Source organism: Monodon monoceros, unplaced genomic scaffold, assembly GCF_005190385.1.
Source record: "Monodon monoceros isolate NGI ecotype Baffin Bay Population unplaced genomic scaffold, NGI_Narwhal_1 Super_Scaffold_13, whole genome shotgun sequence".
In the NCBI taxonomy this organism is placed as follows: domain Eukaryota; kingdom Metazoa; phylum Chordata; class Mammalia; order Artiodactyla; family Monodontidae; genus Monodon; species Monodon monoceros.
Window position 1 is genome coordinate 64,477,361 of NW_021703769.1, and position 144,179 is coordinate 64,621,539.

General features: G+C 41.8%; 4 protein-coding genes across 13 annotated transcripts in view; 2 read left to right on the plus strand and 2 right to left on the minus strand.

Annotated features, from left to right (window-relative positions):
• Positions 1-11,264, plus strand: part of REXO5 (RNA exonuclease 5) — a 41,594-nt gene extending 30,330 nt beyond the window's left edge. For both annotated transcript variants that reach the window (XM_029219680.1, XM_029219681.1), the window contains exons 14-20: positions 1,740-1,844; positions 2,336-2,473; positions 5,648-5,740; positions 6,373-6,589; positions 6,823-7,007; positions 7,938-8,056; positions 10,950-11,264. In XM_029219680.1, the coding sequence (XP_029075513.1) occupies positions 1,740-1,844; positions 2,336-2,473; positions 5,648-5,740; positions 6,373-6,589; positions 6,823-7,007; positions 7,938-8,056; positions 10,950-11,022 (930 nt within the window). In that variant the 3' untranslated portion in view covers positions 11,023-11,264. The remainder of the gene's footprint in view (positions 1-1,739; positions 1,845-2,335; positions 2,474-5,647; positions 5,741-6,372; positions 6,590-6,822; positions 7,008-7,937; positions 8,057-10,949) is intronic.
• A 6,658-nt stretch (positions 11,265-17,922) lies between these two features.
• Positions 17,923-53,488, minus strand: DCUN1D3 (defective in cullin neddylation 1 domain containing 3). Its single transcript, XM_029221665.1, has 3 exons — positions 53,361-53,488; positions 22,257-22,792; positions 17,923-20,962 (listed from the first exon to the last, which is right to left on the minus strand). The coding sequence occupies exons 2-3, from the start codon at positions 22,685-22,687 to the stop codon at positions 20,479-20,481; spliced, it is 915 nt and encodes a 304-aa protein (XP_029077498.1). The 5' UTR covers positions 22,688-22,792; positions 53,361-53,488; the 3' UTR covers positions 17,923-20,478.
• A 228-nt stretch (positions 53,489-53,716) lies between these two features.
• Positions 53,717-80,115, plus strand: LYRM1 (LYR motif containing 1). Of its 8 annotated transcripts, XM_029221989.1 has the most exons (6): positions 59,713-63,093; positions 63,842-63,877; positions 72,272-72,292; positions 73,330-73,488; positions 77,853-77,945; positions 79,074-80,115. In XM_029221989.1, the coding sequence occupies exons 1-6, from the start codon at positions 63,034-63,036 to the stop codon at positions 79,188-79,190; spliced, it is 486 nt and encodes a 161-aa protein (XP_029077822.1). In that variant the 5' UTR covers positions 59,713-63,033; the 3' UTR covers positions 79,191-80,115. The 8 variants fall into 8 exon arrangements, with proteins under 8 accessions (XP_029077826.1, XP_029077829.1, XP_029077827.1 ...); XM_029221990.1 differs by lacking the exon at positions 63,842-63,877; XM_029221993.1 differs by lacking the exons at positions 59,713-63,093; positions 63,842-63,877; positions 72,272-72,292 and adding an exon at positions 53,717-54,087 and having other exon boundaries at positions 79,074-79,299.
• Positions 80,116-83,481: 3,366 nt separating this feature from the next.
• Positions 83,482-144,179, minus strand: part of DNAH3 (dynein axonemal heavy chain 3) — a 196,863-nt gene continuing 136,165 nt past the window's right edge. For both annotated transcript variants that reach the window (XM_029220957.1, XM_029220958.1), the window contains 20 exons: positions 141,669-141,963; positions 139,901-140,080; positions 132,494-132,617; positions 132,256-132,412; positions 131,868-132,011; positions 130,239-130,905; positions 128,854-129,019; positions 126,691-126,907; positions 124,300-124,482; positions 120,212-120,410; positions 105,772-107,913; positions 100,316-100,541; positions 97,078-97,322; positions 95,389-95,505; positions 91,852-92,006; positions 90,821-90,988; positions 88,751-88,893; positions 86,166-86,370; positions 85,315-85,452; positions 83,482-83,876 (listed from right to left, as the gene is read on the minus strand). In XM_029220957.1, the coding sequence (XP_029076790.1) occupies positions 83,523-83,876; positions 85,315-85,452; positions 86,166-86,370; positions 88,751-88,893; positions 90,821-90,988; positions 91,852-92,006; positions 95,389-95,505; positions 97,078-97,322; positions 100,316-100,541; positions 105,772-107,913; positions 120,212-120,410; positions 124,300-124,482; positions 126,691-126,907; positions 128,854-129,019; positions 130,239-130,905; positions 131,868-132,011; positions 132,256-132,412; positions 132,494-132,617; positions 139,901-140,080; positions 141,669-141,963 (6,225 nt within the window). In that variant the 3' untranslated portion in view covers positions 83,482-83,522. The remainder of the gene's footprint in view (positions 83,877-85,314; positions 85,453-86,165; positions 86,371-88,750; positions 88,894-90,820; positions 90,989-91,851; positions 92,007-95,388; positions 95,506-97,077; positions 97,323-100,315; positions 100,542-105,771; positions 107,914-120,211; positions 120,411-124,299; positions 124,483-126,690; positions 126,908-128,853; positions 129,020-130,238; positions 130,906-131,867; positions 132,012-132,255; positions 132,413-132,493; positions 132,618-139,900; positions 140,081-141,668; positions 141,964-144,179) is intronic.

Below are 144,179 nucleotides of genomic sequence, written 5' to 3' on the forward strand. Positions count from 1 at the left end.
TGCAAGAGGGATGAGCGCATGTCCTTCTACTCCACCATCTTCTCAGGAAATTTTTAGAAGACATCCATTTTACAACATATAATAGTAGCTGTTTCTCGCCTCCCCACCGCCACTCCACGAGGAGGGGGCAGGCAGGCAAATTGGTGGCACCGCACACTGGCAGCCCGTGGCCCTGCTGGCCCGGGCTCGGCCGGCCGCTCCACCCCACCGCCATTGCCTCTGCCACTGCAGTGTGTGTCTGGTTCTGTTTTATAGTTGCTGTCTCTTTAGTGAAATACTCATTTTGTTCATGCATAATTTTCCTGATTTCATTAGTTGTCTGTCTATCTTTGTTCTCTTTTAGTTCTTTTTTTTTTTTTGTCAACTACCTCTCCAATTGTTAGTGCCTGGCATGGTGGAAGGGAAGACTTTCACTAATCAGCTCAGCCTGAGGTTTCAGGACCTCTCAAACATACTTTGAGGATGTGTCTTCTCTGAGCTTGTGCAGGTGCTTTTAGTTGTCTCATATTCCCTGAGCGCCTGTCCCTGTTTCTCCTCAGAGCTTGCAATCTGTTGCTCCTCCTGACATCTGCTTTTGTAACTGCAGCTCTAATGTGCTGTGGTGATTGCATATGTTTTCAGTGGCTTCCAAACAAGGCTGCCAGTCCTATCAGTGCTCTGAGTCAGGTGAGACAGAAACTAGTCCCTCAGGCAGTGCCCAGCCTAGCCATGACATTGGCTGCATGGTCCACTCTTGTTTTTGTCCAGAGGGAAGATCTCCAGTGTGGGAAACTTCCTCTGTGTTGAGCCCTGCTGGGTCAGATAGGGGAAGGGATGGATGAGTACACAAAACTACATATTTTCCTTTCCCTTTTGCTGGAATCCCTTCTGGTTGTTGTTGTTGTTTCTGGGTGCTGTTACTTCTCAACTGGTCTCTAGAGTTGTTGCAAAGGTATTCTGGTCTATATAGTGTTAACTAGGTGTCTATGGAAAGCTGAGGGCTTAAAGCTGCCTTGTACTCTATCTTGCTGATGTCATGCTCTCTTTTTCTTTTTTTAAAGTGTTGGGGTTTTTTTGAGAAAGATGTGCTGGGAAAAATAAGTTTATAATGCTCTTGGGAGGGACTGGTATTTGTTTTATTTTTTTTCCCCCCGCAGGATCCTTAATTTCCCTCCTGATTTCTTTATTTCCTTCTTTTCCGTCACTGCAGTGTCTCCAGCAGGGTATTGCCTCTTCTCTATATATCTGATTCTTCTCCAGAAGCACTGCTTCTCTGAGGCTTTCAAGTCTCTTCCTTGTAGTTAAGTGCTTGAACTATCAAAGTTGTACCTGTGTTCATTATTTTGGCATTTTGTTGTACTTTCTTTCTGGGGCTGATTTTGTTTGTTTCATCCAAGTCTTCCATGCCCCTTGATTTTTTTTTTTTTCCCGCAGAGTCTCTTGCTTCTCTTCGCCCTCTCTTTATTCACAGGCTTGCAGAATTTAACTTGTTTCTTTACTTAGAGGTAATTTGAAGATTGTAGTAGCCTGCTTCTTAGTAATGCTGAAGATCTGGGTCATATGTGATTCTATTTATTCTCTTTCCTGATTATATGGTTTTTCTACAAGGCTGTGTGGTGTCACCATTTTCTTCTGGACCTTGAAGTCAGCCTCATATTGCTTTTTAGTATGGGTAAAAAGACAACCATTGTTTATATTAATGTGGCTCACCTCCATGAGGTGGTGATCCTGCTTCATCCAGGCTGTGCTGTTTTCTGCAGGTTCTTGAGCAGGCTAGAGTGGAAGTCCCCCTGTTTACCTTCAGCATCGTGCAGTTCTCTCTTGAACCCTTTCCACCCAACCTCAGTGAGGAGATGAGCAAAAGAGTAAGTGAATGGGTTCTGCTAGATGATTTATTTGACCTATTATAATCTCTCCCCATTAAGGAAAGTAATACATACTTCATTAAGTTTACTGTATACTTCTCTAAATTTTTTCTATATGTATCAATATATTTTCATTTTTATAAAAATGGGAATCAGACTATATATACTGTTTTGCAACTTTATTTATTCCTTTAACAGTATATCTTACACATCTGTTCATAATACTATATAATCTTATTTCCCTTGTGCTGCATAGTTTTCCATTGTATGATATACCTATTTTCAGCATTTGCATTTTATAAATTTTTGCTATTCCAAATAATGATGCAATGAAATCCCTGTATACAAATCCTTGTACATTTGGCAAGTGTTTGTGTTAAGAAATTCCTTGAAAGGAATTATCCCATGTTTTGACTCATGATTTCTTTAGATTTGACTTAATTCTCTTTCCACATCCACCTCCTTACTATATTCTGTTGTTTTTCTTATAGATGAAGATCAAGTGGATGGAGATGTCAACTGTCTATGCTGGGCCATTTAGCAAAAATTGTAACCTTAGAGCTCTGAATAGGCTGTTTGAGAGTTTTGGTCCAGTCCTGTCAGTGACTCTTACTCTTGAATCCCATCAGGTAATGAGACAAGAAAACTTAGATTTTGACCTTCTAATCTAGTGTGGGAAATTCAGATGCCTTCTAGGGTCCTTCAAGTATTAGTGATTTGAGCTTGATTGTCACCGACTGGAATGTGAGACATGCTCTGTCTCATGGGAACAGTGTTGACCCATAAGAATGTGTGCCCCATATTGCCAGATCTTCTGATTTTTTTGTTTTGAGAATCAAGAAATCTGCCAATTTTCATATTGTTGGCTCCAATTTTCTTAAATATTATGTAAGCCAGACAAAAAATATGTCTAGTGGTTTAATGTAGTTTATGGGCTTCATGCTTGTGACTTCAGCTTTAAATGATAAAATGCCCTTTCAGAAACAGCAGTAGCTTCCATGTGCTGGGAAGTCTGTAGGGCTTAAATCCAAAGTAGGCTCATAGCTGGGTTAAGATACTAGAGGAGTAGGGCTTTTTTTTGTTGTTGCTGTTAGCTCTCCAATCTCTTGGAGTAAGTTTTGTTTATTAGTTTGTTATTTACATAAAAACCCTATAAAGAGTTTAATTATTTTTAAGAAATAATACTTGTATATGGTTTTAAAAATTCATACTTTTTAAAAGGATGTATAGATACATCCTTTTGTATAGATAGAGTAAGCCTCTATCTTCATGGTCATAGCAGGAAGTCAGATAAAGACTAAAGTTACTATATGAAGCAATAACAACATTATAAGCACTATGAGATGGGAAGCCATGAAAAGAATTGAAAACAAAAACTTAGAATATATGTAGAATGATATACAATAACTGGTAACAATGAAGGGAGAGAGGAACTAGGTGACTGGGAACAGGGGTTAGGGGAAGACTTTTCACTGTAAATTTTTTTGTACCTTTAGAATTTTGATATAGGCAACTATTAATCTGGTGCATTAAACTATTATGTGTAATAGCTAATAATACAACTAATAACTATTAGGTTTAGTAACTATTAAAGTGAAGCAAAAATTAAAGCCTCTAAAGCGATCTAACTGCAGAATCCTAGATGTTTAAAATGTGCTTTCCCCAAATCTTTTATTGTCTTTCCTACACCTAAAAACAGAAATAAAAAGATCATCCCTGGGAACATAGACTGAGGGATGGGAAAGGGTATTCAAGGGACTGTCACTCCTTCCTGTAAGTCGTCTTGTCTTTTTTTTTTTCTTTCTTTTTGTAAAGTATACATAAAATTTGCCTTTTAAACCATTTTTATGTATAGTTCAGTGTTATTAAGTACATTCTCTCTAGAACTTTTTCATCATCCCATACTGAAACTCTGTACCCTTTAAACAGTAACTCCCCAGTCCCCTTTCTCCCAGGCCTATTAACTACTATTGTGTTTCCTGTCTTATAAATTTGACTACTCTATGTATATCATATAAGTGGAATCCTACAATATTTGTCCTTTTGTGTCTGGCTTATTTCACTTAGCATAATGTCTTCAGGGTTCACCCATGATGTAGTATGTATCAGAATTTCATTTCTTTTCAAGGCTGAATTATATTCCATTGTATGATTATACCACATTTTGTTTATCCATTCGTCCATCGATGAACATTTGTATTGTTTCCACGTTTTAGCCATTCTGAATAATGCTACTATGAAATGAACATGGATGTACAAGTATTTGTTTGAGTCCCTGTTTTCAGTTCTTTGGGGTGATATACACAGATGTGGAATTTCTGGGTTAAATGATAATTCATTTCATTTTTTGAGGAACTGCCATACTGTTTTCTATAGCAGCTGCACGATTTTACATTCCCACCCGCAATGCCAAGGGTTCCAACTTCTCCATATTCCAGCTGACACTTGGGGTTTTTTTTTTTGGTCTTTTTTGTTGTTTGTTTGTTTTTGGCTGCGCCCCATGTGGGATCTTAGTTCCCCGACCAGGGAATGAACCCGTGCCCCGTGCATTGGAAGCTAGGGGGTCCTAACCACTGGACTGCCAGGAATTCCCCTGACACTTGGTTTTTTTTTGTTTGTTTTTGGTTTGGGGGGGAGGGTTGTTTAGATAGTAGCCATCCTAATGGATGTGAAGTATCAATAGTATCTCATGGTTTTGACTTGCAGCTCCCTAATGATTAGTGATGTTGAGCATTTCTTTGTATGCTTATTGGCCATTGGTATATCTTCTTTGGAGAAATGTCTATGCAAGTCCTTTACCTATTTTTTAATTGGGTTGATTTTTTTGTGTTGAGTTTTAGGAGTTCTCTATATATTTTAGATATGAATCCTTCAGTAGATATGTGATTTGCAAATATTTTCTCCCATTTGTTCTGCTGCCTTTTGACATTGTTGATGGTTGTTCTTTGATATACTTTTTAATTTTGATAAAGTTTAACTTCTCATGTTTTTTTTGTTGCCTGTGCCTTTGGTGTCATATTCAGGAAATCATTGCCAAATCCAATAAAATGAAACTTTTCTATGGGAGCACTTTAATCTCCATGATGATGCTGTGGCTCAGACCATCACATAGATTTAGATACTCTGGTGTTAATCAAGTGCAAAATAAGTCAATTTGAAGATGCAAATCCAGTGGAAGAACTTAACCTCCCCAAGCTTGTAGGAAAGCTGCTTGTCTAAAATTAAGCTAATAAGGCAAATGGGAATCTCTACCTGTGACTTGCAGCGGTAACTTTAGTGATTTATAATAAATGGTATGGGGGCTTCTCTGGTGGTGCAGTGGTTGAGAGTCTGCCTACCGATGCAGGGGACACGGGTTCATGCCCTGGTCCGGGAAGATCCCACATGCCGTGGAGTGGCTGGGCCCGTGAGCCATGGCCGCTGAGCCTGCGTGTCCAGAGCCTGTGCTCCGCAACGGGAGAGGCCACAACAGTGAGAGGCCCGCGTACTGCAAAATAATAATAATAATAAATGGTATGAACAGCAAGTTGGGTAGTAAAGAATTTGTTAGTGCTTTCCCCATACCACCTAGGGAGAGAAGGCTTCAATTTTAAGTGACAAGATTATTTTCTGAAAACCAAGCCCTGAACCATGATGATTCCACTTAAAATTGATGGTCTGTGATCACTGTCTAGCCCAGCACAGCAAGAACATCCATTCTGGTGGCTCTGGCCACTGTAGTTTAGGTGGGCCCCGTTCCTAGCCCCGTCTCTGGCAGTTTGAGCCTGGAAAGCAAAAGTAAGGAAATCTTGATTTTTCTGCAGCCATATCTCTGTATACAATACGAAGTCCTGGAAGGTGCCCAGCTGGCCATAGAGTCTTTGGATGGCAGCCTGGTCGAAGGTACCTGCATCAAGGTAGTGTTTCCAGAGAAAGCATAAAGTAGTACACTTCACTCAATCCTGTATTTTCAGTACTTGTATTTACTCAAGCCTGTATTTACAGCACCCTAAGACATAACAGCTTAGACAAGCACCCTCGAGAGGCTTAAGACACAAGACTTTCTGTAATGGAAAGCCTTCAGCCAAGGCCGGCATTCTTATAGTGGTGACCTAAAACATGATAGCTTTTCATTTTTGTCAAAATCAGCCTGGGCTACATCTTCCATGTACTCTTTATCACTACTTAGACCCCAAATGGTTTTTCAGGGTGGTTTTTTTGTGGTTGCCCTTTAGCTTTCAGGGGAATCAAATGGTATTTTGATGTTTCTTATGAAATTAAACAGAATTTCATTGGTATAGAAGGCAGAGAACTGATTGCAGTTGGTGGGGGAGAGAAGGAAAGGGAAGAGAGTATTATTTACACAAAAATATTTACATTTTGTATTTATTTATCTATTAAGTTTCTACCATAGTCCTTTGGGGCAGTTATCATTAGGTTCCTTGTATAGATAAGGAAGCTGCAGAATTAAGCTACTTGCTAGTATGTAACAGGCCTGGGGTTTGAAGTGGTGACTTTTCTACCATTAATGCCATCTTTCCTTGGTTAGGTGCAGAGGCCTGTGACAGAGCTCACCCTTGATTGTGACATCCTTGTGAATGAGCTGGAACAAGATTCTGAGAACCGAGGTACTATATACCTGTCTGGAGTGAGTGAAACCTTCAAGGAACACCTGTTGCAACAGTCCAGCCTCTTCCTGGGCCTGGAAGCTCTGATCTTGCCTAAAGATCTTAAAAATGGAAAGCAGAAAAACTACTGTTTCTTGAGTAAGTCTATGCCATTGAATATAGCCTTGGGAAAGGAGATTAGACATGGTGGTAACATGAGGTCAGAGAAAGGAAATGTTCAACAAGTAATCCCTTCTGGGCTGGACCAGGTCAACATCTCCTGATTTTGTCCTTCTCCCTTGGCTCTGGATGGGCTCCAGCTTGGATGGTGATCAGGTTTTTTGGTTTTGGTTTTGGTCCTTAATAACAGAAGGGGGTATTCTTGTTTTCAGGATTCAGAACTTTTGGCAGTGCCCATAGGGCCCTTGGCATTCTCACAGGCAAGAACTGGAAGCTGAAAGGCAGGCATGCCCTAACCCCCAGGCACCTCCATTCATGGCTCAGGGGCTTACCTCCTGAATCAAGGCCCCCAGGGCTTCGTGTCATACCTCCTCCCTCGGAGCAGGAGGCCGTGCAGGTGAGTGATTAAATGTATCCTGGGGTTAGGGGGGAGAGGTAGCTAGCTACCTTGGTTTGCTGGTTCTGGTGGTTGGCCTTCTGATGTTTATGGAAATTAGACAGGATAGTCCTGCTCAAGTGACACTTAAGCCTTCAATCTTTTTTTTCCTGCCCTGCCACTAGTCTTACTTCACTCTCCAGTGTCTTCCAGCCCTGGACACACCTTTCTTTCTCCAAGATCTCTCATACTTTTGCCCCCTCCAAACTTGCTAAAATCAGGTTTTCCAGGTGTCTCTCCAAGGGACTTTGAGAGGTTAATACAGGAAGTTGGAGAGCTGGACAAGTCTTTAGTGATCTACGATTTCCTGAAGTGTAGTACATACATACACAATATGATTTTTGGTGGTCATAGATGGACCTCTTTTTTTCACTTTTATTGTTATGAACTTGTTTTTCTAACATTCATTAAAGTATGCAACCACCACATTGAACGTGTGATTTCATGGATAGTATTACTTAGACGAAGCTAAGGAAGAAATTGACTCACTTTAAAGAAAACCATTAGGGAATATGCAACAGAAGGGTGAAGATAGAAGGTGAATGGTTTAAGTTTGGGAAGCCCTGCTGTGGTCTAATGTCCCACACTTAGCAGATGAGGAAGAGACACCAGAGCTGGTGAGTGACTTTGCCCAGGTCACAGAGATACTTAATGTCAGAGGCCAGGCTAGAGCTCTCCTTAGTGATTTGGTTTCCCTAACTCAGGACCCTGAACTGACTTGGAGGTCTGGGGATGCTGGAGTGGACAAGGAACCCTGCAGTATAGACTCTGGCTTCAGACTGAGGATTTGTACAGAGCCTTTCCTGGGAGCCTGAGGAGGGATGTTGCAGTCCCTCCAAAGGTCAGCGGTGGGTACTCTGACTGAGTGTCAACACCTGGCTTTGATTCTAGATGCTGAACTTGGACCACCCAAAGATAGCAGCCTGGCGCTGGGGCAGGAAGATAGGAAAGCTCTACCACAGCCTGTGCTCAGGCACCCTCTGCCTCATCCTGCTGCCAGGAACGGAGAGGTAAGGACTGAAGGGTTGCCCCTTCATGATTCTGACCTCTGGACTCTCTGGACTTAAGCTTTTCTTGGAGAAAAGCCTTTTGTTGACGTCCAGGCACATAAACGAAAACTGAAATGAATCATCTCTTAACTCTCACAGTTCTAAGAGAGAGGTATTGTATCCCCATGTTACTCGTATTTGCTTTTATAACTACACTTAGTGGTCCCTCAAGGAGACAGCTCATCCCAGTTTAAAGGCAGAGGTCTTAGGTTCTGCAGCCTCTCTGGAACAAGAGGCACTTGAGTAAAAATGGTCAAGAAGTTCTAGGGCAAGGCCCAGGCTTAGATGTGACTATAACCTACCTTTCCCACATATCAGGAGTGTGTTCCTGCCTTCCCTGCCCTTGCCCCCTTTACCATTTATGTTAACTTTTAAGAGATAGGGCCTGTTTTGCTGTTTCTAAGACTGAGGAATACTGGAGCAGGACTCTGGGTCCAGTCCCAGCTGTATCACCTATCTCTGCTGACAAGTAGTGGCCAAGCCACTTTCCCACTGTGGATCTCAATTTCCCTTTGGTAAAATGAGGGATTTGGAGTAAATCAGTCATTTTCAAATGCTTGAAACTATAAAACCCTTTTTTTAAAAGAAAAATTGATGTTAAATCTTTACTAAGGCATAAAGATGAGCAATTCTGAAATGGATGGGTAGGTATATGAATGAATGTGTATGCTGGGGGAGGAGAGAAAGAGGGAAAGAGGGCTTTTTTTGAAAAAAGCACAGTTTGAAAATCACTGGATTGTATTATTTCTAAAGTCCCTTAAAATTCTGACATTCTAGGATTCTTTCACAGGCCCAAGGTCCCAGGTGGCAAAACATGAATGCCTCAGGCCTTGAAGCCTGGATCAGAAGTTAACTTCCTGTCATAAAATTCTTGTAACATGTATTAGGGCCACTAGTGAAACAGGCTACCTGCTGGGCAGCTTGAGAGAATTACTGTCTCTGAGAAACAGAAATAAGTACTAGGTTTTACAGCAAAAAAGAAATCTTAGACTGATATACTTCAAACAGGCTTATGGGTAGACTTAACAGCAAGAGGTTTAAAAGCGACCAAAAATTGCCAAAGAAAGAAAAAAGAAAGCTTTTGTTTAAGAGCTTGGACCCTGAGGGGCAAACTTGCTTGGATAAAACTTCTCAGAGCCAGTGTATGGAGGTAGGGGTAAAATAGGGGTTTCCGTGTACCAAGTGGAATACTTAGCTTGTAGTTCCCCATCGTGTGGGTAGACTAAGCCAAGAGAGGGCCAAAGCTTTCTTCTCCCAGAAGTAGCTGGGGTGTTCTCAGGGGATGAGGGCTTAGAGGAGGGTGCATTGGGTCAGGGAGCAAAAAAGGCTTAGGTTCTGACCGAGGCAGAGGTCCTAAGGCATGTTTGACAAGTCAGGAGAAAACTCTGGAAATAGCAAATCCTGTAGTAACAAAACCTGCTGTTACTCCTTCGTTTTAAAAGTTGCACTCTGATTTCCATAGCCATAATGATCAAACCCAGCAGCACGAGCATGTATTTCCCCAGACTATAAGCTTGCTGTGTGACTGACTTCTCTGGGCCTCATCTGTGCAGCTGTCTCCATGACGCCAGCAGATAACACTTGGGAAAGGGTAAAAGTGGCTCAGGAAGAAGGAGTAGCAAGGAGAGTAGAAGGTTTCCTCGTGCTGGGAGCCTGACTCAGCTCTCAATCCTTATACTTCTGGTGACTGCTAAAATTAATACTGAAAATATTAATAATTGCTATAATTCATCAAACCCTTAATGTGTCAAGTACTGCTAAGTGCTTTTATATGCAGTTTTGGTTAAGGTTGTTGAATCTCCATTTAACAAGATGAGAAAAAGGCTCAGATTAAGCAACTTGCCTACGGTCACCCAGCTAGTAAGTGCACAATTAATATTTGAATTCTGATGGCCTCTAGGTCCAGAGCCACTCTCCAGCACTTAGAGCTCCAGTCCTCCATAGCCAAAAGGCCTGTGGCTTGTTAGCTTAAGTTCAGACATCAGGTGGAGACAGAGTCTGTGTTTGTCTTTGCTCATTTCTGCCTCCTTTGCCTTGGAGAGCACCTCAGCGCTCTAATCCAATTCCAAGAATATTCACTACATGGTGGCAGGGAACTAATATGTACCAGATGACTCCTAAATTCTAAGCACTGTGCTAGGTGTTTTACAACATACATTATTAAAAGTTAACGTCTTGTAAAGTTTTTCAAACAGTGCCTGGCACATGATAGGTGCTACAAAAGTGTTTTAAATAAAGCAAACAAAATTCTAATAGCAGCTTAAAAGGATTCTGATGACAGACTGCCATTATTACCTAGTTTTGTCATTTAATGGTTGTATGACTTGAGCAAGTTATATCATGCCTATAAGCCTGTTTTTTTATTTGAAAAGTGGACATAACAATTGTATCTATATCAGTATCTATATAAGGTACACTAGCTGTTTGGAGGATTAAATGAGAACACATACAGAGTCCCAACTGCTTGACATGCAGTAAGTGCTCCATATATGTTAACATGTTAGCCATTATTGTCTGTAGTCCTCACAAAAGCCCTGTGAGATAGTAATTTTAATATTTCTTTATAGTTGAAGAAACTGAGTCTTAGTTCGAGATCATTCACCCTTAGTTGAGATGTGCCTCACATCTGTTAAGTGGCAGAGCTATGATTTGATTCTAGGCATCTGGGACTAGTCAATATTCTTTCCATTGGACCATTTTCAGCAGGCAGCTTTCCATAAGCTGTCTACCTGCCTGCCCCCTGCCCCATGGCACATACACATATCAAAAAAAACACCTTTTTCCTCTACCTAAGTCTATAACCATTCATTCAACCCTGTCGACAAAAACTATCTTTATTCCTCATCTGTTGCAGCACTCATGGATCGCTCTCTGGCCTAGGACTGATGGGAATAAAAGATGAAGAGGAAAGCAACATCCTAAACTAGTGTTTATGAGTCTGCCCACCATTTTCCATGTGCCACATTTCTTAATCCCTCGTGGGCAATGGCAGAGAATTTGGTCAGGCTGCAGGCACTCCAGAGGCTGCCAGACCTCTATATAGTAGACAGTTTGTGGAAACATTGTACCAGCTTAAGGAGTCTAGTCCATTTATATGACATGTACAAATTTTCAATAAATGCCTGAAATTCAGACATTCCTCATCTTAAGACAAGGTGAGGGGAGGAAACCAGTTTGTACTTTCTTTGTGTCAGTGGGTTTATACACAGGTATTACAGCAGGTGCTTATTTCATGTAGCGCTCCTATTAAATGGTATACTGTATATAGGTAAGTAAACCAGGAGGAGTGACTTCTCTGTGGAGAAAACCCAGGTATTACGTAGTTTGTCAAAGTGGTAACATCTGTGAAGCAAATTTCTGTAAGGCAAACTGTTTTCTATTAATGGCTTTTATAATATTGAAGGAAAAAGATAGGCAGACTGCGAATCTGGCAGGTCCACCAGAGCAAAGTTGAAGACTGACTCTTTTAGCTTTTAACCAATCCAGGAAGCCCCCTTTCAATTTTCAGGGATGCTTCCTTCCTTTCGGAGTGAGACTGCAGTGTTACCCTTTACCAACAGGTGCCTCCATCACACCAGAGCTCCCCCTTAGAAGCTCTAATTTCAGTAAAAGCCTTTGCTTTTTTTTTAAATCAACTCTCAAATTGTCAACATTCTGTGTTGGAAAGGACATGGGCGCAGGCACACACAGTTCCAAAACTGATAGAGATATTAGCTGCCCTCCAGAAAAGATGAATTACTGGCATGTAGTATGTATCATTACAAAAAATCTTGTTAAATTTCTCTCTACTCTGGGACCCTGCAATTCCACTCCTAGAGTAATATCCTCAAAAACATGTATGGAGGAGATGTCATGGGGTTATTCAATGGAATTCTAGGTAGCTATTTTTTAAAATTACGTGTGTGTGCATGCACGTGTGTGTAAATAAAATCTCTAGTGAAAGAGATCTACAAGAAGCAGCAGTAGACCTCTGGATCCAAACTGCTAGACTCTGAATTCCAGCTTTCCTACGTTTTAGTTAGGTGAGCTTGAATTACTGTAAATTATTTAACATCTCTGTGCTTGGTACATAATAATGGTATACATCTTATAGGATTGTTGTGAAGATGAGATAGTGCATTTATAGTATATTATAGGTTGTATAAAGCATGGAGAGTTACAGGATAATCTGTATAGTTTGAGTAGAAAAAACTATACAAAGATATGCACAGCCTTGGAACAAAACCTGGAAGGCTATATACCAAAATATGAACAGTATTTGTCTCTGGCTAGTGGGATTGGCAGATTCGATTTTACCAAATGCTCTTCTGTATATAGGCCGTTTTGGTTTTTTTTTTAAGTCAGCATATATTGCTTTCATAGTTAGAAAAAAATAATTAAAATAACTCTCAAGGTTGGGCATTTGAGGCAATGTTTAATCCTTTAAATGCAACTTCTATACGATCTGGAAGTTGGTAACCTGGAGCCAGAACTGAAGCTCTTGATTTTGGATGACGTTCCCCTGTAAAGAGCGAAGTTCCCCAGGTATACTGCTGACCTCAGCTGCAAGGCCTTGAGAACATCTTGAAACAATGTTGCTGGATTCTTTCCCCCTGCAGCTGAGCTCCAAAGCTGTGGGAGTTTAGCTGCTGTTTACTTCTTGAGACTCCAGTCCTGAGACACAAAATAAGTGTCTGTCTAGGTTGGCACTTCAGCTGTGCTCCTGGGCCAGTCACTTAACCTTGTTTGAGTCCATTTCTACAGCTGTATAAAATGAGGATGTATCTACGTTTAAGGATGATTATGAATATTTAAAGATTCAGTTTGTGGAAAATGACCAAATAGTGGGATATGTATGAATTATTTGCCCTCTCTGAGCCTGTTTCCTCATTTTATTTTTTTTATTTTGGCCATGCCACTCAGCTTGCCAGTTCCCCGACCAGGGATTGAACCCCGGCTACAGCAGTGAAAGCATGGAATCCTAACCACTAGACCACCAGGGAGCTCCCTTCAGTTTCCTCATTTTAAAGATGGCAACATTAGTACCTACTTCATAAGGTTGTTGTGAGAATTAAATTAGGGAAAGCCTACATTTTATTGAGGATCATCTTCCAACTGCATATTCACAGAGCAGATGAAGGTTCCCTGTGCCAAGAGCACTCCCTTTGCTCCTAGGAAAAGCCAAGGCCATTCCTTTTCCTGGATGGGTGGGGGTGGAAGTTTCCCCACGGGCCCCCAACTCTAGAACTCTACAGAGATAGGCCTGGACCATAAGGTCTCTGAGGCCCCGGTCTGCACACACTGTTCTTTCAGCTGATGCTCCCACCTTTTGGAAGCCAAAGCTGCCAACTTGGCCTCTTGCAAAACACACATTCCATTCATAAGTGCGTTTGTGCATTTTTCCTCCCACACCCTTCTAGGCAGCCAATGCAGAGCTGCCAAGGCAGCTGCAGGAGCAGCTTCTCATTTGGGGGGGAAAGGCAACTTGAAGGGTTCTCACAGAACACTTGGTTTAGGCTTTGAACATATTACTCCCCAACTTTCTGGCCTCCTCACCCATAGTGGGGTTGTTTACTAGCACACTCAGCCATGTCATTTTCATTTACTTTTGTCCCCCTTTTTGTAAATTCTCTTCCCTATTATAAAGGAAATCCATTAATGGAAACTTGAAAAATCTAGAAAAGTTAAAACCATATCTAATCCCACCACTCAGTCAATGACTGCCCCTGTTTTACAATCTTCTATCATACTTTTTCCATTATGCAAAAGCAGTTTTTAATAGCTGCATAATATTCCAACATGTTGATGTGTGCCATAATTTCTAAAACAGTCCCCTATGGTTGGCACTAAGTTGTTCCCAAATGATGCTGCCAATCATATCCTTGCACATACATCTTTGGCAGATAATTATTTCTTGAGGAAAAATTCCTAGAAGTGAAATTACTGGGCTTTTTTAAAAAGTATGAACACTGAAGGATTTTTTAATTCCAGGAAAGTTTTTACCTTGTGTTTGCTAGCATCGATTTGTTTCAAATCTTTGTTAATTTGACAGATTAAAAAAGTTTTTCATTATAGGTTTAATTTCTGTTTATTTGAATACCCTTTAGATTAATCTTCACTTTATTATTCTCCACACCTCTTAGATTGTCATCTGCTATTTTTTCCAGAAGGTTTTGGCCAATTGTTTTTCCTTAGAGAGTTGTCCATATCCTTTGCTCATGTTTCTGTTGTCTTTTCCATAATGAATTTTCCATTCTGAATTTTAAAGGTCTCTTTACACATTAAGTATAGTGTCCATTTGTCAATTATTGCAAAATTTTGATGGCAGTCTCGTCCTCAAGGATGTTGCCCTCAGAAAGGGAAAGGACCTCCAAGATCTCATCTTCAGTTTCCTTTAGCTGCTTCTTGTTCTTGGCACTTTCCACAATCAACTTGTTCTTTTTCTCTTCCAGTTCTGGCTTCTCCTTGGCAGCCACGATGCCAAGGAGTTGATCTTGGAGGCCCAAGGGGGTGATCATAAAGTTGAGGAGACAGACTTTAACGGTGACTTCAGGGAGATAATGTGGGTTCCTCAAAACGGGTTGTGATATATAACTTAAAATCCCTGGAATATTCAATGATGTTTTCACCAAGCCTCATGTACTCAACCCCTTGCTTTCCTGAGCATAAACAATAACTAGACAGAAAATACAATGAAAGGAAGCTAAGATGTACCACAATTAGACTTCCAGAATGTAAGAGCCAGATGGAGCCATCAGGGATCATGTTAGTCTAAGCCCCCCATCCTCCCAATTTGGCACAGGGGGAAGTTGAGCCCCCAAGGGGGGCAGTGACTTGTGAAGGGTTGTGTGTGACCATGCCAACCTTCTTCTCTGGATTCCCTGCATTACTCACCTAACAGCCTTTTGGAAACCTTAAACTTGTGTGTCTTAGGTGCTTTATAAATCACAGATGTTCTTCTAAATCCTAACACTGATAGAAATAAGTCTCTTGATTTTGCAGATGACTAAAAGGAAACGCAGAATTTAACTTTCCGAAGGTCACAGAGCAGTAGCACTTGACAGTTTTCAGTTTGCCTCCTTTGCCTTAATCACTGCCAACCTAATAGATGTAGGAGCCAACCATTTAGAACAGTGTTCACTTTTTATTCTTTGAGGGAATCGACGTCAGTTGCTAAGGTAAGACTGTTTAGGTAGTGGCCCTGTGAGGACTCATTTGCTTCTTGCCTACAAGTCCTGGGACTCCAAAAGCCATTAAGCTTGGTGACTGGGAGGTCAACGATCCATGTTTGTAGCTAGGGATCCTGTACCATCTGGATTATTTTACAAAGCACAGGATTTGCCATCCAGTATGTTGGTGGAAGAGGCTCCTGGTGGGTAAAGCTCACCCCAGAATGAAGTCACTGGTTTTGTTTGTTTGGGGGTTGGTTTTTTGTTTTTTGCAGAATTATCAATAGTCAAGTAAACAAATTTATTAAGTCCAACAGCAGGTTACCTTCCAAATAAAAAAGTGACAATAATGTGTGTAACAAGTTAATTAAAAAATTCAAGGAGCCATTTGGAGAGTGCAACAGTGCAGAGAATAAAAATCAAAGTATTGACTTTTGTCAACAAATTTGTACAACTTCAAGAAACAGACACACTGGTCACAAACCAAGAGGAATCCACGAAGGTGGAGGGTCGCATGAGCAGTGGACTCATCGCCTCAGTGGGTTAAGGCAGGGTATCTTACTTGTAGGACAACCTACCCACGCCCCGTTTGCCTGTTGCTTCCAGTTCCCCCTTTAAAACCTAGAATCTTACTCATTAGTGCAACAGGTAAGAGCAATTAATAACAGACTCGGGGCTGGGACCGGGGTCAGAGGGAAGACACTTCTCTCAGAATAAATGTGTGTTGGGAATAAAGCCACAGCAGCTGCTGAACGGCTTGGGCAATATCCAAGGTTTGTGTTGAAAGTTCCTACGAGGGAAGGTGGGTGGTTGGAAGAGCAGGCTCAGTTTCCAAGAAGAGAGATAGGGAGGAGGATGTGATGCCTTAGCACCTGACTCAGAAGCAGAATCTGATGGTTACTCAATTTTGTCTTTCAATGAGGAAAAACACCTGCAGATCCTCACTGTAAGGCAGTGCCAGTCAAGGTGAACCTGGATATGTGCTATAATTACAGCTTAGCAAAGGAGTAAACTCTGAAGTGGAAGTGGGTGGGAACCCCTCTATATGAATCAGAAAACAGACTGTGCATTCAGAGGAAGATCAATGTCACCTGTTCTCAAATGAGTCCCAATTAACACTTTAATGACTTAATAGTCCTTTTAAGTCCATCTTCTTTAAACAAGATACTGCTGGAGTCCCCCAAGGAAGACCTTGTCAATTACCAAGATGTTCAGGTCATCACTAACCAAACATAAGACAGAAATGGCAAAGCGGGCTACTACAGCAAAACAGCAGCTTTCTCCCAGCCCTTATAATTGTGTAATTGGGTCTACCTTTGGGCTTCACTGCACTGAAGACTTGACTTTAAATGGGGCAAGCCAAACACAGTCCTAAATACAGATCTTCTGTTTTTTTAAACCTATACCAGGTCCTTATCCCAGTAATTTCCTACCGTTGTTTAAATTTGGCATGGTATAGTATATGAGGCCATCACGTGAACTGTGGAGTCCCACACCCTGCAGGCTCCAGCACTGAGGACTGAATTTTGCCACCAGTCCTTGGGAGATCCGTACTGTTTAAAAGACCAAAAATAATGTGTGGCTTAATCTTTCTTTCTTTCCCAAAAGGCTAGTTTGTGCCTTCCTTAGGGAAGTTTAATATTGAAAACACTGCCTTGTACGTTTTCTATTGGATTTCCTTGGGCCTGAGGGCTTGGTTGAAATTTGGATCTTTACCCAGCTCTCGATTTTTTTTCTTATCAGAAGGGTAGAAATGGGATCTTGGACCCAGCTCACACATGTGAGCACATCTGGCAGGGAGAACTACTGAGGCAACTAGCTGAAGCATAGCAAAGTGTCATTACAGGAGGCAGGGCTAAGAATGATACATTCAAATTTGGCAGGGATAGGGGAAGAGCAATTCAATGAAGCACACTTCATCTCATACAGCTTTCTAATCAATTGCTAAAGAAATACCACAGAAGCTCACACACAAAACCACTGCCAAGGGCTTCCCTGGTGGTGCAGTGGTTGAGAGTCCGCCTGCGGATGCAGGGGACACGGGTTTGTGCCCCGGTCCGGGAAGATCCCACATGCCGCGGAGCGGCTGGACCCTTGAGCCATGGCCGCTGAGCCTGCGCGTCCAGAGCCTGTGCTCCGCAACGGGAGAGGCCACAGCAGTGAGAGGCCCGCGTACCGCAAAAAAAAAAAAAAAAAAAACCATTGCCAAAAATCAAGCAATTTCCCAACATATTCAGTTTGTTGTAGCCACTCTGATATTTGCCTATTTTCAAAATGGTATCCACATCCTGCCCCTCTCCACACCACCACACCACTCTGGTGTCATATTGTTAAAGTGAAGGGTGCAATGGCTTACTTGAGGGGCATGCATTGACCTCTTCAACTCATTGAGTGAGCAATTACTGCTCACTCATTAAGCAGCAAACCTATCTCTAGGTGAAGAGGAACAGGGACCTTTCATTTCCCACAAGTGCAACTGCAAACCCTACACACACACACTACCTTGGATCCCTCTGCAGAAAACTGCTTTTCATGAGAAAGTTAATGAGCACTGGCCCAGGCTACTGCAGAAGCTTGAATTCCTTGCATTAAAGACTCAAACCTGGAAGGAAACTCCCTCCCTGACCATTCCCTTTTCAGGCTTCTAATTTGCATTTTTGCAACAAATAGACCATTAAATATATAACCCAAAATAATTTTTTTAATGGTTTTTTTGTTGAGGAAGCTGAAGAGCTGAATTAAAACAAAAAACCACCCATCATAGCACACCTAATGCATGGAATCATGCCTTCTTATAGGCTGGGGAAAGAATCCAGTTCCTCCAGAGTCCTCAGGATATTCAGCATCTACCTCTTTTGTGCCCTTCTCTCCATACACCCTTCTGATCTGAGACAGAAAAAGCCTTACCTGGCTAGGAGCAGCCTGCCTTTACCCTTATTCAACCTCTACCCAATCCAGAATTGGGAAAAACTGGGGGTTGCACACTGACTGGATGAAAAGGCAGTCTTGTTAACACCTCACTCTAGATGCCCTGACTACAGTTGAGACACAGAACCTGCTAGGACCTCTAGAAACTCTTTATACAAGGGTGTCTTAGGCTAGAACAAAGCCAGACATCTGGACTGGGACCCTCATCAGCTTTCCAGCAGTACTGCCAACCTACTGTGGCTGACTTTAAAGTTTCCCATCCATCCCTCTAAGGAGGGGCAACTGTCAGGGTTAGGATTCAAAAAAGAAAATCTAACTTCAAGTATGCTCCCTATTGTCAATACCAATTTTAGAAAAACATCGACTGCAGAAACTCCTTAAATCATTTGTAAATATGGGAGCCCAGAGCCACAGGCTACTAATAAAGGAACTCAAAATAAGTGATTCCTGCCCAGGCTGAGAAACATATACCGGGGAGGGAGATGGGGGTAAGTTGGGGGAGAAAACTCCAAATGTTTAATAGACAAACTCTTCATTACCTCAAGAGTGTAAATATTTTTTTATTTAAAAGATTCCCTTTTCAATCTGTTCCAAAGTGTTGGAAGCTGAACAGTACAAGTTCCTGCCACCCACCCTTCCAGTACAGTTTTATGAGGACATTTTTTTTTTTTAATGGAAAAATAACAAGAGGACCCTCTACTGAAACCAGGTAGGACCAGAGTCAGCTCCTGTGTGGCAGTTTGGCCAAAGCTGGCCTTACGGAGCGAGCACGCAGAGGAGTCTGGGGAACTGGGACTCTCTCTTGTGAGGAAAAGGCTGAGAAAATTAATCTTCTCTTTAATGAAACTGGTCCAAATTCTGATTCAAAAGCCTCCATTATGATGTTCCCTGGCACTCTTCTTATACTATATATATTGAAGGCTCCCTTTTATAGCCAGTTTTAGCAGGCAAAGAAACAAAGAAATATAGATACATATATGTGTATATATATATATTTTATATAGGTAAAATATATACATATCTTATATATGTATATATACATATTTGGGGGTAGGAAAAGGAGAGGTGGGTCATGTAAACCTAAACAGTCATCACATTACCCCAAATGAGCCTGACATTAACAAAGAAGAAAATAAATAACTTCTGGGGGTTAAGTGACAACATGGGTGCAGCAAGAAGGGAAAGGGCACACGTTTTAACTATTAAATACATTTTTATATTTGTTTGGCAGAGTTCAAGCCAGTCCAGGCTTCTGCACTTGCCAGACAAGTAAGCTGATGATACTCAATTAAAAAAAAAATTCAAGCAGAGCTCCATACCACAGTTTTCCTTCAAGTCAGTTGGCCGGCAGGCACAGTTTTCTGACCCCCAGGAACAGAAACTTTGGCTCCAAGGCAAATGAGAAAAAAAAAAAGTATTTCCACTTACAACGTGAAAATACAGAAAGTTCATCAAAGAAAGAAAACTATCAAAGTCTACTTCCAGCAAAACTGAGGTAGCACTGCTTTCTCTGCATTCAATGCTTAAGTGGTTCTCAGTACAATGTGTTCTAAAAAAACCCGCTCACTTGACTGACAGGTGCAGCATGTTGATGGATAAACTCAACATGAAATGCAATAGGTCAAAGAAGGAATGAGCAAGAAGTGAGGAAAATAAGGGTTCCAGATAAATTAGCTTAAAAGGGGGTTGTCACCAGACTACAAATGCTCTTGGCTGGCCTTGGCTCTCCAAGAGCTTTAAATCGCCTGGGAATTAATGCAATGTGGTTAACAGTTAACACTGTTATTCAACTCTGTGTAAATCTTTAAAAATAATTATTACAACCTAAATTCAACGATGTAAACAGCACTACACACAGTACAGACCTGCCCTGAAAAACAAGAATATGCAAAACTGAGATCTGGCACTGTATCGTTTTGTAATGATAATTCAACCTAACTGTCCCATTCCCCCCTCCCTGCTCTACACCCTCCCCCACCCCCCCAAAAAAATCTAATTTGTGCAAGAAGTGGCAGGCTTATTCTATCTGAAGGCTTCAAAAAAAAAAAAAAAAAGATACACAACATGTAGCCAGGTTCAGATATTTTGGGGGACCCTCCCCCCAAAAAAGAAAGAACCAAAATATCCAAAAAGTGAAGAAAGTGCCTAAAACATGATACAGCATTTTAGAGCCCTTTCAGATACAAGGCAGAGAAAGGTGTAAAGTAGAAAATATCCGGATCTTCAGTAATTTCCAGAAAGGTCCAATTCCTTGGTTGGCTGCAGGGCAGCGGGCAGATCCTTGCTGCTGCTCCTGAGACAGAGCCACTAAGTCTGCTCCTCGGGACATAAGCCCTCGGGCCCTGAGCTGAGTGCACCTCTCCCTTCCCCTTCTCTTTTCCTTCGCTCCATTTCCCACTCCACAAAGGTATCAAAGAGACTTGGCCAGGCCTCATCTTCACTGTAGTTGCTGAGGTCAGGGCCAATCACCTGAGTGAAGTTAAGGAACATGTTCCAAGTGTCCCTGGAGATGCCCTTGATCCCCGAGGGGTTCTCTGTTAGGAAGTTTAGCCACTGGTCCAATACTGGAGGATTGTTCTGGGTAAAGACTAGTTTCCACAGGGCAATGGCTATTTCCCGATGCAGTGACCGCTGCCCTTCTTCAGAGTCCAGGCCGAACTGAAATGTAAACCGGTAGAGATCCTTGAATTTATCCTCTTGTTTGGCTTCTGTTAAGAGGCTAGGGAACCGTGCACAGATCCCATCAATGCTGTCTGCACTTATTGCTTGGCAGCCATCAAAAAACTCCTTCCTGCAACAGGAAGGAGGGGGCACAATTAGTAATTGTAAACGGTATAATTTACTGAGAGGCAATATAGTATCATAATTAAGAGGGTAGCTGTGAGGCTGTCTGGATTTGAATGCCAACTCCTCCGCTAACTGTAGTCCTATTTCTTCATCTGCCAAATGGTGAGAATAGTACCTTACTTCATAGGGTTCTGGTGAGGACTAAACAAGTTAATATGTCAGCTGCTTCTAATAGTGCCTGGTATATGGTAGACAGCTGATAATGGTTCATTCACTCATCTATTCATCTTTCCAAAGCTAAACTCAAAGTCTCCTGCTCCATGTTCTGCTTCCCATTCTGCAACAGTGATTAAGCTGTAGACTCTCCTCCAAGATGGGGAGTTTCTTCCTGTTTTCCTTTTGATTCTCCAGGGGTTGTTTGTTTTTGGAATATTTTTGGTGACTGCCAAGGGAAGTTTTTGGAGCCAAAGATTCTGGATGAACCTGGGTAACTCTGCCACCAGAGATCAAAGTTCCGTTATTAAAAAACAAAAATTGAGTATGTATTTTTAACATCTATATAATAACACTTTTAGCTTACAACATGGTCTCACATTGACCATCACCTCAGAGATTTCTGCAACTGCTGAAGATAGAACGTCTGAGGTCTGTCGAGTAACCTACCCAGGGACTAAAAATTGTATCGAGGGGTTCTCAAAGTCAATTCTTCTTACTTACTTATAACCCAGTGCTCTGGAAACCACACCTTGCAGTGACCCTGCCATGTTGTCTCCCACAAACAACCTCTATAGGGGTGAATGACCATGACAATGTACAGAACTACTAGTTGATAACTAGGGCCAGCTGTCCTTGTTGGCGCATAGGCTGGCTAAGGGTAATGTGCAGAGAGCTAGAAGGGGCAACTGGCTTCATGCAGTTACTGAAGCACATCCCCAGTGGCACTCACTATACTGGCACTCAGTGCCTAACACATGATAGGTGTACAATAAACATCGAGTGAGGAAGTGAGTGAACTGACAAGTACAGGAGTGAAAGAAAAGATAAAAGTCAAACAGCAGTGGGGCGGGGCAGCAGCGTGGCAACATGGATTATTCCTCATTTAACTTCAGGCAAGGATGGTTGGTACCCAGTTCTTCAGAGGCTGAATAGCTTTAGAGAAATTGGTCAGAAAAAGAAAATAAGATTTACCCAAAACCCTATGAAGTCAACCCAGTTCTATCCTAGCTGGGTACCACTCCTCAATGGTGCCCTCTTTCCCTCCTCTGATCACCTGGTGACATGAAGTACTTGTGACTAACCTGGTGAATTTGCACATGGTAGCAGCCTGGAACTTCCAAGCCAAGAGCAGCACTCGAAATTCCGTGGGGTCCACACATAGGTCATTGCAAAAGCGCTCCATGCCTTCCTCCAAAATTGCATCCTCCCGCTCGTCCTTATAGCGCCTGAACAGTTCTTCCAACCTCTGCAAGGAAGACTCCTCGGCATTTGACTTGGGCTCCCTCCCAGCATCTCCTGAGGATGTTGGCAGCTGGCAGGTCTCAGTAGCAGCCTCTGCCTTCTTGGTCCCATTGACAAGGATATCCCCGCCTGGCTTGCCACAGGCTGGCAGCTGTTCCTCACGGTGGCCTGCACCCCGCCTCCCGTGTGACTTGCTGCTGGGGTCACGGTCTCCATTCTTGCTACCCAGAGTTGATGAGGGATTCTTGCACTTGGTGACACACTGGCCCATGATGCTGGTGGCCTGGCCTCTAGAGTGGCCCCCTCTGGATTGGATGCGCTTGTTGCCACTGGCCCACGTGCCTCAACATGCCATCAGCCAGAGGAGCCAGCCGACCTGGAAGGAAATTAGAGAGCAATCACTGCTGGACAGGGAGACAGAGTGTGCAAGCTTCCCGCCAGGGACTGCACGCTGGAACACCACTGTTTCAATGAGCTAACCATGAACGAGGGGAAATACCCCAAGTTCATCATCACCTCCCTCGCAAGCCCATACCTTCACCTTGGAAATGCAGTGGTTAGAGCACATATGGAGAACCAATAAGGAAAATTCCTAAAATTCTTAAAGGTAACATAGATCACAAAGAAGTTGATTCATGTGCAGAATGCATCAAGGAAGACTACGGTTTTGCCAGAAATATTCCAAAGGAAATTTGTCTTGCCAACTTGCCGTCACATAAGAAAGTTATTTGGACCTGTATTAACCCAGAAGGTACAAATAAAAGGTTCATCTTCTAGTCTCTAATGTCAAAATTCTCGGATGTTCTTTTTAAGTAGGATGAGTAGGAAGAAGGGGTAGCCACATCCAAAACAACTATATAGTTTCATAATGGCCTAAAGATGAGATAAAGAATTTGCAGAGTCAAGACTAACGGCAGGGTCCTAGCCAAATAACAAAGTAAAATTTGTCTTGATTTCTTCAAATTCCTTTCTGGGACCCACCCGCACAGTAGGTGAAATGCCCTTTCTCCACCCTTCCTCTATCCACCTATGGGAGACATCCACCAAGACTGTTCTCCACGCCAAGGGTCCCAATCGCTGAGCTTCTTTTCTAACCCCCACCCCCAGCAAGGTGGTATGTAGAGGAAAGTCAAGTTCACACTAAATGTGAATGTCCTGTAGGGCCTGCAGGCTTAGTCTTCCAAGATAGCGTCTCCATTTTAAAAGAAGGGCTGATTTACCCAAATACAGTCTCTAAATGACAGAATAACTGCTAGATGAAAAAGAAAAGCCTGCACTGATACATAACAAACATCACAGTGATTTATTTATTACTTAAGTAACGAAAAAGTGGCTTTTAGAGAATTGCTAGAAATTTCTGGGCCAGGGATGAGGTGATTTCTCTGAAGACTCTATCTACTCAGACTCTTATTCTTACCTTCAACTAGTCCACTAGAAGATCCATCTAAAATTTAGTACTTATAAAAGTTTGCTACCTGCTATAATAACTGCAGCCTCTGAAATTATAATGTTAATACAAATTTAGACCAGGAGCCAGAAGGACAGTCGGGAAAGCAGACCAAATCAATGTCAGTCCCATGCCTCTCCAGCTCTAGGGTCAGGGACCTCCACAATCCAAATTCAAAGCTCTAAGGAGACTGGCAGTGGGGCAGAAGGGTGCTTTTAATGGAAGGCTGGAGCTTTAAACTTTACCTAAAGAACTTTAGCTTCCTCCAAATAGTGCTTGCATAAATTCAGAGTTATCTTCAAAAGGAATTCTAAGGGTATGTTCTGAGTGTACAAGTTTAAAATGACGACCAGAATCATTCCTGTAGTTACCGGAATCACATTGTATCGGGGTGTGTCCCATTGTCCACCTTCAAAGAGAATACATGACAGACATGATTATACACGCCCTTAAAAAAAGACTCGCAGTTTCACTTAGGTTTCAAAAACACGCTGAAACCCTTAGAAGGGTTTTGGTGTGGAAAATGACAGACCCAAGTAAGTTTTTTAAAGCCTTTTTATGCTTTTAGAATATAGCTAGTAAGCCATGAGAACAACTTGTTACAATTTTAAAAGGTAAGGGGTTAATTCTTAGAAGACCAGCATACAAGGGAAGCAACTGTTCAAGTTGAATTATCTCAAAACAAGCAGGACTATACCATGTGGAGGGTCTGGTTTCCAGATTTGTGTTTCTAAAGACTAAAATGCTGAAAGAAACAAAAGGCCCAAACTTACACAGATCCCACATGCTCACAGACTGGCAACTCTAATTCCCAGGCATGCTGACTCACCAGGCTTTGCTGCTCAGCTCCCGCTGCTGAGGGAAGCCCAGGTACCTGGCAGGATAAGAGGATTTCCTGGTTTCCTACTGACCCACCTACCCCAGGCTACTCACCCCTGCCCCATTGGACAGATGCTGCATTATATCAGCTTCGTCCAAATACTGGTGCCAAGGCCTTCACATAGGGACAGAACAGATGGGCCTCCCAAGAGGCCCTAATCCATTTACCCAACCAGCCCTCCACGTGAGAGCATCTTTGATTACCTGGCTGAAACCTGAAGGCATTTTACATGCCCAGCAGATGAAAAAAAGGAGGGGAAATCAATTTAGACAGATGATCAATGAGCAAGTGCCAGGAGGCTGGACCCCTTTCTTCCATTCTGGTCCTTTTCTTTGAAGCAAGTTGTGGTCTCAAGCCAGAAAAAAGTATTTTCAGATCTGATGGTAAGTGTGGTCCCCTGATTCCTCAATGGGCTCCCTTCTTTTGTGTCCCCCCTTTCTTTGGGAAAATAGTTCTGTACCCAGAGATTTCTCAGGCTCAATCATGGTGCTCAGCCGTGTGTCCCAGGGTGGCAGCACTTCAAGTGTTTTAAAGCTGAAAGTTTCCCTGGACCCAGTAGCTGCTGGCTAATAGCTAATAATAGTAGTCATCAATTGCTGAGCGCTTGATACCATGCCAGGCACCATGTTAAGCACTTTATGGACAATAACACTCATACATCCTCACCACAACCCCATTTAAAGACAGGGAAGCTGAGGCACAAAGGAGATTACCCAAGATCACAAGCAGAGCCTGTATGTCTGGCTTGAGAAACCATGACCTTTCACCACTAGGCTGGACTGCTGAGCCCGCCTACATCAGATCACCTCGGGAAAGCCCACCAGTGGATGGGTCCCAAGCTCAGGAGTGTCACCACATCAGTCACAGAGCAGCAAGTTTTACAATTAGCCACTGGAAAAAGAAAAAAAAAAAAACATGGTCTGTGCCCTGTGCTAAGAAGGGCATCCTAGCCAACTGCCCTCTCCCAGGCAAGCATTAAGACCGTGACGCAGGCAGGCAAGATGCCGTTAGGCTCAGTCTCACTAGAGGCGGGGACTAGAATTAGTCCAAAGTTCCTAAACCTGTGATGTTTCAGCCCACCAGCATGGTTAAAAGCTTCAGGTCTTAAAGTCCAACTCTGCCACCGGATGTTCGACCCTGATCAAAACCTGAATTTCCTCAACCTGCAAAACGGTATCTACTTCAAAGAGCAGTTGTAAGGATTCAGTCAGGAAACGCAGATAAAGGGTATCTGGCACACACTGTCCTCCACACAGAAAACACTTGATATGACAGCCATTATTAACAGCCGAGTAGTATCTGATTAGCCTGACGGAAGCCCCAGCTTGTCCCATCTGAACAATGGGCTCCAGGCTTTGGCTTCCCCAGGCCCAGAAAGGCCGCCTACCCTTGCCTTGAGTCATGCAGTTGGGTCTTGCTCAAAAACAGTCTCTTGAACTACAGCACTGACCCTGCTCAAATGCACCATTGGTCAGAAATACCTGGGGGAATCAGATCCTCCACAGGATAAGACTTGTGAATGACGCTGAATAAAATCAAGCTGGGTATTTGCTGTGCGCTCTGGATACTCTGAATTGCTGGTCACTCCCTGTCCCTAACGTGGGACAGCCTTCCAGCCAGTTCCAGACTCCATTCCCTTTCCACTAGGTTCCAGCTCTGTAGATCTGCAAAAGACAGGATTTCCAACTTGCTACTTATTTATACTCATTTATACTTGCCAGTGGTCCTCCTGCCACCTCTCTGAAGTGGACAGCCTCAGCACAATCTGGGCACCCCAGAGCCAAATTTCACTAACAGAGCATCATTATTAATGAATACCACTTTGTACTTGTTAGTACATTGTAACAGCTACATATAAATGTAGCTCTATGAAATAATTACCCCCATTTCATAGGAAGAGAAATGGAGGTACACGGAGGTCAATGAGCTATCTAGGAAGGGAGAAACTGGAGCAGGGTAATTAAGAGGAAGAGCTCTGGGAGCAGACAAACCTGGATCTGAATCATGGTGATGGACCAACTTTGTGACCATCAGCATGTAACTTTAATGGGACAGTTGTACCTCATGGTCTGGTGCATAGAGTAAATGAGATAACCCATGTAAAATCCTCTGCCCAATATCTGGCTCATAAAAAGTATTCAGTAAGGGGGCTTCCCTGGTGGCGCAGTGGTTGAGAGTCCGCCTGCCGATGCAGGGGACGCGGGTTCGTGCCCCGGTCTGGGAAGATCCCACATGCCGCGGAGCGGCTGGGCCCGTGAGCCATGGCCGCTGAGCCTGCGCGTCTGGAGCCTGTGCTCCGCAACGGGAGAGGCCACAACAGTGAGAGGCCCACGTACCACAGAAAAAAAAAAAAAAAGTATTCAGTAAGTGTTAGCCTTTATTACAGTTGTTATTATCACAAAGTTGGTGACAGAATCAAGTCTCCCTTCTAGAACAGTGCTCTTGTCAGCAGCCAGGCCAGGTCTGCTGGGGCAGTTCAGGTATGCTGACGCCCCAAATGCCCACAGCAGCTTTCCTGTTCTTGCAGTAAGTGATTCTGCTCTCCTGTTTCAGCTAAAGTGGCATAAATGAGTGAAATGGAGCGAGAGACAAGGAGGGGTGGGAAGAAAGGAAAAGTAGGAAGAAGAATAAAGGGGGCAAAAAAGCCACAAACCAGGAAACCTACTTCTATGCACAGCCTTGGGGGTTTACTTGAAAGACAGTAACTGCTCAGCTTATGCTGGACTAAGACCAGCCTCCAGCTTTCCTCCTTCAGTCTCAGCTCTAACTTCGCCTCTCTCCCTCACTGCTTCCGTGCATCAGCTTCCAGCCTCCCTCCTCCCTGTGCCAGCCCCAGCTGCTGTTCCTGGGGATGGGCTTGGCTGCCTGCCTGGCCCCAGGCCTGGCGCTGGCACTGCTGGGCTGAGGGCAATCCCATAGGTCGTGGTCCCAGTGGATGCTCTGGCTCCAGACAGCCACAGAAGAAGAGATCAGGAAACTGTTTCTATCTCTTAGGCAGTTCCATGAAGTGACAATCAGGCAAGTCCCTGTCTTCTAGGACTTACTATCTACCTCTGAAACAGAATCACCTCTTATGGAACAGAAGGACCACGAAGGGCTAAACCACACAAAGACAAATGGAGACAGGAAAGGAGAGTGGAGTGTGGACCAGTGTTATGGAAAGAAAGGTGGAGGGACTGATGAAGAGAAATTGGTATTTGTGGGACATGGGGCTATATGCTTCATATACATCACCTTCAAACCTCACAACAACCTAGGTTGTCAGAGCCCTTACAGATTAGGAAACTGAGGTTTCTTAACCACTAAGCAGTGGGACTAGGAAATAAAACCAGTCTGTCAAGACTCCAAAATCAACTCATTGGGAAAGTTTCACAGAGAAGATGAGTCTTGTTCTGGGTCTTCAACGACTGGAAGCATAAAGTGGAAAGGAAGGAGGCAAAGGACCAATCTGGTTGGTCCAAGCTGAGACAGGATTTTAAAATGTTTATTAATAGCAATACCTTTTAAGTTACATGTATGTATTGAGGAGACTGACATGAATTATCACATTTAACCCACTACAACTCTATGAGGAAGATAATATAACCTTCACTTTACAGAAGGGGAAACTGAACAGAGTTTAAGGGATTTGGCCTGAGGTGATACAGGAAAAGGGATTCAAACCCAGGCAGTGTAATTCTAAACTCACCATTCTACATCACTGGCCTCACTACATACTGTTCTTTGCTATGACGTATGCCAAGATATATCCTTCCCCTAAGGAGATGATGATGGCCCGAGAAGAAAAGATACATTTTCAACACCTGATTGTATTCCAGAGGTACTGAGTCAACAGGAACAGAGTAAACTCCCAGGAAGCCTTCAGTTCTGGTCTGGGATCTCCCTACGCAATGTGTGTCCTTGAACAACTCCCTTAACCTCTCTGAGTTTGTGTTCCCATGATTAAAATCCTTCCAAGTCTCATACTCTAGGACTACCTTCACGTTTTGGTATCCAGAAAGGCTGAAGTTCTATATTTGCAAGCCTTCTGAGGACAGGCATTTTGCCTCCTCAGTGAACAGCACTCATACTTCTTGCCCAAGCCTGTTAGAACCAAGGGAAAATGAGAAGTCCAAAAAGACACAGAAAGCAGAGTAACTCCAATCTGAACAAGAGGTAAAAGATTACACTGTTTTTGCAGGCTTCCCTGTCCTAATCATCTTAGTTTGAACTCTGCAGGGTCAGGAATAGGCCCTGACATATGGAAAACAGAGCAAGCTGGCTCACTGTTATAGCTGGCTGGGAGCTAAAAAACAGGGGGCAAAGGCTGGCACCAAAATCCAGTGTCAGCAAGGCACTTGAGATCTACTCTGATGACTTCCTTGAGAGAAGGAACTGATCCAATCCACCCCTCCCATTCTGTTCCCATCTAGAGTCTGTTCAGAAGCCACAAGCCACTGACGAATGTTGGTGCTTCTACATATTAGAGCAATAAGAAACCCATCTTTCCAACTTCCATCCAAACAGTTTGTATAGCTAGTTGGGCGCATGATTTTACTTCTTACTATATATGCCAGACATCCAGCTGCCAGGGGCTGAAGCAGCTGTACTAGCAGAAGCCACCCCCCTGGGGAGTCTCAAAGCAAGACCACAAGAGCCTCTTGATCCCAACTGGCAGCTGCAGATGCTGGAGGACCTGAGAAGAAGTTGGGAAATGGGTGGTGTCCGTTTATAAACTACTTCCTAGAAAGTAAACTTGCAAAAATAACAAGGAGGAAAGACTGAGGGAGTACTTTAAAATGCAAAGTCTTCTGCTTGCTGTCATTTGGAACTTGGGACTTACAAGAGCACCTTTGGAGACTAGGTCTTACCTAGAGCTACTTGGGAGGAAAAGCTGTTTCCCCTGCCAAAGCAAATGAGACGCGTCTGCTATTTTCATGCTTTTAAAAGACTTTCTGTCCTAAAATGTACTGCAAGCAGCAAGCTAAAACAGCAGTCCCACTTAGGGAGGGGTAGGAACACAAGACTTTCTACATCAACCAATCTCAAAAGTGCGGAAAGAGGGATGGAGGAAAAGAGGGAGGGAGGAAAGGTAAAATTTTTAAAAAAGAAAATAAACCAATTGGTTATATTTCTGTAAAATAATCTTAGGTCACAGGACTAAGACCAGTCAGCTTTGTACAGAACAATTTTTCTTTTCTTTTTAAAGGGTTCTTACATTCCTTATCTTGCATACTTCAGATATACTAAGGATATATATACAACTGAGGTCTGAGGACTGAAGTCAGTGTGGGCTCGCAAGAACAAATACTACTTGCCAAATACAACCAAGCCAACACACACGTATACTATAAAGTTTCCAAATACCAAAGAATCAAGCATTTTTGGCCTCTGGGTTCCAGAGCTGCTACATGTTTAATCCCACATGACTCAAAACAACCAAAAAAGAGCTGAATTATTCTACTGACCCACACTTGGAATATTTTTGCTGTCACTATTGATCTGGACACGTCAGACTGTCCACTTATTTGCAAAGTACGCATCATTAACGGGCACCAGATTTCTAGGTTGGCCACTCTTTTTGTTTCTGCACCAGTTTTTTCATTAACTAACTTTCCCTGTTTAAAACCAGAGGGCTGTCTTGGATTTGTGCTCTGTGGTACCATAATAAAAATGGCATGCCTGCTATATGCTATACTCTTTATCTCTGGTTTTAGCTTGGAGCTTATCTTCAGGACACAGCCTCATTAGGCCATACTGAAGGTAAAACCACTGGTTAGGCACCACTTCCCGGCTTCCAATTGGCATATGGATACCAGCCACCCTGGAGGTCTACCAGATTGTAGATAATTAGTTCTCAAACACCCAATTACCACATCAACTGTTCACCTTTCAGTCACCTGAGGAATTCAGTAGTCAATAACTGACTGAAAAATAGTTAACTGGAGTTGAGATTTGGTCTTTGCATCTAAGTAAAAGAAAGGCAAGAAAGGAAACTATGAAATGAGTCAAAAGATGAGAAAGGAACCCAATATAAAGATGATAAATGAGTGCATGCAGACGTCTTAGAGGGGCACCTGAATGACCACAAATGTACAGATGTGGTTTCTAGAGCCACATTTCTTCTAAATAGATCTCAGGTTCATCACATGGTAACTAATGTGATGTTTGCTAATTCTTTAAAAAATAAAAAATCCAAATTCATTAAGGCCACATTTATCAGTTTTTTCCTAGAGGCCCATGATGGAAGCTGACTGCTCATGCATAGTAGATGGAAAGAGGAAGAGGGACAGAAAAAAGACCTGTATAATAAAAGAATATCCGTTTTCAACCACATCAGTAAGCTGGTCAGAGAACTAAGGCCACTAAGACTTTCTTACCCACTGCCAAATTCAAAAGCATTACATAGTTATTCTGTAAAGTTTAGAAAATACGGAGAAGCATAAAGAGAAAAAAGTCCCCTAGTATCCCACCACCTACAATTAATATTTTGGAGTATATCCTTTCAGTGTTTTATATAAGCACATATGGATGGCACACCTAAGTAAATACATGCATGTTCGTACTGCACACATTGAACTTTTAAACAAAACTGGGTTGTATTGTACATTCTATTTTGCAAATTTTTCCATTTTATACTTTTTCATATAAATCTTCTCTCATCAAATGCTTTTAAAAGAGCAGCATTCAATGGCAGTACTGGTATCACCACTGACACACCAGCTATTTCACACAACCCATAAACTATTTATAGCCTACTACTCAATCTGTCAAAAATTTGGTGCTGCACTGCAGAGGGGTTACAGAAAGGTTGAGACTCTCTGTTAAAACAGATTTAATAGCCAGATAGGTCTTTCATTGATAATTTGTCGATTTAAAATAAACTCTCATTATTGGACATTTAGTTTGCTTCCAATAGCTCACTATTATAAATAATACTGGGATAATAAGCAGAATAGCAGCTAAAATTCAGCACATTTGTAATTATTTCCTGAGAATAAATTCCTAGAAGTGGAACAACAGATCAAAGACTGTGCAAAAAAATATTATATATATAATATTCAATGTGAATTCAAAAAAAGTAGTGTCAACTTACACGATGGGAGTGTACTGGGAGTATTTACATCATCTTGTAATATGCGTCAACTAATTCAATTACTTAAAAAAAAAGCCCAAAAAAAACACCTTACCAAAAGCACTTTAAGACATATTTAAGAAAAAATATCAAACTGCCAAAGGAGGATGGAAAACAAGAGAGAGAGACCATTTGCTTCATTGTAAATCACATCAAAAGACTGACAAATCCAACTATTTTGGCTCCAAGGATTTCAAGACAGTGTTGTTAAATGATGGGGGTGGGGTACGGTGTGGGGGACAGGAAGAGATTAATCATAAGGGTATGTTTCAATTATACCTACATTTCCCCAATTTATTCTTTGAAAAGAAAATGAAACTTCCCCTATGTCACATACACACACAAAAAAGATAACGCCCATCCTAAGGTCTAATGAGGTCCTCTTATCATAGGTTTAGCGTTGGGGTAGAAGGGTCTGACCCATGGACTTGAAACTGAGTGAATCACATGCCCAGGGAGCAAGAGCCTCGTTCAAAATGGAACTGTGGCACCCTTGAGACGGTTAATAGGCTGGATTTAGACCACAGACTTATTATATGGCTTTCTAGCTTCAGACTGGACCAAAGGATATTATCGCTTACAGCACAGACTTGTCTGCTCCCCCAGCCTCCAGGTTCTTCATCAGGTGGCCACCAATTTTCACTAGAAGATTCCTCTCCCTCACTCTTGGTCATGTAAGTTGGGTGGGGCTCATAATGGACCATGTGACTCAAGCCCACCAAAGCCTCCTATGCCCTTGGCTTCGATGATTGGGCCAGGAATATGCAGGTAACCTAAGTCAGACAAAGTGAATCTTAGCACCGAAAGCAAAGGCGGTTGCAGCTGCTTTGGTCATCTTGCCAGAAAGAGCACCAGGGAAAATAATAATGCCTATACAAGGGTCACTGTGAGAGTTAAACTGTCCCTTCTTATCAGATGGGTCTCACCTCAAATGCATGTAAGACACCAGAATAAAATCACTACCAAGAGACAAAGAGAAAATCAGTTTCGAAGGCATTATTTGCACCCAGAATCCAATTGTACCTAAGTCAGATCAAAGCCTGAACTTTACAGTTGTATGAGCCAATTAATTCTCCTTTTTCGTAAGCCAGAAGTCAGGTTTTCTGCCACAACAGAGAGTCCCTACCAAGATACAGCTGTCACTCAGACCTCTTCTACTCACAGAGCAAAGAAACAGAAGATCTGATACCATGGTCGAAGACCAACTTACTAGGCCACAATTTCAACCCAATGTATCAAGAGACCCCTGAGCTGAACCCTAAGACCAATGATCCCAAACTCGAGCAAACTATAAAATTCCGTTACAACTGGGTGGACCATGATAATGCTATTTAAAAGAATTTGAAAGATGGTATGACTAATGAGAAAAAGAACCTTTCCAATTGCAATTCTTACAACCTTAAGCCTCCTTAAAGCAAATATGCCACAGAGCACTTACAGCTGCTTTCTTCTATTGTGTATACTTCTGTCATCTTCATGTTCCCAAGGAGGAACCTCCTCCCAGCATTCAGGCACCACGTGAAAGGCCGTAAAGCAAAAGCTCTTGGAAGTCTTTCCCTATGCAATAACATGATCAATCTTCCGACTAAAATAGGTTATTTGATCTAAACCACATCCTATGAAACTGAAAGACCAGACCTGACCAGAACTTTGCTACCCTCTTAGTTTCAATGACTATTATTGAAACAATTTCTCTTTGGTTTCAAGTACTGAAGAGCCTATTTAGAAAGCATTCAGGTTTTGAAGACGGTGACAGGAAATGCCCACGTTAGTGTGTCTTTATTGGAAATACATTCCCTGCTGGTTGAGGTCCCAAGGTTTGAGCCTTTTTCTTCAAGTTACTTATTTCACAAATGTGCACTCATATGGCATGAGGCCAAAGGGTACATTAACATGGGTAAAGATAAGCAGATAATCATATAAAAATTAGAGCTTTATACCTGGTGGCTGGCATCATGGTATTACAGGCTTGGCAAAGTAAGACATCTTATGATTCCAGCCCAGTTCCCACCCACTTCCCGCCCATACTGATCTGACAGAATTGCCACCACCTAATGGCCAACTGCAATGCTGTCTATTAAAACTCTGCCCTGGGACTTCCCTGGTGGCGCAGTGGTTAAGAATCCGCCTGCCAGTGCAGGGGACATGGGCTTGAGCCCTGGTCCGGGAAGATCCCACATGCCGCGGAGCAACTAAGCCCGTGCACCATAACTACTGAGACTGTGCTCTAGAGCCCGCGAGCCACAACTACTGAGCCCGCGCTCTGCAACAAGAGAAGCCACTGCAATAAGAAGCCCGCGCACCGCAACAAAGAGTAGCCACCACTCGCCGCAGCTAGAGAAAGCCCACGCTCAGCAACGAAGACCCAATGCAGCCATAAATAAATAAATAACACACACACACACACACACACACACACACACACACACACAAATAAACTCTGCCTTAGCAGGTAGGCCCTATTTTCCAAAAAAACAATATGAGAAAATCCTAAAATAAAGCAGCAATGCCACAAGCTCTTTTTGTTACCACCTTTGAAAATCGGAAGACAGCTTTGGATCCCAAAATAAGCTGTGCATATGTACACACACTCAAATTTTGCACCACATAACTGAGGGTCCATGAAATTGCAACTTTTTTGAACTGCATGAGGGTTTTACCTGCACTGCAACCACATTCATTTCCTTCACTCAAAACCGACTACAGACACTGCAGCTCCTACAGCTACCTTTCTGGGAAGGACAGGACATGCTCTGGATGCAGAATGACTGGGTCTGTACAGCCCAGCTCTATTCACTTCCCAGCACATCCTTAGTCACCCTGCACCTCTGTTTCCTCACCTGAAAATTGGGACAAAGGGTCACTGTGAAGAATAAATGGCTCCTTCATATCAGATGCATCTCCTTCAAATGCTGAGATGCATTCCCTGTCCAACCAATCTGAAGTGCCCTCTCCCTCTGATCCAGCACACTATTTTATTTCTTCAGCACATACCACTCTCTGAAATTCTTGTTTGTTAACTTATTTGTTGTCCGCTCCCCCTACTAGAAGGTAACTGCCACAAGAGCAGGGATTTTATTTCATTCACCACTTTGGCTGTGCACCTAAGCTTTGTCATGTAAGCAAATGTTTTGGTAAATATCTCCTGAATAAATAATAATCACTGATATTTGTTGGGCACTTCTATACAAGGCACTAGTCTATGCACATTTTAAATGTATTAACTCATGCTTGAATAAATGATGAGTATGGCATACTCAGCATTGTCCCTAGCACATAGTTCTCAATATCATCTGACAGCTATTCATACCAATTCTAATTATATGATGACATCATCAATACTCAACAGTAAAGGAAGTTGAGCCCTAAGAATGTAGAGTAGAACTTAATTTCACCACTCAAGAGCTGGTTCCTAAGGTCCAATTCCTCCTGAATGCCTTGCCTCTCAACACCCCACTACCTTCAAAGAGAAAGTAGAAAATTGTCTCATTGTTCCAATTATTCCCTACCTCATCAGTTACCATATAATGTGATACAAACACAGCTTCTCAGCAGTATCAGCTCCATCTCTCCTCACTCCACAAGCTAATTTTCACCTCAAACACAGCAAAAGCCAAAATCTGAAGCTGAAATTGGGAGATGTTCATCCTATAGTGCCTCTTTTTGACCTGTACCTTAGTCCCTGGCAAAAAATTCACATAATAATGGAAATCATTCCTGCCTCTCCTTTGAGCAAGTGTGAAAGTCCAGACAGTTTATTCAAGCCATAGCCATGCAGCACTCTAGGAAGTTCCAAGGATTCGCCAAGCAGGTGAAGTCAGTGCAAAACCTGCTGCTGCTGGTCTGAACTGTTTCTTCTCTACCGCAATAAACAAAGAAATCACATTTAAGGTGTCTAGAGATGCAAGGGCAAAAGCCAGCAGCTTTTTCGCATCCTACATAGTGAACACGAAGAACTCACAGCCAGTTTCACACTTCTTAAGCCATCTTGTTCCACTGTAGTATTTTTTAAAATTCGCTTGATGACAGATTGGCTTTTAAGTCTGAGGGATGAAGCACGTACCTTGTCAAAGATAAGGGATGTGGACCATCGAGGTCCTCCATCTCTTTAGAACCACTGGAGACAATACACTACGTTTCATATAACAGCAAGAAAAGGACAAGACCTAAAATCCTAATCAGGGCCTTCAAAGCCAGGCGTACTTGCCAAGAAAGCAAAGGGCAGATTCCACCTCTGCTGGCTGGCAGGCCAGCCCACACATTCTGCCTAGGCATGTGAAACAGTCAGCTCTTTCTCTCCCCACCCCCAGGGCCAGTATTTGGGGTAGCAACACCAGCAACTTTTCTAGGAGAGTATTTTATAAAAATAGAGCTTCCAACCTTAGGCTTAAAACTGAAAGGAAAAATAGCCAGAATTAGAAGTTTGTTTTAACACAATACATTGAAAATTATAAGTTTAAGTGCTGGTAGCTGGGGACAGGGATCACACCACCACATGACTTCTCAGTGAGTCATTAAAAAATAGTACACGCTTGTTTAACTAACAGTGGACGTCCACCAGTAATAGAGTTAAGAAGTCCATGTATCAGACGATGGAAAACTAAACTGACACTCCTTCTGCATTTGTTTCAGCAGTGGCAGGACTGATACAAATGAATTGCAGCAGCAATTTACAAGACAGAAACGCTAATAAACGTTTTTTGAGGCTAGTCGAAGAGGAAACGTTTAAAACCCTGAACTGACTCATTTTTCAGAAGTTAAATCAGTTTAACTGGGAAGAAAAGCCTCTAAACTATAATAAATCACTAACTGAAACATTTCCGGATTCCTAACACCCATTCTTGATTAACATACCTTTGTGTCAAAAGCAAAAGCCAAGTGCCAGCATTTAACAGCAAGTTGCTACCCTTTCAGTTATGAGAATCAGCCTGGTAGAACTAGATGAGAACAACAAAAATTAATCTTCAGGCCTAGATGGATACTGTCAGGATAGTAATAAAGACCTCCCCAAAGGGCTTCTGGGTACCATAAATTATATAACAAATCTACTTCTGCCAGGCAGCCAGTATTAACTCCTATTCACCCAGGGTACTACTCAGTGTCACCAATGGGCTTATCAAAATGAAAGCGTTAACTATCCACCACTGCTCCAAAAAAGACACAGCATGTTGCTCACTGTACATCAGTTTGCTGACATCACTACTCATTACGAGAAGCCACTTAACAATCTTAAATACAACTTTGATACTTGTTTCTTCCAGGCCAAAAAAAATAAAAATAAAAAAAAAGAAAGGAAAATATTTCATTAACTCCTTCCTCAGTAAGTTCTTCTGACTGAACTTTTTTTATTGTCTATGATGACATTCTAGTATAATAGACAATTATTTCTACTATGCATTCAAGACTTGGATGCATCGTGCATTATTTATTCCTATGGAACATAAACATTCATGGCTCTCAAGCAGATAGTCAGAAATGACAAGCACAGAAAAGATGTTACTGTTGTAGTGACCGCATCTTGGATTAAAGTTCCAAGAAGGCAGGAAGTGTATATGGCAGCGTGAAAAGGGCTAACTGGCATCTAATAAACACTTTCTAAATTCAAACCATGTTCTACTCTTTCTCAAAATTAGGGATAATGCTTCTCAAGCCCACTTTTGAAAAATACGGAGTTTAAACTGCCTCTTTCAAAAAAGCATACTACAGTAGAGTCATTTTTTTGTTTAGTATGCATAAGTCTTTCAGACACTGCAAAATGAGAGCTTGAACTAGACCACTGTCTTTCCAACTTGAACTGCGACCTTCAGTAAGAAACACGTTACATCCTGACCAAATGCACATGTATATACACACACATACCACTCATTAAGCAGTATTTACTCTCACTTCAATGATGAACTCTGATTTATGCTATTTCTTTTTTTATTTGGTTTTTAATTGTTGGTTATAATCCACTAATTAGATATGACCCATAGTAAGAAAAGCTCAAGATCAAACTTAAAGGTTCCCTCCAATATATTTATTGTGCCAGACACAATGCTAGGCATTTTATAGTCGTGACAGCAGTTAATCCCTACAGCTACCCTAGGAGGTTGGTACTGTTTTTAAACTGAGAAATTTAAAAATATTGTATTACTTGGGCTTCCCTGGTGGCGCAGTGGTTGAGAGTCCGCCTGCCGATGCAGGGGACACGGGTTCGTGCCCCGGTCCGGGAGGATCCCACATGCCGCGGAGCGGCTGGGCCCGTGAGCCATGGCCGCTGAGCCTGCGCGTCCGGAGCCTGTGCTCCGCAACGGGAGAGGCCACAACAGTGAGAGGCCCGCGTACCGCAAAAAAAAAAAAAAAAAAAAAATTGTATTACTTCATTTAAAATATCAATAATATACACACTGCTATGTTTAAAATAGATAACCAACAAGGACCTACTGTATAGCACAGGGAACTCTGTAATAACCTAAATGGGAAAAGAATTAGAAAAAGGATACATGTATATGTATAATCACTTTGCTGTACACCTGAAATTAACACAACATTGTTAATCAACTATACTCCAATATAAAATAAAAACTGGGGACTTCCCTGGCAGTCCAGTGGTTAAGACTTCACCTTCCAATGCAGGGGGTATGGGTTTGATCCCTGGTCAGGGAGCTAAGATCCCACATGCCTCTTGGCCAAAAAACCAAAACAGAAGCAATATTGTAACAAATTCAATAAAGACTTCAAAAATGGTCCACATAAAAAAAAAAATCTTAAAAAAATTAAATTAAAATATTAAAAAATACACACCACGTGTTACCATATGACATATGTATGCATTTTAAGCAAGGTTATCGAAGTATGTATAGTACAAAGAATAAAATATTGAAGACTTAGGAAAAGAGGAAGTCCGTATGGAAAAAAAAAATAGCCTCTAAAAAATATAAATAAATAAAATATCAATAATAAACCATGGCATGTTAACATAAACAACATTTTTATGAAAAAGAACTGTATTTCCAAAAACTTAATGAGAAGAGTGACACTGTTTTACACTTTTGCAAATGTCCCTAAGGTCTGGCTTAAAAGAAGACAGCTCATTTCCCATATATGCTTCCCCATTCAATCTTTTGTGATATAACATGTCATGTAGCCTCTATAAAACTCATGGGAGAATGAAAGTATAAAGGACAAATGATGTTAGTATTATTAAGAAGAGAATTTGATCTTCCAGATCCTGTGAAAGTGTCTTAGGGATCCTCCTAAAAGAGTCTCTGGGACTGAGGCTGGTACTCTTGATATTCCTATTTTACAGAAGAGGAAATAAGCTCAGAAATAAAGTACCTTACTCAAGTCCCTACACTGTAGCACAGACAGAGAAGCTCAGCCAACATTCCATCAGCTCCCCCAGTTTCCCAGCCTCTTCAGTTAGATGGGGAAATGTATCTATTTCTGGCCAAACAGCTGTAGGCAGAAATGACACAGTGAGCTGTAGACAGATGTGACACTTATTTCCCAGCCCAAGCACAGAGCTGGCATATGACATCCCAGCCATCTCTTCCCTTGCCATGGTGACCAAGACAGTTCAGCACACGATACAGCACACGACAGTGGAACCCCTATCAGCTTGGGTCCCTGAGGGACTGTATGAAGCAGAGCACCCTTGAGCCTAAAACCCATGTGGGACATGCAAGCAGTAAACTTTCATCAGATTATGCCAAACTTTGTAAATTCTAACTCCCTAATTTTACAGTTCAGCCCCCTGCCACCTTTACTGCAGTATTCTCACAGTTTACCTACTTCTGGGATTGCTCCCTCCAGCGTCTTCCACACTGCCACTGGATTGATCTTTTTAACACACATAGAGCCCGTGTGAATATGCCACGTCCCAACTCAAAATTATTTAATAGCTCCCCTTCATCTACAAAATAAAATCCAAATTTAATAAGGCATACAAGGCTCTTCTGAATTTGGCCTCAATTACTGTCATTCTCCCACTCTCATTCCACATCCCTCAGGCATACTGAAACATGTGCCATTCCCCAAGATGCCATGGCCTCTCATGCCTCTGTAGTTTTACACATACTGTTACCTGTGCTTGGAATGCTTCCTCTCTCTAGTCTTGGTCTTTTGAGCCCAGGTCAGATTTTACTTCTCACAGGACTCCTCTCCTGACTCCTTCAAGTTGACCTAGACCCTCTTTGTCCCTTCACACCTTCATTTATAGCACTAACATTTTGGGCACAGGTTTCACAACATTTTCTATTTGTTGTTCTATCTGTTTTCATATCATAAGGTCCTTAAGAACAAGGTCCACAAAAGGCACTCAAATTTACTGGAATGAAAAACTGGCAACATATAAACATATTTATTTTTCCTGAAGCACCATGCATCCAATGCTAGAGTTCACCCTTAAGAAAAATTCAGATTACACATACTTCACTTTGAAGTCAGTGATGAGAGAATCAAGTTTGGAGGCCAAGATCTAAAAGACAAGTTTTGAGTTTCAGAAGTTCTCTGTGAATGATCCACATTCCATCTGGGAAAGCTGGTTCCTTGCTCATATGTCTAACTTGAAAACTACATAGTCTGGTTCTTCTTAGAAAATAGTTTGTATCTGTTTGGAAACCTTGAGTACCATTCAAGTGTGTTTTTAAAGGTTTTGTCCTGTTAAGCCTCTATTGTAATCTTTTGCTTAAGCAGCCTGAGTCAAAAGTACTAAATACTTGGAGATGTTCAGAACTTGGTGTTGAGTGAGTCAATTTAAGCATTGTATGCAAATAGTAAAGCTTCAAATCAGAAAAAGGAGGAGCTTAGGCCAAACTGCTCAGAGGGAAGGAAAAACTGCTTCCAAATGGGGAAAAGGCTACAGGAAAAGATTTTTACCTGTTGCTTAACTTTTTATTATCTCTTTCTGCTACGCCACAGAATGGTTGTGAGCTGGAAACTTAGAAAAGCAAATGTTCTGATAAATTAAGCAATTCCGGTTCTTTGACAGGGAGGTTTAAAGTCAAGAGTTAAAGAAAGTCTTCGAGTACACCTTTTTTTTTGACTTGAAGGTAACCATGAAAGTTCAAGTTTCCAGCATCCTAAAAGGGCTCTACTTTAGAGGTGAAAAGACTCCAGATGAATTAAAAGGTTAGTCTACCATAAGAAAACCAAAGTGGTGCTGGAAACATGTAAGAATGGTCTGAAAAACATGTAAGAATGGTCTGAACTCTACCACTATGTTTGCACATCTTTCATTCTGACTCAAAATTATATTTATCTTTTTAAATGTATGGTCTTGAATGCTTATACTTCTATGGGGATTATACTACCACGGAGATAATTATTTGTATGATTGGGAAAGAATAGTTTTTTATGTGGCTTTCATCTTTAAAAGCCCAACTATTCAGCTGCCCTCAAGAAATCTTAACCAACACTCATTGATCCAATGGCAATTTCCCAAGAAGAGAAGGTATTAAACAACCTCACTCTAGGTCTGCAAATCCTAGTCTATAGACCAAAGGTAAATGTCACAACCCCTGCATATCCCCTTTCAGAATATCTCCACACTCATTAGCAATTATCTATAAATAATGACCAGCCTCTGCACCAAGGGAAATGGACTCTGTCAGAAACCTGACGTCTACCTTTAGTAAGGTGGGTCTTGTGAATCTGTGCAAAGGATGAATGTCATGCATGTCATGAAACAGATTTTAGTAAGAAAAGAGATTTTTAATCCTGTAAAATATAGCCCTGAGTACAGGCTTTTACCCTTTTCCAATGTGCCAAATAACACAGGTCACTACTTCTCAGGAGAGAAGATAGTATGAGTGACAAAACCAAAATTTACAAAGTTTGAGAGTTTCTGGCTTGGAACATTAGATTCCACCTCAATCGGGAAACATCTTAGAGTTTCTCATCATGAAATCATGTCGAAACTTTGTATTAAATAAATGAAGAAGGAAAAAAAATGGAGAAAAAAAATCTTGGGTTACATCACTGTCACCATTTTGTTCTTTTTTAACCTAACCTTGACTAGATAACACAGAAAGATAACAGACTTGGAACCATCTTTATAGCAATTTTTAAAAACTACAATTTGAAACATTCAATAGTTTATGACAAGGAGCTATACCAGATGCATGGCCCTTTATGTTGAGGTAACTATAGAACAAAATCACTTGCAGAACAGAGGCTAACAACCAAATGTAGATAATGAAAGATGACAGCGTTAATATACACAGAAAGTGTCAAGGGAACACAGGTAATTAAGGCTTAAAAAAAAAAAAGAAAAGAAAAACTCAAGGAACCATAGACTACATCTGAAAGCAGCTTTCTTGGCTCCTATTATGCAATCAAGATTTCATTCTTATTCTGGGTTTTTGCTTAAAAAGAAAGTACCTCCCACAAGTTTATTTCATTTCTACCACTGCTCATTTTACTTCTCAAGACCCCCAGTACACTGAGTTATGACCAATACAACAAAAAGTGAAATGAAATTTTAAATAAACCTTGCCTCAGAGTTTATCTTCATTTTAGGGCACACATCACACTGCACCTTTAAAGTAGCTAACAGCAAGAAGTAACGTATAGATCATTAGAATGCGACAGAGCCTCGGCCTTCCAGAACCTAGAACACATGCACAGGCATGTGTTCAAGAGACAGGGATGGCCTTTTCTCCCTCCCCAACGAACAAATGGAACCCCTAACTCCTACAATGGGGAGTTCCAACAGCAAAGAGTGAAAGGAACTAAAGATCAATCCAGATTTCGAGGAAATTCCTAAAAGTGAAAGAGGAAGCAACATTATTCATTTTTTATTATTTAAGAAAAGCCACCCCCACTAATGTCTACGATAATTTAAACTCTACACAACCAACTTATGGGCATTTTCACCATGAACGCACAAATATAAATCTGTCAATTTGCTTGAGTTAGGCAAGTTTTTAAAGTCACTCAAATTTAGACCTGTCCTGTTGTGTCCATCACCACAAAGTCTTCATGAAGGTGCCACATCACTGCACTAGAATTAGAGTCTCAGAACTTATAAACTTCAGCCATTCCTACACAACCTTTATGATCTTACATATCCATTTACCATCCCAACTACTGTTCCCCTAAGATTTTTCTTAAAAGCTTAAAAAAAAAAACACATCCACTTTAAGTATCACCCTAAGCGACATCATCCATGAAGTCATAGGTCTAATATGCTAGTTATGTTTTCATTAATACACATTAAAATATAGAATAAGCGAAAAGTATTCATCCAGCAAAAATCATCTCATGTACCATCAATAGTATAAAAAACACACCCTTGCATGCTCATTTCAGCAGCACATATACTAAGAATGTAACCAAAGCCACACTTTGGGAAAGTGATTTAGTCCCAAATCCTTTGTCGCAGCTAAGGAAACACTCAAAGAGGGGCTATAGCTTGCCCAAGGACACATAGAACTGGTGGCAGAGTCTAGACTAGAATCTAGTACTTAGTCCAATGGTGGTCCACTAGAATAGAATCTCCAGATGGGTAAGCTACAAGGAGAATTAGACCTGGCCTTTGGGGACTTCCCCAAGAAGTGAACCTCAAGCAGTTGGTAAGCCCTTTGCCAGTGGATCCGGGTTTTTCATTTTCTCCAAGAAGCAACACATATAACATGATACTTGCCAGCTGACTCTCAAAGATTGTCTGGACCGACTGAAATAAATCTGTTGTTTCCTCCCCAAAGTCTCATGCGGTTTTGCCCAACTCATTGAACCTCAAGGCATACTGCCAATGACAAAAATGTCTCCTGGATCAGTTTCCCATTTTCTTTTTTTTTTTTTTTTTTTTTTTTGCGGTACGTGGGCCTCTCACTGTTGTGGCCTCTCCCGTTGCGGAGCACAGGCTCCGGATGCACAGGCTCAGCGGCCATGGCTCATGGGCCCAGCCGCTCTGCTCCGCAGCATGTGGGATCTTCCCGGACCGGGGAACGAACCCGCGTCCCCTGCATCGGCAGGCGGACTCTCAACCACTGCGCCACCAGGGAAGCCCAGTTTCCCATTTTTTGATGCAACAATATTCTAGCCACTGAGCCCCTGACCCCGTTGCTAGATTCATGCATGCTCTATATGGTTTCAGGAGGAAGATTTTCCATCTCTGGGTTTTAGGCCAGCTTTGGAAACAGGCTGGAAGTTTCCATTACAGAGTTACTCCTGTATTTCCCAGATACCCAGAGCAGGTTTTATTTTCGAGTGATAGATAACTTGTGTCTACTGTGTGCCTAGCAATGTTTTATACACTGTCCTATACTTCCCATATAAGAGAAGGTAAAATGATATAGTTCCTGGCCCTTTGGGAGCTGCCAATCCCTGTCAGCTTAGCTATATATGCATGTAGCTAATAATAACTAATGTTATTAAATGTTTATCTATATGCCAGGCAATGTGCCATGTCCTGCAAATGTACTGTCTTACTGACTCCTCACAACTACTTACTGTTATTATCCTCACTTAATACATGAAGGAAACAAGGCTTAGAGATGTTAAGTGGCTCATCCAAGGTCAAGTGGCAAGCCGATGGTAAAGTTCAAATGCAAACCCAGACTCCAGGCCGAAGCTCTTAACCAGCACACTATGAACACCTGAATCTTTGAAGTCACACTGAAAGGAAACGTGATTTCTGTATATCTGATTTCCTATAAGTAAGCTCCTTTCTTGCATTAGGGAGCTGTAGAGGTAGTGCACCTGATAAATTCAAGAATATAGAACACATTCTAGGAGTGCCATTTCATACTGATTGAGGGAAGAGTTTGCTCCTTGTAATCTGAAGCTATGCAATTTGCACTCTCTTGACACACCCCCCAAAAAAACCTCCATCAAATTAACAGTAAATGCATATTGTTACTTATCATCTAAATCAACTTTAGGTAACCTTATTCCTACTTATGGGATGCAAAACTGGAGTATTAATGTGATGTAATAAAAAATATATTTGGTCTTTGTCCCCAGTTCCTACCAGAGCTCCTAAAACCCTTGGAATTTCCTTACTGATAGGCTCCTTTGTTTATCATAAGGAGCAGGGTTTGGACCACATCTGAGTTTATGCTAAGAGGTGACTCAGGGTGGGCCCTTTTGATAGTTTTAAGAGAGATGCTGGCCACACTAGAAAGACCAGGCACATGACTGGAACTTTCAGGCCCACCTCCAGCCCATAAGGAAGGGAAGGGTAGTTGAAGTTTCATCACCAAAGGCCAATGCTTTAATCAATTTTGCCTACACAAAGGAACCTCAATTGAAATTGAAACAAGGCTAGGGGAGCTTCAGGGTTGGTGAACACATTGATGTGCTGGGAGGCTGGCATGCTCAGAGGGGACACGGAAGCTCTGTGCCCCCAATTCAAATCTTGCCCTATACATCTCTTCCATTTGGCTGTTCCTGAGTTATAACCTTTATAATGAAACTGTATTCATAAATATCATGTTTTATCAGCTCTATGAGTCATATGTTCTAGCAAATTATCGAACCTGGGGGAGGGTGGTCGTGGGAAATTTGTACTCTGCCAGGCAGAAGTGCAGGTAGGTAACTTGAGACCTGATACTTGGGGCTGGCACCTGAAGTGGGGCAATCTTGTGAGACTGAGTCATTAGCCTATGGGGTCTGCACAAACTCCAGGCAGTTTGTGTCAGAAGTGAATTGTTGGACACTCAGTGATGTCAGAGAATTGTTGCAGGAATGACATAATTAACCTCAGAAAAAGAGGTCCACATTACAACCAACTTAACTGATGCTTACAAGCCACCTCCGTACTTGATCTAATCATTAAATCTATAGCTGTCACCAATTCAGAGTAGTGCCTGCTGTTTTCAGCACTAGAAGGAAATTTGGCCTTCTGTCAGATCCACAAGAACCTGGTAGAATAAAATTTCTTATAAATGACTAAAGAATTAATTTGACCTGCTAAAGAGACCAAGGAATGTTGTAGAAATATGGAGTCAAAATGTATTTTCTTCAATTAATCATTTTAGTTGTGATTTATTTCCCATTTATTATAGTCCCTATAAGAGAATCATGAATTACCTCAATAGTTTATATGTAACTGTTCCCTTTGGATAACAGACATTGTTAAATGACAATCACCACCACCTAGTATTATGTACTTTAACTCAAACTCTAACAGACCCAGGGACATTACATTCCCTCTTGTTTACCAACTTCTTATTTGTCAAAAGCAAAAGTCAAAAGAGAGATCTCAAAAAAGTTAGGCCAGTACTCCATAAGCAGTCAATCATGACCAACTAGTCAATCTTGAAGATCAATCTGGTCAAACCGGATACTGCATCCCTGCACTCAACCCTCCCCATCAGGAATACATTTTCCAGTCAGGGGAGAGAGTACTGTGGTCAGGGTCCTGGTCAGGGCCAATGAATTACTCAACTCCATAGGTCCCCATCCCCCTCCCTGTGAATGGTGTTCCCTGGCACTGGGCAATCTTGTGGGCCTGCTCCTTCCTCACCCACTCTTCCCCCATCAAGTGCCATTGTCAGCAATTTCCACCCTTCCCCAGCTGGACCATCAATGGGCATTTCTCTTCACCCTGTACACACAGCCCACAATATCACCACCACCACCCTGCCCCGCAAAGGCCGGCTCCCTTACGTGTTCTCCTCCCCACAATGGAACCCGCCTATCTAAATGTCTCTAGAAAGGTCTTTAGACTTTTCTCTTTCATAAAATGTTAGTAAACCCCCAAGCAAATTTCTCCTACCATAGACATCAGCTATAACCAACTGTTTTGAGTAAATGACTAGACAAGTGACTAGTTATTTCAAAGATAAACTAATTTACTAGGAGAAAAAGAACCACAGAAACATTCTTTAAAATGAACACAGAACATTCACTACACATCACTCCTCACTTTTGAATTACACTCACTTAGAATAAAGAAAATATCACTACAACTGGGGAAAATGCCTCCTTTGAGGACCTGGAACTTCTAGCATGTCCACAATCCTGCCACCTAGAACCCATGCTGCCAGGGTCCCAGCACCCTCACTGCAGTGTTATTCCTCGCCTTCCCTTCCTATTTAAAGAGGAGCCACTAGGTAGTCATCAAGTAGATATAAAGTAAATGCTTAACTGAAAACAAATTTGCTTCACAGATTTTTTAGAAAAAAGAATATGGTGATTGTAGTTATTTCCACAGAGCCATTCTAAAGCTTTTCTGTCAGTGGGTATACCTGGATTTTCCTTTTCAGATTCCAGGGCAGGTCACTGGAAATGGGAATATTCAGGTCAGCACTTTTTTTTTTTTTTTTTTGCAGTACGCGGGCCTCTCACTGTTGTGGCCTCTCCCGTTGCGGAGCACAGGCTCCGGACGCGCAGGCTCAGCAGCCATGGCTCACGGGCCCAGCCGCTCCGCGGCATGTGGGATCCTCCCGGACCGGGGCACGAACCTGCGTCCCCTGCATCTGCAGGCGGACTCTCAACCACTGTGCCACCAGGGAAGCCCGAGGTCAGCATTTTGCACAGGCATTCTGGACAGCATGCCACTAGCTTATCTTAAGAACTTAGAGTGATAAAGCCTCCACTTCTGTTTGAAAGTACTATCATCACTTTCAGAAATATTCTGAGGAGGAAAGGCCAGCTACTTACTAGTACTATTACCATCAAAAACTTCACATACGTTTCAAAACTGGTTATAACGATTTTTCTCTGAAAGAAGAGTAGTGTGTGACAAAATGTTTGAGTAAAGAGCCAGTAATACAAAAGACCAAACACCAGGGATTCAATTAAACTCAAACTCCATTGAGTGCCTACAATGTCATATTTGAGGCAATGTAGTAAATGAGAAAACAAAATTAGTGCAGAGAAAGTCCTATTCTAGTCCTGTAGCTGCCAGTACCTTGCTCTGTAACTTTAAGCAAGTTTACTAACCTTTCTAGATTTCCATTTACCTACTGCTTTTTGATCTGTTTTCAGCCTCAAAACATTTTGACTGAAATCTTACGGGGAAACCCAATAGAACAGAATATCAAGGTACCTTCTGCAGAGTGAAGCATGGTGGGGGGGGGCGGGGCAGTGAAGTAGAAGGAAGACAGTGGGATGAGGGGGCATACGCCAGAAATGATTCCTGAGAGGGCTCCGCATAGCCCAGTTTAAAAGACTATCATGCCAGATATTCTAAGGTTCTTTGAGGATCTTCTTCCTGCTTCTTCCTTAACTGGAGAAAGAATTAAATGCATTCAATATAGTAAATGCTATGACTGAGTCTTATTCAGAATCAAAATTACAGGTCACACACCAACCCACTTTAGGCAAACACTGCAGAATCCAAACCCTTCATCAACCAACAAGAGCTAAAAGCTATAACCAAACCCTGCGGTCTTGATATGGTGGAAGCAATCTACTACTAAAATAAGGAAAGCAAGTTTTTCCAACACACTGTGTCCTAGACTGACCAGCAGAGATTAGGGCAAAAATGAGAAGTCCTACCCTATGCAGTGATGCTATCCAAGATCCTTGATTAGTCATCATATATCTGGTCTGGATCTCCAGGCCTCAGTGACAGAATTATTTCCAGTCCCCAGGTCCTGAGGCTGAGCCCTCCAGCAGCGCAGGGAGAACAGGAACATGGATTATGCTTCCCAGCACTATGCAACCTAAGCTTCCACGATGCAATTCAGCCTGAAACCCACCAACACAGCACGGGTCAAAGGACACTCCTGAGCAAGGACAAGCCAGCGGGAAGTCAGGAGTCGTCAACATGATGCCTACTTTTTCGTGTAATCAGGTTGGTATCAGGGCACTGGCCATAGATGGCTTACTTTGCTACAAGGGCTAATTACCACCTCAAGATTCCTTGACTGAGCTTCCCTACTCTGATGTATGGTATTTAAATAGTTTCATTTGCACACATCTTAAAGAAGAGGATTTGGCATTTCCCTCCTCCCATTTTCTCCTTTCTACATATCACAACTTCAAAGAATTAGAGTTTGAGCCACTTCCACTAAATTAATATGTTAAGTTCTTATTTGTAATCATTCACTAATCATTCACCTAGAAAAACAGATACAAGAACTAGTAAAACTAGATTTTAATTGAAAGACACTAACTCAATAAAACACCCTGGTCCATTGTGCAGAGAGCTTCAGAACACTGTTCCAACATTTAGGGAGAATTGATCCTGGTTCACTGGTATCAACATCTGTAAATAGACACAAAGAGGTAACTGTAAGTTATCAAGAACTGGGGAAATAGGAGTCACCACATAATTACCATTGTTTCAATCTGAGTTACCACATCTTCATCTTAAAACAACTGGCAGCCAGTGTACAATTAACTGTCCTTACTGTAAAGATATCAAAACAGTAGCAAAATAAGATTAATTTTAAGTCATCTAATGCAATGCATAACACCCACAACTCCAAAAGTAAGTGGAATCAACTCTTCTTTAAGAAGAGTTTGTCCAAAAGCCCTGGGAGTTTGAGAAACAAATCCACTAGTACCCTAGATTAAAAGGCCAGTTCAGGGGACTTCCCTGGTGGCGCAGTGGTTAAGATGCCGTGCTCCCAATGCAGGGGGCCCGGGTTCAATTCCCTGATTAGGGAACTAGATCTCACATGTGTGCGACAACTAAGAGCTCGCATGCTGCAACGAAGGAGCCCACGTGCCATAACAAAGGAGCCCATCTGGCGCAACCAAATAAATAGATGAATATTTTTAAAATAAAATAAATAAATAAATAAAAGGCCAGTTCAGCTCTGAGAATCTAAATTCATTTAGATTTGTGGATTCTTTCCCCAAACACAATTAGTGGCCAATGTAGGAGTCGATGGCTTCTCCCTGTATTCAAGTCCCCTCCTGCCCATCCGCCCCTTTCACAAATTAGAAAAGAGCCACCAGTCTCCAAACTGGCTGATGAAATTTCAGCCTACAGGATAGTTTCATATTTGAGTTATAATAACTATTAAAATGAAGATGAACAGTGGACAGCTTAATAACAGCATTTAAAATCCAGCATTAGGATACAGAGGCCAAAATTCTTCAACCTAGGCCAAAACCATATATATATTATATATATATATTTTCAATTCTCAGTTTCTTACAGTTGCTCTGCAGTATAAAGGGTGGAGTCTATTGTTTGCCTGGTCCTAGCTGTTCACTTGCTTGCTAACTAAAAGACTTCCTATTCGCACTCAAGTTGGGATTCAGTAAGTCAGTACAGGCTCAACTCCATCCCCTTCATTACCCCAGGACTGCCCAGGAAACTATTCAAGTTATTTTTGATAATCTATCTACCCATGCTAGTAAATTACTAGAACCTAAAATAGGTGACAAGTCCAAAATTTCTGATTCATTTTTCCCAAACACTAAAAGGTTTTACTTAGCATTTCTGATACTAACTTTACTACAGATTGCCTCAGCAATATTTTAAGTCTCTCAACCGCCCGGCTCAAAGGGCCAATTCACTCAAAGAACACACTAGTCACTGTTGTGGTGTTCAAAAGAAGAAAACAGCATATTCTTTCTGTTGGCCCACTGTGTCATGGCTCAAGAGGGCCAAATCAAAAAGGAGTCCTGATTGGGCCTCTCAAGTGGACAATCTGGTCAAGGTGAGGCTGAAAAGCAGCTGACTGCTGGAGATGAATGGCCCCAACAGAAGGCAAAAGTAGGTTACATCACTTGGTTACATGCCAGCCCAAAGATGTCCACAGAGTGGGATTATGCCCACAATGGTCATTTATCTAATGTAATCCACTGAGTGTGGATTACACTGGATAAATGTAAACTTTTAGCACCAACCTACACCTCAGCTGAGTGTTATTAGTCATCAGGTGGATCAGACAAGAGTGGAAATATTGCAACATAAAACCCGCCTCCCTACAAAAAATAACTTCAAACTTAGATCCTAATGGTCATCTTTGTAGACCAACAGGGGCATATTATTATCACTTGCCCAAACTTCAGCCCCAAATTCACAGCTGGAAGCAAAGGAGGATTCATATACTAGAACACATTTGGGGTACTCATTATGCAATTTTTAAAAGTGTATAAGGCAAAATCCTGTAAGGAAAAAGGCAATCTCTCAGTTGAACATTCTGCTGAATTCTTAACACATGGCTTGAGATTCATCTGCCAGAAAAGACCCAGATGACCATTGCCTCCTCCTCTCCCACTCTCAGCAGGGTGACTTTTTTTTTCCTATAACAGTCCAAGAGTACCCTCAAAGTAGCGTGTGGTGAGACTCTAGGAAAGGCAACAGAATTAAAAAGGAACATGATTTTCTATTTCCTTCTCCTTCTTCCTCTTATTTTGCCTACCTATTCTGAGCCTGGCCTCCACCTCTCTGACCTAGACTCTTCTCACTCTCCTCTTTGCTCACTAGACTCTGCTATTACTGCCTCCCTACTCCCCAACCTCCTCCACCTCCCCTTTCTCCCTACTCCCTGGAACTTGCCAAACTCACTCTAGCCCAGTTTCTGCACTAGCTAGTCCCTAAACCTGGAAGGCTCCTCCCATATCTTTGCGTGGCTGGCTCCTTTTTATTTAAAGCTCAGCTTACGTGTCACCTCCTCAGAAAGGTCTAGACCGAATCCCAGTCAGACACTTTCTATCACAGCACTCTTATTTTCTTCAGCACTTATCAAAGTCCGATTTGCTTATTTATCTGTCCTCACCCCACAATCCGAGGTAAGCTCCATGAGAGCGTGGACCTTACTGCTATGTTCACCTTTGTATGCCCACTGCCCGAAATACTGGCTAGCAATTAGTAGCCGGTCAATAAATGTTTGTTGAATGAATGAATGAATTTTGGACTTTTTATTCAATGATTCCCAATCAGCTAAGGTGAGAACAGTAGTCATTTTTTTCTTTTGTTGCATTTCTGTGAAACATCTAAACATGCTGTTACTTGTACAATCAAAGCATTAAATATTCTGTTTTATCAGGCTTGAAAGCCCTGATGAGTAGGATGGAACCCGTTGTGACAATTCTTCTAGCAATATGCACATAAACTCAGTTACAGAGGAACAGGATTTACGGACACTTTCTATTCAAAGGATCCCTAAAATTTGGGCACCATCTCTTAAAGTTCTTTAGAAAACACAGTGCCAGACTCAACAGAGGATTTCCAAAGAAAATATCAACACCAAACTAGGAATCATTACACTTCACTCTGAAATCTCTACAAGAGGCTAAAGTAGCACTACTTTTTTTTTTTCCTTAAACCAACAGAACATCAACAAAGAGACCTTCTTTTCCAATCATTCTTTGCTTTCTTCAAATAATTTTTTTCTCAAATAATTTTCTCATAGCCGTTACTGGTTTGTATTCTTTCTTAAAACAAAACTAAGCAAATCACATTGTCTCGTTTAAGACCACCTATACACAAAGAATAAGCTAAATAAATAAGATGGGAATCAGCACAAGCCAAATGTGTTCACTGAAGACTTGTGTGCCAGACACGCAAATGGAGAAGATAAAAGAGCTATTGTCCAATTGGAGAAACAAAAAAGTAATATGGGTTTTCTGTTCTCCAAAGTGCATCATGAAGTGTGGGTGGAGAGAAACACAGAAATCCAGAATTAGCCTAACATCAAATCACTTTGGAAAGAGTTGACAACATTTAAATTCCTCACACACAAAGTATTTAGAGCAAGAGACCTTGATTCCTAGGCTATGATGCCATTTAGGAATCCTTGCAAGGGCTTTGGAATTCCAGTATTCATAGAAGAAAACGCTCATCTTAATCGGGAGTGACCAGGCATTGAGAGGTACTCCCGAAGACACACAGCTTGTAACTGAAGTATTACAAAGCTTGCAGTTAAGATCTGGGATGGAGGTGGAACACCAAATTCAAAAGAGGTAACCAAGATATCAAGTGCAATAAAGAAAAAAAAACAAACAACAACAAAACCCACCACGATTACCACCTAGCCACGGAGAACTAAAGTGGAAAGGAGGGGTATGCAAGGGAGAGGATGGGGGGTGAGGGGGTAACGGAAAAACACAATACATTTGTCACCCTGTCCCACTTCCTATACAGGATACAGGCAAAGCTTCCAGCCCCATTACCTCAGGCACAGATGGTTATCGTTTATAGCAAAGGTGCATAGGAAGGCCTCCAGGTCTGAGCCCCTTAATTCCAGGGCTGTTAATGATTAAAGAGAAAGATGGGGGTGGGGAGGGAAATGAGGGCGGAGGGAGCCGGAGATTCACCCACCACCTCTCGCTTGGGCTCCTACCTCACGGCGCTTACAAGGGGCAGAGGACCAGAGTCTGCACTCCCTTCAGGGCAGCTCAGGTCCCCAGAACCCCAGGCCCTGGATTGAGGGGTGCTGGCGGTAGGGAGGAGGGACAGTAGGTAAGTTTTCTGAGCCCTGCGGCTGACACGCCACAGGCTCCCCTCACAGCCTCCTCTCTTCCAGCGGGACCAGTCCAGACAAGGCGCCGATTTCCACTCCTCCCCTTCCACACCCCCCACTTTCTCGAAGGTACCCAACCCCCGCCCCTTCATCTCCCAATGCCTCCCCTTTTCCTCAACCCCCCCGCCTCAAACTCACAGCTGCTCCAGAGGTTCCTCCAGTCAAACCCTTTCTGGAAACGACGGCGGCCCGGCGGGTCCAAAACACCTACCATCCCCGCTCGCGTTTCCAGGCTCCCTACCCCCGCCGCCGCCGCCGCCGCCGCCCCCGCCGCCGCCGCCTCTTCTTCCACCACTGCCGCCGCCTCCTCTTCATCTGCGGCCCACCGGCGGGGGCCGCCCCGAAGCCCCGCCCTCTCCATCGCCTCCTGCATCATCACTTCCGGTAACCCCGCAAGCCGCCCGCTCCAGGACGCGGAATAGGAGGGGGGCGGGTAGGGAAAGAGTGGCAGTTTGCGTCACGACGTACGCAAAGACGTACGAAGCCGTCGCCAAGTAAGGGCAAAGACCTAACGACGCGGACTGAGAGCTAGGAGGAGATGGACTGGACCAATTTTTGGCTGGGATGGGGGGAGAAAGGAGAACTAAAGGGAGAAAAGGAAAATAAGGAAAGGATGAACTTGGATATATTGTGGCTGTACGGCGGAGCGTGGTCTAGAGTTTGAAGTTTAAGGAAGGCTCGAGCCTACCCTCGACCTGGGACTGATGCTCCCACAGGTCCGTCCGGTGGTTTGGTACGGCCTGGCCCACCGGACCTGCCAGAGCTCAGTCGGCCGCAGCTCAGCTGGGCTCCCGGCGCCGCCTCCTCCCAGCCTGCGGTAGGCTGCCGGGCTTCTGTGGGTGGGGGAAAGCTGGACTGATGCAGCGTGAGTGTAGAGAATGGAGGAGACGCTGACTCCTGGCGCGGGAGACTGGGGGAAGGGGTTGGCTCCCCAGGGGCAGGGATGGGGTGGGGTGGGCGGGGTGCGACGTTGCTAGGAGACGAGCCTGTGTGACCCCCCCCCCGCCCCCCCCAGCGTCGCGAGGGCGGCTCGGTGTCACCAACGCTGGCCTCGGCAACTTGCTAAGGGAAGCGGCTCGAGGGCCAGGAAGGGGAGCCCTGGTTTAGGAACGCTGAAATGCTGGTTTGGGGCCCATCTGAGACTTCTCAATCCTTTGGATTCCCGAATGTAAATGGGAGATTAGTAGGGGCAAATCCGGGGGCGAGAGGCGTCTAGCTGAGGAAGGTTGACACAGACGAGTCCCCTACACGATACTGAGATTTTCTAAGATAATGAGAACCAGCTTCTTAAATCCCTCGGTCCGCCAAAGGCGTTGCTCCATGACTTTTTATTCGAGTCCGGGAGAAAGTTAAAAAGTAAATCAGTAAGATATCAGCAAGTGAGAAATGCCCCAAAGGTAGTATCAGGTGAAGTGGTAGAAGATGTGGGGAGGGCCACTCTAAATCGGATAAGTCTGTTCAGAGGAGGCCGGGTTTACAGAAATCCGAGAAAAGAGGGAAGCTAGGGAATGAGCTTTCTAGGTGGAGAAATGAACCAACGGGAAGGGATCTGAGGAAGGAAATGGCGAGAAGGCCATGTGCTTGCAGTAGAAAGGAAAGAGCCAGAGCCAGAGTGGTCTGTGATGGAGAAGTGGCAGGGCCTGATCAAGCATAGCCTTTTAGCTCAAGGTGAGGGTTTAGCTGTTTTTTAAATGGAGGGTTTTAAGAAGGAGTGACCAGATCTGATTTACATTTTTAGAAAATCATTCTTGGCTACTGGATAGAGAAGGGTAGACGTAGTCAGACCTGCTAGGAGGCTGTTGCAGTAGGGCCAAGGGGGAGGTGACAGTAGTGTTGTATTCATGGTGGAGATGGAGAGAATTAAATTTGGAATGTACTCTGAAAGTCGAGCTTGCAGGACTTGCTGCCAAATTGGATGTGAAGTGTATGGGAAAGGAAGGAACCAAGGATGACTCCGCAGAGAAAATAGTTTGGAAGGCACTACTATTATTTTGAACATACTACTTTTGATAAGTCTATTAATGGTCCAAGTAAAGATGTTGAGAAGTTAAATATACAAGTCAAGGGAAAACTGAGAGATAATAAATGTAGCAGTTTATTCCTGGATCACCTAAGAAGAGGGTGCAGATAAAGAGGAAGGCCTCTAAACTCTTTGGGGCTCTTTACATGTAGAGATGATCCAGAGAAGGAAAAGCCAGCAGAGGAGACTCTTCACACACACAAAGCCTCCAAGATAGAAGGAGGCCCCGTAATATCCTTGAATAATGGGACCCACCCTCATAATCATCAAGACTCATCCTCAGAGGCCTGGCTCAGATCTCTTTCCTCCTTTCCTCTGCCAGCTGTCAGTGCTTTTGGACTGCTGCTTAGGTGATTTGTGTTCATTATAGCAAACCTTACTTTGCTTATTAATTGTTTATAGGTCTGACTACCCTGTGAACGATTTCTTCTTTGTGCCCTGCTGACTCCTATTTCAGAGCCTTGCCCATGAACCCAACATATAGGAACACTGTGTCTATAATATATCAACCATGGACTTCAACAGCTTCTGCCAAAGGGGCATTTGTCCCCGCTGTTGCTGCCACCTCCACCACTAGATATGGTTGATTTCATAAACTCTAGAAAGGGTATCAGAAGAAGAATCAGAAGGCCTGGGTTTCAGTCTTGCATCTCTACTGACCAACAGAATGGCCTTGAATAAGACCCTTTGCTTTGAGTTTAGGGGTTGGCCTAGATTACAGATTACAAACTGGCAAGACAGATATTGCCTACAAATGTAGTTTGGCCCACAGATTGATTTAAATTATTTTTTAAAATTTACTTGCCAAATTTAAAAATCTGATTTTCGGCTTCATTTGAAAAATGAGACAATCTGGCAACACCAGCTTGAGGTTCCTACTGAGCAAGAGTCAGCTGGAGCCAATGAGATTCTTCTCCCTTCTTCTACCAGCCTAACCCCTGTGGGCATTTGATTTGCAATTTTTTGGTCTAGAGCTCTGCTGTCCATATGTAGCCACAAGCTACATGTAGCTATTTAAATTTAAATGAAATAAAATTTTAAATGCAGTTCCTCAGATGTACTAACCGTATTTCAGGTGCCCAGTGCCAGTGGCTACCCTGTTGGACAGTGAAGATATAGAATATTTCCATCATTGAAGAACATTCTGTTGGTCATTGTTGGACTGGAGAAACTCGAAGGTACTCTGGTTGCTAATCATTCTGCGCACTAAAGATGGACAGTCATTGCTCCTACTCTAAAGGAACTTTGTCTAGTAAAGAGCTCCCGTGCTTCTGCAGGTGGGGAAAGTTGCTTATTCAATAGGTGGAGGGTACTTGGAAACTGTCGTGAAGGCGGAGACCCCCGGTGCAGGGTGAGGGTTATATATCAGGTGGTTGGATCAAGGGTTAGGTGTATCTAATGTTATAACCAGAGCCCTTTTGTCTGTTTCTTAATCCAGTTTCTTAGGAAATTATCACAAAGAAGGGGTTTGAATGTTTTAATTTAAATGTTTTGTGTTCTCTTGACTTCCCTAGTTCCTATGAAGGGTTCACATCCTGAGTAGTTACGAACGAATGACTGGGGTTGATCTTCAAGCATTGACCAAGTTTTCACCCATTGCCAGCACATACACACAACACTCCAAACACACACCTCCTACTTCTGGTAACTTGTTCTCACTACCTCTTATTGACCCTTCCCTTGTCTTTGTCTCTTAAAATATGATGATAAGGAAACAGTTGCTTCCATTTCTTTTGAATTGAGAGACTGAAACTTGGTTTCCATTTGGAGTTTCTGTCCCTGAGGGGGCAAATTGCTGTACATCTCTTGGATACAAGAGCCTGATTGGAGTTCCCCTTCCAAGTATAATCTTGTGTGTGCTCCTGTGCTGATATATTTAGGCTGAATATATGTGCCTTACATGATCTTATTTGGGATAGTTTAGAAATCTTTCAGACATAAATATTTTTGGGTTTTCCCTGTCTTCTGAAGATTTCCCATGTTACGGGGCCTAACCTAATTTATTTTCCTTTAGATAAAAATATGATATACCCTTTCCTCCCTGACCCGTATCTCTGACATACCATATTGTCAATTTCTGTGTAAAAAGATGCTGTTTCAGAGAATAGCCGCCGTATGATTAAGTATACCACACAAGCATATCCTGAGATATACAAAACAGTGTGTGGCATTACACTTCCCCTTTTGGATTCTAGTAACCAGAAACTGAATCCAGGTCAGGAAACAAGTCCATGGGGCATGTGTGGGGTGGGGAGATGGGGGCACTTGGTTTAGCTTGAAGGTTATTCAATTTAGGTAAGATGATACTGTATAGGATATGGGAATACATCAGAAAGTAAGGAAGGATAACGGATCTAGGAGAAAAGTGCACCGAAGGATAAGCAAGGAGTAAGAGATAAAGGAAGAAAAATAGGAAGGGAAGCTTGCTCATGCCCTTGGTGTTGGCACCTGCAATGTATTTCCAGTAAGAAGTCTGCTCTGTGGTCTGAAGATAAGCGATGCCTCGGGCAGGGTTATTTACTCATACTGAAGAACAATAGCTCTTTACTGTGCAGGGATTATTAATGATCAGAGGGAAACAGCTTTAGGAAAATCCATTACTGCCACAAAGCGATAATTTCGCCAGCAGGCAGCAAAGTTTAGCAGAGATAAAAGAGGCCTCACTGTTCCTCCTTTATTTCCTCCTTTTCAGGTAACATTTGCCTTTGTTAACTTCCAATGCTAAGTGATTTACATGGATTATTATGAACAATCCTTAAAACAACTCTTTGAAGAAGGTTCTGTTGTTTCCCCATTTTAAGAAACCGAGGCTCAGGAAGATTAATATCTTGCCTGATGTGGTAAAGTCAGGATTCAAACCCAGATCATTCCAGAGCCCATTAGTTCATTGTTTGTATTATATCTCCTGTCCTTTACATCTGTGGAAGAATTTTGAATGCCTAAAATCAAGTAGTCATTCTCTATTCTGCTATCTGGGGCATGAAAATCTGTTTGCTTTGACATTATAAGAATGCTTCAGTTCTCTGGAGGTTTTCCAAATGACAAAAGCTTTAAATTATAATTTTTTAGGTTGGTTTGAACCCTCACCACTTGGTTGCAATGGACCTTATTCCCCCAAAGGATTGTTTTTAAGAAAAAAAATATCAAAAACTCATTTTTCTATATGTTTGATTCTAAGCTTCCTGGAAATATAGTATATCATTTCAGTCCTGTGGACAAACCCTAAGTGGCCTTAAGAGAACTTAAGAGCGAGGGTTATGTAACAGCTGTGTATACTGCCCTAGATGGAAGTGAGAAGACTGCCTTGCTAAATAACACTTAATCTTCGATTCTCACCCTGACACCCACAGTGCCACTCTTGAAAACATCATTGTGAGGGTTAATTAGTAATTTTTAATGCTCTAGGGTCTTCTGTTGCAAAACCTGATCCAAATGCCACTGCATATATCTCAGGATGAGAATGGTAATTACTGGTGATTATTCTGTGTGGGTAAATTTTTTCTTCTAACAGATGTATTTCAAGCTCCAACTCTGGGCCAGGCCTAGGAGTGTAATGGATGAGACAGGGTCCCAACCTGCTTCTCTCTCTCCCTCCCAAAACACACACAGTGGAGGAAGAACCATAAGTCAAACAGAAAATTACAATAGAGTAGAATGAACATTATGATAGGGGTATACACCAGAGCAGGGACGCTGACCCAGTGTGAAGAAGGCACCCCGTGAAAAGTGATGAAAGCCAAAGGATGAGAGTCAGCACTTAAGCAAAAAAAGAATATTTCAGTTGTATAGGTTGGGGCCTTCCATTTGGCAAAAAGAAGGAGTCCCAGATCTAAGAAGATAGGGCAGCAGGACACGGGATAGGTCACCACTGGTACATGGTGAACACATGATAGATTTCACTGGGTGAGTTTCATCATCACCCTCCCCCAAAATCATAAAGTAGTTGGGAGAGAAATTTGACTACATTATATTCATTGGTTATGATTTTATAAATTTACACCTAAGGACAGATCTTGAAAGAATGGAGTCTCCTTCCACCTGGGGTTTGAAAGTCAGTTAATTTCCCTTGCCTTTTCTGTCCCTTGTTTGTACTGCAACACTTTTTCTTCAGTAGAAGGCAAAGCCTCATGGGAGTGCAGCATTTGGAATTTTGACATTCCTGAGACCAGAGTCATACTTCTATAAATTTCATCTGAGGAAAAGGAATTTTCATCTCTGCTTTTAAACTTCTAAGTGTTCATGCAGTGATGCTCTTTCCAAAGGTGAAAGAAACTGTTCCAAAGGTGGGGAAAAGGGTGAAGTGGATAAAGCCCCTAGTCCTGGCAAATCTTCCTGTAGGTCTCCTGTAAAACTAGATCTAGACATGCCAAGTATATAGACCCTTTCACTGTATTTTCATTCTCCACAGCAAGTGGAAGAGTGAGTGGGTGGTGCTTTTTTTTTTTTTTTTTTTTTCCCCTAGGAAATTGATCACTGCCTGTTTGGAGTCCCCATTACTGACTCCAAAATAAAAACAGGGAAAAGCTTTCAGTCAGGGAAATAATCATTCGGCTTTTTTGGCTCTTAATCCCAGTTCTCCTGTCAGTTAAGTAGCATTAGGCAAGACTCTTCACCATCTGCAAGACTGGTAGAATCACAAGTACTTATGATAGTTTGAAATCCAGCATGTTTTTAAAAATGTAAATCAGACCATGATACTCTTACTTGCTTAAAACCTACCAATGTCTTCCTTTTGCTCTTAGACTACAAATCAAACTCCTTTCCAAGGCCTCCTCTCTCAGCCTGTGCTGGATCCTGTCCACCTGTGGTCCCACTTCCCCCATAGGCTCTCAACTGTATTAACACTGAGGTTGGTTCCCACCTCATAGCCTTTGTTCCTGCTGTTCTTTCTTCCTGCACCACCTTCCCCTGAACTCTTCCCATTAATAGGTTCCTGAACACCATTCAAGACTCAGCTCAGACGTCACTGACCACCCGAAATAAAATAACCCCCACCTCTGCTCATTCATATCATATTACTGTTTCATTCCTTGAGAGCACATATAACCAAAATTATACAAAAATATGTACAAAAATTTCTCTTGTATATCATCTGCCTCTGCCACTAGGATATAAGCTGTAGGAGGACAGGGACCGTGGCTGCGTGTTTATCACTGTTTGCCTAGCCTGGCACATGGGCACTGAATAAATGTTGGATGGATGGAGAGATGCTTGGGAGGAAAGAGTAAGACCTGCAGGGTAGTGGCACTGTAATGAGCGCTGGTATCTCTTATGCGAGGTCGGCTCCTTTGGAGTGTCAGGGACAGGGTTGCCGCAGGGAGCAGAAGAGCACAGCAGTCCAGTTAAGTGCACAGCCTCCTCTAAAGGTGCTGGTGTGTAACATCATTACTGAGGAAGGACAGTTGCAGGGCAGGGGCAGATGGTATATGGAAAACCTTATAAAAGGGTGATTGCAATTCAATCAGGGTGCAGAAAGATTGGTCTTTTGCTCTTTGTAGGAAGGGAGTAGAACTTAGTTCCCATTGTCACGACTGGCTAAGCGCTGTAAAGCGATCAGCAGACATTCAACCACACTTACTGAGATTGAGCAGCCTATTTAGTGATTACAAGTTGCGGCTCTGACTCCACACTATCTGGTTTTGAATCCTGGCTCCACCTCTTCCTAGCCACGGGACCTTGCTCAAGTTACTTAACCTCTTTTGGCATCAGGTACCTCCTTTGTAAAACAGGATAATGTAGTATTTACCTTATAGAACTGTGCCAATTATGGGAGTTAATATATGTATGTAAAGGACCTAGGAAGCCCAGCACAGAGGAAGTGCAAAATAAATGTAGCTGTTACTGTTATTATTATCATTCTTATCCTTATTATTATGCCTTTAATGAGCAAAATGCGGTCCCTGCCCTCCAGGAATTCAGAGACTCTGGGAAGCAAAAGACAGTGAAACTGCAAAAGAACAATAGCTGGATGTGATAGAAGCAGAGAAAAAGGTGCTCCAGAAAAGCCTGAGAATAAACTGGTGTCTACAAGTTGAGGTGGCCAGCAGAAGACAGGCATTCTAAGTGAAAGTTTCAGCAGAACAAACACCACAGCAGGGTGCCTTATAGCTACAGTTCCCAGACTCAGGTTTTTGGGGACTCCACATCACAATTTCTGCTATTATTTACCTATGTTTTTTTGTTTTGTTTTGTTTTGTTTTTTTGGCCACACTGCGCAGCATGCCGGATCTTACCCCGACCAGGGATTGAACCCCGTGCCCCTGCAGTGAGAGCACAGTCTTAAGCACTGGACACCAGGGAAGTCCTACCTATGTTTTAAACCAGCTTAAAAGTTTCCGTAATATGTTTAAAGGTAGCTCTATATCACTACAAATAGAAATCACTTTAAATCATGTGTTTGTTGGACTATTAAAACACATTAAGGGAATCACACTAAGAAAATAAATATTTTCTTGTACATCAAAAATTACCTCCCCAACCAGTCTTTGGGACACTTGCTTTAAGGGAAACTTCTGACTATGACCTGAAGCCAAAATGTACTAGCAGCAATATTTGTCAGCCCTTTTTTAATGGTAGGCTGCACATGGTAGGTGCTTGGTAATGAGTTTTATCCTGGCACTGTGTTTATGCATGAAATACGATTTGAAGAAAAGAGCCCAGTTTCCAGTCACAATTCCTCCCAGGCACACTTCCTATCTCTTATCTTTCCTCATTCTGGGATTTGAGGGTTAAGGAAGTGAAAAGCAGAATTTGAAGAAATATCAGTCTCAGAATAAAAGTTAGAAAACCTTAACTGTAAAAATTCTATAAGAACTGACTTCACAGGCAGTTGAGACTGAAGTTCAGTTGTGGTCCTCTAAACAATTTCATATTCCTGATGTCGACCATGGGAGAATCCCAGCAGACCCCACTGCATCAGGTCAACCCCTGAGACTAGGGAAGAAGAAGAAGGGCTGACTCGGCCTTTCATCAATAGTGAGAGGTCATTGATAGTTTTAGAGGAATAAATGTTGGTTTCAAGCCATCATACCATAGGGAGGAAGACCCTCAGGGAAAAGTCACGTTTCCTAAACAAGTTGCTTCCTGGGAATAAAGATATAAACCAAAAAGAAGAGAGCTTTTTAACATTTTTAAAATTTATATGGCTGATTTTGTTTCTAGAATCACAAGCTTTGTAACAACCACTTGCGAATAGTACATAATGGAGAACACAGCTTTAGACTGTGGAAATCTTTTGGACTGAAACACAGTCCGGATCACCTGATGTTGGAGAGGAAGACATCACTTATTTCCCTTTCAGGATTAGTTTTCAAAACACTTAAACGTTAAAGGGCTTTGAAAATGGTCTTATTAAATACCAATTGTTAGTTCTGCTTGTTACCTTAAATACCATACTTGCAGGGCGTGTGTATCAGCTTATGGTACATGATCAGTTATAGTTTGAAGCTGTGGTTCAGACAGTAGTAAAAACAGAGAAATGAAAGTCAGACTTTGGAGAAGGTTGCTGCTGTTTTAATATGCCATACTGCCTTCACTTTCCTTCTTAAGTGTCATGCAATCAAGGAAGTTTCATCTGTTAATGACAGGGAAGTGAAGCAGTCATTAATAGAGGTTAGTCGAAGACTCTGTTCCTCACAGGAACTGACTCATGTATTTTCATATGAAACCATGGAGTTTTAGGGAGAGCCAGAAACTCAGAAACCTGTTTCCTTACCAGGAAGAACATCATCAATTCATCCGAGTTTTCATTACAGTTATAGCCACAATGCATGATGATCTCTTCTGGTTTGCATGAATTCCTTTCAAGCATTTTTTCCTGTGAGGTATAATGGATATCAGAATGGATATCAGGTATGTCCTTTTAACTTTTGAATTGGGTTAAGTAGTGATTTCAAGCTTTTCATCACATGGTTAAGCCTTGGTTCATTCCTCATTGCTTAAGAAAGGTCACCAGGGTCAGAATGAGTAAGAGGTGCAATCATACTCAAAAGAGACATTCTCTCTAAGGTGAAGTCCTTGCAATTACTTAGAATTTCTAGATAAACACAGCTCCTTCCAGCTCCCATCTGCTTTCTTTAGCTGCCTAAATTCTCATAAGCTCAGGACCACCCTAAAGCATGCAGTCTCCATGTATTACCCCTGCCCCTTGGGTTGGAAATGGGTCTGTTCTCAAAGGGCAATAAGCAGCCTACTTCTCAACAGATGACCTGTTTGAGGAAAGCCCAGGACTCATAATGAGGTGTCCCAGTGCCTGGTCCTGCTACTCACTTGCTAAATCTGTCTTCCTTGTCTTCCCAGCCTGGTAATTTGTTAAGGGCAGTACAGTATTCATTCTCCTAAATTTGACTAATCACAATCCTCTAGTAGTGGGATTTTTTTTCATATCTTCTCTGAATTTCCTTTTTTTTAAATCAAGGTACACTTGATTTACAACATTATATTAGTTTCAGGTGTACAACATAATATATATATATCACATCTTCTTTATCCATTCATCTGTTGATGGACACTTAGGTTGCTTCCCTATCTTGTCGGTTGTAAATAATGCTGCTGTGAACACTGGGTGCACTTATCTTTTTGAATTAGTGTTTTTTTTCAGGTATGTACCCCAGGAGTGGAATTGCTGGATCATATGGTAATTCTATTTTTAGTTTTTTGAGGAACCTCCATACTGTTTTCCATAGTAGCTGCACCAAGTTGCATTCCCACCAACAGTTCCCTTTTCTCCCTCGCCAACATTTGTTATTTATGTTCTTTTTGATGATAGCCATCTGACAGGTGTGAGGTGATATCTCATCATGGTTTTGATTTGCATCTCTCTGATGATTAGCGATGTTGAGCATCTTTTCATGTGACTGTTGGCCATCTCTGTGCCTTCTTTGGAAAAATGTCTATTCAGGTCTTCTGCCCATTTTTTAATCAGGTTGTTTTTTTGATGTTTAGTTGTATGAGCTGTTTATATATTTTGCACGTTAACCCCTTATTGGTCATATCATTTGCAAACATTTTCTCCGATTCAGTAGGTTGTCTTTTCATTTTGTCAATGGTTTCCTTTTCTGTGAAAAAGCTTATAAGTTTACTTAGGTCCCATTTGTTTAGTTTTGCTTTTGTTTCCTTTGTCTTAGAAGACAAGTCAAAAAAAACTTGCTACGATTTATGTCAAAGACTGTTCTGCCTATGATTTCTCCTAAGTGTTATGGTTTTCAGTTCTATGTTTAGGTCTTTAATCCATTTTGAGTTTATTTTTATAAATGATATATGACGCTATTTTGATAACTGTAGCTTGGTAGTATAGTCTGAAGTCAAGGAGCATGAAGCCTCCAGCTCTGTTCTTTCTGAAGATGCTTTGGTTATTCAGAGTCTTTTGTGTTTCCATACAAATTTTAAAATTATTTGTTCTAGTTCTGTGAAAAATGCCATTGGTATTTTGACAGGGATTGCACTGAATCTGTAGATTGCCTTGGGTAGTATGGTCATTTTAACAATGTTAATTCTTCCAATCCAAGAACATGGTATATCTTTTCATCTGTTTGCATCCTCTTCAGTTTCTTTCATCAGTGCCTTATAGTTTTCTGAGTACAGGTCTTTTACCTCCTTGGTAGGTTTATTCTGAGATAGTTTATTCTTTTTGATATGATGCTAAATAGGATTGTTTCCTTGATTTCTCTTTCTGATAGTTTGTTGTTAGTATAGACAAGTGCAACAGATTTCTGTATATTAATTTTGTATCCCACAACACTACTGAACTTATTGATGAGCTCCAGTAGTTTTCTGGTGGCATCTTTAGAATTTTTTATGTATGGTTTCATGCCATCTGCACACAGTGACAGTTGTACTTCTTCCTTTCCAATTTGGATTCCTTTTATTTCTTTTGCTTCTCTGATTGCTGTGGCTAGGACTTCCCAAACTATGTTGAATTAAAAAATTGGTGAGAGTGGGCTGCTTTCATCACTGAGTATGTTACCTGTGGGTTTGTCATATATGACCTTTATTATTTTGAGGGATGTCCCCTCTATGCTTACTTTCTGGGGAGTTTTTATCATAAATAGATGTTGAATTTTTTTTATTTTATTTTTTTTCACTTTTTTTTTTTTTGGCCATGCCATGCAGCATGCAGGATGTTAGCTCCCTGACCAGGGATCGAACCCATGCCCCCATGCTTCCACTGTGGAAGCATGGAGTCTTAACCACTGGACCACGAGGGAAGTCCCAAATGCACGTTGAATTTTGTCAAAAGCTTTTTCTGCATCTATTGAGATGATCCTGTGATTTTTAATGTTTAATTTGTTGACGTGGTGTATCACATTGACTGATTTGCAGACATTGAAATCCCACTTAGTCATGGTGTATGATCCTTTTGGTGTCTTGTTGGATTCGGTTTGCTAATAATTTGTTGAGGATTTTTGCATCTACGTTCATCAGTGACATTGGCCTGTAATTATCTTTTTTTGTGATATCTTTGTCTGTTTTTGATATCAGGGTGATGCTGGCCTCATAGAATTAAGTTCAGAAGTGTTCCTTCCTATGGAATTTTTTTGGAATAGTTTGAGAAGGATAGGTGTTAACTCTTCTCTAAATGTTTGGTAGATTTCACCTGTGAAGCCCTCTGGTCCTGGATTTTTGTTTACTGGGAATTTTAAAATTACTGATTCAATTTCATTACTGGTAATTGGCCTGTTCATACTTTTTTTTTTGAATTTTATTTATCTTTTTTATACAGCAGGTTCTTATTAGTTATCTATTTTATACGTATTAGTGTATAGATGTCAATCCCAATCTCCCAATTCATCCCACCACCACCACCCTCCTCTGCCGCTTTCCCCCCTTGGTGTCCACGTTTGTTCTCTACATATGTGTCTTTATTTCTGCCTTGCAAACTGGTTCATCTGTACCATTTTTCTGGATTCCACATATATGCGTTAATATACAACATTTGTTTTTCTTTTTCTGACTTACTTCACTCAATATCACAGTCTCTAGGTCCATCCACATCTCTACAAATGACCCAATTTCGTTCCTTTTTATGGCTGAGTAATATTCCATTGTATATATGTACGACATCTTCTTTATCCATTTGTCTGTCGATGGACATTTAGGTTGCTTCCATGACCTGGCTGTTGTAAATAGGGCTGCAGTGAACATTGGAGTGCATGTGTCTTTTTGAATTATGGTTTTCTCTGGGTATATGCCCAGTAGTGGGATTGTTGGGTCATATGGTAATTCTATTTTTAGTGGGTTTTTTTTTTTTTGAAGAAACTACAATTATTTTTACTGAAAAATGTGAAAGTGAAATATTATATTTATTGCCTTATTTTTTTTAACATCTTTATTGGAGTATAATTGCTTTACAATGTTGTGTTAGTTTCTGTTGTACAACACAGTGAATCAGCTATACGTATACATATATCCCCATATCCCCTCCCTCTTGTGTCTCCCTCCCACCCTCCCTATCCCATCCCTCTAGGTGGTCACAAAGCACCGAGCTGATCTCCCTGTACTATGCAGCTGCTTCCCACTTGCTATCTATTTTACATTTGGTAGTGTATATATGTCAGTGCCACCCTCTCACTTCGTCCCAGCTTACCCTTCCCCCTCCCCGTGTCCTCAAGTCCATTCTCTACGTCTGCATCTTTATTCCTGTCCTGCCCCTACGTTCTTCAGAACCTTTTTTTTTTTTTTTTTAGATTCCATATATATGTGTTAGCATACGGTATTTGTTTTTCTCTTTCTAACTTACTTCACTCTGTATGACAGACTCTAGGTCCATCCACCTCACTACAGATAGTTCAATTTTGTTTCTTTTTATAGCTGAGTAATATTCCATTGTGTATATGTGCCATATCCATTCATCTGTCGATGGACACTTAGGTTCTTCCATGTCCTGGCTATTGTAAACAGTGCTGCAGTGAACATTGTGGTGCATAACTCTTTTTGAATTTGAATTATTCAAATTTGAATTATGGTTTTCTCTGGGTATATGCCCGGTAGTGGGATTGCTGGGTCATATGGTAATTCTATTTTTAGTTTTCTAAGGAACCTCCATACTGTTCTCCATAGTGGCTGTATCAGTTTACATTCCCACCAACAGTTCAAGAGGGTTCCCTTTTCTCCACATCCTCTCCAGCATTTGTTGTTTGTAGATTTTCTGGTGATGCCCATTCTAACCAGTGTGAGGTGATACCTCATTATAGTTTTGATTTGCATTTCCCTAATAATTAGTGATGTTCAGCAGCTTTTCATGTGCCTCTTGACTATCTGTATGTCTTCTTTGGAGAAATGTCTGTTTAGTTCTTCTGCCCATTTTTTGATTGGGTTATTTGCATTTTTAATATTGAGCTGCATGAGCTGTTTATATATTTTGGAGATTAATCCTTTGCAAATATTTTCTCCCATCCTGAGGGTTGTCTTTTTGTATTGTTTATAGTTTCCTTTGCTGTGCAAAAGCTTTTAACTTTCATTAGGTCCCATTTGTTTATTTTTGGTTTTGTTCTCATTACTGTAGGAGGTGGGTCAAAAAAGATCTTGCCGTGATTTATGTCAGAGTGTCCTGACTGTTTTCCTCTAAGAGTTTTTAGCGTCTGGTCTTATATTTAACTCTTTAATCCATTTTGAGTTTATTTTTGTGTGTGGTGTTAGGGACTGTTTTAATTTCATTCTTTTACATGTAGCCATCCAGTTTTCCCAACACCACTTATTGAAGAGACTGTCTTCTCTCCATTGTATATCCTTGCCTCCTTCATCATAGATTAGTTTACCATAGGTGCGTGGGTTTATCTCTGGGCTTTCTATCCTGTTCCTGTTCTATATTTCTGTTTTTGTGCCAGTACCATATTGTCTCGATGACTGTAGCTTTGTAGTATAGTCTGAAGTCAGGGAGTCTGATTCCTACAACTCTGTTTTTTTCCCTTAAGATTCCTTTGTCTATTCAGGGTCTTTTGTGTCTCCACACAAATTTTAAGATTTTTTTGTTCTAGTTCTGTAAAAAATGCCACTGGTAATTTCATAGGGATTGCATTGAAATCCTAGATTGCTTTGGGTAGCATATTCATTTTCTCAATATTGATTCTTCCAGTCCAAGAACATGGTATATCTCTTCATCTGTTTGTGTCATCTTTGATTTCTTTCATCAATGTCTTATAGTTTCCTGAGTACAGGTCTTTTGCCTCCTTAGGTAGGTTTATTCCTAGGTGTTTTATTCTTTTTGTTGCAATGGTGAATGGGATTGTTTTCTTAATTTCTCTTTCTGATTTTTCATTGTTAGTGTATAGGAATGCAAGAGATTTCTGTGCATTAAGTTTGTATGATGCAACTTTACCAAATTCATTGATTAGCTCTAGAAGTTTTCTGGTGGCATCTTTAAGATTATATATGTATAGTATCATGTCATCTGCAAACAGTGACAGTTTTACTTCTTTACCAATTCATATTCCTTTTATTTCTTTTTCTTCTCTTATTGCCATGGCTGGGACTTCCAAAACTATGTTGAATAATAGTGGACATCCTTGACTTGTTTCTGATCTTAGAGGAAATGCTTTCAGTTTATCACCATTGAGAATGATGGTTGCTGTGGGTTTGTCATATATGGCCTTTATTATGTTGAGATAGGTTCCCTCTGTGCCCACTTTCTGGAGACTTTTATCATGAATCGGTGTTGAATTTTGTCAAATGCTTTTTCTGCATCTATTGAGATGATCATATGGTTTTTATTCTTCAATTTGTTAATATGGTGTATCACATTGATTGATTTGCATGTGTTGAAGAATCCTTGCATCCCTGGGATAAATCCCATTTGATCATGGTGTATGATCCTTTTAATCATTGTTGTTGCATTCAGTTTGCCAGCATTTTGTTGAGGATTTTTGCATCTATATTCATCAGTGATATTGGTCTGTAATTTTCTTTTTTTGTAGTATCTTTGACTGGTTTTGGTCTCAGGGTGATGGTGGCCTTGTAGAATGAGTTTGGGAGTGTTCCTTCCTCTGCAATTTTTTGGAAGAGTTTGAGAAGGATGGGTGTGAGGTCTTCTCTAAATGTTTGATAAAATTCACCTGTGAAGCCATCTGGTCCTGGACTTTTGTTTGTTGGGAGATTTTTAATCACAGTTTCAATTTCATTACTTGTGATTGGTCTGTTCATTTTTTCTAGTTCTTCCTGGTTCGGTCTTGGAAGGTATACCTTTCTAAGAATTTGTCCATTTCTTCCAGGTTGTCCACTTTATTTGCATAGAGTTGCTTGTAGTACTCTCTTACGATGCTTTGTATTTCTGCAGTGTCCATTGTAACTTCTCCTTTTTCATTTCTAATGTTATTGAGTCCTCTCCCTCACTTTCTTGATGAGTCTGGCTAAAGGTTTATCAATTTTGTGTTTTTTCTCAGAGAACCAGCTTTTAGTTTTATTGATCTTTGCTGTTGTTTTCTTTGCTTCTATTTCATTTATTTCTGCTCTGATCTTTACAATTTCTTTCCTTCCACTAACTTTGGGTTTTGTTTGTTTTACTTTCTCTGGTTCCTTTAGGTGTAAGGTTAGATTGTTTATTTGAGATTTTTCTTGTTTCTTGAGGTAGGATTGTACTGCTATAAACTTTCCTCTTAGAACTGCTTTTGTTGCATCCCGTAAGTTTTGGATCATTGTGTTTCGTTGTCATTTGTCTCTAGGCATTGTTTTGATTTCCTCTATGATTTCTTCAGTGATCTCTTGGTTATTTAATAATGTATTGTTTAGCCTCCACGTGTGTGTGTTTTTTACGTTTTATTTCCCTGTAATTTATTTCTAATCTCATAGCATTTTGGTCGGAAAAGATGCTTGATATGATTTCAATTTTCTTAAATTTACCAGGACTTGATTTGTGACCCAAAATGTGATCTATCCTGGAGAATGTTCCACGTGCACTTGAGAAGAAAATGTAATCTGCTGTTTTTGGATGGAATGTCCTATAAGTATCAATTAAATCTATCTGGTCTATTGTGTCATTTAAAGCTTCTGTTTCCCTATTAATTTTCTGTCTGGATGATCTGTCCATTGGTGTAAGTGAGGTGTTAAAGCCCCCCCACTATTGTGTTACTGTCGATTTCCTCTTTTATGGCTGTTAACACTCGTATTGAGGTGCTCCGATGTTGGGTGCGTATATATCTATAATTGTTTTATCTTCTTCTTGGATTGATCCCTTGATAATTATGTAGTGTCCTTCCTTGTCTCTTGTAAGACTCTTTATTTTAAAGTCTATTTTGTCTGATATGAGTATTGCTACTCCAGCTTTCTTTTGATTTCCATTTGCATGGAATATTTTTCCATCCCCTCACTTTCAGTCTGTATGTGTCCCTAGGTCTGAAGTGGGTCACTTGTAGACAGCATATATACGGGTCTTCTTTTTGTACCCAATCAGTGAGCCTGTGTCTTATTTATTTATTTTTTTTGCGGTACACGGGCCTCTCACCGTTGTGGCCTCTCCCGTTGCGGAGCACAGGCTCCGGACGCACAGGCTCAGCGGCCATGGCTCACGGGCCCAGCCGCTCCGCGGCATATGGGATCTTCCCAGACCGGGGCACGAACTCGTGTCCCCTGCATTGGCAGGCAGACTCTCAACCACAGCGCCACCAGGGAAGCCCCAGCCTATGTCTTTTTGTTGGAGCATTTAATCCATTCACATGTAAGGTAATTATCGGTATGTATGTTCCTATTACCACTTTCTTAATTGTTTTAGGGGGTTTTTTTGTAGGTCCTTTTCTTCCCTTGTGTTTCCCACTTAGAGAAGTTCCTTTAGCATTTGTTGTAGAGCTGGTTTGGTGGTTTTGAATTCTCTTAGCTTTTGCTTGTCTGTAAAGCTTTTGATTTCTCCATTGAATCTGAATGAGATCCTTGCCGGTAGAGTAATCCTGGTTGTAGGTTCTTCCCTTTCATCACTTTAAGTATATCGTGCCACTCCCTTCTGGCTTGTAGAGTTTCTGCTGAGAAATCAGCTGTTAACCTTATGGGAGTTCCCTTGTATGTTGTCATTTTTCCCTTGTTTTAATAATTTTTCTTTAATTTTTGTCTATTTGATTACTACGTGTCTCGGCATGTTTCTCCTTGGGTTTATCCTGCCTGGGACTCTCTGCACTTCCTGGACTTGGGTGGCTATTTCCTTTCCCATGTTAGGGAAGTTTTCAACTATAATCTCTTCAAATATTTCCTCGGGTCCTTTCCCTTTCTCTTTTCCTTCTGGGACCTCTATAATGCTAATGTTAGTGTGTTTAATGTTGTCCCAGAGGTCTCTTATGCTGTCTTCAGTTCTTTTAATTCTTCTTTCTTTATTCTGTTCTGCGGCAGTGAATTCCACCTTTCTGTCTTCCAGGTCACTTATCCGTTCTTCTACCTCAGCTGTTCTGCTATTGATTCCTTCTAGTCTATTTTTTTTAATTTTTATTATTGTAATGTTCATCTCTGTTTGTTTGTTCTTTAATTCTTCTAGGTCTTTGTTAAACATTTCCTGCATCTTCTCGATCTCTGCCTCCATTCTGTTTCCGAGGTCCTGGATCATCTTCACTATCATTATTCTGAATTCTTTTTCTGGAAGGTTGCCTATCCCCACTTCATTTAGCTGTTTTTGTGGGGTTTTATCTTGTTCCTTCATCTGGTATATAGTCCTCTGCCTTTTCATTTTGTCTGTATTTCTGCGAATGTGGTTTACATCCCACAGGCTGCAGGATTGCCGATCTTCTTGCTTCTGCTGTCTGCCCTCTGGTGGATGAGGCTATCTAAGAGGCTTGTGCAACCTTCCTGATGCGAGGGACTAGTGGTGGGTACAGCTGGGTGTTGCTCTGGTGGGAAGAGCTCAGTAAAACTTTAATCCGCTTGTCTGCTGATGGGTGGGGCTGAGTTCCCTCCCTGTTGGTTGTTTGGCCTGAGGAGACCCAGCACTGGAGCCTACAGGCTCTTTGGTGGGGCTAATGGTGGACTCTGGGAGGGCTCACGCCAAGGAGTACTTCCCAGAACTTCCGCTGCTAATGTTCTTGTCCTTGGGGTGAGCCACAGCTGTCCCCCACCTCTGCAGGAGACCCTCCAACACAAGCAGGTAGGTCTGGTTCAGTCTCCTATTGGGTCACTGCTCCTTTCCCCAGGTCCTGATGCTGACACTACATTGTGTGTGCCCTCCAAGAGTGGAGTCTCTTTTTCCCCCAGTCCTGTTGAAGTCCTGCAGTCAAATCCCGGAGGGGCCACAAGATCTTCAGTCATCAGAGAGATTTTCAGTTGTACTTATTATACAGTTCTTATGTGGACAAGGAAGTATACCAACAATTTTGAGAAATATTTTCAACAAGGTTATGATGAACTAAAAAACAGTTTGCAACCTGACAAACTCTGGGTGGAATTGAGCCTGCAGATTCATTTTATGTTTGGTACTCACATTTTCAAAAATAAGGAATTACTGTCTTTATTGAAGTTTCATATTTTAAAAATCTCGACTGCCACCTATTGTTAAGCTATCAGGAAATCTGGCACCCTTAGGCCCTCAATTCTACATGACAGCAGCTGGCTGGGGCAGAGTAGCAACTGTCCCCTTTCAAGGGGTACATCTTCTCTAGTTGGCCACTGTCCCCACCCAGCCGGTTTCCCTCATTTTGTTACCTGCCAGGCTCCAGAGGCACTTGAGTTTGCAAGCCCTGCATTAAACTCAAGTTCACACTTAGCTAGAAAATTCAGTTATTCAAAATGTGGCTTCTCCTATGCACTCAGGTTAGTGATGTAATTTTACCAGAATATACACTAAAAGCATCATTCCTAAGATATTCTGGCAAAGAATATACTGGTTTAAAGAACACTAAATGTGCATTTTGGTTTTGTCATGTTCATAAAAGTGGCCATCATGGCAAACAGCAAGGTTGAGCCACCTTTAACCATGGGATGACGTACAAGGCCATCTAGGAGACTGCTGGTATTCATAATTAACACCGTTCTGGCAATGCTAGCAAACAGATCTGTTCAGAAAGAGCAGTTATTTCTAGACTAATTAAAGAGCTTGATTTTTAAAAATGTACAGCTGCCTCCCTGCCTACTGTCAAATTGAATTTTTATGCAAATTTTTCCTCTTCTATTTTGGTGGGTCGGAAGATGACAACGGCAACACGACAAGAAGTTCTTGGCCTCTACCGCAGAATTTTCAGGCTTGCGAGGAAATGGCAGGCTGCATCAGGGCAGATGGAAGACACCATTAAAGAAAAACAGTACATATTAAATGAAGCCAGAACACTGTTTCAGAAAAACAAAAATGTAAGTAGGTTCTAGCTGGAGATTGCAAGGAGGAGAGCAATTTCTTGTGGTGCTTGTTCATTTCTTTTCTGTCCTAAAGTTGAGAGGACTGAGCAGCACAGGTCAGAGTGACAGAGTGTGGAGCAGGAAGGGGCAGAGGCACAGCCTAGCTGGCTTGCCCAGCCACTGAAAAGCAGAGCCCAGCCCGGGCTTCTCTCTTCACTCTTTGCAGGTCTCAGTCCAGCGGGTAAGTGGCTCAGCATCTTCAGAAGACCCCATGAGCCAGGTGACCTGAGTCAGGCCAGTGAGAATTTTCAGGGTAGGATAGGTTCCTCACACACTGTGCCTGTTGTCAGCCACTCCCACAGGAGGTGCGCAGTTAAATTTGGTTTTTTTTTTTCAATTCATAAGCTATTCAGAGCCTCCAAGTATAAACCCATTCAGAGGGAAGAGAATAGGTTTAAGATGGGGTTCCCTTCAAAACTTGGCTTTGAACTCAAGCCTCTTTGGCTAGCAGAGAGACTTTGCTCTTTGGGACCTCAAAATTGGGTAAAATAGTGCCTCCATTTGCTAGTTGAACCCAGACACCAGGGAGCCAAAAACCATTCCAAGAGGCTTGATTCGACAAACCATAAAGCATCTAGCTGTCAGCTCCTTAGGAAGACTGCCTGGCCCTAAGCATGGAAGGAGGCTTTCAGCTCCTGACTTTTCTTGCCTCTTTCTCATTGATCTCATGGATTCAGCACTGTCACTGTTCACTTCGTGAAACTTCCTGACAATTTACTCTCTTTACTTTTCCCTCTCTGTCCCCGTCTCAGTCTCCTTTTCTGCCCTGTCTTCTTCACACACACTCCTACCAGCTGTAAGCGTCCTCTGAAGGTCAGCCCTCTGCACTGAGAGGCCCAGGCACCATGGTTCCAGATCCCATATCTAGACCTGTCATCAGCCACCTGCAGGAACTCACCACAAGTATAGTAGCCCAAAGCAGAACTCATCTTTCCACAAGAACACCTCCCCTTCCCAGCTTTCCCATTTCTGTCATAGCTCCTGACACTATTTTGTGACCCATTGCTCTCATTCTTTCATTCAGCAAGTAGCTGAGTGTCTACCATGTTCCAAACACCAGACTAGACATCAGGGATATAACTGAGCAAAACCTTTCAGTGTCCCTGAAAGATGTTTCAGAGTTAGATAGAAATGTAAAATTACAGTTGGGGTAGTGCTACACAAGAAACCGTCTCGATCTACAATATCCTTCCCTTCTCATAATCCCTGAAGTCTCCCTGCTTTTAATACCAACCTGCTTGTGAACTTTTTCTGCTCTTACCATAGACCATGCATACCACATCAGAGTGTATGTACCCCCCAAGGTCCTGAAATAGTCCTTTGAGGAATAGAAGTAAAATATTGTAAGTGCTGTTTCTATTTATTTTTATCACTCTTTTAAAAATGTCTGTTATATATATATTTATAATGGAATTATTAATATATTTAATAAACTTATAAATACACATATGGGGCTCAGAAATTTTTTTTTTTCTTGGCCACACTGTGTGGCTCATGGGATCTTAGTTCCCTGACCAGGGATTGAACCCAGGCTACAGCAGTGAAAGTGCCAAGTCCTAACCACTGGACCACCAGGGAATTCTCAGGGCTCAGAAATTTTTTATTGAAAGAAGTATACGATCAAAAATTTTGCAGACCACTGAGCTATACCTACTCCTAATTAGTTGGTGATATTCTCTTTTTTTTTTCTTGTTTGTTTCATTTATGTTGGTATGGTCTCCTTAACCAGATTGTCAGTTCCTTGAGCACATAGACAGTTTCTTATCCTTTTCCAGTATATCTCATGGGCCCTGCCTTGTGGTTGTCACTAAATTAATGAGCATTTACAAATACTTTGATTCAGTTGATCTTCTCCAGGAAGTCTTCCTCAAGTTCTCTGCCCTCACCCAACCCCATGATGGCCAGCTACTCTGCTATATAGGAATCTAGATAGCAGTCTGTAGCAGTCATTGCCCTTGTTGATTATATACCATTGTGTCAGAGTTGTTCTGCCAAGGTAATATCCTTGAGAGTTGAAGGCAGGGACCATGACCTCACAGTGTCTAGTCTGGTGCTGGGGATATCATAGTAGTATGTGCCCAGTAAACCTTTGCAGGTTCACTCACCTAACTACTGCCCAAGACCCTTTGGGTTTTCAGTTAAGGCAATAATAATCCTTCATTTGCCCCTGCTTGAATTGGCCCAATGTGGTGTGAGCCAGAGGGAGGTGGTGTATTTGCCAGTGGTGAAGCCCGCGTGCCTAGAGCCTGTGCGCTGCAACAAGAGAAGCCACCACAATGAGAAGCCTGCATGCCTGAAAGAAGAGTGGCCGCTGCTTGCCGCAACTAGAGAAAGCCCGTGTGCAGCAACGGAGACCCAACACAGCCAAAAATAAATAAATTTATAAAATACTGGGACTTCCCCGGTGGCGCAGTGGTTGAGAGTCTACCTGCTGATGCAGGGGACACGGGTTCGTGCCCCGGTCCGGGAGGATCCCACATGCCGCGGAGCGGCTGGGCCCGTGAGCCATGGCCGCTGAGCCTGCGCGTCCGGAGCCTGTGCTCCGCAACGGGAGAGGCCACGACAGTGAGAGGCCCACGTACCACAAAAAAAATAAATAAACAAATAAAATAAAATAAAATACATACTTGTTTTACCATGTATTAGAAAGAAAACAGTATCAGATAATTTTGCAAGTACTGTGCTTAGAGAGCCCATTTAAAGAAGAAGTTTAATATTAGTATAGGTAGTTGTGGATATGGCAGAATCATGCAGGCAGCCTCTGAATGACTGATTTGGAGAACTCTAACCCAACTTGTTCAAATGGACAGCTGGAGCCCCAGGAGCCCTCAGCCCCCTTAACCACATCTTTATTAGGGGCTTCTTTCTTCCTAATCCCTCACGTAGACATAAGTAGTCTCTTGTAACCTCACTTGCTATAAGTGCTTAATAATAACCCAAAGGTATCTCATTAATTGGTCTAAATCCTAATGAGCAAATGAGAACATGGAAATCTACTCCCAAGGTGGACATCAGAGCAATAGCTTCTGAGAAGTACAGAATTCAGAAAGCTGAGCCTCTGTCCCAAGGGACTCAGCTGTGGTTCTTTCTATGTGTTGCAGTTTCTGGAACTTTACTCCAAGAGGTACCATAGGACAGAATGCCCTTGGAATTTCCAAGCCACGATGGCCCAGACTTCACTGTGGGTGTCATCTGGGGCTGATGCAATCCCAGCTCTGCTTTGAGGCCCACTTACAAACTCTTAGCAGAGGCATGTATGTGTTGACTCATTTTCCATCCTCGGAATGAAACGGTTTCTCCCCTTCTCCTACCTGGCTTTCTGTTTTTCAGAATGAACTTTTCGTTCCTTTCCTTGAAATTGGACTACCACAATTTAACTGTTTTGAAATTTCAAATGTCATTTCTTTTCCTCACTAATGAGCAAGACAGTTTACAGTTCAAAATAGAAGGTGGATCATTCTCCAGTATCTTACTCGGGGTTTCTAGACAGCACTTGCTGATAATTGGGTTACTTGAAAGTAACTTGATCAACAAGGGGAGGATATGAAGAAGCACTGTTGTTCATTGTTGGTGGGAATATAATTTCTGGATTGTTCTTAGGAATGTAAATTGGTACAGCCTCTTAGAGGGTAATTTGAATCTACAGGGAATATCTGTGAGAATTAAAAAAGCAGGAACCCTTTAACCTAGCAGTTCTCTCTCTAGGAAATGATCTTTCAAATATATTTGCATGTGAGCCAAAAAAATTTTTAGAGGGATCCACTGTTTATAATGGCAAAAGATTGGAAATAACCTAAATGTCCATCAGTAGAAGATTGGTTAAATTATAATACAGCCTTATGTTGGAATTTTGTGCAGCTGTTAAAAAGAATGGGGCAGCTCTGTATGTGTAAATACAGAAGGAGCTTCAAGTTGTTAGTGAAAAGGCAAGGTTCAGAACTTTCATTTTTATAAGAAGAAATGCTAAGTTTACAGAGGTATACTTATATATGCATAGAATATCCCTGGAAGAACAAACAAGAAACTTCTGATAATTGTTGTCTCTGAGAAGGGGAACTGGGAGACAGGAAGAAGAGGGAGACTTTGTTTTACATTATATCCTTTTGTATTATTTGAATTATTTTTACCATGTGCTTGTATTAATTTTTAAAAGTTAAATCCACGGGAAATTTTATGCTAAATTGCTTTTGATTTTTAAAATTACCAATATTTAATTTAGCGGCTAATGAACTGAAAAAAGTTTAAGAAAATGTGTACCTATACTTTATGTAGCATTGGAAAGATGCTAACAATCTCACCTATTTTTTCCCTTTTAATAGCTTACAGACACAGACCTGATTAAACAGTGTATAGATGAGTGCACAGCCAGGATTGAAATTGGACTACATTACCAGATTCCTTATCCAAGGCCAGTAAGTGTGACTCCAGTTAACACGTGGTGTGTACTTATCCTTGTCAACCCAGTTATTTCCAAGAATGTGTACCAAGAGGGCTAGTGTTTGCTGAGAAGTCTAGAGCTACTGTAGCAGGCATGTTGGACATAAGCTACCGTTGCGTGGCCACCAGCCCATCACAACAGACTAAAATGTCAATGAATGCCTGATTTCTCCTACTTGAACAACTTTCCCTTATATGGAAGGGAAAGCCAGCTCACATTTACATAGCTTTCTCTTCTGACTTTCACCTTTTTTATGGAAATATTTTTATTTTCCTTATTGTAAAACACAGGTTTATTGTTAATGAAAGAATAAAATTCAAATATTAAAGGAATGCATAAGGTAGAAAGTGAAAATTGTCAAAAATTCTCACCCTGTGGAAGTGACCACTATAACTGTTGAGTTGGACCATATGAAATTGCCAATATTCTACTCTTGACCTACAAAAACAGCAATTTTATATTGTATTTGCTCAGCCTAACAGTTTGGTAATATATCCTTTTAGTCTTTTTTTCTATACTCACGTACGTACATTTTCTTAAAGTATATGGGACCCTAGGCATACTGTTTATCGCCTATTTATTTTACTTCCTCTCTTTTGGATATCTTTTAAAATGGATGCATTGTATCCTATTGTAAGAATATGCCATAATTTAACCAGCACCCACCCTTTCACTAGACATTTATGTTGGTCCCGGTTTTCCACTATGCAAGGAACATCTTTGTGTATACACTTTTTTCCTCACCTTCTTTGGATTCTCATCTCACTGTGTGATCTGTGGTTCTTTCCTCCATGCAGGAAATATGGCAAAGAAGAGCACAAGCTTTGGAATCATACAGATCTGGGTTCAAATCCTGGTTCTATCACTTAGTGTATAATCTTGAGCAAGTTATTTAACCTGAACCTCCATTTTCTCATCTGTGGATATTAGAATAATAATTCTGTATGAGATTATATTGAGGATTAATGTGTATAAGGACTATAAGGAATCATGAGTCAGTACAGAGTTAGCACTTAGCAGAGAGCATGGTACTTAGTAAATCTTCAGTGAGCATAAGCTGCTGCAATGAATATAATTCTTAATATTATTACTATTATTTCAGATTCATCTACCTCCTATGGGCCTTACCCCACTACGAGGCCGGGGACTTCGAAGCCAGGAGAAATTGAGGAAATTTTCCAAACCAGTATATCTCAAGTCTCATGATGAAGTTTCCTAACGCAGAAAAAAAGTTTTTTTCTGAGAATGATGAGCCAACTAGGTCTTAAATGTAAACCAGACAACAAAGCTCTTCTTGATGAGGAGCAAAAATCCAAATTATCTTCTTAAAACCTTCAAAATACTGGTACTCACCCCATGATGTGTGCTCACACATCACTACAGTTTGTCAGGATCTTGCTGCCTGAGTGGACAACACTAACCCTAGAGGTCATGGACCTTATATCCTCACTGAAGCATCATCTGGAAACAAGACTAAGGCCTGTGGGCAGAAGACTGAAGGGTGACAAAGCTCTTCAAGGGAGTGCCGATCACCAGACATGCCAGCTGATATGAAGAAATTAGCCAGTTGCTGGAAGTTCTCATGGCTACTATAAAACTATATACCACCCCTCAGAATATTTTTAGGCTTTTTTTTTTTCAAGTTATAGATTTGCTTAAAAGTGGGTTTTTTGTGTGTGCTTTGTTGTCTTTTGACACTTCCAATTTCCACATAAACCCCCCCTTAAAAAGCGCATCATTGGATCAATCATGGTTTTTCACTGAAATTTTATATGAGACCCATCTCTGCCCCAGACATACACATACACAAACAAAAGTTCATGTCTTAGGTAAATGCATATGTTTAGTTTATCTTAAAGCCTATAATTACTTTGGATACACTTAGGATCTGAAAGGCTCACTAGAAACTCATACTGCATTCGTTATGAGAATTTTACATTAACATAATTAGGAAGTACAAGAGCTAAGCTGGCTTTCAAATTATATCCAGACTGAAATGGGACAAGTAGAGATCAAAACGTAAAGGACTTACACCCCTGCATGTGTGGATACAGGTGAGATTCCCATGGCAGTTCATTTGTATGTCAGCGTCCTTCCCTCTTACCTCCAGAGGGGCTGGGTAATCACCAATAAAGAAAAATCTCTAGTGATTTTGGTCTCTCTCTCTGCTGTTTTCCAGAATGGCCTTGTGATCCTCAAAAGCAGCAGTTGATCACTTCCTGCCCATACCTAGATTTAGGATTCACACAGATTCTCTAATTTAAAATATGTATATTTCAATTTCAAAACCCGTTCCTGTGAGCAGGAACATACCTTTTCATGCTCAGGATAAGTAAGTATTACAGGGTTTGGCAGTGACATGGAGAGCAAATAATCATACTGTGTCAGTAGAGATATAGCATGTACATATTTAACACAAATGCAGCTATAGGCCTTTGATGGAGAGAGAGAAATGTACATGTGCTGGCAGGCATGTCGGCCCCTCCATGGCCATTCGGTGAGCACATACCCCAGCCTCGCTTCAATTAGGAGACATCAGTCTGCTATTCCATCAGTCACTCTCCTATCTGATCTCATTGTGGAAGCATTTCCCTACCAAGAGGTGGTTCTGACGTTTAAAGGTAAGTATTTCTAAAGCAATATAAGGCCTGTGAACTCAAGCCAACTGCTTTATCTGGTGGTCAGTCAATGAAACACTGACCTGTTCTTACATTGGAGGAAAAACTGGCTGTGCTGAACTGAGTGAAACATGACTTGCTGTCTCCATCATTGTCCCTTTCTAAGTAATTCAAGGTGATTTTGAATATGCAATTTTTGTTTTACGCTGTAGGGGTTAGAAACCATCCTTCCTACCCAGACTCTTCCAAAATGGAAGTCCATCTAATGCTAGGTAACCTCTAAGTACCTTCTGTGTGCCAGGAATCTTCCCTAAATGTGAATTTTATATGCCTAGCCTCCTTTGCAAAGATGCATATTCTATTACACAGAAACATAATTTCCTGCCAAACTTTCCATGAAACCTATTTGTTTATAATTTTTTCTTTTCATTTTCTCTCCACCCCTATAAAATCTCCTTCTTTGGTCTTTTAAAGGTATCCCCTACATCCCCTCTTTCAATGAAATTTTCTTCCAATGCTGACAAGGACTGAAAACTATTTACTCAACAGCTAGATTTTTAAAGAGCAAGGACTAGCTTGGTGACAAGGTTTGTCTGATGTCATCTGCTGAGGTATTTATAGGCAGGGCCTACAGCTTCTCACGGAGCTGATCTCTGGCCATCTCTGCCCCAGGGGCCCAGCCTCTAATTCACCAGGACTCCTGAAGAACCTACTGCTCTCTCCTGGGGGTGAGGGGGAGAGACATTAATTAACACATGGACCCCAACAGAAAATGACCTTAAGTTTAGGGGAATCTTTTGAATTGAGGGAAGTTTTTTAAGTTACAAAAATTTAATCCATCGTACAGGAACATCCTGTCCCTTGACCCCTGAGGAACGAAACAGTCCCTGCCTCCCTCAGCTTTTGCTGCTGAAGGTGGAGTTAGATAACTGTAAGAGAAATTCAGTTCTCTTAGCAACCTTCTCACTGCCTCATAGCTTACAATCTGACTTACCTAGCCAGTCGAAGATTCAGGGATTTGGGATCCTGACCGTCTTTCCATCTCACATGGCTTAGCAATCTATTTGGAATAATAGAGAATAAGGCAGTTCGAGCTATCTATTAATTCTGATTGTCTTTCCTCTATTGGAAAAAGTTATGTTTCTTCGAGAAACAGCTTTTAAGCTACCTACTTGGAGCTGAAAGAGAGTGGCTCCACCTCACTGTCTCTTTATCGGCCCCAGGCAAGATTTGGAGAACTCCCCTTTTGCACTTAGGATCAATTAGATGATTTGCTGATCTCAGAATTCAGAGTCCTCAATCAGAATTTGATTGGCTCCACATTCCCATGAAGAAACAAGTTTTCTGGAATATGTTTATGTGGTTCTCAGAAGCTTCATTTAAGAAAAATCAAAGACCCCAAGTCAGGACATTTTTTCTAGTGAAGAGGCAGGGAAGCCAGGCCAGACACATTAAGATTCCCAAAAAGCCTTATGTCTTTGCTCATCTATGGACTGACCAAGGGAATGCCCTAGAAGTAGCCATTTAGAGCCAAAGAGCCACAAGAGAGAGTTGGTTGAGAATATATCAAGAATTTGATTTTTATCTCCCTCAGGATTCTCTTCCAGCTGGCCCTGGGGAGAAACAGTGATAAACTAGAAATTTCTCGGACATGGTTGTTGGAACTACACATCTCTTCTAAGATTCTACATCACAATATAGCGAAGTCCTCAGCAAGGAGGCAGCGTGAGGCAGTGAAAAATGCACAGGTTCTAGAGCCAGACAGACCTTGGCTCAAAACCTGGCTTTTCAATGTGAAAGAGCTGGAAAATTGTAGGCAAGTTAGTCTCCTTGAACCTCTAGAGGGGAGACAATCATATCCAACATAGGTACAAGCAAGATACCTAAAGGCCCAGGGACAAACCATGGCAAGCAACAAATAATGGTTCTCTCACGTCTCCTTTCTTCCTGAAATTTCTGCCCGTCTGTGTAGGCTAGTGGAGAAGAATTGGGGTCCCAGTTCTACCACTGGCTAGCTGTAAAACTGAGCTAGTTACTTTTCTAAGCCTCCATCTCTGCATCACTGAAATGGAGATAACGATAACACCGCATAAGATTGTTGTGAGAAGTACATTTTAAACATATCAAGAGCCTTTAAAAAGTAAAAGTGGGCCAAGCATCTTTCAACCTATGAGAAGCCCTAATGTTAGCCCATGTGAATAGACTAGGAGAGAAGCACTTAAAGATCAGTGACGGTTACGGCAAAATAATAGGAAAAAAAAAAAAACCAAACCCACCAGGCAGCTTAGCCACATGACTAAAGGTCTAGGTTGAAGAGTCCCACTGCCTGTGTTCAAATCTAGGCTCCACTATTTTCGTAGCTATCTGATTTGGAAAATAGTGCTTCCTCTATATCATGGTTTCTGCAGCCACAAAATAAGGATAATAACCCACTTTATAGGAATGCTCTAAAATACCCGGCTCATAGCAAGTGCTCCGTTAATATAACGGTTATCGTCATCATCACCATCCCAGGTGACTGTCAAGAAAGGAAAGCTAGATTTCAGTCACGAATGAAGTTCCTGGGCTTCCCTGGTGGCGCAGTGGTTGAGAATCCGCCTGCTAATGCAGGGGACACGGGTTCGAGCCCTGGTCTGGGAGGATCCCACATGCCGCGGAGCAACTAGGCCCGTGAGCCACAACTACTGAGCCTGCGCGTCTGGAGCCTGCGCTCCGCAACAAGAGAGGCCGCGATGGTGAGAGGCCCGCGCACCGCCATGAAGAGGGGCCCCCGCTTGCCGCAACTAGAGAAAGCCCTCGCACAGAAACGAAGACCCAACACAGCAAAAATAAATAAATAAGTACTAAACTTCTACCCCCAACACCTTCTTTAAAAAAAAAAAAAAAAAAAACGAATGAAGTTCCTTTTATTTTCTGTGTTGAGACAGATGCCATCAGTTATCTAGCTGGCACAGTGAGGCTACTCCTCGGTTTACCCAGTGCTTCTGGGGCCTGTCGGTTGGGAGTTCAATGGATAGGACATAGTTGGTGGAGTGGCCTGTGGTGGAGAGGATACCTCTTCGGGCACTTGTTTTGTAGACTGGACACACATAAATGTTCTGATGCAGAAACATTGCATCTTCCCCAGGTTTCAGCCAAATAATGGGCAATGGGTCATAGAGGATTCTGGGGAGAGACTCCCCGATCTGCATCGTTTCCCTATCCCAACGGGCGCCTTCTAAGAAGAGTCCTTTTATGTAGGCCCCATCTTCTGGGTTATCCTCCATGACTGTTTCTTGTGTGGTTACCTGGAAGACAGGAAACTGTGAGTTCCATTACCTGCCATTTTCCTAAATGAGGCAGCATTAAGAGATTGAAAAAGTACAAACTGGCTTTACTGTCTGCCTTTCCCAGGATGCATTTCCCAGGATACTGGGGCTTCTCTGATAATATTCCTGCCTGCTACATGGGCCAGGTCTGATTTCTAGTTAGCATGCTGCCCTTATATATGGCAGGCACAGAGAATGCACCAAAGTAAGAGCCAGGAGGCCACATTAACTCTTACCTAGCTTAGTGGCCTTGCACAATCTTTCCCCTTTCTGAACCTCGATCTGTAGTGAGGGGTTAGGTTCAGATGCATGTTGGTAAAACAGTTCTCTAGCAGGAGAAGTGAAACCTTGATTTGTAGTTTCTGTCAATTTCTGTGGTGTAAAGACTCCCACCATGGTCAATTTCAGCCTATCAGTTGTTTAACAAACAACCAGCTTTAACAGGTTCTGGTGAGTTAGCATAAGCCAGCTCCAGCATACAACTGTTTGGATTCAGAGGTGATACATTTCTTCTGGTAAATGCAGAAAATGGTCTAGGTGTAGGAGAATAGCTGGGTGGAGGGGATTATGGTGAAGCAGAGAGCACGAGCTCCATTTAAAGTCATTCAAATTCTAATCTTTTTGTTATTGTTAATGGAATGTTTTTTCCCATTTCTATTTCTAAGCATTTATTGCTAGAATAGGAAAAGGATTTTTGTATATTTAACCAGTATCCAGTCATCTTACAAATTCTATTAATTCTGATAGGTGTGTTTTTAGGATTTCTAGGTATACAATCATTTCAACATCAAAAAAAGATAGTTTTATCTTTTTTCCAGGGTTTATTCCCGTTATTTTGCTTTCTTATTGCATTAATTTTGGCTTAGCATTGTCTTCAAAGGCCAATCAAGGTAAGTTCATTTATAAACTAAATAAAGACCTAGGGCAATCAGTTTGTGACCTCTGGACTAGATGATTTCAAAGGATCTTTCTATAGAATTTAAAATTCTACAATGCTCTATAACAGTCCATCTTACTACTTTCTCTCCAAATATGGACTGGGTGATACTTGACTATTGGCCATCCCTTTGACTTTAAGCAAAGCACTACACAAGACCATTAACATCCTTCCAAATGAAGAGTCCATCATGTTGAATAAACAATGTGGAAGGTGCTTTCATTTTTCTCGGTACAACTGTGGCAGAATTTTCCTCTGGAAAGATTCCTTTTTATACACACAGAGACAAAGCCTTAGGAATCCTCTGATTCTGTTGGGAATAACTTTTGAAGCTACTTTAAGTCATGCTAAATACTTCATTTGTACCATCTCGGAAGTATGTGAGCCTTAACAGATCCAAATGTTTGGACTCAAGGAAAGGGACAGCACTGCTTTCTCTGGTTGGCCCTTTGGGTTGATCTAACCCAAGACGCCCCTTACCTCAAACTCAAATCCGATGTGGTCGATGGGGATGGCGTATTTCCGAGCGTAATTCTGAGAGACGCCTGTCAAAAAAGACTGTGTAAAGTAGAATCCAGAGATCCAAAAGACCACAGGAGGCCCGTTGTCAATCCATTCCTGGAGAGCCACAGAAATAAAAATGCAAAGTCAACAACACAACAAAGATTGTTCAAAGGCAGGTAATACAACAAGTCCCATAAAGAAATAGGCTTTTTCTCATTTTTCTTGAAACAGGCAGCCCTCTCAGTTTAGCTTATATTTTCCCCCTTTGAAACAAAAGTACAATGAAATATATCTCTACTTTAAGAAAAGCGCGGGTGCAGGCGGGTGTCAGGGATACGGTAGAGCGTGGTAGGGACTGTAGCAGTGGAGGGTGTGTGCCTTGTCTAAACTGAGCCACAGCCACTCATCTCCAGCAATAGTTGCCACGCAGGAATGCAGGTCCATCGTTTCAGGTCTTCCTGTTTTTGCAGGACAAACATCTGTATTTTGATACGTAACAATCCAGTGTTCATATGCTAGCTCAAATTTTTAAATAACCAAGCAGCCAAACCAAATCTATCTACTAGCCCATGAGCTGTGGCCCATGAGACACCAGTTTGTGACATTTATTCTGGTTCCCACTCCTGCCTCTAGAGGCTATAATCTTTTCAAGGACTTTGAAAAGTCTCCCTCCTGCCCTCAACCCTGGTAAGACTGTTTCCAGTAGGTGCTCAGTCCAGGATGCTGTGAGACTGCCCTACTCCCTCTGCCTCTAATCCATCATTTCAGAACGTCCTCTCCACCTGAATGAGAATGCCAGGTGCCCAGTTACCCTGACTCCAAGGTACCTGGAAGAAGGCCAAGCGGGCTAGCAGGTCAGCCACGTAGCCTCCCAGGGGCTTCAGTGATGGGTAGGACTTGGCCATCCACATGGCCGGCACTTTACCCACAAGCATGCTACTGAAGACATCCTCCAGCTCTGAGGACATCAAAACCTGCCCTTTAATTGCTCGGCCAAGGTCGATGAGGCTTATGCGAACCACTTTGGTCAATCTGCAAGAACAAAGGAGCAGACTCAGCCTGGCTCTCCAGTGACCTCATTCTACCCCAAGTACACTGACTCCAAGTCTCCTTTTACTTTTCCTCCCTTTAAAAAGTCAGATAATATACATTCATGATAGAAGAATTGTAAAGATGAGAAAAAATTAAATCACCCATTATCTCACCACCTAAAGATAACTTTGATGTATATCTTTCTAGATTTTTCTATATGTAAACACAAATTATTTTTTAATGGGATCATACTATATATGTGTTTTTTGTAATTTGTTTTTCTCTCTTAGCATATAAGGAACATCTTTCCAATTCAATAGAGACCAAACTAAAATCGTCCTTTTTAATGACTGCAAGGTGTTCCATTTAATTTAACTGTTCCTCTATCACTGAAACATATTATTTCTAGATTGTTGTCACTGTAAACAACATTACTAGGAACACCCATCTATATTAATCACTGCGGAAATTTATGATGACATGCTTACTAAAAGTAGAATTTCTGGGTCAAAGGGTAATGCAGTTTTAAGGCTTCTGATCTATATTGCCAAAGTTGTTCTTTTTATAGACTATGAGGTGCATGCATACCTGAGGAAAGGCAGCTGAAGGGCAGCCTGAGAGATGCCAAGATCACCTGTCTCTCTCTCTCTGGCCTCTGTTATGAGGCCTCATCAAGTCCAGAGGGAATTCAGCTGAGAGTACCAAAGACTCTGCTACCAGAGAGAGCTTGTCATGTCCAAAGACTTATGGAATCCCAGCCCAATGGACATGAGAAGGCTCAAATGCGAGAAAGGGATTCCTGGATGTGTAACCACTAAACATTTATCTTAAGAGGAATTTAAGGTTCAAACGTGTTATTGGTGTATGTGCTTGGCTGAGGAGTCAAGAGCAAAACTACCCTCTGCGGGATTATACCACAGACCTCTATTATACCTGAAACCTACTGGAAAAAGGTTTCTTTCTATTCTTGAAACTATGAGCTCTGCTAGTTTCAAGATTTTTAGTACTCAGGGAAGGAATATTTGCCCTAGAAGACACAATAATGGTTCCCCTGAATTGGAAGCTGAACTGTCATTTTGGGCTTCTCATACCACTGGGTGAATAGGCAAAAAAAAGGTAGTGGGGAAGTACGTTACAATATTGCCCCAAGTAGTTAATCCTGAGCATCACTGGAATATAAGATTGCTGTTACCCTCTTCTCTTCTATTACAATGGCCAGTGGTAAAGGCTAGTGAAGGCCTCTGTAACCACCAAGAGCTCCAGTGACCTTAGCAGAGAATGAGTGGCAGAGGAGGAAAGCCATTGGCCTGGTGTCTGGATGAATGAGGACTACAACCCATCATACCAAGGTATCTGACTCAAGTAGTCAGCATCCTTGACTCACACGCCATACTTTGCTTGGTCATCCACACAGCCAACTGCCTACTGACTATAGGGAGTAACCCTAAGACTAAGGGAGTCAACAGATTCTTAGTTGACATTCTTCAAGTTCACCGGTCTTTCGGCATCAGGGCTGTCCCTAAAACCGAGCAATGACCAATGAAGCAAAATGGAGAGAGCAGTACTTAAGAGTATTTGGAGCAGCAAGAACCTTGACGTGGAGGCAGAAGTGATGAATTTCCTCATCTGGCCTAGATGGTGTTTGGGAACTCTTTCAGTTTTGACTATCTAGAAATCAAATCAAGGTGATCCCACCGGGCTCTATGCTCTAGTACCTGGAGGAGAAGTGAGGAGGGACTAGAATAGAAGGCCGGAGACCCTTAGTCCCATGGCCATCTTATAATAGCCCTTCCTTACCCCTGTGGTAGCGGCAATGGGATGAACTGTTCCTCACCCCTTTCTAAGTTTACCCTGATTTCACATACTGGCTAAGTGCATGGGCTCTGGAATCAGAGAGCCTGGGTTCAAACTCAGTTCTGCCATTGAATGACTGTGTGACCTTGAGCAAGTTACTTAGCCCTTCTGTCTCAGTTTTCTCATTTGTAAAACAGTGGTAGAGGGATTACTAAATGTGCATATTTTTAAAGACTATTGTGTGGTTTGAATGCAAAGGCATGAGTGGTGCTTGGAGCCATTTCTAGCACTAAAGGATCAATAAAAGTGGCTTTAATGATTACTTTTACTATTAGCCTGTGCTTGATATTGGTTTTCACCCCAGTTTACAGATGTCATATGAATGAACGAGAGAGAATGAATAGAAGGAACTGATTTAACCCTGGGCCAACACATGCTGGGATGGCCCTATTTACAGCCCTTCCTACAAGGTAGGGCAAACCAACTCTGCACAGCAACCCTTATCAAGTGTCCATTCTAGTTACTGCCCATTAGATTCTACCCCTCACGCCAACTCCCAGGATCCAAGTAAGACCATACAGCCCACCTGTTGAATCTGATGAGCTCTTGCCTTAGGACAGTGTTCATAGATTCATCATAGACCACAGGGTACAACTTCACGACCAACTCCAAGTCAAAGTCATTGGGAAGCTTGGAGAGTAGGTCCTGGGCCAGCTCCTCAACCACTTCCTTAAAGTGTAAGCATTAGAGAGGTGAATGAGACACAAGGCCAGCGGGCTGTGGCTTTGTCCAGTTAAACATGAAGCAGTGAGCCTTTGTCTTTTTAAACACAGTCTACAGGACCTTTCTGGGAACTCTCCTACAGAAGCCAATTCTGCCCTGAGGGGAAGGAGGATACCCATCCCACCCACTCCCACCCCCCACCCCTGCCCCCAGCCTTAGGGAGGACATCACCTCTAAGCTGAACAATGAAAGTCCTGAGCAAGGGCCTGAGGGCCAGGTGGGAAATTCGTGCTCAGCCAGCCAGGTAGACTCAGGGCAGTGCTGAACCCTGCAGAACTGCTCAAATCTTCAAGGTCACCCCTGGGAGACAATCTCCCAAGGCTCTCATAGCCAGCCCCTTAGGACCAGCTCCTGGTACAGGTGAGACTTTGCTCTGTGCCAGTGACATGGACACCTGGGAAGGCAGTAGGCCATTCCTCAGCATTAAGAATAGCCCATGGCAGTGAGTTTAGCCAAGTAGGGAGGGGACAGGCCTAGAGGAAGAGTAGGAAGAGGAGGTGTGGGAGAGAAACACAGCTCTGCTGTCCTTTGGCTCGAGGAGGCTGGAATGTACACTTCCTTCCCTCTTCCCACTGTGAGGGGAATTTCCATCCCTAAGCTGAGACACACAAACCAGGCTGCTTTATCTTCACACATATTACCGCTTATGGTACTATGAACCAAACTGAGAAACCAAATACAATCATCCCTTGGTATCCACTAGGGATTGGCTGCAAGACCAAACTCCACAGATGGTCAAGTCCCTAATAGAAAATGGTGTAGTATTTGCATAGAACCAACACACATCCCCCCTCCCCCCCATACTTTAAATCATTTCTAGATTACTCATAATACCTAATACAATGTAAATGCTATGTAAATAATTGTAAGTACAATGTAAATGCTTTTTAATAATTGCTGAAGTGGGGTGGATGCAAGTTTTGCCTTTTGGAAATTTCTGGAATTTTTTTTTCTGACTATTTCAATCTTTGGTCGAATTCAAGGATGCAGAACCTGTGGATATGAAAGGCCAACTGCATGCAAAGTCCGCAGCTAAGCAGGGTTGAACATGGAGTAGCTCAGAAGCTGGAGAAGGGAAGAGAAGGAAAGGAGAGATCAGGGTGGAGTCAGGAGATGTGGTTCTGGGCCTGGCACTGCCTCTGTGTTTCTGAATGCCTTGAAGTGGGTCACTTCTTGCAGGGTTTGTTTTGCCCTCATCTGTAGACCAAGGAGGGTAGACAGGATCAGTCCTTCACAATGTGTGGAATGATCACAAGAGATACCCAAAATGACTCCAGGTGTTTCCAGGACATAGAGCAAATAATGTTGAATCACATGATGAGAAAGTCACTCTCTTGTCAAGTTTTGGCCACCTTTTTCTTTTCGTTCCCTTCAAGGAGAAAGTCTCAGGTCAGAGCTGAGACTGCTCTGGAACACTTGCTGATCCTCCCCTTTTCCCAAGGAGCCAGAAAGACATCAGCAGCAGCATCTGGAAGAACCTAATAATGTTTAGCCTTTGTTTTCTTTTTGTGGCTGTCACGACATTACGGAAATGGTACTGGGTTTCCACTTATGGTCCTGATGTGCAGTTTTTTTAAATAAATGTTTTTAAGCAAAAGAGATTTAGTTTTAAGTATTATATAAATGGAATACAGATGATATGTGGATATAGCAATGAATCATGAAGGTTATATAGGAATAGCTGACATTTTAGAAACACTGGTGCTCTTCCAGCTCAGTATTTAAAGACTCTCAGCAGTAAGACCAGAGCACCCATATCCTCCCTCAGGGGTCTGCCAGGCCTCCACTTTTCTGCCTTCTCGGTCATCAGCCACAATCCTGCGTGCCCACTACATGAAAAATTGCCTGGGAAATTGAATTCAAGCCTGGTTACCTGAGGGGACTTGCCACTCCCTCCTGACTGCCTAGGGAGGGTCAGCAGCACCCCTTGAAACAGCTGGCTGGTTTCCTGGTTGTCTTTGGTGATATCGGCATTCTCGTGCAGGCCAAACACTTCTGGGTGGGCTGTGATAGGGAGGTTCCTGAGATATTCAATATAGGACTGGAAAGGAAATCTTCAGTTGACATAAGTTCAGGTTCCTTGGGGTCCCACAGATCACCCAAGGTTTTGCCAGAGCAGACCCATGCAGGAATCACACTGTTTCGGTAGCACAGGCCATAGACACACACACGCACACACCGCCGGGGCCAAGACATCCCAAGCTTTCCCTCATACAGGTTTTGGAGGAGTGAGTATGAGTATGAAGGTAGATGGACTGAGTATCTCCCCTCCCACCTCTGCTGGCTTCCTCCCTGCTCCCCCAGCAGTCTTAGCTTTGGAGACAAAAACTGGGTTTGGATTCAGGCAGGACAGGATTTGGATCCTAGCTCCATCTTAAACCAACTGTGTAACCTTGAGCTAGTCACCTGAAAGCCCAGTTTCCTTATCTGTAAGTGGGAAAATAAATGAGGTTATGAAGGAATAAGGCTTCGGCACATTAACAGGTACTTGATGAAAGTAAGCCCTTTTCATTCTTCCTTCAGATTTCTTGTTTTCTTCTTCCTTTTATCATTCTCCCATCCAGTTTTTCTGTCCCTCCCTTTGCCACCTTCTGAACCTTTGATTTCAAGTAGCAATTTCCATCCTGTTCACTACCAAGGCTTCATCTTAAACATCCCTGCCCTTTCTCCCCAGATGGACCCCATATTTTGAAAGATCTTGTCTACCAAATGCCCAGCATTCATTAAACAGTAATAATGTGTATCTTGTAGGCTTTTGGGAAGATTTGAAATAGCTTATGGACCCGAGTCAGGAAGCCCAAGCTATCCCTGGGCCCTCCTTGGATACACTGCAACCCTAGCCACATGGAGACTGCCAAGCCCCTCTGGGGGGACAGAGGGACCTCTCCCTCCCCTGCCCCTCACCTGGTAGGAGCCATGAGGAGGGATGTAGTAAGTGTCTCCAGGAGCAAGACAGTAATGGTCCTGCTCAATTTCCTTACAGTAGAACGTGGACAGAAGGGATAGCAGGAGCCTTCTGTCTTTGTCATCTGTCACTCTGCCTCCATAATTACATTCCCCTGGGGACAACCAACAGAAGAAGAAGTTGAGCCCATAATGAACTTGGTCAATAACCTAAAACAGAGGATTCTTCCAGCCAAGGAGCTCTGCTGAGACACAGGGTTGCTAAAACCATGCTCAGCTTGGGATGGGACCAGGCCTTTTTGGTATTATGGTTGCCACAAAAATAATACATGTTCATCATATTAGAAACTAGAAAATAGTGATAAACTGAAAGAAAAGCAAAACAATCACCAATAATTCCAACAAAGGTAACTGTTAACATTTAGGCATCTTCCAGACATTTGTCTGGACATTTGTGTGTATGTGTACATAAATGTGAAAGGCATTATAGAAATGTGGTTCAGGGCAAGAACTCTGGCATGAGACAGTACTGAGCTCCAATTACAGCCAGTTTCTGGGCTCCAACTTTTGCCACTTATTAGCAGTTTCTCATCTGTCTAGAAGTAGAGATAACTGCATACCTATCTTGCGTCGTTGTGGTTAACAACGCTTATAAAGCATTTAGTACGATGCTTAGCATATAGAAAGCATTCAACTACAGCTTTTACAAATACGTATAGTTTAGAAAATTAAGATTATCCTATATATACTTCTTTGGGATATGACTCTCCTACCCCCATCCCCATCATCAACATCATTCTCTGAGACTCAGGTTTCTACACTCAGATTTCTACAAAAAGAATTAGGTAATTTTTTGAGGGGCCATCAAATCCATCTCACCAACCCAGGATGCACTTTCTAGCTGGATCAGATTCCACAGTATGTGGGTACCACCTGGTATTTGGAAGCTGGGGACAACACACTAGTGTGCAAGGAAAAGACATCTGTGTGTGTGTGTGTGTGTGTGTGTGTGTGTGTGTGTGTGTTTGCATGCAAGGGCTCCCCTGAAGGGTGGGCTCATTTCCAATTCTAATCATTCTAGGAAGGAGCAGGTCTACAGACATGAAACAGGAAGTATGACTCAAGTTGAGGAGGCCTCAGCCTCTCTTGGTATTGGAGGGGTCTAAATGTCTAGGAGGAGTATCCCGGTGGCTCATTAAGGAAGAAGTAAGAGACTAAGGGGAAGCTCATACCTACTGAGTAATTTGAGCCCTGCAAAAACTATTTGACCTTAAGCCAGACCATCTAGATCTCTCTCTGTTGACCTCTCAGGCCTTTAGCAAAGTTTAGTTGGAACATTATAGTTTGTCCCAGCTGTAAAGAGGTTTATGACAACACTAGAACTACAATATTAAAGGGAGAGTAGTTCCCCCCTGAAGTCAGCATGGCAGTGCTAGAGAGTACCAAAGAGGGACTACCAGTGAAGGTAAACAGGTACAGAGTCATGATTCAGGGTCCCACCTCCACTCTCTCAACAGCAAATTTTACTTCAGGGGATACCCTTACAGGCTCTGGGTTTTATGTTTATGAAGGAAGGTACATTTCTTTACTTATATGTCTCCTCTTTGTAGCAAGAGCACAAGTTCCTAAAGGGGCCAGGATGTGCCTTATATCTCTTCTAGATTCTCCATTGGCTCTGCCACAGGGTTGGGGGTACCAGATTAAGAATGTATTTGACTTTGGCCCATCTAATTCGATAACCACTCTCCAAATAAGACCTGTCTCTTTGGTTAGTCTGTCCCTTGCGGTCAGTACAGAGCTCTAATAATCATCTCTATCTGATCTTCTTTCCTTCCAGGTACATAGGAAGGTTATAACTCCCGGGGCCTCTGGCAGTGAGGTGGGGCCAGGTGACAAGTTCTTGCACATTTAACTCCTGGCATGAGCTCTTCAGTGCTACCCTGTGGCAGTGACCACACAAGTGTATGTTGAGATGGTGGCATCAAAAGTTGGTGGAGCCTTTGCCAACTGTGCCCCTGGTAGATAATTACAATGAGCAGAGACCCTTGCCAATTCACACTGGACATGCAGAATGGGCAAGAAATGTCTCACACCCTTGAGATTTGGGGATTGCTTGTTATCTCAGACTAACTAGTCTATCCTGACTGGTGCAGTTGGAAAGTGACTATCCTCAAGCCAGCTGGCACAGTTGGAGCAGGTTGGTTTATGAGCTGCAGGCAGTCCAATACTAAGACCTCATCCCAGGGCAATTATGCACTCATTCTGTGATCTGAAGGGGAGCCCTGGGATGTGCTTCTGTGTGGTCTGGAATAATGGGAATATGGCTCATTTCTTTGGAAAAGTTCTCTCACCTAACTAAAATCCACTGAACTTACGTTGTGTGTCACCTGGGGTTTCGGTTTAGGAGACACTGTGCTGAGTTAAGGTCTTTGTCACCTTTTACAAATGAATTTAATCACTCTAAAGCAGGATTTCTCAATCTTGGCACGATTAACTTGTTGGACTGGGTAGCCCTGTGTTGTAGGGGGCTGTCCTGTGCATTGTAGGATGTTTAGCAGCATCCTTGGCCTCTACCCAGTAGCACATCCATTTAGTTGTGACAACAAAAAATGTCTCCTCAGTTTGTCAGATGTCCCCTAGGAGACAAAATCACCCTTGGTTGAGAACCACTGCTCTAAGGCCTCGGTCTTGTCAGTTGTAAAACAGGGTCACTAAAGTGAAGCTCATAAGATTGCTGTGAAGACTGAATGATGTAGATAAAGTGCCTGCCGTATGATTGGGGAAAGGATCCAGAGTTGAGGGAGGAACTTGTGTGTGACCTGGAAGATGCCCAGGTTTTTCTATTGAGCTGCATTTTGACTTTTGGCCATGGTAATCCATTCATTTAGCTCATCTATAGTTTATCTCCTATCTCTGGGATTACATGGTGTGCTTCTTGAGGGCAGTGACCAAGTCTTATATATTTACATTCTTCCATATTATGTACTAGTATATATTGGATGACTGATAAAAGATTGCTGAAGAATTGCTTTAATACAAAACAGCAAGTGTCATTTTCACCTCAGGGCACCTCTGCTGGGAGTGCTCTCCTTCCTTTTTCCCACTGCCTGCCCCCGCTTTCTTCTTCCACTTGTAAAACTCCTACTTATCCTTCAAAACCATCTTTCACGCCTTCAGGAAGTTTTCCCTAATCATCCCCACCCCATGTCTGAAATTTAATCATTGTGCTATCTTATAAATGTTTCTCTTACTGAACTTATCACTGTGCTGTTATTTATTTTGTTATATTTCCTTCCCTTTGTAGACTGTGCACCCCTTAAAGGGAGGGATTGATCTTGATTTTTCTGTGTGTGTTTTTTGTTTTTGTTGGTTTGTTTGTTTTACAATATACAGCATGGCGACCAGCATCATTAAGAGCTCCATGTCTGTTGAAAGCATGAGTGAGTAAGTAAACAAATGGAGATGGAAGCAGAGGAGCAGGAAGGTGGAGCATAATCGTGGAGGTTTATGGTTGCCAAAGCCTCCTTCCGTAAATACCTGTCAGGTAGGTCAGAGCATCCAACGGCACCTCCTTGTAGTCATTCAGAAACATCTGGATCTGCCGCATACTAATCCTCAGGTCGGATTCGTTGAATTCATAAGGAATATTCCAACCTGCATGAGGCAGAGATAAATTAGATGCTTCAGGGATGAGAGCTCTTAATTTCCACTCAGAGATTGAGCTGGTGGAATTAAGCATCACTATGGATCAAGAGCCTCTTTCAGCCCTGTGAATATCAAGCACCATGCCAACTATTAGCTTTGACATTTACTGCCAATGTGGGAGACATTCTGCCTGAGAAAACATCCATTCTAAAGTCAGTTTCCTTATGGATCTCCCCCATTTGATAAGGAAGATGTTAACATCCTGGGATTTGTGGAATGAGAGTTATTCACCCTGGCTGGAATACTGTGGTAATGCACCGAACGCCAAAAATAACACCAAAGCATAGCTAGAGAGCACTATCTGTGATTGGGCAATAGAACTAAGTTAGCTTTGAGAATGCCCCTCCTCCCACTCATGGGAGAACTAGATGGCAGGCCTTGAAGAAACTATTGCTTGTATTTTCAAGTGTTATAATGGTAAATGCCCAGCGGGGCTGCACAAGTGACATAAATGTATGAACCAGGCTGGATGTAAGACAGTAGGGTATGGTAGGACCTGTGCTCAATGGAGACGTTTAATTTCCTCCTAAACATTCACATTCAAATTAAAAATATAATAAAATAACAAAAACTTCGGTTCTGGCAAAGAGAACACAACTGGGCACTTGACTATAAGCCAAACTGTCGTATGGATGTTTGGAGGTCTGGCACGGGTAGGAGAATGGTGGTGGGAGAATGTGGTGTGTGAGATGCAGATGTAGAGAGAGTGTCACCTTTGGCTGTCTCGTCTCTGAAACCCTCAGTTGAAGGGTCAGGTGGTCTGTGGAGCTAACTGGGGCAGGTAGAAGGAAAGAGGATGTTCTGAGAGAATCACCAAAAGGACAATTTGCCTCCTTTTGTAACCCAAAAGAATGGCTAAGAATACCTTAAGGTGGGTCATTTCAAGAAAAGAATTAGACTCAGCCCATGGGTGAGAGAAAAATAATCCAACCTTAAAACCATGGTGATATGGGATCTGTATTTAGCACATGATCTGCTCTAACGAGAATATTGAGTCGCTTAAGTTAGGCCATGGATAACTTACATTAATAAAGAAATTTATGCTTATTTTTTCAAGGAGAAGCACAAGCAGATGTCCCAGCTGTATTTCTTTCATTGTTATGCACAGGTAAAGAGAGCAACCTAAAATGTTATAAATCACCTGGTGACGATTCCCTGGAGAGTGGCCATGATACCCAAGCTAGGCAAATACACCAAAGGGAAGGGCCTCCACTCTTCTCATTATCATATTACTCCCGTAATTAGGGGACCTCTGATTCTGGAGCATCACCTCTTTCCCTGACATTGATATTGACCTGGTTATAGGACTGCCAGACTTGTTAAATAAAAATAGAGAGACACTCAGTGAAATTTAATTTCAGATAAACAACGAATCATATTTAGTATAAATATGTCCCCAATATTGCATGGAACATACTTAGACCCTATTTTACTGGCAACCCTGGGTACAAACTCGAACGTACCCCTGTATCTGCCTGTGATCTTTCCCCCAGGCAATCCAGGTATGCTGCCACCTCTCACCTAGGGCTCCGAAATTTCTCCTCTCTTGAACGACGGCGTGGAAGAAGCAAAGGCCGAACAACAGCTTCTGCCACATCACTGCTTTTGTACAACTTTGGAAGAACCCAGGGTCTGAGATGGGGTCACTGAGGTAAGAGCGCAAAAGGTTGGCCCGGAGCCCTTTGGGGGGCTCATTGGTCATCTTAATCCCATTCTGGAGGAGGCTGACTGGAAACTTCTCTGATGGATAGCTGGTTAACCAGAGTCTGGAAGAACAACAGACGCGACTATTTACAGAAATGCAATACATTATATTGAAAAACAGTAACAGAAAATAATAACTACCATTTATTAAGCATCACTAGATGCTGGACCCCATGCTAAGAATTTAATTTATGTCCCTTCATTTACTTTAATCCTCACAGCCACCCTATGATTTATTATCCCCTTTACCAGTGAGGAAACAGAGGCATGGAGAAGTCAAGTGGGGTTTTCAAGGACACACCACTTAGAAGCAGCAGAACCAAGATGAACTCAGGGCTCCCTGACTCCAAAGGCCCTGTGTCCTAATCACTACACCATGTTCCTGCCCTGCTGGGGACTTTCTGAGCATCTATTATGGTCAAGTACTACACCCGGCACTCCAGGAGTGGCCGAAATGAGAAAAGAATTGTTTCTTGCTTCTAGATGCTCACAGCCTTGCTGCTAGGAGGGGAAAAGGGAGCTGGGGAGGGGAGAAAAGACAAGCAAACAGAATGCCAAGGAGTTATAAAATCAAGACCACAGGGAGGGAGGGAAATAATGGGCCATGGGGGTCCATGGGAAGAAGAGATTTCCACGGGGTGGAGAGAGCAGAAGTCTGCAAACTACTGCCAGGGAGCCAAATCTAGCCTTAGCCTGTTTTTGTAAATAAAATATGATTGGAACATGGCCACACCTCTTCATTTACAAATTATTTATGGATGCTTTCATGCCACAACAGCAGAGCTGAACAGTTGCAACTGACAACATGCCCTGTAAAACCTAAAATATTTACTATCTGGGCCCTTACAGGAAAAGTTTGCTGATCCCTGCCATAGAGGCCAATGGCATTAGAAATGGGTCTTGAGGATATGGAAGATTTCTTTTCTTAAATAATAGAAGTATATCTATGCCCATAAGAAATGGGAACATAGGTAAAAGTATTTAGAAAGGAAAAAAATACATGATTTTACCATCTACAGGTTAACATTTTGGCATATTGTCTTCCAGGCTTTTATTCATTTGTTTTTCTCACTCAAGCTCAGGTTACATACACACTGTGGCATCCTGTTTTGTTTCATTTTTGTGGGTTTGTTTTTCTTTTTTGCTAGACATTAGAGAGGTTTCCAACAGGAGGATTTGGGGTTGGAAGGTCATTAAAGACACAGGACACAGGCTGAGCAACTGCACGGAGGAGGAAAAGTTTGGGATGTGGTAAGGCCTATAGTGGGCAGCCTGCTGTGGTCTAGGCACAGGCCTCAGAGGGAAGGGAAGAGGCCATAACCTGGGGGCCTGTGGCCTGACTTCAGTCTGCAGATGGGTGATGTTGAACTCTTACCATGCAAACCAACACAATGCTGTAACATATTTTTGAAGTAGTTGCCAACTTTTAAAAATCTAGGGCTTTCTTTTAAAAGTTCTAGATTCCCATCTTTCCTTTAAAATAGTCATAAAATCTGGATACAAGAGGCCTGTATTCCTGCTTGGCAACAGCTGGTAGTAGGCAGTAACTGCTCTTCTCTACAGGGCATGTGCCTCTAGTTCACCACAGTCCCCACCACTCTCTACCGGTATTCAACACTGAGGCTGACCGTCCATGGTGATAGCTATTGTACTGTGGAAAGTGGAATATTTCTTGTGCCCAGTCCTCTTCACTCATTTATGTTACATTCCTCGTTGTATAGGCACTTGAGTTTGTGACTTGGGTTAAGATCATATTACAGAAGACCTTAAATGTCAACATGAATAATTTTTTCTTCATTGAGTATGTCCCTGATGGTCAATGAGTCAACTCAGCATCCAAAACCAAATAGAATTCTTGAAATTAATGGATTTCCTCTTAAACTCTTACATGAATCTCATATGAGCCTTACGTGAATACAATCAACTACGGCCTAATCTGGCTTTGTAAATAAACACCAAACGCTTTTCTATTTTCAGGCAGACATGACTAAAATAAAAATAACCGGCAAACTTTGTTGCCTAGAGCAGGAGTTGGCAAACTTTTCCTATGAAGGATCAAATAGTAAATGTTTTAGACTTTGCATGCCATATGGTCTCTGTCACAACTACTTGAAGCATTAAAGCAGTCATAGACAGTATATGAGTGAGCATGGCTGTATTTCAATAAAACTTTATTTATAGACACTGAAATTTGAATTTCATATAATTTTCACATGTCATGAAATATTATACCTCTTTCAATTTTTTTCAACCATAAAAAATGTAAAAGCTATTCTCAGATTGCAAGCTGTACAAACACAGGCAGCAGACTGGATTTGGCCATAGTTTGCTGACCCCTGGCCCAGAATGAAAGAATCACTGAACATTTGAGTTAAAAGGGGCTTTGAAGTCTGTTTCATCTCATCATCCTCTAAATGCAAATACTTAGGGCCAGTCTTGCTGGGCTTTAAAGTTCACAGAAAATAAATAGCTGTTTCCAATATTGATTAAAATTCCATGGATCTAAACAAGTATAGGATAAATCAAGTACCTAGACTACGGGTGGATTTTTTTTGTTTTTAGGCAAATAAGTTTTAAAACTCCGATTTGCTGGCATTTAATCTACCTTCCCAGGCACATCTCCTATTACCTCCCCAAAACAATTTCTCACAGTGTATACCCAGGAATCATAGGATAACTTCTTGGTCTTTCCTTTGCTTTTACAAATGCTGCCCTTTGTGCCTGGAATGTCCTTCCTGGAAAACTCCTATTCATCTTTCGGTACTCCAGGTCTTCCCCAAATTTTCCTTCCCTTTTCCATTCTTATTCAAACAAGTACAGCAGGTATTGCATGGTATCAACATTATTCATCTATGGTCTGCCTTCTACTAGACTGAGAGCTTCTTTAAGGGTAGAACTTGTGTCTACACAATACCCTTGTGTCTTGTTCATCTTTGCATTCCCAGCCATTAGCATAACATCTGGAACTCGAGGTTGGGGCCGAGGGACTCAGGGGTGGAGCAGCATCTCACCTGAATCCCATATTGGTGCTCTCAGGAACAATCACCCATCTCACCTGAATCCCATATCGGTGCTCTCAGGAACAATCACCTCCTCACAGATCTTCTCCAGCGCAGGCATCCAGCTCGTGGCCAGATGACAGTTCTGTAAGACCACCCAGGTCCCATCTTTGATGGCAGTGTTAATCATTTTGGCAGCAATAGGGCCTTGGCCTTGGCCAAGGGAGATGGTCTGTGTTTTGGCACCTCCCATACCAAGATCATCAGCAAATTTCAGCAGGCCTGAGATCAGGAAGAAAAAAGACTTTTGAAAGAGAATAGGCTATTTAAGACCGTATTAATAGTAACATCACAGAAGAAGGGGTTACGTTAAAATTCTGGACTCAGAAAGAAAGCCACTGGCTTTTGTTAATTATGAAATTAGCATCTTTCTGAGGAAGCTTTAGACTTCTGGTAAGATGGTGAACGAAGATACTACTGATTCCTCTTTTGCTCTAAATAGATAGACATTCTTCATGAAAAAAAAAAAAAAGGACACAAACTGAAAAAAAAAAAATAAGAGTTTGAAAGGAAGAGAAATTCCCAGGTGCCAAAAATGAAGAGGTAACTCCAAACTAGAAAGGTTAGCACATAACCAAAGAACTAGGAACTGGGTTTTTCTTTTTAAAATTTTTATTGGAGTATAGTTGATTTACAATGTTGTGTTAGATTCAGGTGTACAGCAAACTGAATCAGTTATACATATACATATACCCACTCTTTTTTAGATTATTTCCCATATAGGCCATTACAGAGTATTGAGTAAGAGTTCCCTGTGCTATACAGTAGGTCCTTATTAGTTATCTATTTTATATATAGTAGTGTGTATATGTCAATCCCAATCTCTCAATTTATCCCTCCCCCGCTTACCCTCTGGTAACCATAAGCTTGTTTTCTACATCTGTGACTCTATTTCTGTTTTGCAAATAAGTTCATTTAGGAACTGGGTTTTTGTAAATTTATTTTACTAGGAAAACAGGTATTTGGACAGTGAAATTTCAAATAGATCTCTTCCACATCTCTTTTCCTCAGAGGCAGCCGATGTTACACCTTTTTGTGAGTCCTTCCAGAGATATTTCACGCATTTAAGTAAATGTGTATACACTATTATACACATTTGCTTTTTTCACTTAGATCTTTTCCACATCAGTACATATATAAAGGCCATATTCTTTTTCATGGTTATATAGTATTTCACCTTTGGAAAATACCATACTTTATTTCACCAGTCTAGTGATTGAAGTTTGTCCACAGGGAATATAGCTTTGCACTTACAAGGGGTGGGACGCTAGAACTGAGACTTTTTTATAAAGTTAGGATCCTCAAACGACTGCACTCTCATGTAAGAAGGCCAGAAATCTGCTTTGTGTTCTTTCTCTAATGATTTTTAGATGCGTTTCTTTTATGATCTTTTTTAGAGACAATATGAATCTGCTAGGGCTGCCATAATAAACAACCAAAGATTGGGTGGCTTAAACAACAGAAATTAATTTTCTCTCAATTCTGGAGGCTAGAAATCCAAAATCAAGGTGCTGGCAGGGTTGGTTTCCTCTGCGGCTTCTCTCCCTGGCTTGTTTGTGGCCATTTTCTCATGTCATATTTTCACTGTGTCCTCACATGGTCTTCTTCCTGTCAGTGTGTCTGTGTTCTAATCTCCTCTTATAAGGACACCAGTTATATTGGATTAGGACCTACCCTAACGACCTCACAACTAACTCTTTAAGGACCTTATCTCCAAATACAGTCACATTCTGAGGTACTGGGAATTAGGTTTTAACATACAGATTTGGGAGGGACACAATTCAGCCCATAATACCCCCATAATACTGGGGGTTAATTCTTTTGATTGTTCTATGGGCTGATTATGCCTTATAGTGATTATGCCTTATGCCTTATATATTTCCTCATGTAGTTTATAATTTTTTATTGTTGAGTTCACAATCAGCAAGTTTGTGTTATTTTGAGGGAGTCTGATATATCTTGGGTTTTAGGAGTGCCCTAACAGAACAATTTTGCATATGCAGACACTGGTGTCCCCAGCATCTTGCCATTCTGGATAGATTTTATGGGAAATTTCTGGATCAGTTTTATGGGAAATTTCTCAGCTTGAGAATCCCATACCATAGGGTACTGTAAATCTACACCCCTGAGTTTTAATTTCTCACTGAAGAATTGTTTACTTTTTCCACATTGCTTCTTGAGTCAGTAGCCTAAAATTCAGAGTTCTATGGAAAACAAAATTCTGAGTTCTACAGAAAACAAAAATACATGGATTTGGAACAAAACAAAACTTCTAGAAATGGAAAGCACCGTCATTGAAGATAAAAACTCAAAGCACTGATTAAAAAAGCAGGTTACATACAGCCGAAAAGAGAATTAGTGGAAAGTAAGGTCTGCAATCAATGATGCATTCAGTAGTGATGGGAACCCCAGGTCTCCAAATACCATCAACTGCTAAAGGAATTGGAGTTCCTTGGAGAAACATTTGTTCAAGATAAGCCTGAAATATGTATGGTAGTTCTACACAGCAAGGAAGTTATCAAAAACCACTGGGGTATGTGAAAAGGATATTGATACAGAGGTGCTACCACAGGCCAAAGACTGAATAATCTGAGCATCAAAAAGAATAATGACAGCAGTGGAGTAAAATACCACTATATTTGAAACATCCAATATGTTAAAACTAATACATTAATAATCGTACCAAAAACCCCCATCTTACTGCTTAAGTAACTTTGGAGGTTACTAGGGCACCAATTCATTATTCTGAAAGCTGGTAAATAAAGAGTATGAACCAAGCATCTTTTCTGCCTGTCCTTTTTGAACTATATTTAGAGTAAACCAAAGAGTTGATAAAGAAAAATTCTTCTTTATAGAAGAGTTCCAGCTAATAAATGTGGGAGGAATGATAGAATTAAAATATCCTCATTTTGCAGCCCCTAATGAAATAATGGATCTGGGTAATGATTTTCTAAGGCTGATAAAACCATTAGGTCAGTGGTTCCCATTGGCTGCACACTGAAATTACCTGAAAAGCTTTATAAAACACAGTGCCTAAAAAAAAAATTAAAAAAAAAAACACAGTACCTGGGTCTCACCTACAAAGATTTTAACTTAATTGGTTGAGGGTGAGGCCTGCACATGGAAATTTTCTTTTTTTTTTTCTTCTTTCTTTCAATTTTTAATTGAGATGTCCTCTTTATTTCACCCTCATTCTTGAAAGATAGATTTTACGTTTGCATACTTTCTTTTAGCACAATGATGGTATTATTCCACAAATTGCACTGTTGCTATTGAGACATTTGTTGTCAGTCTAACTGCTGTTCTTTAGAGATAATCTTGTTTTTCTCACTGACTGCTTTTGATTTATTTTTTTATTGAAGTATATAGTTAATTTACAATGTTGTATTAATTTCTGCTGTACAGCAAAGTGACTCAGTTATACACATATATACATTCTTTTTTATATTCTTTTCCATTATGTTCTGTCCCAGGATACTGAATATAGTCCCCTGCACTATACAATAGGACCTTATTGTTTATCCATTCTACATATAATAGTTTGCATCTACTAACCCCGAACTCCCAACTCATCCGTCTGCGAGTCTGTTTCTGTTTCATAGATAGGTTCATTTGTGCCATATTTTAGATTCCACATATAAGTGATATCATATGGTATTTGTCTTTCCATGGAGATTTTCTTAAAGCTCCCTAGGTGCTTTCAATGTGCAGCCAAGATTGAGAACCACCATATTAGGTGAAAGGCTGATGGGAAACTTTATAAAGGAGGCGGTGGAGGAGTCGCGAGCTGAATCACACTGACAATGCCTGAACCCACTGATCAATCTTAATGAAAAAAGATGACCAGACAGTATGTGCCTCCTAATATGGCACACTCTGAGGGACACAGTACCTGCAGTTTCCTGGGAAGTTATCCCAGCTGAATCTAATCAAGCCTCTAGCACAGAGGGACCAGAACAAGCTACATACACCGTTGGATTTTACAGGCCTGTCCTCTCCCAACACAGCATCATCATTTTACAGACCATATTCTGACCTTGTCCCCATTTCTCTTCTCTACTTTTCCTGGTTTCCCCTCATTTCTCTTGTATAAGCCTGCCACAGAAAGGACATAGGGGAAGGAGAAAAGATGCTAGAAAGGGGTCATGAATTGAGCTTTGACAATAACAATAATTTGGGTGTAGGAACCTGGAAAGGGTACCAGTTCATTTCAGCGCCTTCCTCTGATTGCCTTTGAGGAGAAGTGCTGGCTTTCTAACCGGGTCAGGATACATGTCAAATGCCTCAGCTTTCACAGAACTGCCAACTATGTCATTTGCATTTCTGGTATTCTTTCTTCATTCAGCAACAGAGAAAACTGAAGCTTTAAGATTCCCCAACAGAACAGAAAACGAATCTATTTCTGTCAACAACTCACACCCTTTTATATGCACAAACACTTTCTGGAAACATACATAAACTGTTAGTAGTGGTTGTCTCTAAGACGGTTAGGAGGAAGGTGTACCTTTCACTTTATACCAGGGTTTCTCAACCCCCGTACTATTTACATTTTGGGCTGGATAATCTTTTGTTGTGGGGGACTGTCCTGGGCATTGTAGGATAGTTAGCAGCATCCTTTGCTTCTATCTACTAGATGTCAGTAGCACCCCCTAGTTTTAACAACAAAAATGTTTCCCCAAATGTCCCTTGAGGGGACAAAATGGAGCCATAGTCCTATACTTTTTGCATTGTTTGATTTTATTTTATTTTTTTATTACATGCAGCATTAATTACTCAAAATATTTAAAAATTGAAAGAAAAGAAAGAAGCGTAGCTGAGAGAAGCAACAGTCTGAGAAAATGGTCTAAGACAAAGGTGATAAACTAGCAGTCACTTGGCTCAATCTAGGCCTGGCTTTTTTTTTTGTTTTTTTTTTGTTTTTTTTTTTGGCGGTACGCGGGCCTCTCACTGCTGTGGCCTCTCCCGCTGCGGAGCACAGGCTCCGGACGCGCAGGCCCAGCGGCCACGGCTCACGGGCCCAGCCGCTCCGCGGCATGTGGGATCCTCCCGGACCGGGGCACGAACCCGTGTCCCCTGCACCGGCAGGCGGACTCTCAACCACTGCACCACTGGAGAAGCCCTAGCCCTGGCTTTTTTTAAGAAAAAATCTGAATGAGATATCAAGATTTAAAAATGGGTGATTTCTACCTTTCTGGTTGCTCTTGAAAAAGCAGATGATCTGGTCATCCTGAGATCACATTATCAGATGGCACAATGCACAAGAGCTGAGGAGCAGCTGCCCGCTTTAGGCAGGAGAAGACGTCTTGTGTTGCCCCAGCCCTGCCTTAGTCTGTTAACTGCTTGACCCTCAAAGCCATTTGAATTTGAGATTCCTGCTGTAAGGGACAAGCTATTGTCATCCATCCATGCATTCTGGGCTTTTAATATTCCTCACACAACATTCTGCCCTTACCTGCCATTGGGTCTGCACCCGGAGACAACACGAATATCAATGGTACGCAGCAGCTGGAATCATTGTAGGACCCCTGGAGATCAAACGTAGGGGCTTCAGTGTATACGTTTCCCATGTGTTCAGCAATGAACTTCCGAATGGCTGGAATCATTTTGTCAGGCCGCAGACACCGGAGAATCGCCATCCTCTCCAAACCTTGAAGAAATTTCCAAGATCCAGGGAACGTCTCCTCATGGGGCCAGGCTGAGTCACAGATGAGCTTCCATTCATTAGCATTTTGTTCCAAATGTTCCATGAGGCCTTCCAGTTTTGGCAACGCGGATGCACGAACCACTTCTGCCCACGCCTTCTCAGACAGCCATTCGGAAACTGGGTTGGGGAAGGGGTTGTCCAGGGCAACGCCTCCAGTTAGAAGAAAGTACCAAATTTCCTCGTTAATTTGCTTTTTCTCTTTCATGATGCCTATCGTCAAGAGGAGGGAGAAGAGCAGCTTGTCCTTCTCAAACAGGGAGCGGCAGACATTGTTGTAGATGCTTAGGGTGAAATGTTCAATGATGTACTCAATTCGTAGCTCTAGTCCCTCGCTCCTCCTGCTATGGGCCAGGGAGTGCACGTAGAGGTTTATGAACCACGTCAGGGAGTACTGGTACATGGGTTCAATGTGGACCAGGTCAGAGATACAAAAGAAGATGGTGGCAGAGTGGACAGCCACTGGCTGGTAGCCCATCCGAGTCTCATCGATCTGCATTTCTGTCATTGAAGCAATTTCCTGTTTCTCAGAGATTTCTTCGGAAAGCAGTTTGGAGGAGGACAAAATTTTGATGGCAGTCTCGTCCTCAAGGATGTTGCCCTCAGAAAGGGAAAGGACCTCCAAGATCTTATCTTCAATTTCCTTTAGCTGCTTCTTGTTCTTGGCACTTTCCACAATCAACTTGTTCTTTTTCTCTTCCAGTTCTGGCTTCTCCTTGGCAGCCACGATGCCAAGGAGTTGATCTTGGAGGCCCAAGGGGGTGATCATAAAGTTGAGGAGACAGACTTTCACGGCGACTTCAGGGAGATAATGTGGGTTCCTCAAACGGGTTGTGATATATAACTTAAAATCCCTGGAATATTCAATGATGTTTTCACCAAGCCTCATGTACTCAACCCCTTGCTGTCTGAATGTGGACTTGAGCAAGATGGGTTCAATAAAGGCATCCAGCTCTTCTCCAACATTTTCTAGTAAGACTGGGGTACCAAACTGCAGAGCGTGTTCCAGCGTCCTCACATAGTCGGTATCCGAGAACTTGATGACTGACAGCCTATTTGCTTTCTCCATATTCTTGATCCACTTATTGGCCTGCCCCTGAGGGTCAATCATTAATGCCCAGCGCCTGGAATTGGATACAATGATGCCATTGTCAATGGAGAAGGAGTCAGTGGGCAGCCCAGCAATCTGCCAGGCACGAATTTTTACAGGGTCTCCTAATGTGTTGCTAAGACTAAAGTCACTGGAGCCGGGGATGACCTTGTCCTTACATTGGGCCAACCACCACTTTTGGCACTCAGCCCGATAATCCATGGTAAAGGCCCCCAGGTAAGCCACGGTCCCAGAGGACAACAACACATCCCCTGTCAGATTAGTATAGCGGACACCCAGCTGCCGGGCAGCTTCTGTCCATCTGTCCTTCTCTCCCCCAAGACCACTGATCAGTTTTTCTGCTCTGATCAACTTTTGGGAACAGATTTCAATGTTTTCCTCCAACATCTTTTTCTTGGTATTCATCTCTTCAAAGTCATCGTTCAGGGACTGGAGGCGGCCTTCCACCATCTTCAGCTCTGCTCGCTTCTGGTTCAGTTTTTGCATCTGTGTGTCCAGCTTCCCCTCAGCCTCCTTCAGCCGCTCCCGTTTAGGAGCTACCACTTTGGCCACACGATCATACACCTCCATGGCCCTCACCCACTTGCACAGACCCTCACACGCAGATGACACATTTTTAATAACACCCGGCTGGAAATCTGGGTGATCAATAAACCTTTCCCGGATCCGCTTCATGATCATTGGTGGGATGTTGTCTTTGTCATATGTCTTAAGACTCTCCAAGAATTTCAGATCTCCGAGAATCTTTCTTGATACCCCCCAGTAATCTTCTGTCATTTTACCTGTTTGGGACAAAAAACAGAGATAAGACTATTATTAAGACATTCTGCCTGAAACTTAGAGCCCTGCAGTGGCTACTTCTCATATTTGGCAAAGAAAAAAAAAAAATCCAAGGTCTTACAGAGGATTTTTAGGCAGAAGATACGTTGTATGATACCATAATGATGGATACATGTCATTACATATTTGTGCAAACTTGTAAAATGTATAACACCAAGCATGAATACTAATGTAAACTATGGACTTTGGATATAATGATGTGTCCATGTAGGTTCATCAGTTGTAACAAATATACCACTCTGGTGGGGGATGTTGATAATGAGGGAGGCTAGGCATGTATGGGAATAGGGGGTATATGGGAAATCTCTGTATCTTCAACTCAGTTTTGCTATGAACTTACAACTGTTCTGAAAAAATAAAATCTTAATTAAAAAAAAAAGCCCAAGCTTCTTACCATGGTCTGGGTGGCCCACCAACCTTCCCCACCTCATCTTTGCCTTGCTCCCTGGTCTTCAGTCACAAGAACCTTACTTCAATTCCTTGATGATCCCAAGTGCTTCACTACCATGAGCTCTTAACCTAGGCTGTAAATGGCATCTAGATGGCTCCTGACCAGACTTCAGGCTCATTTTAAAAGCCACCTCTCTGTGGAGCATTTTCTTTCATCTCAGAGGCTAGAACATCCATTCTCTTTATAGCATTGATGGCAATCTGTGATGTTTTTTTGGTTTCGTTTTGATTGTCTGTCTCTCCCTCAAAGCTGTAAGCTTCTGGGGAGAACAAGATGGTGGAGTAGTATGACACTGAGCCCACTTCCCTCCATGAACATATCAAAAGTACATCTACACGTGGAGCAGATCTCACTGAAAACCAACTGTAGACTGGCAGAAAGACTCTTCTACAACCAAGGCTCTTCTACAACCAACAGAGATCCACATGGAGCTGGGTAGGAAGGGAGGAGAAGCAATGAGGTTGGGACCTGTGCCCCTAGGAGGAGATGCAGAAGAGGAGGGGATGTCACAGGCTTGGAGATCCTCCCTGGGAGTGAGGAGTTCAAACACATATTGGGCACCCTTGGGGTCTGGCACCAGGAAGATAAATTCCTTTAGCTGATTTGAAAACCAGTGGAACTTTTAGGATAAACTGAGACTCCACTCATAAAGAGTGCACACAAGCTTGCCTACTCCCGGGAACAAGATGAAGAAAGCAGACTGAAACTGCCTGGGGCACTGACCAGCTTCCCACCACTGCCCCGGTATGTGCCCGGCCTGCTCCAGCTCCTCTAGCTCTGGTGTAGCTCCCCACTAGGGTGAAGGCTTCCATTGCTGAGGAGAGTGTGCACTTGTGGGGGTGGGGTGGGGGTGGACCGAGCTGGTCCAGACCTGGCACTGCATCTTAATGGGATGAGGGTATCCATTGCTGGAGCTCATGAAGGCAGTGGATCAGGAGCTGTCTGGAGCTCCGACTGGTGTGCTGGGACCATCCCAGCACACACCTAGCCCATACAGGGTGCCTGCTCTGGCCTCCCTTGTTCCAGAACTGCTCCCCTCTGAGATAAAGGTGCCATTGATGGGAGGGGGAGAACATACATTTACAGAGAATGGAACCAGCTTAGACCCAACCCACAGGGCTTCTGCTCCAGCACCATGGGACCTGCCCTGCCCCTGATGGGGTGGTGATGACCACTGAGCATAGGAGAAGGCTCATCTCACACCTGGCTCTGGCTCTAGCCCCTCCATCTCCAGCCCCCTTCCCACCAAGGTGATAGCTGCCAGCAGACCCTGGGGAAAGATGTGACCCATGCTCACTTCAAGATTCAGCTCTTCCACCAAAGTCACTGGGCACACATAGACTGCACAGGGACACTCCCACACAAGAACACTCCATCGAGACTGGGATAGGTAACTGTTTCATGTACTTTCATAGAGACAGAGACAGTTAAACAAAATGAGAAGACAGAGGAATATGTTTGAAACAAAAGAACAAGGAAAAAACCCTAAAAAACAACTAATGAAACAGGAATAAATAATTTACCAGATAAAGAGTTCAAAGCATTAGTAATAAGAATGCTAACTGAACTTGGGAAAAGAATAAATAAGCACAGTGAAAATTTTGACAAGGAACTAGAAAATATAAAAAAGAACCAGTCGGGGGCTTCCCTGGTGGCACAGTGGTTGAGAGTCTGCCTGCCGATGCAGGGGACACGGGATTGTGCCCCGGTCCGGGAAGATCCCACATGCTGCAGAGCGGCTGGGCCCGTGAGCCATGGCCGCTGAGCCTGTGCGTCCGGACCCTGTTCTCCGCAACGGGAGAGGCCACAACAGTGAGAGGCCCACACACACACACAAAAAAGAACCAGTCAGAGCTAAGAATACAATAACTGAAATGAAAAACACAATGGAAGGAGTTAACACCAGACTAGATGATACAGAGGAACATATTAGTGATCTGGAAGATAGAATAACAGATATCACCCAATCAGAAGAGCAGAAAGAAAGACAAATAAGAAGAAAAATAGAAAGCAATGAATGAGATCTCTGGAATAACATTAAATGTGCCAACATTTGAATTATAGGGGTTCCAGAAGGAGAAGAAAGAGAGAGAAAAGGGGCGAAATGTATTGGATGAAATCATGGATGAAAACTTCTTGAACCTGAAGAAGGAAACAGATATCCAGGTCCAGGAATCACAGAGAGTCCCAAACAAGGTGAACCCAAAGAGACCCATGCCAAGACATATAATTAAAATGGCAAAAATTAACAAGAGGATTCTAAAGGCAGTAAGAGAAAAACAGAGTCACATACAAGGGAACCCCCATAAAGCTATCAGCTGATTTTCCTGCTGAAACTTTGCAAGCCAGAAGGCAGTGAAATTATATATTTAAAGTGCTTAAAGGAAAAACCCTACAACCTAGGATGCTCTACCAGCAAGATTATCATTCAGAATTGAAGGAGAGATAAAGAACTTCTCAGACAAGCAAAACCTAAGAGTTCAGCAATACTAGCCAAACCTAAAAGAAGTGTTAAAATGTCTTCTTTAAGTGGAAAAGAAAAGGCTATAACAAGAAGTAATAATTTATAGGAAAGGGAAAATCCCACTAGTGAAGGCAAATATATAGAAGAGGCTGTGGATCAACCACTTAAACAAGCTAGAATGAAGATTAAAAGACAAAAATTGTTTAATCAATTATAACTACAATAAACAGTTAAGGGATAAACATGAAGATGTAAAGTATGACATCAAAAACACAAAACATGGGGGAGGGGAGTAGAAAAACAAAGCTCATTTAGAATGTGTTCAAGCTTAAATGACTATCAGTTTAAGACAAGTAGATACAATTATAGGTCAACATAGATGACCCCCATGGTAACCACAAATCAAAAATCTACAATAGATACACAAAAAATAGAAAGGAACATAGCATAAGACTAAAGAAAATGATCAAACCACAAGAGACTAAAAGAAGAAAAGAACTGAGAACTACAAAAACAACCAGAAAAGAAGTAACAAAATGGCAATTAAGTACATACCTATCAATAATCACTTTAAATGTCAATGGACTAAATGCTCCAATCAAAAGACACAGAATGGCTGATTGGATAAAAAAACAAGACTGCTGCTTATAAGAGGCTCACTTTAGAGCTAAAGACACACAGACTGAAAGTGAGGGGATGAAAAAGATATTTCACACAAATGAAAATGAAAAGAAAGTGGGGGTAGCAATACTCATATCAGACAAAATAGACTTTGAAACAAAGTCTATAACAAAAGACAAAGAAGAGCATTATATAATGATAAAGGGATCCACATAAGAAGATATAACATTTGTTAACATATATACACCTAATATAGGAGCACCCAAATATATAAAGCAAATATTAACAGACATAGGGGAGAAATTGACAATAATACAATATTAGTAAGGGACATTAATAACACCCTACTTAACATCATTAGACAGATCACCCAGACAGAAAATCAATAAAGAAACAGTGGTCTTAAATGACACATTAGACCAATTGAACTTAACAGATATCTACAGGAAATTCCATCCAAAAACAACAGAATACACATTCTTTTCAAGTGCACATGGAATGTTCTCCAGAATAGATCACATGGTAGGCCACAAAACAAGTCTCCACAAATTTAAGAGGCTAGATATTATATCAAGCATTTTTTTCTGATCACAACAGTATGAAACTAGAAAGCAACTACAGGAAGAAAAATGGTAAAAACACGAACACGTGGAGACTAAGCAACATACTATTAAAAACCAATGGGTCAATGAAGAAATCAAAGAAGAAATCAGAAAATACCTTGAGACAAATGAAAATAAAAACACAGTTTTCCAAAACCTATGGGACAAAGCAAAAGCAGCTCTAAGAGGGAAGTTTATAGTGATACAGGCCTACCTAAAGAAACAAGAAAAATCTCAAATAATCAACCTAATCTGCCAACTAAAGGAGTTAGAAAAAGAAGAACAGTCAAAGCCTAAAGTCAGCAGAAGGAAGGAAATAATAGAGATTAGAGAAAAATAAATAAAATAGAAAAGACCAACGAAATGAAGAGCTGTTTTTTTTTTTTTTGAAAAGATAAACAAAAATGATAAGCCTTTAGTCAGGCTCATCACAAAAAAAGAGGACAAAAATAAATGAAATAAGATATAAAAGAGGAGAAATAACAACAGATATCACAGAAATACAAACCATCATAAAATAATATTATAAATAATTATATGCCAAACAGGTTGCCAAACAGGGCAATCTAGAAGAAATGGATAAATTCCTAGAAACATACAATCATTCAAGACTGAATCAGGAATAAATAGACAACCTGAACAGACTAATCACTAGTAGTGAAATCAAATTGGTAGTCAATTAAAAAAGTCCCAGCAAACAAAAGTCCAGGACTGGATGGCTTCACAGGGGAATTCTACCAAACATATAAAGAATGGCTAATACCTATCCTTCTCAAACTATTCCAAAAAACTGAAGAGGATGGAACACTCCCAAATTCATTCCATGAGGCCACCATTACCCTGATACCAAAACCACACAAAGGCACTACAAAAAAAGAAATTTACAGGCCAATAATTCTGATGAATATAGATGCAAAAAATCCTCAACAAAATATTAACAAACAATATGTAAAAAGGATCACACACCATGATGAAGTGGGATTTATTCCAAGAATGCAAGGATGGTTCAATATCCACAAATCAATCAATGTGATACACCACATTAACCAAAGGAAAGATGAAAGTCACATGATCATCTCAATAGATGCAGAAAAAGCATTTGTCAAAATTCAGTATTTAATAATGATTAAAAACGCTCATCCAAATTGGTATAGAGGGAACATATCTCAACATAACTAAGGTCATTTATGACAAACCCACAGCTAACATCATACTCAATGGTGAAAAGCTGAAAGCTTTTCCTCTAAAATCAGGAACAAGATAAGGATGCTCATTCTGGCCACTTCTATTTAACATATCGTTGGAAGTCCTAGCCACAGCAATCGGACAAGGAAAAGAAATAAAAGGCACCCAGACTGGAAGGGAAGAAGGAACACTGTCACTATTTCCAGATGACATGGTACTATATATAGAAAACCCTAAAGTCTCCAAGAAAAATAATAATTTTAACTGATAAATTAAATTTAACCAATAAATAACTGATAAATGAGTTCAATAATGTTGCAGGATACAAAATTAATATATAGAAAGCTGTTGCTTTTCTATACATTAATAATGAAAGAGAAAGCAAGAAAATAATCTCATTAAAATCATGTCAAAAAGAATAAAATACCTAGGAATAAACTTAACCAAGGAGGTGAAAGACCTGTACTCTGAAAACTATAAAACACTGATGAAGGAAACTGAAAACGACACAAATAAATGGAAAGATATCCCACATTCTTGGATTGGAAGAATTAATGTTGTTAAAATGTCCATATTACCCAAAGGGATCTATAGATTTAATGCAAAAACCTATCAAAATACCAAAAACAGAACTAGAACAAATAATCCTAAAACATATGTAGAACCACAAAAGACCCTGAATAGCCAAAGCAATCTTGAGAAAAAAGAACAAAGCTGAAGGTATCACAGTCCTTGACTTCAGACTATATTACAAGGCTACAGTAATCAAGGCTACATTATGGTGTTGATACAAAAAAAAAAGATACAAACATCAATGGAACAGAATAGAGAGTCCAGAAATAAACACACTCATAGTCCATTCATCTACAACATAGGCGACAAGAATATACAATGGGGAAAAGACAACCTCTTCTATAGGTGCCGCTGAAACTGGACAGCTACATGTAAAGAATGGCATTAGAACATCTTCTCACACCATATATAAAAATAAGCTCAAAATGGATTAAAAACTAAATATAAGACCGGAAACCACAAAAGTCCTAGAAGGAAACATAGGCAGAACACTCTTTGACATAAATCATAGCAATATTCTTTTTGGATTCATCTCCTAATGCAAAGGAAACAAAAGCAAAACTAAACAAATGGGACCTTATGAAACTTAAAAGCTTTTGCACAGCAAAGGAAACTATGGATAAAACAAAAAGACAACCTACTGAATGGGGGAAAATATTTGCAAATGATATGACTGATAAGGGGTTAATAATATCCAATATATATAAACAGTTCATACAACTCTATATTAAAAAAACAAACAATCCAACCAAAAAATGGGCAGAAGACTTGAAAAGACATTTTTCCCAAGTAGACATACAGATGGCTAACAGGCACTGAAAAGATGCTCAACATCGCTAATTATTAGAGAAAGCAAATCAAAACCACAGTGAGGTATCACATCACATATGTCAGAACAGTTATCATCAAACAGACCACAAATAACAAATGTTGGAGAGGATGTGGAGAAAAGGGAACCCTCAAATACACTGGTGGGAATGTAAATTGGTACAGCCACTATGGAAAACAGTATGGAGGTTCCTCAAAAGACTAAAAATTGATCCAGCAATTACACTCCTGGATATATATCTGGAAAAAACAAAAACAGTAATTCAAAAAGACACATGCACCCCCAAGCTTCATGGCAGCATTACTTACAATAGCCAAGATATGGAAACAACCCAAGTGCCCATCAAGAGACGATGGGATTAAGAAGATATGGTATACATATATACAATGGAATATTACTTAGTCATAAAAATGAATGAAATACTGCCACACAGCAATGTGGATGAATCTGGAGGCTATTATGCTTAGGGAAATAAGTCCAACAGAGAAAGACAAGTACTGTATGTTATCACTGATATGTGGAATCTAAAAAACAAAACAAATTAATGAATATAACAAAACAAACAGACTCACAGATATAGAGAACAAAGTAGTGGTTACCAGTGGGGAGAGGGGAGGGAGAGGAGCAATATAGGGGAAGGGGATTATGAGTACAAACGACTACGAATAAAGTAAATAAGCTACAAGGATATATTGTATAACATAGGGAATACAGTCACTATTTTATTATAACTTTATTTTTTTAGATTGGCAACATTTTATTTTTTTTAACATCTTTATTGGAGTATAGTTGCTTTACAATGTTGTGTTAGTTTCTGCTGTACAACACAGTGAATCAGCTATATGTATACCTATATCCCCATATCCCCTCCCTCTTGCGTCTCCCTCCCACCCTCCCTATCCCACCCCTCTAGGTGGTCACAAAGCACCGAGCTGATCTCCCTGTGTTATGTGGCTGCTTCCCACTAGCTATCTATTTTACATTTGGTAGTGCATATATGTCAATGCCACCCTCTCACTTCGTCCCAGCTTACCCTTCCCCCTCCCCATGTCCTCAAGTCCATTCTCTACGTCTGCATCTTTATTCCTGTCCTGCCTCTAGGTTCTTCAGAATTTTTTTTTTTTTTTTAGATTCCATATATATGTGTTAGCATATGGTACTTGTTTTTCTCTTTCTGGCTTACTTCATTCTGTATGGCAGACTCTAGGTCCGCCCACTTCACTACAAATAACTCAATTCCATTTCTTTTTCTTGCCAAGTAATATTTCATTGTATATATGTGCCACATCTTCTTTACCCATTCATCTGTCAATGGACACTTAGGTTGCTTCCATGTCCTGGCTATTGTAAATAGAGCTGCAGTAAACATTGTGGTACATGACTCTTTTTGACTTATGGTTTTCTCAGGGTATATGCACAGTAGTGGGATTGCTGGGTCATATGGTAGTTCTATTTTTAGTTTTTTAAGGAACCTCCATACTGTTTTCCATAGTGGCTGTACCAATTTACATTCCCACCAACAGTGCAAGAGGGTTCCCTTTTCTCCACATCCTCTCCAGCATTTATTGTTCGTAGATTTTTTGATGATGGCCATTCTGACCAGTGTGAGGTGATACCTCATTGTAGTTTTGAGTTGCATTTCTCCAATGATTAATGATGTTGAGCATCCTTTCATGTGTTTGTTGGCAATCTGTATATCTTCTTTGGAGAAATGTCTGTTTAGGTCTTCTGCCCATTTTTGGATTGGGTTGTTTGTTTTTTTGATATTGAGCTGCATGAGTTGCCTGTATATTTTGGAGATTAATCCTTTGTCAGTTGCTTCATTTGCAAATATTTTCTCCCATTCTGAGGGTTGTCTTTTCCTCTTGTTTATGGTTTCCTTTGCTGTGCAAAAGATTTTAAGTTTCATTAGGTCCCATTCGTTTATTTTTGTTTTTATTTCTATTTCTCTAGGAGGTGGGTCAAAAAGGATCTTGCAGTGATTTATGTCATAGAGTGTTCTGCCTAGGTTTTCCTCTAACAGTTTTATAGTGTCTGGCCTTACACTTATGTCTTTAATCCGTTTCGAGTTTCTTTTTGTGTATGGTGTTAGAAGGTGTTCTAATTTCATTCTTTAACATGCAGCTTCCAGTTTTCCCAGCACCACTTATTGAAGAGGTTGTCTTTTCTCCATTGTATACTCTTGCCTCCTTTATCAAACATAAAGTGACCGTATGTGCGTGGGTTCATCTCTGAGCTTTCTCTCCTGTTCCATTGATCTATTCCATTGTGCTCCATTGTGCCAGTACCAACTGTCTTGATTACTGTAGCTTTGTAGTATAGTCTGAAGTCAGGGAGCCTGATTCCTCCAGCTCCGTTTTTCTTTCTCAAGATTGCTTTGGCTATTCGGGGTCTTTTGTGTTTCCATACAAATTGTGAAATTTTTTGTTCTAGTTCTGTGAAAAATGCCATTGGTAGTTTGATAGGGATTGCACTGAATCTGTAGATTGCTTTGGGTAGTATAGTCATTTTCACAATGTTGATTCTTCCAGTCCAGGAACATGGTATATCTCTCCATCTCTTTGTATCAGCTTTAATTTCTTTCATCAGTGTCTTATAGTTTTCTGCATACAGGTCTTTTGTCTCCTTAGGTAGGTTTATTCCTATAATAACTTTATCTTTTTTAAAATTTTTTTTTAAAAATTTATATTTTATTTATGGCTGCACTGAGTCTTTGTTGCTGCGCGCAGGTTTTCTCTAGTTGTGGCGAGCGGGTGCTACACTTCATTGTGGTGCATGGTCTCATTGCGGTGGCCTCTTGTTGTGGAGCATGGGCTTCAGGCGTGTGGGCTTCGTTAATTGTGGCACACGGGCTCAGTAGTTGTGGCTCGCAGGCTCTAGAGAGCAGGCTCAGTAGTTGTGGCGCACAGGCTTAGTTGCTCCGCGGCATGGGGGATCTTCCCAGACCAGGGCTCAAACCTGTGCATCCTGCATTGGCAGGCAGATTCTTAACCACTGCGCCACCAGGGAAGTCCCCTTATAATATCTTTAAATGGCATATAATCTAAAGTAATTTTGAGTCACTATGCTGTACACTCAAAAACTAACATAATATAATAAATCAAGTATACATTTAAAAAAATTTGTATGCTCCTTCTGTGTTTACTACAATCTGGCACAGTGCCTAATTATCAGTTTTCAGCATGTATTGAATGAATGTTGCCCCTTATCCCAGTCACAGATGAAGAGGGCAACCGGATCCATGGGTATGTGTTTTGAATATTCTTTTTCAAATATGGGAGGTGGGTCGGATGGAGCACATTAGGCCATCCTTGTGATGAATCAGTCCTTCTAGTGAGTGGGTAAGTGAGTGAGGCTGTCTCCAGACAAAGAGTGAGGGTGGGGGAAGCAGCTTGCAGGCTTGCAACAAAACAGAAGGCTGTCCTTGGTCTGCCCAGAAACAAAGCAGGGCCCTATTCACCTTGGCAGCCTTCATGCTGACTAACGAATGAGTGAGCCCAGATCCCATCCCAGGGCAGTGCTCCTTTTGTTAGTGTGTTAGAAAAAAGTCAAACTCTTTGACCCAGGTAACTATAAACCCTTGCCAAGTTCAGGCTCATCAAAAAAAATTGTACTTGAGATATCACATTAGGTACAACAGGTCAAATATGTCCTATTCCTAAAGCAAGCTTAGACACCAAAGAAATATTTCCCATGAAAGTTTTTGTTTGCATTCTAGGAAATGATCTGCTTTGTTTAAATTCAAGGTACCCAAAACTAATTTAATTGCTCTTCTGCTCCGTCCCAATGTACTGGCTAAATAAATTCTGTGGGTTACATGAATAGTACCCAAAATTCATTTCAATTTTAAAATAAGAAAGGTGAATGATGCATCCTGTGCCCACCATCAATGATCCAGGAAGAGAACTGATTTTTTGTGACCTGGCCATGCTTTGCGTATCTCAGCAGTTCTCAATCCTGGCTGCACCTTAGAATCACCTGGGAGCTTTAAGAAAAATACTAATGCTCAGGCCACACCCTAGACCAAAGGAATAAGAATCTCTAGGAGTGGGGGCAGGGGCTTTAGCATTCTTTAAACTGCCAGGTGATTCCAGGGTGCAGCCAGATTATACCTCAGCTGCTTCCCTAGAGGAGTCTCCTGTAATGTCTGCTCCCTGCTTGTCAATCCTGATCACCTTTGCATTTCTTCATGTGTTATTTGGCCTGAAACCAGCCAAGGAAGAGGGAATGATAAACAATGGGAAGCAGAAGCCAGAGTCTCCCAAATGAGGGATCAGAAATTTCTAACACATCGGAAGGAATGGAGGAACAGCAGGACTGTTTGAAGGATACGAAGATTCAAAAGATAGGAAATATCACTGGAGATGGTTTATAAAGTCCTTGTTCAATTCTAAGACACTGGTTCTACTGCAAGATCCTGCATCTGATTTGGATTTTAAGAATGAATTTTCACCTATTCATGCTTCTAAGGCTTGATTATATAAGCTTTCCTCTTTCCCTCCCCTATTCCTTTCTCTCCTCTTCTAAGTTTCTGTTTCCTTGTCTTCCTCAGGCCCATCAGTTTCAGTCTTTCCCTCCCTTGCCCCTGTCTCTCTCCCTCTAATCCTTCACCAGCAGCTCTTGTTCCTCCTCACCCTGTCCCCAACCCAGACCTCTCCTGTTCTCTCTCTGTGTGTCTTTGTCTCCCTGTCTCTGTCTCTCTTCTTTCTGGTCTCTTTTCTTCCCACTCACTCTCTATTTTCGTATGTCTCTGTATCTCTGGGGGTCTCTGTCTCCATTTCTCACTTTCAGCTTTTCTGTCTCTCTGCCTGTTTTTGTTTGTTTCTCTCTCCCGCCCATATCTTTCTCTGTCTCTCTGTATCTGACATGGTAAGAGTCTCTCCCTCCCTCATTCACCTTCCCACCTTTTGTCTTTCCCCCTCCTGATTTCTTTCCCTCCCAACCTCCCTCTCCCTGTTCAGGATCTCTTTGTGTCTATGTGCATGCATATGAAGGCGTCTAGGTGTCTGGGTCTCTCCCCATTTATTTCTCAGTCTCTATCTCTTTCTCTCCATCTCTCTGTCTCTGTCTCATTCTCTTATCTTTTTTTCTTCTGGGTATCTCTTTCTGTGTCTGTCTCTTTTTCTGTTTCTCCTTTATCTTTCTCTCTCTAGCTCTTTCTGTTTCTCTCTCTTCCTCTCACCCACACACTACTCTGTGTGCTTGCTCTCTATCAGTCCTCTTGTCTCTATGACCTTCATTTTTGTAATGATTTGTAGGCAGGGGCCTTGACTGAGCTTGGCTTCACCCAAAGATGGCTGCATTTTCCTTACTGACCGAGAGGAGAGAGGATGGTGAAGAAACACAAGTGAGCGCACACGCATCCTGGTGCCTTTCTTATTTCCCCCAAGACACCACGATACTGCCTGCAGGCCTGGGGCCGGATGAGCGGGGGTGCTGGCAGCCTTCCTGCCAGGGGAGCACAGCCCGTGCAGGCCGCTGGGTCGGGAGGGGTGCGGGGTTGGGGGGTGGTTACCGCTGCCACTGGGGTCCGGCTTCCTCTCTGGCCTCAGCCCCTTCATCACACAGATGCTCTCCATGACCAGCTTGACAGGACCTGGTGGGTTCTGCATCGACTTCACCAGTGAGATGTCTGCTGGGTTCAGGGTGTCCAGTGCAGCGAGTGCAGCCTCCAGAGCCGGCATTGCCTCTGCCAGATCCCCTTGACATTCGTTCTGCAGGCGGTACAGAGACAGAAGGGGTGAGTGCCTCGTGCCCGGCACACCGGGGGTGAAGCAAGCTCTGCTCCTGGGGGAAGCAGCAGAAGTGAGAAGAGGTGCCTCCCGCCCCAGTGTCCTTCCAGGACACTGCTCCCTGCCGTAGGTTTGCATGGCGAGGGTGGCTCTCACAGGCAGCAGGGAAGCATGCATGCATTTGGGAGCTGTGGTTTGGATGCCTTGGACATTTGAGAATTTACCAGTTTTGCGATCTTAAAAAAATCATGCTTTTGGTTTTTAACGAATTCCCAAGAGATATATGCAGTCAGTGACCTCATACCCATTGATCAAGGATGGGTTGAGAAGATGAAGTAAAGAATGAAGCCTAAGGGTGAGTGACAGATGGGAAGGCGATTAGGGCAAGTTTGTGGAAGAATAAGGCATGGGGGGTGGGAGAATGTCAGAGACGGGGTGAGGGTCTGGGATGCACTGTAGCTCAGAGATGGGGTAGGGGTGGAGCTGGGGACAGGGTGGAGTTTAAGGCAAGACTTTAAGGAGGAGGAATGGGGACAGAGATTAGAGCTGGGTAGTGAGTTCTGGGAAAAGGAGACCATATATGTTTTGCCCATTATTTCTTTGTTTGAAAACAAAGCTAATATAATGGAATATTATTCAGCCATAAAAAGAAATGAAGTAACAATTCATGCAACAACACGGATAAACCTTGAGAACATTATGCTAAGTGAAAGCAGCCAGATAGACACAAAATGCCACCTCCTCTATGATTCCATTCACATGAAATGTGCGTAAAAGGAAAATCCACAGAGGCAGAAGGTAGGTTAGTGGTTGCCAGGGGCTAGGCAGAGGGAGAAATGGCTAGTGACTGCTAATGGGTACAGGTTTCTTTTTGGGTAATGAAAATGTTCTAGAAGTAGATAGTGGTGATTGTTGTACAACTTTGTGAATATACTAAAACCTCTGAATTGCATGATTTAAAAAGGTGAATATTAATGGTATGTGAATTATATCTCAATTTTTTTTAAAAAAGGGAAGATTAACATTATAAGATTTCAGAATTTCATAGATTACAGTTGGCCCTCTGTACCTGTAGATTTGGAACCACGGGTCCAGAGGGCAGACTGCAGGGGCTTGAGCATCTGTGGATTTTGGTATCTGTGGGGTCAGGGGCCGGGGGTGGAGAGGGCTGGACCCAATCCCCTGCAAATACAACTGCATTTAGCAGTTCCATTACCAAATGCTCCTCCAACAACAACAATGAAACGAGGACTCGAGAGGTAAAATGAGTTAGCCAAGGTCACAAAGCTGGTTAGTCAACGAGCCAAGCTCCAATCCTGGGCCCCTGGCTCCCCACTCAGTGAATTTTCTGTTAGTCTCCCAGCGCAGGGACTGATCACACAGCCATGACTGAAGTGAAACTTCTAAAGAGAATGTTAAAAGCAGCATGTGTCGAAGTCTATGTCCTGCACGTTTATTGTGATAAGCAAGCAAAATAAAGGAGGTTCCACCTTCTTACATACAGGTGTGTGCACATGTGTATATATACACGCGTGTGTATATCATGGATTCTTTATTTTAGGTTTTCTGCTTTTCCTATAAACTTATAGCAAGGTTTTATTTGGCTTCCTTATATTAACCCCCACCCCCAGATGAGCCACGTTAGATGTCCCCAGTATCAAAATGGAACGTCCTGCTTTGGATGGTAAGAATGGCTCAGTCCCAGGGGCAATTTAGTTTGCCCCTCCTTCAGCCCTAGGATATGTGCCCGAGTGCAAGACTAGGGGAAGGACCAGAGCTGCCCCCTGCTGCTTCTCATGACCAGCTTCAGAAAGGGTTTGGTGGCAGAGGAGACTACAGGGATTGGCTCAGCTACATCTTTGGATTCTCAGTAGATTTCAACCATCCCAGGTGCCCCTGGTGTCCTATTATTGATAGTTCTGGGTCTCTTTCTTATAATGTGCCAGACAGCTAGTGGCCCGGTAGCTCTGCTTCTTTCCTGAGGGTAAGGCCTGGATTCTAGCAAGTTTGTTTGTTAAGTGACTCAGAAGGCCTCTAATTGTAACATTGTCTCTAGCAGTGATTCTCAACCCTGACTCTGCATCAGAGTCACTGAGGAGCATTTAGGGCATCCTCATGGTCAGGCTCCACACCCAGAGATTCTGATTCATTCAGTCTGGGTGGGGTCTGGGCATTTGCATTTTTAAAACTCCAAAGCTCTGTTGAGAGATTCCAGTTGATACTCTGGAAACACTGAAAACAAGGCAGGAAGGAACAGACTTCAATGCCCAATAGGGGAATGGCTACTTGATAGGTGAAGCACCTACTTAAAATGGTCATTAAAATGATTATATGACATTTTGGAAAAACATTTGTGATAAGCTGTTAAGGAAATTAAAAAGCATAAAGCAAATCACAATTATGCTATGATTGCAATACCAAAACTATCCACGTGTATAGACAGGAACTAGAGGAAAACTTGGAAAATTGGAAAGGTGTTAAAGTTGAGCTCTTAAAAATTCTTTTGTATGTGTTATGACACCATTTGTTTCTATGATAAAAAAAATTATAATTAAAAATGACTTCTGTGGGGACTTCTCTGGTGATCCAGTTGTTGAGAATCTGCCTTACAATGCAGGGGGTGCAGGTTCAATCCCTGGTCGGGAAGCTAAGATCTCACATGCCGCAGGGTGGGGCAACTAAGTCCGCACGCCACAGCTACTGAGCTCCCAGCCACAACTAGAGAGAAGCGCGTGAGTCTGTACACTCTGGAGCCCGCACGCTGCACAATGAAGATCCCGCGTGTGGGCCACAACTAAGACCTGACACAGGCCCCCCCAAAAAAACACCCCAAAAAATAAAATAAAAATGATCTCTGTGGCTTAGCAGTGCACAGAGCAGCAGGGCCGTTTGAGGCGTGTGAAGCACAGTGCTTGCGGATGAAATGTAATCAACTCTGCAGTACTCCTGACATCATTTATTGTCCTTGTTACGGGGGAAAGAAATGATCCATTAGCTTAAAAAGAATCGACCAATGTAAGCAAACCATTTTATTTGGAAGCAAGCTCTTGTTTGAAGAATGGTCAGAAGAAATTTCTAACTGCTAAGTGGAGACACAGGGACAAGCATCTTCAGCCAAGTGCCAAGAGCCTTGGGGTCGGATCCCAGCGACTAGCTGTGCGGCTCTGCAAAGTCAATTTACAACTGAACCTCAGTGTTGTTGACTTCTAGACATTGATGGCTGTCATTAGTAAGCCCAAAGTCATTGTGATAATGGAACCGTATACTTGAAAGTGCTTGGGGAAATATATAACATGAACATTAATCAGATTTTCTTCTAATATCTGAATATAGGTGAAGCCCTTCCCAGGACTGTTCTTCTTTGGTATAAGAATTACCTTCAAATGGGGTCCTCTAGATTCAACAATCTGTCATTTGACAAATATTTACTCCACACCTATGACATGCCAGCCACATTTGAGCAAAAACATGATTGAGGTTTAGGAGATAGCCAGAGGGAACAGCCAGTTCAAGGGCCCTGGGATGGGAACATGCCTAGTGTTTGTTTGGGGAATAGCTAGGAGGCTGGTGTGGCCAGAAGAGTCAATGAGGGGAAAGTAATAAGAGATAAGGTTAGATCTTGTTGGGGCTTATAGGACTTGACGCTGAGTGACAGGGAGAGTATTTGTAAAACAATAATGCTTCCTGGAGAGAGCCAGGTGTCATTTACTAGCTATGTGATGCTGGGAAAGCATCCTTTCAAGCCTCACATTTTTCCTCTGCAAGATGGGCATGACCATGCATATTCTGCAAGACTTTGTTAGGCTCTAGTGAGATAACAGATGAACCCTGAAAATGCTGATTCCCTTTCTTCTCTCTCAGCAGTTTATACCTTGATTCCTTGAGCAATGGCGGCAGCAGCATTGGCTTCTTCTTCATCGGCTTGCACCAGAAGTTTCTTGGCATCGGCTTCTCGCGTCTCCCCTTCAATTTTCACCATCATCTTAGCGGTCTCCTCAGAGGTCTGAATGAGTTGGGGTTGGAGGGCAGTCAGTTCTACTTGCATGACGGCCACCTAACAAGGAGAGGAAGGTGGGAGGGGTGCAGGGTCAGCTATGTCAATGTCGAAAATGGCATGGCTGGCAAAAGTTGAAACGATTCTCTAACCTATGACACACGCAGAAAATACGAATGATTTTAATGGTACTGGGTACATATTTGTTGGCTGGAGTTTCTCTCTTTGATCTTTCAATATTTCGTTACTGAGTTCATGCTATGTGTTGTAGTTACCAAGCTCTGTGGTAGGCACTATACATATAACAGTAAACAAAAAATTTTTTTAAAGATACAACACTTAAAAAAAAGATATTCCTCGGGGCTTCCCTGGTGGCGCAGTGGTTGAGAGTCCGCCTGCCGATGCAGGGGACACGGGTTCCTGCCCCGGGCCGGGAAGATCCCACATGCTGTGGAGCGGCTGGACCCGTGAGCCATGGCCGCTGAGCCTGCGGGTCCGGAGCCTGTGCTCCGCAACGGGAGAGGCCACAGCAGTGAGAGGCCCGCGTACAGCAAAAAAAAAAAAAAAAGATATTCCTCCTGCATTGAGCCTACACTCTAGTGTTGGGGGCAGTGAAAGACAGAACAAAAGTAAGTTAGGAGGAAAAAAACTCTACATTTTTTAAGGCTGTGAAGGAATCATACATGACTGAGAGAGCTGGGATAGAAGGAACGTTCAAGGCCATTTTTTCCAACAGTCTGATGCTCTCTAGAAAAGTAGTTTTCTGCCAAGTAGTTTTCTGGCCACTGTTTGAACACTCCTAACGGTGAGGCGCTCACCGCCTCTCAGGGGAGCTGGGCCATTTTTCAGGCAGCTGAACACATCAGATTTCCTGATAAGGAGCTGGAATTTACCCCCAGGCAGTTTTTCCCCACTGGTCCTGATTCTGCCTTCTAAGGCAGCTCAGATGCTTATCTGAAGAGAGTTTCATGACCTTGAACCCACTGTCCACAGAAAGCCCACATGAGAGAAGAAGCATAGCATGCTGGCCTGATTAGGAACACAGACTCACTCTGCAGTCACGCAGACCTAAGTTTCAGTTTTGGCCTCACAACTTGCACCAGCTACTCATGAAGCTGTGTGATCATGGGCAAGTTGCCTGGCCTCTCTGGGTCCTTGGTCTCTTTGTGCGTAATGTGGTGATAACAGTACCTTCCTCTTATACAGCACCAGGCACGTGGTAGGGCTCAAGTAGTGTTAACTGGCACCACATTCTCTTTACTGGTCTAGACTGTCTCAGGTCATTTTGCTGCTCAACACAGTTTGCTCACCCTTGTCTGGATAGACTCCAATTTTCAACATCTCTCTGAAAACTAAGGACCCTGAATTGGACCCCGCAACTGCAGGAGCAGAGCAGCACAGGCACCCCTGATGTTCTTTCCCATCCCTGTGCTGCATGTTGGTGGGTCTGCTATACTCACTGACAGGTCAACCTACTGCAAACCATTCAGTTGCCTGAGTTCTTTTTTTTTTTTAACGTTTTTATCGGAGTGTAAATGCTTTACAATGGTGTGTTACTTTCTGCTTTATAATGAAGTGAATCAGTTATACATATACATATATCCCTTCCTTAGTTCTTTATTGGTGCTGAAAATCCATGTCTTAGTATGGTTGTGTCAAGTGGCTCAAGCACAAATCAATTACTAATTTATATGCCAGGCATTTTGCTAAGGGTTACACTTGTGTCAGCTCATTTAATCTTCATAATAGCCCTGTGAAGTGAAGACTGTTATTATCACTTCTTTTTATAGAAGAGGCAACTAAGGCCCTAAGAGGTGAAATAACATCGTCAAGGTTCCATAGCTGATAAGTTATAAAGCTGGAATTTGAGTCCAGGCCCTGCTCTTAACCATGGCCTTATTCTGCCCAGTTCCCCATGAGAGTATCCAGGGCCGGGGCAAGGGTGAGGTGGGTAAGGCACTTGCCTTGGGCACAAAATTTAAGGGGGCTCCAAAGAACTCAGTATTCAAGATAAATAGTATTTTACTGTAATGTTGTAAAAAGTTAAAATTAGTTCAAAAAGATCCATGATGAACAAAACATCAAAATCTTAAAGAGAGACAGGGCTGGGTTTAGGCCAAGCAAGTGAGGTGAGTTCTGCAAGCACAGGGTCAGAGGCTGTCTTTATTTTATTTGGTGCTCTCTTGACTTCTGCACCTGAACAAGTGCTTTACCGCATCCAATCAGTCTTGGACCCCTTTGTCCCTGTACTATTTTGGCAGCGCTCACCTGTGAAGCAGCAAATTCGAGTTTCTGCAGGCCTGTCAGGTAGCGGTTCCTCATCATATCCACCTCTTGCCTCTTCCTGTTCAGGAGCGTCTTGAAGGTTAGGATCAATTCGAGGTAGGACGTGGGGGTAACGTAGTTGTGTCTGCGAAGTGTGTTGTAATAATCAAGCGACAGCTTTTTCGCACTCTCCTGGAAATATTTGCACATGGAGATGACCCTGCCGAGGACACAAAGGTGGTTAGGCAGGCCCAACTTGCTCCAGAGAGATCCAGTATGGCCTCGGTTCACAGATGTGAGGATGTGAGAAAGCCGCTCACTACGGCCCACTAGAATCCCAAATTCTGTGAAGCATGTCAACAGAGCCTCGAGAATGACTGGGGAAGTATATATTCTTACTAGAATGATCTTTGATTAGGTAATTTCTATCTTTAATCACTTTTGTGACTCACCAGGGCTTAAGCTGGAGTTCTTAACCTTTGTCAGTCTGGTGAAGACTCTGGACTTTGCAGAATAATGTTTTAAAATGCATAATATATAGAGGGTTACAAAGGAAACCAATATGTTGAAAGAGTTTTCAAAATATTTTAAAAACCAAATTTATGATATAGTAATATGTGTGATTTTATTTATGCATTAAATCAGGGATCAGCAGACTCTTCCTGGTAAGGACCAGATAGCAAATATTTTAGGCTTTGTGGGACAACTTCCCTGGTGGTCCAGTGATAAAGAATCCACCTTCCAATGCAGGGGACGTGGGTTTGATCCCCGGTCAGGGCACTAAGATCCCACATGCCGCGGGGCAACTAAGCCCGCACCACAGCTACTGAGCTCACGTGCCTCACCTAGAGAGCCTGTGTGCCGCAAACTACAGAGCCCATTTGCTCTGGAACCGCATGCCAAAACTACAGAGCCCATGCACCCTGGAGCCTGTGCACCACAACTAGAGAGAGAAAACCTGCACGCCACAACTAGAGAGAAGCCTGTGCGCCACAACAAAGAGCCCGTGCGCTGCAACGAAAGATCCCACATGCCTCAACCAAGATCCCACGTGCCGCAGCTAAGACCTGACGCAGCCAAAAATTAAAAAAAAAAAATTTAGGCCTTGTGAGCCACATGGTCTCAAGAGCAACTATTCAACTCTGCCATTGTAGTGTGCATGGCTGTTTCCCAATAAAACATTATTTATGAAAATTGCCTGTGAACTAGGACTTGGCCCATGGATCATCATTTGCCGACTGTGGCATTAAATAGTAAGATTGGACAGCAGATCTAACAACTACCATCATTTTGAAGGAAATGATATATTTGGGGCATCTGTAATGACTGAATGAGTTATGAAAATAACGGTGATTCCTACTGGTAACAAAGTCACACAATCCTACTGGGGTTTATTGCCTACATTCATTGAAAGAAATGCAAAGTATCAGTTAGATGTCAGTGAAAATGAAGATGTACTTTTTCCCCACTCACATTCACTGTCCCTCTGAATTCTGTTCACGAGCCTATGGACCCAGGTTAAGGGTCTTCTGGCCTAGAGAACAAAGTTCAAAGTTCTTAAAAGCCATGAATATTCTGACCGCTACCTATTTCTTCATTTTCTATTCATTCATTTAATAAGCAATAATTGAACCTACTATGTACCAGGCACTTGCTAGGCACTAAGGACACAGAAGTATACAAGAATGATATGTATGACCCCTGCCTTCATGGGACACCTAGAGTGGTCAACAGTCTTAACCCTTCTCTTACTGTAGCCAAAATTCAGTGCTTTTTTTTTTTCGTTTGTATATCTGTGCTTTATACAAAAAAAAGAGTAAGTTATTTTCATAACAAAAAATCCTCACAAGAACCAGTTTTCATCCCCTTGGCAGCAATATCACCCCTCTTGAGAATGCATGCTCTAAGACTATTGAAATAGCAATAGTATTATATCCAGGTTCTCATAGCTATGACAACAGTGCATCTCTAGGACAATTCTGAACAATGAAATGTTATTCTTTTTCAGCAAAGGTGTTTTATTAAATATCTAAATGTGATTTAAAAATATAAGACATTTTCTTTACATAAAATGATAAGTTTTGAAACAGCAACAAGAATAGAGCCAATATCTAGATTTTCATTTGAAATATTTGGTTGCCGTACTAAAATGCAGCTAACACTTACTCTATCCGAATATTGTCATCGAGCTCCACATCTTCTAGAAATGTGTTGGCTACCAATTCCAGGGCATCTGTGGGCCAAGACTGGAACCAGTCAATTGTGCAGCAATTGATCAGGGAAGGGAACATCCGCAGGTGGTTCCGGAAGGCGTCCCCAATCGGACTCATGGCTAATGAAAAGTGGACTTCGTTAGTTCTCTTTCTCCAAGTCAAGGAGGCTGAAAGGGACAGGCAGGTCTTTCCAAGGATTCTGGTGGGGTAAGGGAGCAGTCATGTTTCCTATTGGCACTCCAGGGTGTGATTGGGAATAGTCAGGATGAGTGCCTGGGAAGCACAGGGGAATCACGGGATATTTTCAGGAAACTTTGTGATGGGAATTCAGTTTATTACAATACCTTCTGGCTCGTCTCCAGTATCCACATTGTCCCTTCCAGATCCCTAGGGTCACATAGCCAGAGTGGTTGAGCCCTTTGACCCACGTGCTCTGTTTGTTCTGACTCACAGACATAAGGGAGCTGTGGGGCCATCAGCTTGTTTCTGACCCCATCCCCATCCAACCACAAAGGTTGGATTCTATGCTCCAAATTCCGTTCACTGTTTATTTAGACCCAGTGTGGTGGGAGGAAGCATAATGCACAGGTGAAAGTGTGAGGAGGTCAGCGTGTCTAAAAAAGAGAGAAGGGGAAGCTTGGTTGGGGATGAGAGTGGAGAGGATGTAGGGGACAGCCTGGCAGGTTGCCTTATAAGACTACAGGTTAGGAATTTTGGTCTTTATCTGAATAGAAAGCAATTTAGGTGTTTTAATTTGTGTGTGTGTGTAAATATACAATGATCACATTTGCAATACATGAAAAAAAAAATCCCCATCCTGACTCAGTGGAACATAAAGGTCTGGAATGGACAGAGTAGACATAGAACAGTTAGAAGGCTGTAGAGGTGAGATCTGGGTGAGATGATAGCGGCTTAGCTAATATGAAGGTGGCAGAGATAGAGATAAGTGGGTAGATATGCGAGAGAGAGGCAAAAATTGACAGGACATGGTAACAAGAGAGAAGTATTAAACACGACCCCTAAGTTTCTGGATAGATTGGAGATATCGTTCATAGAGAGAAGAGCTCCAGGTGCTGTTCTGTGAGGTTGCCGGGTAATGTACTGAAAGGAAGGAGAGGGTTCAGAGGAGAATTCAGAGAACTGAGGAGAGTGGAACAGGTTTAAAACAGTTGTTCAGGACAGTGGAAGTTTCCAAAGGAATTCTAGGCACTGACCCGTGGGCGAGTGAGTGCCTTGGCTGGATCATTCCTGGCACCACTGTAAGAGGAAAGGGCTTAAGGCACAGGAGATCCTGAAATACCCAGAGGAAAAGGGCAAACTGAATTTGCTTCTTCTTACCAAGGACAATGTGAAGGTTGTTTTTCACTCTCTCAATAAAGAAGTTATACATAGAAAGAGGAGTGGCTTCGATCTTCTCGCTTTCTGTCCTTGCTGCCATTTGCATCTTCTCCACAAGGTCAGCCTTCTCGTCAGCGGGGAAGATGTTGGGCACGTCTCCCGTGTTCAGAAGCACGTTGATGTCCTCAATGAATGACTCGTCCTTGATCTGGTTATCGGTGAGGAGGAACACAGTACTCTTGGAGGCCACACCGACCTGTAGCATGATCTTCTTCAGGTCCTCTCGCCAGTCATTGCCTGAGTAGCTCTTAGTGATCTCGATCTGGCACAGCTCATATGAGTTCATGAATGTGGACAGTTTGCTGGCACTTTGCCGCCCACTGCCCCCAATGCCCACCAGGAGCAAGTGGCCTTTGTCCTGCTTCAGGACCCTGCATATCCTGGAGATGTGCTCGATGGTGAACCTGAACATGACCAAGGACATGGGGGCCTTGCTGATGTTGTTGAACTCTTCCAGGTAATACTCCATGACCACTGTGAGCTGTTTTAAGTCAGTGATCTCATCATAGATTTTTTTGTCACTTTCTGGCTTGAAGAAATCTCCAAAGAAGAGGCTACGGATATTATCATCAACTATCTTTCCAGTGGGTGACAGGTGGATGAGGACCTGTGGGAAAGGTAAGTCTCAGCTAGGCATTCAGCCAGTAGCCCCAGCCACCATGGTACTGGGAGGTGTAGAGGGAGGGAGCAGGGGATGTATTTGTTTCCTCTGAGCATTCTTCAAAGTCATGGTTCATCAACATTTTTTTTTTCTTTAAACAAAATATGTGGATCTTGTAGTTGTAAAGACTATGATGAAAGGACATTTGAGGAAAGAGTGTGAAAGCAAGGGTCAATCTGTTTGCTAAGTGATTAAAACATTGGTGGTCAGATTGTAAGATCCCAAGAGGAGGTAGTCGAAAGATGGCATCATTTTTAATGTATTTGCTCCTTCACCAAATAGAAGTGCAGGCATTTCCCTGGTCCCCACTCTGTACCTAGAGTAGAAATGTTTTAGATGCCTCTTCTTCCTGATATTAAAAACTGGCAGTGCTTCTGCACTTGGCCTCTGGATGCAACATGAAACACTTGCAATTTTTTCTATGGAGAAATCGTAGCTTCTTAAGAATAGAGGTAGAACTAGATGATGCAAATACATAGGCTTAAAACTTTTCTTATATCAAAATAGAAAAGAGAAAATATTTACAAATGGGAAACCATGACAATCTTTCACTCGGGCTTTACCAAGGCATCAATCAAACCATGAAAATTCATGGTGTATTTATTTCTCAACTCACAAATTAATTGACCTTGCAAATGCATTTTACATTAATCATAAACAATAACATCATATCATAAACCATAAGTTTGAATGTATCCAAACTTATATGTTACCAGGGAAGTGAAGTGAAATTGGGCCAACTATTATATCACCAAATTGAGTGATTAGTTGGCTCAATACACTGTTTCTTGAGATTCAGAAAGTGGAGCTGTAAGTCTCTAGTAGGAAGACAATCTGAAATCTGAGACTAGCATGATCAAATATTTGGGGCAATTTCTGAGGCCAAATGATCACAGGGTCTGGCTTACCTTTTCCACAGACTGCTTGAAGCAATTGGAGGTGGTTTCCCTCACCGTGTTGAAAAAGACCTGTCTGTCCTCATGATCAATCAGACGGTCATAGAAGACCCGGTAAACCTCATGGATCCAAAGCCGGATAAGCTTTTCTACATCCTGAAAATCCCGTTAATTATTTGAATAAATGGCAGGTGGTGACTGAGGTGGTAGTTCTCAATAGTTTCTAAATCCTGGGGTCGATATGGGGCTTTAATGAGATAATGCTTACAAAATACTTAGCACAATGCTTAGCATAGATTAAATGCTTGATAAAAGTTAGATATTACTCTTATCATTGTATATTCCATGTAGCCAAGGATATCACTGAATGAACTTGATAACAGAAATGATAGCGGCTGACCTGTAGGTGGGTGTGAGGGCAGAGCAATACCCCTTGGATCACCCGTGAGAAGTCCCGCAGGTTAAAGACATAGTGTGACTTGGAGGGAGTTGGCAAGAAATTCTCCATTGCAGCTTTATAAATTGTCATCGTAGCTTGTACCAGCAACTTTCCATACCTTGGGAGGAAGGAGAAGGCAGACCAGTTAAAGAGGGGCCAGAACTGAGGACCCCAGGCCAATAACACAGGAACCTCTTACCTTAAGAACATCACATCAAACCCTTTTCCAAAGTGCCAGTCAGCGATTAAACTGAAAATCTTGGTTAAAATGTCATCCTCAAAGGCATTGATGGAAATGATATTCAGATGGCGAGTGAATCGTCCTGGAAAACATGCACAGGTGTGAGTGTGCATATATTCTCACACTTACCTCCTGGGCCTAGAGATCCTGAGATATAGAAGAGTTTTCCCTCTGCCTTAATGTTCTAGAGCTGTGCTGTCCAATATGGCAGCCTTATGAAAATTAAATAACATTAAAATTTAGTTCCTCAGTCTCACTAGCCACATTTCAACTACTCAAGGATAACATGTGACTAGTGGCTGTTGTATTGCACAGTACAGATACAGAATGTCTCCATGATTGCAGAAGTTCTGGTAATAGTGCTAGTCCAGTGCTCAAGGTTGTTAAAAGGTAAAGGCAGGGCTTCCCTGGTGGCGCAGTGGTTGAGAGTCCGCCTGCCGATGCAGGGGACGCGAGTTCGTGCCCCAGTCCGGGAAGATCCCACATGCTGCGGAGCCGCTAGGCCCATGAGCCACGGCTGCTGAGCCTGCGCGTCCGGAGCCTGTGCTCCGCAACGGGAGAGGCCACAACAGTGAGAGGCCCGCATACCGCAAAAAAAAAAAAAAGAAAAGGTAAAGGCAATATATGATCATTGTAAAATAATCGAACAATTCAGAAATACTTTTATAGAAAGTATCCCTTACCTCCCACACACGAAATCCATTCTCTCTCCCCTCCCCACTGTTAGTCTGACATTCTTACATCTCTGTATTTTTATCTATATACCCAATGTTAGATATCTATATATTTATAGTTATACTATGTATCAGCTTTATTGAGATGTAATTCACATACTATACAATTCATCCATTTAAAGTACACAATTCAATGATGTTTTAGTATTTTAGTTGTGCAACCATTACCACAATCAATAGCAGAACATTTTAATCACCCCAAAAAGAAATCCTTTACCCACTAGCAGTCACTCCCCATTTCCTTGCAGCCCTTGGTAACTAATAATCTATTTTTTGTCTCTATAGATTTGCCTGCATATCTTCTTTTAACAGTATTTTTCTATATAAAGTAAAGCACAGATATAGAAAACCACACAAAACAAATGTATAGTTTAGTGAATCATTATAAAGTTAACATCCTTACATCTACCATCCATGTCAAGAAATACAACTTTGCCAGCCCTCCATAGAAGCCCCTCCATATATCCGATCCCAATCACAGACCTCTCCATTTCTCCCTCCAAAAGTTGCCACTACCCTGACTTTTAAAGTAATTGCTATCTCGCATCTTTATTAACCATGTGTTCATTTCTAGATACCAGAGTTTAATCCCGCTAATTTAAAAAAATTGATATGTCTTTTAAGTCTCTTTTAATCTATAGGTTCCCCCCTCCATCCCTTTCTTTTATCTTCTGTCTATTGAATAGCTGGACTGTTTGATCTGTAGAAGTTTCCACAGTCAGGATTTTGTTGATTGCATATTCATGGTGTAATTTATTTGGTTCCTCTACGCTTCGTATTTCCTACCAATTTGCAGCTGTACCTAGAGACTTAATCAGATTCAGGTTCCATCTCTTTGGCCAGACTATAGGCGGTGGTGTAGTCATTCATCAGAGGGCACATGATGCTGTCTCTCCCTCTGCAATGTTGGTAGCTACTGATTCTCAATGGCTAGATCCATTAATTCACTGAAGTTTGCCAAATGGCGATATTCTGATTATATTAGTTCTTTTTCATTTACTATATAGTTTATTAAAATATTAGGAATATTTTTAGAAAGGGACACTTCCCCTTCATCTACTATTTGCTTGTACAGTGGTATACTTCAAATAAGAAAGTCAAAATAAATGCTTGCTTCTTTCCATTTATTTATCAGTTTTCAAGATAATGAACTGGTTTTCTTTATCATCCTCTGAAGATGACCAGCTATGATTGTTATTACTGATTCATAGATTTAAATATCTTTTGATAAATTTCAATCCATTTAAATTACTATCATTGTTGAAGCTCAAATTTCCCCATATTTGCCAGTTAGAGCCTCCTTGTGTTGTTAACTGAATGCTTTTGACAGGACTCTGTAGTCTTTGAAAGCTTTCTCATGATTGGATATATGAAAACGTTACAGGTATATATGAAGACGTTACAGATACATCTTGTATATTTCCTGCCCCAGACATGCAATAAGCCATTTCTCCAAGAAGCCTTGTTTATTTTAGTAGGAAACTGGATTTCAAGACCACAGTCTGGTTGCTAAGAATTCTTATTGTTAATGAGTTGGTTATTACTTTTTAGACCTGGAACATGAGTTAGTACTGATATTTCAAATTTAGGACTCCAGAGCTTTTTCTTAACTTCTTCTATATTACGTCTTGATTTCCTTTTCTCCACACTGAGTCCTGGTTCTCAAGGACACAAGGGACAGTAGAAACAGAAAATACTATAGTTACTCATTCATATAATCCTACTTTATACATACAACACACTCAGAATAAGAATATACTACCGCCACCAATTACAATAACAGAAGAGATTAAAACTTCTTGTATGTGCTATCCTCATCCCCCTCCATTTTCAACTGTTCAATATCTACATCATCAAATCATATAGGCTTTATATGTTACAATCTCTCCCATGTAGTCTTAGTTCAACAAATAACCACATTAAGTAATGCTCACTACCAGTTGTTATATTGATCTCTTTATAGCTATTTTGATCATGTGAAACCCATTTTCTAACAGATTCCTGAGAAAGGGCTTATGGAAATAAGTCTCTGAGTTCTTGCATGTTGATAATAGTTTTTATTTTATACTTGAAGGTCAGCTTTGCTGGCAATAAAAGCCTTGACTCTTATTGTATTCCCTCAAGTATCATAAATATGTTATTCCGTTTTCTCTAGCATAAAGATTACAGTTGAAAATTCTTAAGATGATCTAGTTTTCTTTTTCTTTAAAGTCCAGTGATTTTACTAGTCTTGGTAATGATCATTTTTGAGTCTGTATTCTTAGGTACACAATGTACCTTTCCAATATGTAATTTTCAAAAATACTTTTTTGGGGGGCATATTTTATTGGATTATAGCTTTTATTATTAGTTCTGTTTTCTTCCTTGAAGAAACTTCAGTTTTCTTCTTTAGACACTCCTGTTAGTTGTATGTTGGATTTCCTCTACCTAACTTTAATATTTGTTACTTTCTCTCAAACCTTTTAGTTCCTTTCTTCATTTCTAGAAAAAAATTTTATTGTGATAAAATATACATAACATAAAATTTACCATTTTTTAAGTGTACAGTTTAGTGGCATCAAGCACATTCACATTGTTGTGTGAACATCACCACCACCTATCTCCAGAATCTTTTCATCTTCTGCAACTGAAACTCATGAAGCCCTAACTTCCCATTTCCCTCTCCCTAGCCTCTGGTAACAACCATTCTACTTTTTGTCTCTGTGAACCTGAGTACCTCATATAAGTGGAATCATATAATATTTGTCCTTTTGTAACTGGCTTATTTCACTAACATAATGTCTTTAAGGTTCATCGATGCTGTAGTATGTCTTTATTTTTTTTCTGATGAAAAAATTCCTTCTAATTTTTTATTTCTTAAGGCATTACTGATTGTATTTATTCTATTTTTGCTCCTTTTAGTTTTGGCTTCATTTCTAAGGTAACTTTTTTTCCCTAATTCTTGAGTTCCATCATTCAATTTCTAAGTTTTTCTAATTCTGATTTATGTCATTCTTTCCTGCCTTGTATTATCTCATCAGTGTCTTTCAGATTATTTTGAAGTAACAGATTAAAGTTTTTAAAGTATGTCTTTCTGTTGTGCTTTTGAAGTAGGGGTGTTTTTCTCTATTCTCTTCCTTCCTACATTAATTTTTATGAAACATGACCTCAATACTTTTCTTTGCTCATATTTATATATGCAATTAGAGAAGGCTTGACTCAGATGCCTTTTCTAACTCCACAAAGTTTCTTTTTCTGTTGATTTCTTAAGTGTTCAAAAATATAGTGACTTGCTTTCTGAACTTTCCTGCCTCTGTTCCTCTCTCTCACTCTCATTTTGACCTTCTCTTTCCTTTGTTTCTAGTAATCTTAACTTGCTCAATTCTGATTCAACTCCAGTTTCTCTTCAGTGTAGGGTCTCACCTTGTATGGGAGACCTGGGTTTTTAGTTTAGAGAAATCACAACTGGCTATAATGCTCTAGTCCCTCAGAGCTCACTGCACATTCATTGTGCTTACTTGTTATTTGAGAAGGTAAAAGTCCTGCCAACTTCAGCTCCTGTTCTCAAATTGGCTGCCATGCTTATCAGTGAATACCTGTTTGCTACTTTTGGGTTCAACCATTCTCAGGTCTGTTAGATGTCTCAATACTTCCCTCTGCTTTCTCCCACACAGATGCAGATAACATGTGGGTCTTGTAGCTGCCAGTGGTTTGTTCCCACCAATTATACTTTAGAATATGTGGGGAATACTCTGCCAACTAGTTTTGTTGTAAATGTTGTTATAGGTTTTTGGTTTTGCTATCTAGTTGCTCTGTTTATAGGAATTTGGGAAGAGCCAAAAATGATGATTCTGGCACAGCTGCTGCCATTTTTCCCAAAACTCTTTTCAATATATATATATGGCATTTTTTTTTAAAAAAGAAAAATACATATGTCAGTACATAAGTATTTTATATATATATATATACTCCACTATACTTATGTTTTGACATATGTAGGTTTTTCTTTTTTTAAAAAAAAAGGCAGAATAATATTTTACACATTGATCTGGAACCATTCACAGTTGTGTGAACTTGAGAAATTCACTTACTCTTTTGATGATAAGGATACTAATAGTACTTAATGTTTGCTAATGTTACCTAAACCCAGATCAGTCTTCTGCCAGGCCATACTCTCAGCCACCACACTACACTGCCTTGAGCTTCAGGTTTCCCATCTCAGCCCTGAAAGCTGGCGGCTGGTCTGGCAAATATCAGCTAGGCTGTTAGTTCTCCACTGAACACAATTCCATTAAATATCAACATCAGACGAGGTCACTCCCTAGCTATGATGGAACAAGACAGAAACAAGTTTGCTCTGAAACCATGAAAACTTCCCCCCTAGCTAATATGAATGACTCTACTTCTTTACCAAGCAGAGAAAAAAATTAAGATACCCACTCATCAAATTGTCCCTACTTCCTGAGATTACCCAATCCCAGAGTCCCTCATTCCTTAAGCCTTTCCTCACATCACCCAGCACAAGCCCATTTAACTCTCTTTCACCAGGCACTCTCATGGTTCTCCATGCTGTGCAGACACCCTTTCTGCAGCAAATTAATAAACCCAATTTCACTTGACTACAGATGTGTTCCTGGCAGACTTTGGGCACTGGTCTTTATTATAGGATCTTTTCAAATATCATATATGTGACATAGCCTGAAAACTGTCAACGGCTGCACAAATGTTAGTAATTACTACTTCCATGATATGTACTGGAAACAGATATTCCCTTTTGAATAGATCTCCACCCCCTGCCAGTTTTATTGAGATATAATTCACATATAACATACATAAGCTGAAGGTTTACAACATGATGATTTGATGCATATAGATATTGCAAAATGATTGCCACAATAAGGTTAAGTAACAATTCCATTGTTGCTGTTGTTGTTAACTAGAGTCACCATGCTATACATTAGATTCCCAAAACTTATTCATCTTATAACTGGAAATTTGTACCCTTTGACCAACATCTCCCCATTTCCCCCATTCCCTAAACCCCGGCAACCACCATTCTACTCCTGTTTCCATGAGTTTGGCTTTTTTAGATTCCACATGTAAGTGATATCATATAGTATTTGTTTTTCTCTGACTTATTTCACTTAGCATAATGTTCTCAAGGTCCATCCATGTTGTCACAAAGGGTAGGATTTCATTCTTTTTTATGGCTGAATAATATCCCATTGTGTGTGTGTGTGTGTGTGTGTGTGTGTGTGTGTGTGTGTGTGTGTACATCTTTATCCATTCATCCATCCATCCATGGACCCTTTGGTTGTTTCCATGACTTGACTATTGTGAATAATGTTGCAATGAACATGGAAGTGCAGATATTTCTTCAAGGTACTGATTTCATTTCCTTCAGATATACCCAGAAGTGGCATTGCTGGATCATATGGTAGTGCTATTTTTAATTTCTTCAGGAACCTCCTACTGTTTTTCATAGTGGCTGCACCAATTTACATTTCCACCAACAGTGTACAAGGGCACTTGTTATCTCTTGACTTTTTGTTAATAGCCATTCTGTCAGGTGTGAGGTGATATCTCACTGTGATTCTGATTTTCATTTCTCTAATAATTAGCAATATTGAACATCTTTTCATGTGCCTGTTAGCCATTTGTATATCTTCTTTAGAAAAATGTCTATTCGAATTCTCTATCCAATTTCAAATCAGATTGTTTGTTGTTTAGCTATTGAGTTGTATGAATTCCTTACATATTTTTTATATTAACTCCTTATCAGACAGATGGTTTGCAAATATTTTCTCCTATTGAATGACTAGGTCTTAGAGAAAAGTAATATACCAAGTTCCTCTCCCTCTCACTAGCGAGAGAAGTGTTGAATTTATAGATGCCAAGTGCCTGAGATCCTGTTATACTCAAACCCAAGGCAAAGGTACCCCTGGGCTCTATACTTGAAGTGGAAGATGATGGGTTTGTGTACCCAAGTAAAATCACCCTGCTTATCTTCCTTATTTTACAACTGAAAAAGACAAATGCCACAGGGGAGAGCAAAGTCACAGAATCTTAAGTCTGGAAATGGCATTAAGATTCTTAACCAAGGATGTATCTCAGAATAAAAGTATGAAAATCTGTAGACCTAGATGGATCAAGTTGCACCTGAAGCAAAATATATTCCTGAAGTGTTAGATGACAGGGGAAAAAAATCTTATTTGTTTGTTTGTTTATTATCATTATGATTTTCCTTAGGCCACTTTGGGTTAGGTGTTCTATCTCTGACAATCCAAAGAATTATGAGAAACACAACAGGTGAATCTGTCACGCACCCTTAGTCGAGAACCTCTGATCTAGCCTCCCTCCTGGAACACATGCTGTCCACACTGAACTCCCTTCTTCATGGGACTCTCTGTTCCTCTAGCCAAAGACTCCTCAAATCCTCTTTTCATCTTCCCATCCTATTTCATACAACTACCAACATGAAATATTCAAATGACACGCCTTGAAGCTAACTCAAGTGTCTCTGGCTACAGCCTAAACACACCTTTCTCCACCTTCCATCAGGACGAGTGCCCTGCACCAACCCTCCGTTCATGAAGGTGGCCTGGCTCTGCAGGGGGTGGGTGAAGAGTAATGAACTCTCTCCTTCACGTACCAGTAATGTCATTTCTTCCTCCACCAGGGGGGCCCATGGCTGTCACAAGCAGCACATCAACGATGTCCAGCTTGTTTGTGTCCTTCTTGTCAAACCAATAACCGTGGTCAAGCCATTGCCTCAGGAGCTCAATGGGGGGCTGGGCCCCATACACCTCTTTGGCTGGCATGTTGAGGTCATCTGGGGAAAGAAGCCATGGCCACAGGTTGTAAGCCTATGGGCTCCTCCGCTCTCACAGGAGGGGCCAGATGATTATCCCTCCGTGGGAGAGTCTGTGCCCAGTTGTTACATCCTCACTCTAGGCAGGGCTCAGCCAGTGGACATTCTCACCATAATGGAAGAGCTTTTCCTGGGTTCTGGGCTCTCCTGCTTTATTGACAGATTGGCATTAACAAACAGACATTGAATTTTTTCCCATATTTCCTCCAGGGTAGGGATTGATTCTCTAAAATAGCATATTGCTCAGTCCTGGCACATAGAAGGCACTCAATAAACTCCAATGAACATTGATTAAATGCCCAGTTTTGTGTCACGTAAGATTTTAGGAGTTTTATACATATTATCTCATCTAATCAAAATAATAACTTTATAAGGAAGAGAGTATTACCTTTATGTTAGAGGTGAGGAACTGAAGGTCATGGAATAGTATGCTGAGGGCTAAAAAGTGAGATTTGGACCTAGGTCTGTTTGGCTGCAAAGCTTGATCTGTTTTTGGATATACCATAAAAATAGGAAGGGAGAAAAGATTGGAGGAAAGGAGAAAGGGGGAAAAGAAAGGGAAACGAAATAGGATCCCTGCCTTTAAGGAGCTGTTACTAATTGGCAAGGATATAAATACACGCAACATTTACTATCAATACATGAATTTTAAAGACAGGACATGAGATAACCCAGAAGGGCAGGGCATTACTATTACTAAATGAGAATTTTATGAGTCAGCAGTAAGAGAGTGGAAAAGATAATGTATTTGGCACCAAGAAACGTGGTTTTGGCTCGTGGTTCCAGAATTTTCTAGATGTTTGACCCTGAACAGGGAATTTAACCTCTGGAGCCTCAATTAACTGACTAGTAAAGTGATAATGGTGGCTAATAAACTGATGGGGCTGTGAGGCTCAAACAAAATAAATGAGGAAGTGCTTTGTAAACATAAAATCCTGGGAAAATTCAAAGTGCTTATTTCACAAATATTTATTGAGCAACTATTAGACTTCTTCATATACTGATAACATATTTATCTGGCACATAATGGAATAGAAGCTCATCACAAAGTGTGAGTTGCTTCTGGAGATGCAAGAGGGCAAACACCACAGTCCCCTTCTGGACCTAACTGCCTCTCACTACAAAGTAACTTTGCCTGATCCACGGGCTCAACTTCATTCCAGGAGAAACTGGGATCCTCCCTCAGGCAAAAAGGCCTGGACTGTGCCTCACTTACTGAAAAGTTGGCTTATAGTACATGGTTAACAAATACTTGGTAATGAATGAAGGAAAGGACAGGAAACAAAAAATGAAAGAAGGAAGAGAGGGAGGGAAGGGAGAGAAGAAGGGATGGAAAGATGGAAGGAAGGAAGGAAGGAAGGAAGGAAGGAAGGAAGGAAGGAAGGAAAATAGGAGGGGAGGGAAGGAATGCTGAATTATATTAACCAGAAATATTTTATCTCCAGAGAGAGTAAAAGGACTATACAGTGGCCGTACAAGGGGAGATTCTGTTTTGCTGCAGCTTAGAGTAGAAGAATTTGGTGTGTCCAGATGCAGGCCAATGACTTACCCACAAATACCACTGCTTTCTTCCCGATGGGAGGCCCAAAAAGGCCCTTCCGCCGTCGATCCAGCTTGGACATGATGATATCCTGGGTCTGACTGGCTGAAGTTCTGGCAGAGAAATTGATGCAGTTGGGCAGATAAGTATTTTTGGGAAGGCGGAAAAGGAAGTTGTTGGTGATGACTGATTTGCCAGTGCCCGTGGGTCCTACGAACAGCATTGGAATCTCATGGTCCAGGTAGGTTTTCAAGAAGAAGGACTGCCGGGCTGTTTCCATTGTGGGGATGATGAGTTCTGAGACCTGTGCCACAAAGACATGGTGAGTCTTGGTACTGAGCCCAGGAGATTGGGTCTTGGAATTCAGGAGACTTGGGTTCTATCCTTACTATCCGTTCAGCTCCATCTCTTATTTATCTTTATGATTTTGAGTATTTTACGTCTCCAGGGGCCTTAGTTTCTTCATCTGTAAAATGGGAATAATAATGGCACCTAGTTCACTGAGCTGTTTTGAGGATTAAATTAAATCTTGCACGTAAATATGGGCATTTTAGAGATGAGGAAACTCTGATTTAGAGATGAGGAAACTGAGATCCAGAGCTCACTTACACACCAAGTAAGTGGAAATGCAAGGATTTTAATTCCAGCTTGTCTGATTCCGAGGTTTATATTCTTAACCACTGAAATGTCATATTATAAACACCAATTACAGTAAGGATGGGTCTATAGCTACTGCCGTCTGAGACCACTGCTCTGAACCAAGCTGACTGCCTTGCCCCAGGAAAGATCCACCTCCCGTATGCCACCTATACTGCTTGTTCAAGAAGGGTTAGGTGTGACCCTTGACCCCCATTCCCTGTGCTTGTTCCTCATCTGCTTTTCCTAATGCTCAGATTCTTGGCTGTTCCTATTAACTCTTTTTCCAATATGGAAACTGCAATACTATTCCTGGTATTCAGGCTCCAATTGGGCTCTAAGGGCTTGGTCTTGAGCTCCTGGAATCCCTATTACTTATATGTCTACTACTTAAATGTCTAGACTAGAAGGGGCTAATGAACATGGAGCCACTGTTGTGCTGTTGTGCAGATCTAGGGAGCACCATTCATACTATGGTTTATGTAAATGGTGCCCCTAAAGCAAAACTAGACCATAATGCAAGTGGCACCAACAGGGACTGTGCAACATGGTGGCCTTGTGTATATTGGTAGAGAAAAGTCTTGGCTTCTTTTGATAAATAATTTGATCAAAGTAAAAGGAGCAGATAGAACAAAGGAATTGAAGGGGTGAGGAAGAGAATTAACAGGTGTTGAGCTATGGATGTTTTGCCTCTGTTATTCCCTGCAGCTTTCCTAATAACCCTCTGAGGCAGGTATATTATTAGCTCACTTTTTCAGATGAAAAAATTGAGACTGGAGGATGGCTGGCTAACTTGTCCAAAGCCACATAGCCAGTAAGTGATACTGAATGCAGAACCAGGTACCAAGACTAGGAATTTAAAGCAGGTTTTGTTTCTTAGATTTTTATTTTCAGGGGCTAGAACAATTTTTTTTTTTTTGCGGTACGCGGGCCTCTCACTGCTGTGGCCTCTCCTATTGTGGAGCACAGGCTCCGGACGCGCAGGCTCAGCGGCCATGGCTCACGGGCCCAGCTGCTCCGCGGCATGTGGGATCTTCCCGGACCAGGGCACGAACCCGTGTCCCCTGCATCGGCAGGCGGATTCTCAACCACTGCGCCACCAGGGAAGCCCTAGAACAATTTTTTGACAAAGGAAAAATTCCCAGCAGAACTAAAATATTTTCTGCATTGGACTTTTATTTGTATGAATCCAGCAAGATTTCAAACCCCTGGAGCTCAGGTGATGAAGCTCTTTAAGGAGAATGAAAGTTTAGGGCCTCAGTGCTATGGGGTTCTTTACAAGACTCAGCCTCCAGGGTGTGTCCTGAACTCAACACACATTCCCTCCTGCTTATTGCACCCTTTTGACAAGCAGCTGTGCTCCTGTCTGGTGTCTGACTTTGTCGTCAGTATTTCCACTTTCCCATCCACCTCCCACTACTCTATCTGGGCCTGAACAATCTACAATCACCCCCAGAAAGATAAATTATGTCCACTAGATAACTGCAAATAGAAGCATGAAATTGCACATCTGGAAAAAATTTTCCACAAGGAAATGAGCAGGAGTTGTAGGTGAATTGTCTGCTAACCAGAAAATCTATTAATCAATATCCATTTTTCTGAGAATTCTGATTAAAGAAATCTTTCTCTGGGGATTTTAAAGAAAAGGCAAGGATCTTTTTGGCTGAGGTATCTGAGAGGTGGACTGATGACCGTCTGGCATTATAGACAGTGATAATAATCAGAATAGCAACAACATAATCTAGCACACAGTGTGTGCCACAAATTCATGTATAATGTCTTCAATCTTTGCAGCCATCCTTTAGGTATTTTTTTCTGCTATTGTGTAGTTGAGTAAATTGAGGCAGAGAGAGTAAAGGCTGAGTAAGGAATCTGGGACTCTCT

Coding starts and splice junctions, on each gene's coding strand:
- LYRM1 (XM_029221988.1), top strand. CDS start 72,083: ATGGGTGGGGCTGAGTTCCCTCCCTGTTGGTTGTTTGGCCTGAGGAGA. Junction 73,489..77,852: donor TGTTTCAGAAAAACAAAAAT/GTAAGTAGGTTC, acceptor CCCTTTTAATAG/CTTACAGACACAGACCTGAT. Junction 77,946..79,073: donor AGATTCCTTATCCAAGGCCA/GTAAGTGTGACT, acceptor CTATTATTTCAG/ATTCATCTACCTCCTATGGG.
- DCUN1D3 (XM_029221665.1), bottom strand. CDS start 22,687: ATGGGCCAGTGTGTCACCAAGTGCAAGAATCCCTCATCAACTCTGGGT. Junction 20,963..22,256: donor ACCATGTGCAAATTCACCAG/GTTAGTCACAAG, acceptor TTCCTGTTGCAG/GAAGGAGTTTTTTGATGGCT.